General features: G+C 49.7%; 3 protein-coding genes and 2 non-coding genes across 12 annotated transcripts; all 5 read right to left on the bottom strand.

The window, feature by feature from the left end:
* Positions 1-29,774: 29,774 nt before the first annotated feature.
* FBXW11 (F-box and WD repeat domain containing 11) lies at positions 29,775-86,981 on the bottom strand. Of its 6 annotated transcripts, XM_088173979.1 has the most exons (16): positions 86,841-86,981; positions 78,966-79,045; positions 76,556-76,663; positions 71,465-71,566; positions 53,821-53,883; positions 52,614-52,839; positions 49,407-49,593; positions 47,981-48,071; positions 40,425-40,562; positions 39,842-39,960; positions 37,901-38,150; positions 36,868-36,986; positions 35,730-35,840; positions 35,115-35,193; positions 33,595-33,783; positions 29,775-31,902 (listed from the first exon to the last, which is right to left on the bottom strand). In XM_088173979.1, the coding sequence occupies exons 4-15, from the start codon at positions 71,513-71,515 to the stop codon at positions 33,622-33,624; spliced, it is 1,596 nt and encodes a 531-aa protein (XP_088030105.1). In that variant the 5' UTR covers positions 71,516-71,566; positions 76,556-76,663; positions 78,966-79,045; positions 86,841-86,981; the 3' UTR covers positions 29,775-31,902; positions 33,595-33,621. The 6 variants fall into 6 exon arrangements, with proteins under 6 accessions (XP_088030105.1, XP_088030109.1, XP_088030106.1 ...); XM_088173983.1 differs by lacking the exon at positions 71,465-71,566; XM_088173980.1 differs by lacking the exon at positions 76,556-76,663.
* A 7,015-nt stretch (positions 86,982-93,996) lies between these two features.
* On the bottom strand, positions 93,997-121,457 carry ETF1 (eukaryotic translation termination factor 1). Of its 3 annotated transcripts, XM_088173976.1 has the most exons (12): positions 121,298-121,457; positions 108,005-108,180; positions 107,173-107,312; positions 103,950-104,088; positions 101,573-101,763; positions 100,368-100,497; positions 99,654-99,809; positions 98,956-99,020; positions 97,854-98,001; positions 95,074-96,577; positions 94,931-95,042; positions 93,997-94,737 (listed from the first exon to the last, which is right to left on the bottom strand). In XM_088173976.1, exons 1-10 carry the CDS (start codon positions 121,381-121,383, stop codon positions 96,495-96,497), a joined length of 1,314 nt encoding a protein of 437 aa, XP_088030102.1. In that variant the 5' UTR covers positions 121,384-121,457; the 3' UTR covers positions 93,997-94,737; positions 94,931-95,042; positions 95,074-96,494. The 3 variants fall into 3 exon arrangements, with proteins under 3 accessions (XP_088030102.1, XP_088030101.1, XP_088030103.1); XM_088173975.1 differs by having other exon boundaries at positions 93,997-95,042; XM_088173977.1 differs by lacking the exon at positions 94,931-95,042 and having other exon boundaries at positions 93,997-94,694.
* A 1,068-nt stretch (positions 121,458-122,525) lies between these two features.
* HSPA9 (heat shock protein family A (Hsp70) member 9) lies at positions 122,526-140,491 on the bottom strand. The gene is made up of 17 exons (XM_014889919.2): positions 140,392-140,491; positions 139,075-139,133; positions 137,484-137,571; positions 137,218-137,399; positions 136,333-136,457; positions 135,798-135,871; positions 135,606-135,712; positions 134,697-134,859; positions 133,998-134,090; positions 132,235-132,444; positions 129,959-130,186; positions 129,083-129,187; positions 127,878-127,995; positions 127,189-127,283; positions 125,543-125,635; positions 124,154-124,294; positions 122,526-123,272 (listed from the first exon to the last, which is right to left on the bottom strand). The coding sequence occupies exons 1-17, from the start codon at positions 140,461-140,463 to the stop codon at positions 123,213-123,215; spliced, it is 2,013 nt and encodes a 670-aa protein (XP_014745405.1). The 5' UTR covers positions 140,464-140,491; the 3' UTR covers positions 122,526-123,212.
* LOC148222067 (small nucleolar RNA SNORD63) lies at positions 128,526-128,594 on the bottom strand. Its single transcript, XR_015807132.1, has one exon. It is a non-coding gene; the product is annotated as a small nucleolar RNA SNORD63 (small nucleolar RNA).
* LOC148222066 (small nucleolar RNA SNORD63) lies at positions 129,645-129,716 on the bottom strand. The gene has a single exon (XR_015807131.1). It is a non-coding gene; the product is annotated as a small nucleolar RNA SNORD63 (small nucleolar RNA).
* Positions 140,492-141,755: the final 1,264 nt, after the last annotated feature.

Raw genomic sequence — 141,755 nt, 5'->3', positions numbered from 1 at the left:
CTTGGTCTTTGAAGCTCTCCAGGGCTGTCGTGTCAGATCAGAATTGTGAATTTCCATGAATTTCCAGAATTTCCATGCACGGTTTCAGGGTTTTTCCTTGAAAAGAAGATTGATAGTTCTTCCACATTCACTTAAAAATATTCAAGCTGACAGAAAAGCAGTTTGCAGAGAGAAAACCAGTGAGATGAGACGAGTTAACAGCACCAGAGGTATTCACAACCTCCACAGGTACAAAATACCCTCACACAATCTGTCCATTGTCTTTCAAACGAAACTGGTATCTTGTAGATTGATCCCAGATGGAAAAAAGCCCACACTAATCTACATCTGGTACAAGTCTGCTCAACCAGATCTTGGTGAGGAAGAGCCTTTCCTCTGACTCGAGAGCACAGTGCAAGTGTGATTATAGGCAAGGAAATGTGGAACATCCCAGAGAACACGTGTTGGGCTGGTGATGGATTGTGTGTGACACTAATCCCCAATCCCAGCAATCAGAGCATGGACCAGGCACTGGAGGGGAGCAGGAAAGGAAACGAGGAGAACCTCTCTGCTCTCTGAAATCAGGGGCTTTTCACATCATCTTGCAATTTGCTACCTTCTCAAATATCCCCAACCCCTTGCCAAGACAAATCAGGGAACATCACAGAACCAGAGCCCTGCAGCAGAGACCCGGGGTGTTCTCCCAGAAAAATGGGAAATTCTCTGAACCTCTTGAGAACTAGGGAGTGGATTCTGTCCAGACTGGAATTTGTTGCTGCATGCCTGAGGTGTAACCCAGCTCCCCAGAAAGGTGCAGCCTGGGGGATTGTTCTCTATAAAGTCAAGGCAGAAATGCAGCACAATGTCCTGTGTGAGAAAAGCTTCATCAGACACAAAATACAAATTTCGGGGAATCATTTCCAAAGCTGGTTTTAATCCACCTTTTGCTGCTGGATTTTGCTGTGTTAAATTCTACCTGTCCCTGATTTACTGTGGCTCTCAAACACTTCAGCCCCTCTGCCATTCCTGTCCAGGCTGCTGTTTTACAAAGAGACATTTCACAAACAGACTTTTACAAAGAGAAAAAGCAGGTGAGAAGCCACCACTCACCACCAGGAGCTGCCGTGGCCAGGAAAGCTCCAGGATTCACCTTCCTGGCTGCTGTGGATGAGTTTGGTGGCCCAGCAGTGGGAGATGCTCTGGTCCCTACACCCATCCCACACCTCTTGGCTCTACCAACAGCTCAGAGTGCCAGAGCAAACTGGTTCTGCTTACAGGGAAAAGCCTCTCTCAGCTGAGGAAACCTGGATTTTTCCCCCTGCTGCAGAGGACAAAGGGAATATTTGCACAGGAAGATTTAGGAATGAAGCTCAGCCCAAAGCAAACCCCTCCGTGTGCCACTGCCTGGAATTCAGCTGCTCCCCTGCCCTGAATCCTCCTGGGCTGCAGAGCAAACCCAGCGAAGTTTGGGTGGCTGTGGTTCCCAGCTTGGCATGGAAAGCTCCAGAAGTGCCACCCTGAGCATTCTGAGGAAGAAGTGGATCCAAAGCCCCGGGAAATGCAGGGGAATTGTGCCAGCTCTGCCCCTGCCCTGCCCTGACTGCTCCTGTCTAAGGATGGAGCAGCAGCTGAGCCTGGGCTGGGAGCCCACCTGGAAGGGCACAGGGACATGAGCCCTGTCCTGCAGGGAAGCAAACTTTTTCCATTGCATTCTGATTTTATTCTGCAAACTACAGAGCATTCCAGAGCTCTGGTGAAGCACATCTGTTTATATGGGAGCTGAAGCACTCTGGCTCTCTCCTGTATTTTTGGGGGTGGAAAAGGAAACTCGGGGGGTCATGGCAGGGTAATCTCTCTTTAATGTAGTGCAAAATCCACACTGAGCCACACAAAGGCAGACAGATATTAATGGTGTTATCGTGCCCACATACAAAAGTCAAACATTTATGGTGTTGTTAATCTGCCTTGATGACTTTCTCAATGCTGAAACCTCGTGAGTTACCAGCTCTGCTAAAAGAGACACAAAAGGCATTGCTGGAAATAAAATGCAATTTCAAATCCTGGTGTGAGTGTGTTTAACCCAAGATTTACTCTGACTTTTCTTTGAATCCCACAGTCCCTAATCAAGCTGAATCTGAGCTGAAGATCTGCTGGAGTCCTGGTTTAACCAAATGAAAATCTTGCATTCAATTAATAAAGGACACACTGAGGCTGCCATGCATCACAAAGCCCAGATATCCCAAAAACCACATCACCAATCCCATAAATCCCAAACCCACATCACCAATCCCATAAATCCCACATCACCTGATCACTCAGGAATGGTTTTGCTGGCTTTGGGGTGGGTTTGGTGGAACACAAGGACTCTTCAGACCCTCCCAGATTTGCTGAACAGCTCAATCTGAGCCCAGCTCAATTTGAGCCCAGCTCAGTCTGATCCCAGCTCACAGAGATCACCTGGAGCTTTTCACCCATGGCTCAGCACGCCCCAGCAGTGTTCTCTGGAGCTTGAGCTGGCACTGCAGAGGAAGAATTTCACTTTCCTGAGCCACAGGCAGCGTTTTCCAAGCACGTGGTGTCCAAATGCCCGTTTGGACAGAGCGCTGCCTCTCCCGGGGCAGCACACACCTCCACCCCATCAAAGCGGATTTCCAGGTGGGAACAAGCCCGGCCCGGAATGCAAATCCTTCCCCGAGGTGCTCCCACAGCTGCTGGGTCACAAAATGAGCCCAGGCAGGGACAAGGAGCAGCTGATCCCCTGCAGTTCCCACCTCATCCCAAGGCTCTGCCTGCTGGGAATTCCTTATTGCCCAAATTCCAGCTCCCCGGGCAGCCCTGGGCTCTGCACGCCCAGCCCCACATGAGAACAGCTCCCACACCCCCCAAATTGTCACCGAGTACCAAAAAAAATGGGAATTTTCATTGGGAGCCGTTTGTAAAGTCCCCATTAACTGTTGGGACAGAACTGTCCCTCACTGGGGCACACTCAGGGCTGGTAAATTTATTTTTTGGGAAATAGGAGCTAAGCTTCAATCCCTCCCTCTGCATCATGTTTGGAAATAATTGTGCTTATTGTTCTCAAAATAATTGTGCTTATTGTTCACAAAACGAAGGGAAGCCTTTTCACAGAAGCTTTTCTCCAGCTGCCATGGTGCCATTTCTATTTTGGGGAGTTTTTTTTTTTTTTTTTTTTCACTCTGTGGCTCGCTCCTCAAGGCTTAACTTGAGCTAGAAAATGTTCTCGAGTCGTGCCTGCTCCAGTCACTGCCTTGACCTCTGACTAACACCCTGCTCCTTGCTCTGGAAAATAATGAATTGCAGCGAGGCTTGGAGCAAACAGAGATCCTCAGAGGGAGAGCAGCCACCCCTGGAACACAGCACTGACCAAACACAGCACAGCACATTACCTCAGTGGGAAAACGAGGAAGAGACAAGAGTTGTCAAAACAGAAAGTGAGTTGTAGTAGATTTACTAAGTTTTTCTGCTGTTTAACTAACTCTGCCCTTAGCATAGAGGGGGATATTTTTGGAAAGTCTTATAAAATCCATTCAGCTGCTTGAGGTAGATGAATGTGGAAAAAAAACCCTCAGAGCTGTCAGCTTTATTTTTCAGATCTTTTTCTTGGTTTTGGTGCTTGGATAATTCAAAAATGGCTTTGATTTAAAACTCCAGACTTGGCAAGGGCAAAATGGTAGCCTTGACTGAAAAACAAGAGCAGGGCTTGAAGTTCTGGAATAACCAATTTAGGGATGTTTAAAGCTGACCCCTGAGCCTGCCAGGACACCAAGGACAAAGCTCTGAACCCGGGCAGGTGCAAGGGCTGGATTAGAATTTGGAGGTGAGAATTTGGAGCGTTCAAAGCTATGAAACACAGCAAGGGACCACTTAAAAAAATAATGTGCTGAAATTGGGACTGTGGTAACCACAATGAAACATCGGGGGAAAACAGAATCTCCTTGAAACACCACACTTAATTTTGTTCATCTCTTTATGTCCACTGAAAAACAGCCTCAGGTGTGAATGGCAATGCAGTTAATCACCTGACCATGCTGGGAATGCATTTCCCTGGCAGGATGAGGCAGTTCCTGGACACCAGTGGCTGCACTGGCTGCTCCTTTGCAGCTCCCATCTGATTCTTGCCAGCTCAAGTGGCTCTGTGTGCTGATGGGTTTAGCTTTTCTATTTTTCAGAATCTCTGCTGCTCAGTGTGGAACTCTGAAACTTCACATGAGGTGTCGGTGAGTTCTCTTCACAGGGGACTCAGACAAAACAATTCCTTTCTAGCTGGACAATCAAGGACAACTGGCACCCAAAAAGCAGAAACAGCAGCGAGGGAAAGGGGGCAAGGCAGGGGCTGAGACTTCATAGCCTGGGGCTGTGGGTGGATCATTGACCCCAATGTGCAGATGAACCAAAACTGATAAAAGTGTAAAACTCGTGCCCAGGATCCAGCTGGGATTTGATTTGGGTGTAGCCCTGGCCGGGCTCTTGCACTGCCCGAGGGGAATCCTTTCAATAAATCCCGATTTTATTCCTTTCAATAAATCCCGATTTTATTCCTTTTGCTCTGTCTGGTCTCTGTTCCAGGGAACAGGGACAGGAGCAGAGGGAACGGCCTCAGGCTGGGCCAGGGGAGCTCAGGGTGGATTTTAGGGAAAATTTCCCCATGGAAAGGGTGGGCAGGGATTGGAAGTGCCCAGGGAGGGTTGGATCCCCATCCCTGGAGGTGTCCCAGCAATTCCTGGAGGTGACACCGAGTGCTCTGGGCTGGGACAAGGTGGGGATGGGGGGTGGGTGTGGGGAAAGGAGTAAACCAAAGCAAAAAAATAAATTAAATTAAAGCCAGGGCTTTCAGTAGCCTCCATTCAGTAGTCAAGAATTAGCAAGGAAAACACCATTTCCCATTTTTTAATGGATGCTTATGCCAAAAGGCCTCAGGTATGTACAATCCCAAACAAAAGTCTTGGGGGAATTTCAGCCTCAGGAAACAAACTCTCCTGGGCAAAATGTGATTTCCTGGAGTCAGTAGTTCTATTGCAGAATACTGGATGTTAACTTTGTTAATAAGAAAACATTTTTCAAATGAAAAATGACTTGTTAAACCACTTTTATGTCACTTTTTCAGTAACACATTAAAGTAAACAAACCTAAGATGTTAAATAAAATAAAAACCCACTACACCTGCAGAGTTTTACCAGCTCACATTACAAAGTGCTCTCTGAAGTGGTTGGGGAGCTATTTCCATTACAAACAGCAAGTGTGCCTGAAAGTAATTCAAAGAGTCAAATTAGGCAGATTACATCAGAGTGTATTTCCCTGCAGCAGAAGGACTTTTGAAACACCTGCCTGACATATTTCAACCTCTGCAGAAAATATGACATGGATGGGTTTCAGGAACAGCTACAGCCTGCACAGGGAGGCTGTTTGATTATTTGATGTTCCATTCCACAAAACAACCCTTAATTAACGAGCCCAGCTCTGTTTGCAATTTGTACTTTTGTTTTGAAACACAAACCAACAATAATAAGCAGTGACAAGGGGCCAAAAGCTGCAGCAGCTGAAATTCCACAGAGGTTTGTGCACTCCACGTTGAACACTGAACTGCTCCTATCAGCCCCAGCCTTTTGGTGCCTGGGACACGTTTGAATTAATTCAATATCTTCCCACACCCCCAAGTGACAGGACTGAGAAAGGGGAGAGACCCAGAGGTGCAGTTTAGCCCCGGGGAGAAGAGCTGAGGGCACAGAAATCCAGGAATGCAGTGCTGGAGCCCCAGATGCCTCCTGTCACAGGGTGCTTGGCACCTGGAAATCCCAGAGCCTGCTGCAATTGCCTTTTCACTCTGCTTCAGTTCTTGGAAAAATGCTGGCAGCAATCCTTAGCCAAACATGTGAGGCAGGGCTGACTGATGGCCAGAGCATTTTCTCCAGAGCTGATCCTGCCTCCCCACGGGGACTCTGGGGACAGCAGACGTGGATCCATCCCGAAATCCCCAAAAGCAGAGGGAACAGAGATTCAGAGAATCATGGAATAGCCTGAACTGGATTATCAGACCCAACTCCTGGCCCTGCACAGCCACCCCAGCCTGAGCATTATCCAAATGCCCCCTGAATTCCAACAATTCCCTCCTCCAGTGCCATTTTGAGGTTCCCTTTGGGGCATTTCTTCATGCTGGTTACACACAGAGGCTGATCTGTGCCCTGGGGTGCAGTGCAGGCATTTCCAGCAGCAGGGAAAACCAAAATCTCGAGCCCAGGGGAAATCCCATTGCTCTGGAAGCCACTGGGACCTCCTGCTTGGTTTGGGAAGGGGAATTTTGGGGTGGAAGATTCTGTTTCCAGAGCTGTGCTGGGGTTGGATGGACAAGGACCTTTCCCATCATTTCGTGCCAGGGATCTGCTGTCAGTGAAGGACTCGGACCTCGACTTGAGCTGAGAATGATTTCCTACATTTCCTTCTCCCACGAGATCATTTTCCTTCACTTGTTCTCCCCCAATCTCTGAGTGTTGTGAAGCTTTTCCTGCTGCTCTCCCACATCCAAACCAAAATTTCTGAGGTGCAGAGGGAAGGGAGGCTGAGGGAGTGGAGGGGCAGAATTGCTCTGGGGCTTTGTGGATGGAGAGCAGGAGCTGCAGGAGGGATCTGGCACAGACCTGCTGCCCATCAGGAACCCAAAAAATCCTCCCCAGGTTTCCTGGTCCCCAAACCCAGGAGCAGAGCAGAGCTCAGGGCAGCCACTGTCAGCCTCAGGGGGAAGATAATGTTGTTTATTGAGATGTTCTTCTGCTCAAACTACAGCAATTTTACTTAAATTTTGCTTTTCCTTGGGCCTGCAACACAGAGAGAGAAAATTATTTCACCCTTGTCACAGCTCTTGCCAGCAGAACAGAAAAATGGACCAAACTGGCATCATTTTTTTTTTTTTTCTCCAAAAGAATTTCCTGGGCAGTTCGACTGAAAATCCCTGGCAATAACAACGTGAATGCAACAAGTGATATAATTTCCACACCTGCCTGATTCCTCTTCAAAAACCACAATCCATCTTAATTACTCTGCGAGCACTTCAACATGAAAGTTTCTTTTTTTAACATTAAAAAAAAAAAAAAAATATTTGGTGAGCAAATCCAAAGATGCAAGAAAAACGAAGGTGACCTTGGGGGCAGCACTAAAATCAAAGTCCTTGGCCAAAGGTGGCTGGGAGGGGGGAGGTCACTGTGAGTTCCTGAGCCCAGGGGATGCTCTAAGCCAGCCCTGAGCCAAAGCTCAGCTTTTCCACCTTGGGCCCTTCCCTGAACTGCTGCTCTTCCCTAATCCTGGTTTTGTTTCTCTGAGGGAACAGCAAGGCAGGTTTTGGCTGCTGGGAATTATCCAAAATCCAGCTAAAATCAGGTTTATGTCCCTTCAAACCCAATGAGCCAGAGGCTGAGCCAGAACTGGGTGGCACCAGGGTGAACTCCAACAAATCCAACAAAAAATGCCTTGAAAACCTGGAATCAGCCAGGGAGGAAGAGAGGATCCACCACACTTTGGGTCTGAGAACTGAACTCAAAGTTAAATTAAGAGCCCAAGGCCAAACCTGACCCAGAGTCCAGTCCCTGAGGAGAGATGGGCCCATTGCAGTCAGGCCTCAAGCAATTTGGGATAAACAATAAATCAACGTAATTAGATTGTTTCCAAGCTAATTAAATTATTTACAGTTTTCATGTTGAGTTCAAAGTTGCCTGGATATCCAAACATACCCAGGTAGGCATTATTTTATAAACTTTCCCTCTCTGAAGGAAACATAAACATACATATATAAAAACATCAAGGTTACAGCCCCAGCACTCAAAGCTTAGGAAATGCCAGAATTAAGTTTGCATGGGCAAAAGAAAATATTTTTCTCTTAATTTCATTCCCAGAAATGGTGAAACCATTTTTTGTTGAAGCTTTCCAAACAATTCATCTGAGGCAGACATTCAGCATGGAAAGTTTCAGCCCAAACAGTTAAAATCTGGCACAGATTTCTGCCACTGAAAACTGGGGCTTATAATGGGAAATGTGAGGCAAGCTTAATTACAGGCAGCATTCATTATGTATTTAAGACTAAAAATTTCATGCTGGCTTTGCTCTGTCTGCTTTTCTAGGAATATTGTACAGAAGCATTTGAACCTTCTTATATACCTTTAAATTTATTTTTTTGTTGTTGTTTGTAAGTCTGGGGTCTGCAACAAAACTCCAGCTGAGTTCTTTGCATCACAAACAGGAGGCAATGCTTAGAAAAAGAGATCTCACTTGTCTGATAGGAATTAGGAGAAGCTTTGTCCTTCAAAATATCCCACACAAGGTTCAGATTTCTGGGGGTATTTTTTAGTTTGCATATTTCAATCAGCTGGGCCAAGGTGATGCTTTTCCTTTTTTTTTTTTTTTTTTTTCCCCCCCCAGGAGTTGGTTTCCAGATAAAAGCAAATGATTAATACAGAATTCTCAGCTGATCTGCTCAATAATTAATACTGGGAATTGCAAAAGGAAAGGAACAAATTTCAAAGCAGAGATCTGGACATCCTGATGTCTCAGCATTTGGCATCACATGGAGAGAGATTTTTATACAAGTGGTTCCAACCAAGACAGAGTTGGGTAAATGGGATTTTGGGCAGGAATTGTTCCCTGGCAGGGTGGGCAGGGCTGGCACAGGGTGCCCAAATTTACTGGGGCTGCCCCTGGATCCCTGGCAGTGCCAGCCTGGAGAGGGAAAAAGTCTGGTTCATCAACTTCCTAAAAGTTCCTAAAAAACAAAAATTAATCTTCTATAAATGACTGAAAACTGATAAAAGTGTAAAACTCGTGCCCAGGATCCAGCTGGGATTTGATTTGGGTGTAGCCCTGGCCGGGCTCTTGCACTGCCCGAGGTGAATCCTTTCAATAAATCCCGATTTTATTCCTTTCAATAAATCCCCATTTTATTCCTTTCAATAAATACCCATTTTATTCCTTTCAATAAATAAATACCCATTTTATTCCTTTCAATTAATGCTTCAGAGGAGAGCAAACCCTCCAGTTGTACAAAAATTACAGAAAAATCCACTTTTTTTTTTTTTTTTTTGGTTATTTGTACCACCATGGGCTGATATCACAGAAATAATTCCTCCCAGGAAAGCTGGGCTGGCAGAGCCACTCTGATACCCTGGCAAAAGTGTCTCTAACTCAGAATATTTCATTTATTTCATTTTATTTCATTTCATATCTAACACCAAGATATTAGGCACGTTCTCACTACCCTCCCAGCTTGTGTTTTTCTACATCAGATAGACACATATGGATTTTTCCTTGCTTGTATCCATTTCCCTCCCTCTTAAAAATCTGTGCTAATCCTATTTTTACTGCAGAACCCAAAAAGGTGTTTGTTTTTTTTTTTTTTTTTGCTGAAAACACTGCTGTGAAAATGTGAAAATGTGGTAATTTCTCCCTACCTGTATTCCAGGAAAGATTTCTGAAGGAATGAGACTTGACCCAGCTTTAGACAAACAAGAGCTGTGGCACCCAATTTTGTCAAAATGTTCAGAGGGAGCTCACAATATTCCACTGGAATGAAGCATTTTGACAGAATTATATCTGTAAAATTATATCTTGATATAATATACAGTAATATATCTGTATAATTATATCTTGATATTTGGTGTACAAATACAGATTTCCTCAGAGTTTTCTTGTGCATGGTGGGATAACAATGCCTTAAACCAGGCATTTCAATATAAAATTCAGGATTTTCTTACATTTCAATATAAGATTCAGGATTTTCTTACATTTCAATGTAAAATTCAGGATTTTCTTACAGTTCAATGTAAGATTCAGGATTTTCTTGCAGTTCAATGTAAGATTCAGGATTTGCTTACATTTCAATATAAAATTCAGCATTTTCATACCCTCAGCTCTGGGATGGAGCAGGGAGGTGCCACCAGGTGACCCAACCTGAGCCAGGCTGGGATTGTGGGGCTCTGGAAAGCTCAGAAGCCAAGAGGGGCTGCCAGGAAGGTTCTGGAGGCTCTGGAGGATGGGTTTGTGCTGTGGGAATGAAACTCGAGCTCCTCCCCAGGCACAGCAGCAGCTCTGGCCAAAAATCCCAGCCAGAGTGCCACAGCCACAGAGCTGGTGGTTAGGAAGGAGCTTTTAAATGGTTTTGAGAGACATGGAAAATGCCACAATTAGGGAATTGTATATTCCTTATGCAAATATTTTTCATATGTCCTCCCATACCAGGAGGCATTTGATTTTAGGTTTGTTTTCTTAGGGAAACAAGGTTTAAGCAACCACAAAGTCTGCTCACTCCACCCGACCTGTGTCACTCATTGCTGCATCTCTATCACAGTCATTTCAAAGTGGATGTGCTGCAAAAGCCAGGGAAGCACAAGGGCAGGCAGAAAGGAGATGATTATTAATAATAAAAATTAAAAAAAAATAATAATAGTAGTAGTAGTAAAATAATCTTATTTTTTTTGTGACAGAGGGATGGAGTCACAGGGCAGCTTTTATTGCATCCACTCACAGCTCATCCTGACGAAGCAGAGGTTCCAGCTCTGAACCAAATCCTGCAGGATTGGGAGCACTGCCACACGTGCAGCCACAGGCACCGGGGGCAGGGGAGCAGGGACACGTTCCTGGCTTTTCCTCTCCTTCCCCTCGGGGGGAAGCAGCTCCCAGAGCAGCCAGAGGGGTCCTGGCAGCAGAACAGGACCCCCAGACCCTGGCAGGGCTCAGTGCACCCACACAGGGCAGCAGCTGTGGCCCCATTCACACCCCCTGAAATGTGTCACCCTCCGGTGACATCCCGAGGGACCTGGACAAGCCCCAGGAGTGGCCCAAGGGAGCCAAGGGGCCAGGCTGGGACAATCTCTGGGGACAAGGTGAGAGCAGGAAATTCTGGGGTTCCACATCCTGGGACAGCCCAGAGCAACCTCCTGAGCCCTGGGAGAGGGAAAAAAGGCAAGGAAAAAGGGAAGGGAAAAGGGGAAGAAGGGAAAAGGGGAAGGGAAAAGGGGAAGGGAAAAGGGAAAGGGAAAAGGGGAAGGGAAAAGGGGAAGGGAAAAGGGGAAGGGAAAAGGGGAAGGGAAAAGGGGAAGGGAAAAGGGGAAGGGAAAAGGGGAAGGGAAAAGGGGAAGGGAAAAGGGGAAGGGAAAAGGGGAAGGGAAAAGGGGAAGGGAAAAGGGGAAGGGAAAAGGGGAAGGGAAAAGGGGAAGGGAAAAGGGGAAGGGAAAAGGGGAAGGGAAAAGGGGAAGGGAAAAGGGGAAGGGAAAAGGGAAATCGGGCATTTCCAGAACAGCTGCTGCCCTGCACTTTGACATTCAGACTCTGCTCTTTGCCTCCCCTCTCGTTTGGGGCAGCTCTCCCAGACTCACAGGGAGCCTCCCTGGAGCAGAGGAAGGGCTGTGGTTTGGCAGGAGGCACTGTCTGATGATACAAGACTGCTGCTGTCCCCAGAACTCACAGTTGTTTAATTATCTTCTATCGTTTGCCAATATTTTTGTCTTTGAGCTCCTGTTTTGCCACTGTCCCTGCAGGAGACCATTGCTTTTCCTGCTCAGCACTGCAGAGTGGCCTGGTGCCCATGGGGGGTTTTAAAGGTATTTTATCGGTGCAGGGCTGCCCCCTCTCCCCTGTCCTTCAGTTCCAGGGAAGCTCAGAGCCCTGCTGCTCCCCCAGACCCACCTGCAGGCTGGAAAAGGCTCCAGCCCAGGCAGGAGCAGGGGGTGATGACCGATGGGTTTAATCCATCACAAATCCATTAAACCGATGGGTTTAATCCATCACAATTCAAATCCAGCCCCAAGAGATTGCTGAGGCAACTCTGAGAGCCAGCAAGAGTGGAAGCAGTGAGTGTGACAGGAGACCCCATAGTCAGAGGAGCTCTGGACTGGTTACTCACAGAGATAAGGACCAGCAGCTTCACCAAGAAACAAACCCGTGCCAGCTGTGCAATGTGAAGAGCAGCAGTTTGCAGTGGGCACTACCCGAAAGTGCAACACGAGACAGAGCTTTGAGCTTTCGGGAACACGGAGAAGGAGCTGCACAAGTGAGAACTCCCAGGAATCCCCCTCGGCCCAGGGAGGGGTTTATAACCTCCAGGCTTGGGGCATCATTTCTGACACACTGAAATGTGGGGGGGCTGCAGCTCCCCAGCACAGCCAGCGCTCCAGGAAAGCAGAATTAACAGAGGACAAAACCTACAAGAGCTTCCCACACTCCCATCACCCCCAGGCACGGCAGCTGGCCCTGCAGGGCTTTGGTCACAGGGGTAACCTGGGGGGTCCAGCCTGGCAAATTAGGGGAGTGTCAGCACCCCCGGGCACCCTCTGCAGCTGCAGGAGGAGGAGGAGGAGGAGGAGGATGCTCAGTGCCTGGTGCCCTCCTGGCATCTGGGATCAGCTGCTGCCAGCCAGGCAGCCCCTCCTTGGTTCAGCGAAAAAAAAAGCATTTCTGAATGGAAAAGCATCATTTCTAAATGGGAAAACATAATATCTGATTGGAAAAGCACCATTTCTAAATGGAAAAAGCAGCATTTCCAAATGAAAAGGCACATTTTCTAAGTTGGAGGCTGGGCCTGGAAGAGCAGAAGATGGGTCTGGTTTCCTTGGGAGAGGAAAGGCCTGAGAGGGACAGATTGGATCCATCACTGCCTGCTCCTCCTCTTCCTCCTGTCCCTCCTCAGGACACCAGAACTTTAATGTTCTTCCAGAGAAGCCACAGACAGCATCGTGTGTCTGGTGCTTTTACATCTAAACCTATCACTGCCCTTCCCAGCTACCATCAAAATCTGGATTTCAGCCTCATTTGAGTCCTTTTGCCTGTTTAGCATCTTTGGGGCTGCTCTCAGCCCGAGTTAAAACCTTGTTAAGACCTTGTTGGTCTGTTCTGGCCTCTCCCTGCTGGTCACTGGGTCTTTTACCAAGCACTTGCTTCAAGCAATCGGATTGTAGGTGTTGGGGAAAAATCCAAAGAGCAGCTCCAGAGGGGACATTTGCTAGGTCAGAGCTCTCAGAAGTGTTACAGAGACCTCCTGACACCAAAACAGTTCCAGGCACTTGGGAACAGCCTTAATTTGGGTAATTGAGTCTGACAAGGCTGAGAGTGAGCAGTGCTGAAATCCACTTCAGAGCCCCCAGAACAAGAAGATAAGTCAAATCTACCACTTGAAAATGATTTCTTTCATATCTTTTGTTGGCAAATCCCATGAGCTCCTCGTTAATGGTGCAGCAGCTGTGAAATGTCCAGGCCACAGCTGCAATGTGGGGAAACAGGCAGGAGCTGGATTTGGTACCAAACAAGCTGAGGCTCTGAGCTGTCGTTCCCTTTGTCAGTGAATTCCTGCACCAGACATTCCCTGAGCATCCAGCAGGCTCCTGGAGCTGTGCTGCCTGGGAATTCTGCACGTGCAATGAGACAAACTGCCTTTAATTAACAAATCGTTTGTAATTAAGCCCCAGCAGGACACCAGGGGTGTTTTTCAAGGCACCCAGAAGGAGCTGGGTGTCACAGCCCCATGGAAAAAACCAAAGTATTCAGTGGTGATCCCCTCTGTGGCCCTGTGGAGGAGCAGAATCCACCCCAGCACCCCAAATCAGCCCCTCTGGGCATGGAGTTTCCCAACTCCTGACACAAATGGCTTTGGCAGGAGCATCCCCTGCTCCTGTTCCACCTCTGAGAGCCACTCTGGGGTAAAGACTTGCCCATCAGATCAGACACCCCAAGATTGGTAAAACTGGTGAAATGCTGATCTGTGTGGGTTTGGGATCTTTGAAACAAGATTTGTACCTTGTGCTCCTGTTACCTGACCTTGCCACGAGGGCTGTGCTCTGCTCAGCCTTCACCATGGAATTTAATCTGACATCCTTTTCATAATTTTATTTTTCATCTGGACCAATGGTGTCTCTGGCAATGGGGTGAACAATGAACAAGGGCATAATGAATGCTCTAGTGACAAAGTCAGCTAACAGGAGCACAAGGTACAAATCTTTTTTTCATGTGGTTTAAACCCAAAGATCCCAAACCCACACAGATCAGCATTTCACCAATTTTACCAATCTTGGTGTCATTACAGCCTCATTTGAAATTATGAAATCACTTTGATCTTAAAACTCAAAAAAATTCCAGTTTATCCAATCCCAAAAGACTCTGTGTGAGATGCCAAACCTTTTCCTTCTGTTTTTCTTTGGCAGGGAAATTAAGAATTTAATTATACTTCATCTATCCTTACACTCTGAGGTTGCATGGTTTCATTACCTCACAGGTCTCCTAAATTCCTGCAGCCCACAAACATCTCCATCATCTCTCTGCTTAATTGCAAATTACCTTCCCTTGCACCGAAGCCCTCTCATGCATGCAGACTGACAGAACTGTTTGATTATTTTCTGTGCCCTCTTTTCGAGGCTCTCCATCTCTTCCAGAGACCCGAGTGAAACAAGATGTAGAATTCCTCTCCCTGCCCTGCTTTTACTCACAGAGCAGCTCCTGGATTGGTGCAGGAGGAAGGGAAGCACCCAGAACCATCCCTGGTGCAGATCCCAAATGGATCCCAAATCAATCCCTGCTGCAGATCCCAGATGGATCCCAGCTCCATCCCAGGCAGCCCTGGCTGCTTTCTGAGGATGACAATGCACGGTGTGAAGTGGCAGGATTTATTAAAACAATGATTTATTAACAATGGGCAGCTCCTCTGAGCAAGCAGCCTCTCACCACACCTGAAAGGAGAAAAGCAATTTTCCAAAATCCCTGACACTCCACCCGAGCTGCTGGACACGAGAGACGCCGAGGAAATAAAAAGAGCTGCTCTGGTTTAGCACAGCGATGCTCAAAGGCGTTTTCCTTGTCTGGCACTCCATGAAAAATGAACTTTTCACCCCCTCCTCATTCCAGGCAAGGACTGGAGAGCTGTGCTGGCCCTTGGCAGAGGAGGGCAGGGATGGCACTGGGGACATTTGCTGCGGCTCGGGAACGCTCTGCCCTGGTGTCGGGATCCCAAATGTCCCCTCTGTCCTGGAGGGTGGCACAGAGCCAGGGGACAGCAGAGCCACAGCAGCCCAATCACCTCCTTAGCTGTGCCTGCATTAAAATTCACCTCTCCCAGCCCTTACATGTGCTCAGGTCAGCAACCAACAAGGTTAAACCAGGTAAAATCCCATTTTCCTTAAATACTGAACATACCTATTGTAAATATATATATTACATCATAAATATTACAAATATATATATTTGCATATATCTATATATACATCTGTGTGTGTATATATATATTTAATATAGAGATAATACAAATATATATATAAATACCAAACAGTTCTAATGTTCTGTGTGAGTTACACGTGCACAGAAAGGAGCCAGCAGGGACCCGTGTGGGTCCCTTCCAGCCCAGGAGATTCCGTGATGTATTTGGAGATTTTTCAAAAATTAAGGAGCTGCTGTGGAAAATTGACAGCGAGATGGGACCAGGAGCAAACCCAGAACAACCCAAAAGCCAAGGTGGATGTTAAATTGTTGAATTGTTAAATTGGACAAGATTCTGGGTTCTGGTTTTGTGAATTGTTTCCCTTCCCAGCTCACCACTTCTCCCTAAGGCTCATTTGCACCTGGAAGGGGCACCCTGAGGAAAACACAACCAGGAGCAGAAAGAACACGGGGAATCCACGGATGTCATCCTTTGGCTGAAATTCCAAACGGTGACCTGAGCTAGAAAGGAGAAAAATGGGATTTAGTGTGGGGTGGAGAACACTTAGGGCAAGGAGGGAGCTGGGGCAGGGGGGGATTTTTGGGAGCAGGGGATGTTTTGGGGAGCAGGATGGGCTGGGTGCCCACTCTGTTTGCCTTGGCACCTCTGGAAGCCTCGAGCACAGAATTCTCACCCCAAATTTGTGGGACAGAGCCCACCCCAGCCTGCACACCCCAACAAAACAAAGGGCAATCTGCTCCCAGGGCTGCTGCAGCCAAGGGCAAGAGGTGCCAAACACCTGAACGTCCCAGGGCTTGGTGTCTGGGGGAGAAAAAAAAACCACCCAGACAATAAAAACAATTTTACTGCCAAATAAAAGCGTCCCCGACGCTCTCCGATAGGGAAACAATGACATCCAGCGGTGAGTTCATTCAGCACAGGATTTACATCCCAAACCTGTTCCACTGCTGCATCCACTGCCCATCCAGTCCTTGATAAGCTTAAAAATCCCCTCTGGAGAAGAGAAGAAGGTGCTGGTTACCTGCTGGGTGATCAGCAGGCTCATTAGAGATAATTGGGCTTTTTGTTTTTATAGGCTCTTGAGATAAAAACACCCACCTGGCCAGCATTTCCAGGCATGGGTGATGGATTCCTGGCTGGATTCTGTCGTGGAAATCCCATCACACACACACAGAGTCGTGGTTAAATGTCTGAACAGCCCCAGAGGTTTCTGTCAAGGCCCTGTCAAGGCCCTGTCAAGGCCCTGGGCTGGGTCAGACCCGAGGAAAAGCTGATGTTTGCACTGAGTGAAAAGCTGTAAAATCTCTCCCTTAGGGCTGATTCTCCTCTCTGAACCCCACAATCCCAGCCTGGCTCAGGTTGGGTCACCTGGGGCCACCTCCCTGCTCCATCCCAGAGCTGAGGGCACAGGAATATCTGGAATGTCCCCAGGGAGGCAGGGACACTGCACAGCCTCTCTGCACACTCTGCCCAGGGCACAAGTTCTGCCTCCTGGGCAGGGGCAATTCCTGGGATCAGCCCCTGCCCCTTCCCCTGGTGCCACTGCTGGGACCTGGAGCAGAGCCTGGGACTGCTCTGACCCTCCCTGCACACGGGGACACACAGGGACAGACAGACAGACAGGGACAGACAGGGACAGACAGACAGGGACACACAGGGACACACAGGGACAGACAGACAGACAGACAGGGACACACAGGGACACCCAGGGACACCCAGGGCTGGGGCCCCTCTCAGCTGGGGCTCCTCTCCAGGCTGAGCCCCCCCAGCTCCCTCAGCCTTTCCTGGGCACTCCAGGGAGGCTCCAGGAGCTCCTGTCCCTGCTGTGCTGAGGAGCCCAATCCATGTGAAACCTTCTCAGGCAAATCACACGGAGGGGAAACTGCTGAGGGGACCCAGGATGTCACAGTCAGGGGCATTCCTGTAAAATCCAGCTGTTTGTACCAGCTCTTGTCTGTGCCTTTGGGGACCAGCACTTCCAAGCAGTCCAGTTAAATGGGCCATGATAAAATAATTTCCGTTTCGTTTTTTGCTAAACCAGCCCTTGCTCTCATGTCAGGGAGAGAAGTTAACTTGAGGAGTGGATTAGTTTTCACTGTACCTTTCCCAAACACCTCACTCACATATCCCCAGCCCTTCCTTCTTCCAAGCTAAACAATTCTCACTTTTGCACTCTATCCTCAGATGTAAACCCCACCCAGTCTCCCAACCATCTCATGACATGCTTTTGGTGGCCTTCCAAACCAGAGAGGTTTCCAGACTGAACCTCCAAAATGTTTGAGGTTTCCCCATCTCTGCGCAGCCCTTTCCAAGAGCACACTCCCACTGCTGCTGGGCTCCAAACAAACCCAAAAGCCGTCAGGAGAGAGCCTGGCTGCTTTCTCATCAGCAAAAACGCTCTGGGGAAGTGTCCTGGGGATGGGCAAACCTCAAACACATCGCAGGTTCTGCTTACAAACCCTTTGATGTGGGCAAACCCTGGTTCTGTGTGCCCGGAGCTGGCACCAGGCTGGGCAGGGTCCCCTGCACTCCCACCTGCCCCAGGTGCCAGGGTTTAGCCTGGAAAGAACATTCCAGCAGCGAGCATCACAGAGCAAAGAGCCCAGAAGTCGAGGTTGGAGCTGAAAACATCCCTCCCACCCCAGAGAGTCCCAGGGAGCCGTGTCAGAGCTGCAGCTGCACAGAGCCCCGGCCAAGGCAGCCCAGATGAGGATGAGGATGGTGAGGATGAGGATGATGATGATGATGATTTAGCTGCTCCCTGCTCCACAGTGACAGTGAAGTCAGGCCCAGCTGGGATGCAAAGACCTGCTGGATGTGTATGAATGGAAGGATGGAGGGGTAAGAGGGCTCACACCCTTCACACTCTGCCTCCTGTGCTTCCCTGCCTGCTCCCCTTCCCCTTGGGGCTTTCCCATCCATTCCTTGGCCATCCCTTCAGCACACTCTCGATATCTGCTTTCCTAGGAATTATTTCCCCCATTTCTACTCCAATTCTTTCGTGTCCCTCACTTATTTCATGGCTCCCTTGTGCCTCCCACCCATTTGGGATGCAGAGCTGAACACAACATCCCAAATCCCATCCTGACAGTGCCACTTCAGCAAAAAAAAAAAAAAAATCCTAATTATCTGTTAAATATCTCATCTGCTGTCTCCCTGTAACTCCCAGTCATGTCTAACAGAGCTGCTTCCCAAATCCCTGGTGGATTAAGCACTTGCACTTTCCTTCAGACATATCAGCTGCATTTTTCTAAACTGAATCATGTTTGTTTTCTTCTTATTATAGCACCGATCTCTTGAGGCTTCTTTTGTACAAGTGGATGGAAAGATTTCTTTTTTTTTTTTTTTTTTTTCCCCCTTATTATTGCACAAGAGGGTTTCATGTCTTTGCATGTGTCATAATGAAACGGTTTTGGTAGCAGCAATCCTAATTGCTGTTGTTATTAAACAGCCCAGGAGAAGTTAGTCATTGTGGGAGAGCAGAGAGCAGCACACCTAGCTGCAGGAAGTGCTGAACTCAGAGGAAGTGGCCTGGAGGAGATGAGGAGGGAGGCTTTCCAGGCTGACTAAGATGTTAAATTCAGCTCCTCTTAATGAATTACTTGAGAAAATAAACAAACCACGAATCACTAACAGCTACGGTTTTTTCTGTTACTCAAAATATTTTGCAGTGATTCCCTTTCCTACCATTGAAGGGCAACAAAAGGCATGGGAGGATAAACTTGACTTAGATATATATGTACTATATATATATCATATATCTATATCAATACAGGTAGTATATATAAGTTTATATGAGCTTTATATATAAAAGTTTTTGCTGAAAAATACAATCTAAGTAAGCCTTGGCTTGGATTGGCCCTGCAGAGCTGCTGGGGCACTTGGCCTGTGAACATTTGCTCTTTTCTTATTTGTGGTCAATCTATTTTTGTGTCAATATGGGTTCTGAAGGATTCTCAGCCAGTTAAGGACCATTCTGTGTTTCCTCCACATCCAAAGCTCACCTTCCCTCCCAGGCCTGCTGATTTCAATTAACTGATGTGTAATTAGAGCTGTTGTGGTGTGTCCCACGTCCCACACTTGTCTGGAATTCAAATTCTCTACCCCAGACCAAACCAACCCCTCTGTCCCCCCAGAGCAGCTGGCAGAGCACAGGGAGAGCAGGCACAGCCTGATCATGGAATGGGAATGGGATCACAGAATGGGAATGGGATCACAGAATGGGAATGGGATCATTGGGAATGGGATCACAGAATGGGAATGGGATCACAGAATGGGAATGGGATCACAGAATGGGAATGGCATCATTGGGAATGGGATCATTGGTTGGGAATGGGATCATTGGTTGGGAATGGGATCATTGGTTGGGAATGGGATCACAGAATGGGAATGGGATTATTGGTTAGGAATGGGATCATTGATTGGGAATGGGATCATTGATTGGGAATGGGATCACTGATTGGGAATGGGATCATTGATTGGGAATGGGATCACTGATTGGGAATGGGATCATTGATTGGGAATGGGATCACTGATTGGGAATGGGATCATTGATTGGGAATGGGATCACTGATTGGGAATGGGATCACTGATTGGGAATGGGATCATTGATTGGGAATGGGATCACTGATTGGGAATGGGATCATTGATTGGGAATGGGATCATTGATTGGGAATGGGTTCCCTGGACACCCTCAGGTTCCCTGGGCACCCTGTGCCAGTGCCCCACACCCCACAGTGAAGGATTCCTCCCCAAGCCATGGTCCCACACCCTGAGCAGGGGAGTGCCAGGAAGGGAGGAGCAGGGAGAGAAGGAAATGGGAGGAATTGACTGGGCCAGGGAAGTGAGGTGGATCAGGAGCAGAGAAAGTCAATAAACTGAGGAAGGACTCAAAGGAGAGAGAGACAAAAATCCTCCCTGGGCAGTTTTAGAGCAGCAAGGGCTGGGAGAGCTCTGGGAGCCTGCAGCCCTTGGAAACCACCAAGAGTGCAGAGCTGGAAAAGCATCCCCTGTGCTGGGCTTGACCAGAATGGATCCAGGAAATATTGAATCCATCTGCTGTGGAGAGAATGTTTTATCAACAAGCAGAAACCCGTTTGATTTATTCCCTAGACATGGGCCCAGCCCCAGGGCTGTGCTATCTAATGTGGTCAGACAACTTCGAGGGAACCAACCTCGTGCTGCCATTACTCACTGTGTTTGCTTTTCCCCTCTTGCCTTACTCATCTGATTCCTGCCTTCTTATTATGGCTCTGCTTGGGTTGATAGCTCATAATTTATCCTGCAGGCTGAGGCTTTCATGCCTTTGTCAGTAACCTGAGCCAGGGAAGTGAGTTATTCTTGCCTTTCTGTCTCAGCCCTGCTCCAGCTGGGAGTTTACCTGGATGTGGAACATTCCAAATCTCCAGCTCTGCCCATCAGGAGAGATTCCCCTCCAGCTCCACTTCCCCTGGCTCTGGGCATGGCTCTGGAGGAGGTTTTTGCTGCGTGCCAGGTGATTAATAAGAGATTAATAATTAATAATGGTGATACAGCCCCGTTAGTCCCCAAGTGCTTCCCAAAACAGCAACTCACCCCCTCCAGTTGTCCCAGTTAACACAGAGGCAGCAGTGGGGCAGGGCAGGAACACTGGGGACACTTCCCCTGCACAGTGTCCCAGGCTTTGGGGCCAGCCCAGCTCCAGCCACCCCAGAAAGCTCCTTTGGGGTGCTCCAGGCCAGCCAGAGCTGTGTGGGCAAAGCCCAGAGCTGGGGTTACACTCATCCCACACCCACAGAGGGCACAGACCAAACCCACCCCTGCCAGGACCCCCAGCTCTTTGCCCTCACACAGGTGCCCACAGCATTTCTCCATCCCTGGGGGCAGAATCCCAGAGCAGCCACAGCTCCTGATCCAGGCACAGGGATGGGGGATCCTGATCCAGGCACAGGGATGGGGGATCCTGATCCAGACACAGGGATGGGGGATCCTGATCCAGGCACAGGGATGGGGGATCCTGATCCAGGCACAGGGATGGGGGATCCTGATCCAGGCACAGGGATGGGGGATCCTGATCCAGACACAGGGATGGGGGATCCTGATCCAGGCACAGGGATGGGGGATCCTGATCCAGGCACAGGGATGGGGGATCCTGATCCAGGCACAGGGATGGGGGATCCTGATCCAGGCACAGGGATGGGGGATCCTGATCCAGGCACGGGGATGGGGGATCCTGATCCAGGCACGGGGATGGGGGCTCTGATCCAGGCACAGGGATGGGGGCTCTGCTCAGGTTTCTCCTCACAGAGGGAAAATGGTCTCAGAAAATTTCCAGTAACTTCAGCTCCTTCCACTGGGATGAAAAAATCAGGAGGGAGTGGGGACAGGGTCAGAAATGGCTGCCTTCCTCATTTGTGCTCTCACACCAAAATTCCTCTTCCCAAAGGGCATGGACGTGTCCAGGGCACTCACTGGTAGAGAGGAGGTGAAGAAATTCCATGGGGCAAAAACACCCATCCCATCCCATCCCATCCCATCCCATCCCATCCCATCCCATCCCATCCCATCCCATCCCATCCCATCCCATCCCATCCCATCCCATCCCATCCCATCCCATCCCATCTTTGCATTCTGCATCTTCACAAAAAGGTTTTCCCATGCCAGATGAGGGGGAGAATTTTCCTGTTAGAATTTAGGATTTTCTCTGCATCTCCCACTCCCAGGAGTTCAGGACGTTCACCACCTGCAGTTCTTGCCCAGGTGACATCAGGAGAAAAACCCAAAGATTCCTTTGGGGAAGGAATCCTCAGTGGCCACTTGAGACACATTAAATTTCTTCCCAGGAGCAGTTCAATTCGGGCTCACCTGCCAGGTTTTCGATCTCCAAAGCCTTAGAACACAAATCCCAAACCCAAAGCGCCCTCCCCTTGCAGAAGAGAGAAACAGAGGAAGGAATTTGAGCGAACCCCAGCCCTGTGAGCTGGCCCATTAAAAGGCCATTTAAAAGCCATTTAAAAGCCATTAAAATGCCATTAAAATGCGCTTTTTCTGCTGCCCAGGGCCCTGGTGAAGGCTTGGGGAGCCCTTCCCAAGGGGGGCTTTGGTCTGCCCAGGTCCTGCTGCTGTGGGTGAAGGGAGGGTCCTGCCCAGCACAGGGAAGCCTGGGACATGAAAGGCTCATCAATACAATTAATACAATTAATTAACATCATTTTCTTGCTGCCATTGCTGATTTTTCACTGCCCTTTGCCTCCCTCCCTGCCGAGCCCAGAGCAGGAGCAGCCCTGACCATTTCCATCCCATATATAAAATTTTTTCCCATCATCTCAGTTCACAGAGCCACAGACCACGTTTCTTTACTTGGTATTAACTTCAAAGTATTCCTCCTTTTAAAATACAAATCAATGTTATTTGTGAAATGAGGGTTTTGAACTTGGATCCAATATTTTTAGTGAAATTTGAAAAAAAAAAAAAAAAGAAAAGAAAAAGAAGTTTTGTTTTGTTTTTTAACTGGAAGGAATCCAAACTATCCACAGCTTCTATAAACCAACTTCCTTATGAGTCAGGACATTTATTGCCAGAAAAATATTATTTTAACTTCATTAGTGCAATATAGCAGTGACATCTAGTGGCTTTAATCAGCGCCGTGATGAGGGGGGGGTGGATCCAGGTCAGGGGTTGTTATTGCATCGCTGACAGTCAGGGCAAGCAGCACAAGCTCCTCCACAGAGCTCACCAGAATCCGAAAATTCTCATCACACAATGGAAATGAACTCTAGGACTGGGGAATCCAATCGGGTGACACCCATGGGTGCTTTATTCAGCTGACATTACAAGGGAAAATTCCTGACTTTCCTTGTCCTGAGGGAGCTCCTTCATTAGGAAGCACAGAAACAATTATTCCCAAATTTCCACATCAAAATTCAGCCTAAGGCCATTTACAGCCCACCAAACTGCCCCTGGATCCCTGGCAGTGCCCAAGGCCGGGCTGGACAGAGCCTGGCACAGTGGGAAATGTCCCTGCCATGGCAGGGGTGGCACTGGCTGGGATGTCAACCCAACCCTTCCAACCCAAACCTTTCCATGATTCTACTCTAAACTTTCCATGTAGAAGGCCTGCTTGGAAAAAAAAAAAAAATGGCTCTAACAGAGAAAAATGTATTAATAATTGTTTTATTTAGATTTGGACACTCCAGCTACACACAGAAAAGGGGATGAAATTTGAGGAAAGTCATTTGATGGAAGCACATCAGCCCGGGCTGGGCTGGCTGCAGCTCAGACAAAGCCCAGAGTGCTCCAGAGGGGGCAGAAACCTCACAGGAGCTCCGTGGGCAGAGCTGGGCTGGGCTCTGTGAGCCTGGCTGGGCTGGGCATGAGCTTTATTGGGAAAGGATTCACTTGTGCATGGGTTTTATTGGGACAGGATTCACTTGTGCATGGGTTTTATTGGGACAGGATTCACTTGTGCATGTGATTTATTGGGAAAGGATTCACCTGTGCATGTGATTTATTGGGAAAGGATTCAGTTCTGCATATGATTTATTGGGAAAGGATTCACCTGTGCATGTGATTTATTGGGAAAGGATTCAGTTCTGCATATGATTTATTGGGAAAGGATTCACCTGTGCATGTGATTTATTGGGAAAAGATTCAGTTCTGCATGTGATTTATTGGCTGCACCTCCATTGCAGCATTCCCTGCTCCCCCAGTGCAGAATTCCCTGGGAAGGGCTGACTCAGAGCAGGGAGACTTCAAACCCTGCAGAGGCTCTGGCAGGGATATTTGTGCACCTGCGTGTCCCAATGAGCTCCGTTTCTCACTTTATAAAAACCAGGGAGCCCCTCCAGGCGTGGCCCGGGGCTCCTCTGGCCCCTTCACACCCACGGGTTGCTGTGGGTCGGTTCTGCAGTTTATGGGGGAAAGGAGCAGGTGCCAGATCGCTGTTCCGTGCCCTTCTGTCCCGTGCAGGAGAGCAGAACGTGCCGGGTGCTGTTTGCTGGGCAGGAGGGCAGCAGCACGGGGGGAGCTGCTGATGGATTTGACCCAAGCAGTGCAGAACCCACCCAGGGGAGATGCTGCAGTGGCTCTGTTTGCAGACGCAGGGCAAACAGGGGACAGGGTTTGCAGGGTTTGCAGGGTTTGCAGACCCAGGTCTCAACCTGGGACCAGGGATGAGCCTGGACTGCAAATCCCCCCCTCCATTCCTTTGGGGCTGCCCTGCACACCCCCATGTCCCTGGCTCTGCCACTCCAGCCTCAGCCCCGGAGCTGTGACTGCCCTTTGTGGCACCAAAATGCCATTTCTGTGTCTGCCTGGAGTTGGGACAGGAACAGATCCCACATCTCCACCAGCCCTGGGATCACAGAGAGCATCACAGAGCTCACTGCCAGGTCTGGCAAAGGAGAACATTTCCACATCCATCCTCTCTGCAACCTGCTGGCACTGGGCTCCATCTGCTGCCCTGGCCACAGCCTCGGGCTCTGCCCTCGGGACTTTGTCCTCCAGGGCAGCTCAAACTGTCCCCAGGGCTGCCCAGCACCAGGAGAATTCCCAGTGCCAGCCCTGGGGGTGGGTTATTGCCACTGGGGCTGGATTTGTGCTCGGCTCCTCTCAGGGCTGCAGAAACAAAGCCCCTGGTGTGGCACAGGTGACCCTGAGCTGTCTCAGAATAAACCAAATTCGATCTTGCCTTGGCTTGGTGCTGCCATTGCCCTCGACCCCTGTGGCTCCCAGGAATTCTGTGCCCTCCTCACTCCACACCACAGCCCTGGCTGAGGAAAAGGACACACGTCCAGCCCATGAGGCTCCTGAAAATGCTGCTTTTCCTCGAAAAGGGAGATGATCCGCACGCCTGCTGTGCTGCAGAGGCTGGGGAGGAGCCGAGCCCGGCGTGTCTGGGCTGTTGGGGTCCCAGGGGACAGGTGAAACACAGGCAGCAGCTCAGAGAGGAGCAGCAGGCAGGGACAGCCTGGCCAGCTCTCTGTGTGCTGGCTCTGCTCAAAGTCCAAGTGGCAACTTGGATTTCCTCCTTGCACTGCTCTTGTTCCAGTTCTCTGCTCGTGGAGAGGAAAAGCAAAACAAGAGAAGAGCACCCGGGGTACATCATGAATCACCTGCAGAAAACAGCCAGGAAAGTCACGGCCAAAAATTCAGCAGCACTCCAAGAAGGAAGATCCGGGCTGGGCTCTTCAGCCAGTTCTGACCAGCAGAATCCTAGAAATGAGTGTTTGCAGGAAATCATCCACAGAAAAACTCAGGATTTGTTACTGGTGTCTGTTCCAGTTCTGTTATTTGCCTAACACGGCAAAATGTGCTCAGGGTGAAGCAGGAGGTGCAAACAAACCGTGCTGTGCTCCCCAAAAATCCAGCTGGGTGTGAGGACTGGGGAAGGGGAGGTTGTGTGGAGACCTCAGAGCCCCTGCAGGGAACCTGGAGAGGGACAATTCATCAGGAACTGCAGTGGCAGGACAGGGGGAACGGGTTCAGACTGAAAAAGAGGAGGTTGAGATTATTGAGGAAGAAATTTCCCCCATGAGGGTGGGCAGGGCTGGATGGGATTTGGGGCAGGAATTGTTCCCTGTGAGGGTGGGCAGGGCTGGCACAGGGTGCCCAGAGCAGCTGTGGCTGCCCCTGGATCCCTGGCAGTGCCCAAGGCCAGGCTGGACATTGGGGTGGGACAGTGGGAGGTGACCCTGGCACTTCCTCCCACAGCACAAAGGTGCTGCTGGTGAAAAAAATCAAAGTTTTTTCAGGATGAAGAAGCACAGGGAAGCCCCACCCTGTGCCAGAGGGTCAGAGCAGGGAGCCCCAGGGGAGCCCCCAGCTCTGCTCAGGCTCTCCCTCCTGCTCTCCCCAACAATCACAGACATCCCTCGGCCCCAGGCTCCAGCCACGTGTTTGCCTGGAAAAAAAATCCCCCTGTGGGAACACGGCCACTTCCACAACAACTTCTCCAAGTCCTGCTGTAATTCATGTCCTGGATGTGACATCACCCGGCTCTGGGTCCCTTCCAGCCTGGCAGGCAGGAGCTGCCCCCAGGAACTGGGCAGCTGTGCCAGCTGTGCCAGCTGTGCCAGCCCTGGGGGAGCTGCTCCCTCATCCCTGAGCCCTCCCAAGGCCTGGGAAATGCACCGAGGGCTGGGCAGAGCCCTGAGGATTTCACTGCTCCATCCTCTCCATTTTCCTCCCCCCACTTTGCCTTTCCTCAGCAAATTTAAAATATTCTGTTGTGTAAAGACCAGGGACCAGGAGCTTTTCCCTCCACCTGCCCAGGCTTCCCCTCCACTTTCCATTTGGGCTTTTCTTGGTGAATTCTCGAAATTCTGCCAGGTTTTGACAGCAGCAGCACAAAGGGACCGAGGCAGTGTGGGGTGCTTGTAGAAAGCATCAGATTTGCTTGAAATCTGCAATTTAAATCCGAGAATTCCAGGCTGGGCTGGTCCCTCTGAAGGAAAACCTTGAGCAGTAACTCAGGGCATGGATCCAGCTCAGCTGGATGAGCTTTAATATCCCTTCCAACCCAAACCATTCTGGTATTATGGGATGGTGCCTCCTCTCTTTTTTGGCCTTACCTGTTCAGAAAAATCCTGTCATTCAGGAACAAACACTTCTTTCTTTTAAACTCAGTTTCTCCAGCAGATGCAGACTCAGCATTTGTCACGTTTTCAAGACACCACCTATCAGGTTTTTCTGAAACAGAAGATTTGGAATCTGCACCTTTACCAAGATGGACCAGAAAAGCCAAGCTGACCCCAGGCTGGAATGAGCTCACCACCTGAGCTGTGGAAACCTGCATGGCAACACACCAGCAAGCCTTGGGAGGGGGGTAAAATTAAATTTTTCCCAAGCAAAACATTTGTATTAATTTGATAACCACCAGCATTTTATTTTGACATCAAGATCTCGGTGTAGATAATGGGAAATGGCAGATTTCTGTTAAAAGCTTTTTTTTTATTTTTTTTTTTTACAGCACCATTCAAAGGGCTTAGAAGCATTTGCTCCATTTCTGTTGGAGAATTTCACCTACAAGCAGCCCTATATGTTATGTGTTTTAAAAAATATTTCCATATGCTAAAGGAATGCAGCTGGTTGCCAAGGAAAGTGGCTGTTACAGCAGCAGGCTGGGGCTGTTTTTCAAGGAAAAACTGCTGCAGAAACGAGGTATCCACAGAGGTGCACTAAAGCAACACCAACTGCAGTGACCTTGAGATGACCTAGACCTCCTCATATTACAAAAATGAAAAGGGAGTTAGAAAATCTGAGGCCAATTAGGAGCTTTTTTGCTTCTTTTTTTTTTTTTTTTTTTTTTTTTCCTGGAGACATGATGAAATTTCCTGAAACAAAAACTTTAGCAAATTCTATAAAATACTTCTAGCTTTGGTGGAAAAATAAATTATTGCCTTTTTATCTCCTCATTCCTGAGGCACAGAGCTGGCCCACTTGTGTTTGTGCAGATGGATTGGAGGGAAAACACCCAGAGAAGGGCCAAGTGCTGAGATTCTTGGCACCAGCACTTCAGGGTGAAGTTATTCTCAGGGCTGCCTATTTGTTATTGCAGCAGGAATCATTAAGATTATATGGAAAGATATTGTCTGGGAAAAAGTGTGAAGTCAGGATTATGTGTCCCGAGCTGTGATTTAGGAGCAGCCCCCGGCGGTGGCTCAGGAGGGACAAGGCTCGGCTTAGGGGCTGGGCTTGGCTTGGGAGGGACAGGGGGACAGGAGGGGATGGAGGGGACAGAGGGACAGGGGGACAAGAGGGACAGGAGGGACAGGGGTCAGGGGGGACAGGAGAGGATGGAGGGGACAGGGGGACAGGAGGGGACAGGAGGGACAGGGAGACAGAGGGACAGGAGGGACAGAGGGGGATGGAGGGGACAGGAGGACGGGGGGGCAGAGGGACAGGGGGACATGAGAGGATGGAGGGGACAGAGGGACAGGGGGACAGGAGGGACAGGAGGGACAGGGAGACAGAGGGGGATGGAGGGGACAGGGGGACAGGAGAGGATGGAGGGGACAGGGGGACAGAGAGGGATGGAGGGATGGAGGGACAGAGGGGACGGGGGGGGATGGAGGGACAGGAGGGACAGAGAGGGATGGAGGGGACAGAGGGACAGAAGGGACAAGAGGGGATGGAGGGGACAGGAATGAGAGGGGGACAGGAGGGACAGGGGGACAGGGAGACAGAGGGACAGGAGGAACAGAGAAGGATGGAGGGGACAGGAGGGACAGGAGGGGATGGAGGGGACAGGAATGAGAGGGGGACAGGGGGATGTCCCTGTGGGAGCCTCCCTGTGCTGACACAAATCCCGAGCATCCCTGAATTCCTGGATTTTCTGCCCAGGAGCTGCTCCGGGCGCACCAGACAGGACAGAGGGCGGTCCCTGCAAAGCTTCAGAGGCAGCCGAAACTCATTATGGTCCAGTTAATTACCGCTCCTAATTACCGCTCCCAATTAGCGCTCCCAATTAGCGCTGGCGGTGCCCAGGGAAGGCCGAAGGTGCCCAACCCTGGTGCCCACACCTGGCTACACGCAGCTCCTGTGCAGGGATGGACAAGGAAAATTCTGCAGGGTCTCTCTTCGGTGCAGTTGCGATTTTGAGTTGATAAATTGCTATTTACAATATTAAAAAAAATTAATCTCAATACTAAAACAACTCAAACATTTACTAAGGATAAAAATGAACCATTTCAGTCAGCGCTCCCAGATTTTAGTGGTGATGGAAACACGCAGGGACACTGAGCTCAGACAGCTGAAAGCAGCTCAGGGTGTGCCCCCCACCCTCTGCAGGGAGGGCACAGTCCCAAGGGACCCCAAATCCCTTTGGGGCCCCCATGATTTCCTCTGGAAGTTCTCAGGTGGGAATTCCCAGGCGGCTGCCACAGAAGCAGCCAAGGCCACCCAGGTGAGCTGCAATGTGAAGGGCTGACCTCAAGGTTTACACGGCACATCCAGCCCAGAGCTTTTGTGGCTTCTTTGGGTAAAATGACACCAAACCCAGGCCATGGGATCACTCAGCTCCAGCCTGGGAGCACCAAGGCTGCTGCCAGCACTCCCCTCCACAGGCACGAGTGGGGCAAGGAGAAACCACCTGCACTGGGGGCATTCCTGAGGCCTGGCTTTGCCAGTGCTGAGCCACAATTGCTCGTTTTTTAGAGTTTATGGCACCTCCAAAAGCATTTCAGTGAAATGTCACCAAAGCCAACACTGAAGGAGTCACTGCAGACAAGGCAAGGCCAAGGCAAAGCTGCCCCCGAGCCAGAGCAAGCTCAGCACAGCTCAAGGCATGCAGGTCGTTTCTACAAGCCAGGAGATGGGCTGTGATTTAAAAATCTACCTGCATTCTTGGTAAAGCAAGAAAGAATCCTGGTGATGTTCCTGCAGATCTCTGTGATGGGTGAGTGAGCTCAGCCCCAGCTCCCAGTGCTCCCAGTTTGTGCCCTGGAAAGGGAAGGGTGGGCCAGCAGCTGCCACCCCCCTGCCAGAGCAGGAGCTGGGTTTGGGCTCCACATTCTCGGTGCCTTCCACTGGGGCTGGGCTGGGCAGAGACCTCCCCCAGCCAGGCTTAAATCCCACCCAAACTCTGCTGAGGTGACACCACTCATCCATTCATGTGACAAACTAAGTTCAAACTTTTTTTTATTAAGCACATTCCACAGTACAAAGCTTTAGATCATGAACGATATCTGTACAATTTAACAGTTTCAAGAAGCTGTTCATACACCAACTTTCCAAACAGATAATTGGCAAACATAATTACAAGTTAGAATTAGACTATCCCAGTGCTTTGAAACATTAATATCGCAGTCATGTACAGTTGCTCAATGATGGTTAGCAAAACAAAGTCCAGAGTGCAGCCAGGATCACTACCATGAATCCCAGGAGTCGAGTTCCTCGGGTGCCAATCACAAAAGTCCACTGCTATGTTACACAAAGCACAAAGAAGTTGAGACTGCATGTTCAAATACCATTATCTCCCAAGGAAAAACAGGAATTGAAATCTTACACATGCATTTTTTTTTTAAAAAAGGGACTCCGCTCTTCAGAATCAAAAGAACCTTTTTCTTCAGGGCTGCCACAGATCTCTCTTTTTTTAAACAGTTTAATATTAAAGCTATTCGATGAGAAGGGGAAAGTAAGACACTTGCACGAACTACTGTCAAGCTTACCAAAAAGTGACCCCATGGACGCTCAGGAGCGAGTTTGCTCTTCTGGACTTCATCACATTCGCACATCTGGATGAATGAACAGCTGGAGGAAGTCGGGAGGGTGGGCAGGGAGGGCAGCCCCTGCACTGGGCACTCCTCCAGCTGCCCAGGGCCAGGCAGGACAGAGGGACAGAGCTGGGCATGGCAGTGCCAGCTGTGCCCTCCCAGCACGGGCAGGGCTCGGGGATGGGAATTCCCTGGGCTTTGCTCCAGCTGAGTGTCCTGAGCCTGCAGCAGGCAGGGCTGAGCACACAGGGACAGGGACACGGGGACAACCGAGGGAGCAGCCACGGAGGAGCCACGACAGCCAAACCTCCTGGGACAGGCTCCTCTGGCCAGGGAGAGCAAAGCAAACAGAAATCATGGAGCTTTGGCCCATGGTATCTTCTCCAGTGGCAGTGGGGACAGCAGTGGGGACCCCACTGGTGTCACAGACACACGGCTGCAAACCCCGCGGCACAAAAACGTAACGTACAGAACATAAATTAAACAGCTTTTAATTTTTAAAAAGTTTAGAAATTACATTTTAAAATATGTAGTTCCCATTAAAAAAAAAAAAAAAAAAGAGACAACAAAACTGAAACAAACAAAAAAAAAAAACGACAAAAAAAAAAGAAAAACCAAAACAAAAACCCAACTAATGAATACTGAAAAGCTCCTTTTGCAGAGACAATGTCTAGGTAATCGTGTCACCACCAGTGCCAGGCTCAGGACATCCTGCTGCCAAGTGCCACCACGCTGAGGGTTAGTGTGTAGTGTCAGGACACCCCGAGGCTGGCACCAGAGGCTCTGCTGTCTGTACAAGGTATCTACATGCTTACACAGTATCTGAGATGAGGGAAGCACACAGGGACTACAGCAAACATGGGGAGTGCAGGGGACAGAGCACAGGGCAAAGGAAAAGACAGTGCTATACAACTAGTTCAGATAACCTAGCCTGAATTACAGGGAATCTTTAATTTAAAAGAAATTATTGGTGCAGAAACAAGTAAACTGTAATCCAAAAATATTACTGAGCAACTCAGAAATATTTCTAAGAGTCCAACGTACACCTATGGAACAGAAGGGGCTCTGAACCTGCCATGGGAAGGCCTAAGGGACAGTGGTGACTGGAAAGCAAAGCTCTGTACATTCTGGGCATGTGTTTGGCACCCAAATTTCACTGGAGAATGTTTGTTTGTTTTTCCTTTAAAGTCAGACAAAAGTGCAAAGCAATATAAATTAGGCCAAGTCCTTTCTTGACTTCTGATTTATATCTGAAAAACAAGCCATCAGAGTTCAGTTTCTACCGACAATTTACATGTGAAGCTTTGGATTTCTCACAGCAGGGAAGGAGAGGCTTCTGAAATTCATCTACTCCAAGTCAGTGAATTTGTAGCAAATTCAAAGACGACCACTGAGAGCAGGAAAGATTAAGAAATTTAGATATAGAATTGTGCTGCTTTGCATCTACACAGCATCTAGAACCAATTCTGACTTTAGCTGTCAATCATCTTCAGGCATGTAGTAGCCAAAAATCCAGTAGTTCAAGACTGTGGAACCCTGAAAGACACAAAGAGAAGTGAAGTGAGAGGGGGCACAGAGCAAGCAGCACCCCCAGGGGCTCCAGGGGAGGGCAGAGGTGACACTGGGGTGCAGGACAGCCAGGACAGCTGCCAGGACACTGCAGCAGGAGCCAGCCTCTGCTCCTGGCATTCCTTACACAGCCCCAGCCCCAGTGCCAGGGGATTGTCCTTCCTTCCTCACCCTGCAGAGCTCTGCACAGGACACGACTTCAGAGCTGCTTTCAGACAGGAAGAACTTTTAAGAAAACACAGAAAAACCTCAAATCCTTTGCTATTCCCATTTCCAGCCTGATGGCTCTGTTATCACCATGGAGGCAGTGTAAGGGCTGAGTGTAATTAAAGCTGAGCTTTGATTTTACCTGCCACTTCCCAAAACCATCTCTAATGGACCAAGGAGAACTTCCCTCCTCTGATTTGACATTGCCACGAAAGGTTAAAACATCCTTGGGCACTTCCCCTCAACTTCCCTCAGCCCAAGGCCTAATGCTTAATACCAGAATATTAGACTATCATATGGGAACAATTTTTATCATGTTACAATAAACAAGAGGAATTCAATAAAACTCTCACAGCCAACTGCCAGGACTGTCAAAATTGATCCACTTTGAAGAGGCTCACATTGCAAAGCCTGTAAAAACGTGTGCAGGGCTGCTTCAAAACTCACAAGACTGTGATGTCTGAAAGCTTATAAAACTGTTTCATTAAATGTCATTATGAAATATTAGCTGTTTGGCCATAATTTCGTGTAGATTTAGGGGTTCTGGATTCTGAAGTCACACAAACCTGTCAAAAAGTGACATCACAGCATCTCTGCAGTGGAGGAAATAGCTGTAAAGGGACTGTCATTACCAAGAGCAGCACCTGGGGGTTGTGTGATCCCAGCTGTGCCCCTGGGCTGTGCACAGCTGCCAGGAGTGCAGGATGTGAGCAGCACAACCCCTGGCAAAGGCATCTCCCACTGTGTGTGTGCCACGTGGCCAAGGGACCCAGCACGGTGCTGCCCCAGGAGCTGACAGCAATTCTGATCCACTCCTCATTCCTTGGCCTGAGGGAGCAGCTGCAGCTGGGCCACGCTGGATTTTGGGGAGTTCCTTCCCACCCCCAGAGGGTGCTGGGCACTGCCAGAGCTCCAGGAGTGTTTGGACAGAGCTCCAGGGATGCCCAGGGAGGGATTTTAGGGTCTCTGGGCAGGGCCAGGAGCTGAATCCATGATCCTGCTGGGTCCCTTCCAACTCAGGCTAGTCTGTGATTCTGTGTTTCTTTTGTGCTTAAGACACACTGTGTGTGGCTTTGAAAGAACCCTGCCCAATCTGCAATTTAAAACCAGAATTTATCCATCTCAAACCATCATTTAGTTCACAGAAGCAAGCAGTGCTGCAGGACTGCAAGGTGGATGGAGCCTGTTTATGATTTGCAGCCTTTCCAGGTGTCCCTGACAGCCCATGAGTTTCACCAAGTTCCCCCTGAGGCAAGGGGGGGGTTCCTAAACCTGCTGTAAAAAAAGGCTGAGATTCTGCACAGGGGTCACATCCACAGCACTGGAGCTGTTCCTTACCCCACACGACCACACAAAGACTAGACAGGGGAAGAAAAGGCACAGAAAAGTTTTATTTTCTTAAGGAAAGGCCTGTGTGAGGCAGAGGGAAGGTTGCAGACACTCCAGCCTTACCTTGGCAGGGCAGTAAAGTGCACACTGTTATCTGGAGATGTAGGTGTATGTTCTAGATGGAGAGCGGGTCTCGTTCTGGGCACTCGGTGGCACATTTAAGAAATCCCAAATCAGAATTGTATCGTCATGGGAACTGCTAATGATCTGAAATTCATCAAACTGCAGCCTAAAGACACGTCCTGAATGTTCCTGTGGGCAAGAGGCAGCAGTCAGCAAGGCAAGGGCAAACACTGCACTGCTATCACACAAGGGGTGCTCAAACTCTGCTGTGCTGACTGCAAAACCTTCACAATCACACCCAGACTGAAGAAAAGCTGCTTCTGCATGAACATTCTGTAAGAGAACACACAGCTCCCAAACCCTGAGCCTCCCTCAGTGGGGCCAGCCCAGGGAGGCTGACATTATTCCAGGTGGAAGCTGTCTGTCCACCAAGGAGCACCAGCTTTGGCCCCTGGCTGCCACTGGTGCTCTGCCAGGGCTCCTTCTCCTGCAGAATTCTCTGCTGATTCTGGTTTTGTGCAGCCTCAAAGAGCACATCACAGCTCCACCCTGCTGAGAGGCCCCTCAGGAATTCAGACACTGCCAAAGGAAGGGGAGCACGTGCTCCAGCAGCTCTTCCAACAAATCTCCAAGTGGCACAAGAAGCCCAGAAAAGGCTCTCCCCTTAGTCCTGCTTCTCACTGAATTAAAATTTAGGACTCTGCCTTTATTGGAGAACTAACCTGAGCTGGCAGAGTGATCCCAAACTCCCACCTGAGCTACAGGATACTCACAGAACACAGAAACAAGCAACTTTTTCACTAAAATTAAATAAAAGAATAGTTAAATCTCATTTCTATACCAAGATTGTTGAAGAGAAATAAAAAGGAGCATTTGCAGCCACATGAGCATTCTCCAGGTGTTGGAAAGGCCCAGCACAAGCATCACCTACAGTCAAGGACTCTGGGCTGACTCCTGAAGTCAAGTTCCACACACATTTGGGTGAAAAGAACAAGGAATTCATTCTCCCATCTATTTTTAATTAAGTCTGCTGTCATAAACCAAACCCCTCATTACAAAGAAAAATGTAACTTAAGCAATTTCAGCCTTAAATGTGACAGTCCTCTGAAGGGCTGAGAGCTGCTGTGGCAATCTGCTGGACTCAGCCTCCCTTCCTCCTTCCAAAGGGAAGGGTTAGGAGAAAAGTTTGGAAAAGGCTCCCAAGATTCTTGCCCTTTTTTTAAAAAGAGGAAATTTAAAACCAGCCCCACAGTGATATTAGGGAAACACATCAATAACCAGAGTGATTTGATACAGTATCATGATGATTTCTTTTTCTTTTGAAAGTATCTGAGAATCTCAAACCAGAAAAACTTGATCTTTCAGTTAAGTTCAGATGCAAATCATTCAGGATATGACAGTACATTTTTCTACATTCTTAGGCACTCTAGACTTCAAAAACCATCCTGACATTCCCACTTATCCCACAATAATGCACTGAAGCACCCCAGACCACCCCAAATTAATTAATTTTTCCTTACCACTAACGTACGCAAGCACAATGTGCTTGCTGGGGCACGAGGGTCAAGAGCAGCTTGCAAGTCCCAAACTTTAATTTTCCTAAAAGTAAGAGAAGCAAATCATTATGAAAACATGGAAGATAACATCCCAAAGCCCTGGAAAGCTTGCCAGCTTTTCCCTAGAGCTACAGCTCAGGATCAAGCACATTGTGAGAAACACCAATGCTCAGGTAATTTTGTGGTTTTATTTTGTATTTTTTTGCAGCAGCCACTGCAGTGATGGCTCCGTGGTGGCTGTGACAAAGTGACAATGGACACACAGAGCCCTCTGCCACGTGGGAATGAAGCTGGGCCCACCAAGCCCAGGCACACACTGAGCCCAAATAAAAGGCTACAGCCAAACCCAGATCCAGAACTGATTTCAGCAGCTCTGCAGGAAGAAAGAAATGGAGAATTTGGAGATGGATGTAACTGCCATGAATCCACAATGCACTGCACACACTAAGCAAGCCACAGGTGCTCTGGGGAGGAGGAGGATGAGGAGGAGGAGGAGTCCTGCCCCACAGAAATGATCTGCAGACTCCTGAGAGCCCCACAAGAGAAAGGCTGAATTTTGGGGAGTGCTTTCAGACCTACCCATCGTAGGCTCCACTAACAATCCTCTTGTTGTCGAACCTGATGCAGCGAACCAGCTCTTCATGGCCTTCCAACACTCTTAAACAGGCACCACATTCAATGTCCCAGAGCCTGGGGAGAGCACAGGAGAAAGGCTGATTCCCACTCTAGGGTTACTGCCTGCTTGGTGTGCCAGGTATTCATTTGTATTATTTTATAAAGGTGTCACTCAGAGCAGCTGCATACACATATCAAAATTAATGTCATCATTCTAAATCACACACAAGTAAATATGTGTTTACCATCTATGTGGTATTCTGGGAAATACTAACAAAGTTTCTTCTGTTCTCTGTAAACCAGTGATTAGAAGTTCAGAAAATAAGAAAATCAGGGAGCAATGTCTCCCCACCTCTCCCAGCAGACAATGAGGTGACAGAGCAGGAGATAAGAGGTTTTGTTCACTCTGAGACCTCAGTGCTCCACTCCTTCACGGGTGTCCTGGGTTACAATAGAAAGATGTGCCCAAAAGTGTGAATTCTGTCCCCAGCTGTTAACCCAGCTGTGGCAGTGATCCTGATCTCTGTGGGGATCTCTGCTGTTCCTGTTCCAGCTGTTCACCCAGCTGTTGCAGTGTTCTTTATCTTGCCCACAGCCCATCCTCCCTCCAGGAGATCTCTCCTGTTCATGGCCATGCAGTCCCAGGGCAGGGCTGATCAAATTCCATCATCCCATTGGGAGATGCTCCAGCCAGGGCAGGAGCCGAGCATTTCCTACCCAGATCAAAGGGGAGATTGGGAACAGCAGAGCAGCCTTTTCCCACTGGATCCCAGAGGCCAAGAGCTCCCAGAGCTTTCTCCAGGATCCCTCCTTCAACAAGAACACTTCATCTGGACTGCCACCACCACCCTACCTAGTGGGATGTCAGGTTGGATTCTGACTCTGGCAGTACTGCATGTATTTTATTTTGTCTCTTTCCTCCCATTAAATTGCATTTCTGCCTCGAAGCCTCTCACGGGTTTTGCTTTCAAACCAGCACAGCGGGGCTGTGAAACCTTTACTAAGGCCCAAGCACAAACCATCTGCCCCAGTGCCATGCTGAGGGGGCTTTGCAGAGAGGGCAGAGCTGTTCCCAGGACTGGAGGGCTGCTGTGGCACCCACCTGATGGTGTTGTCCGAGGAGCCGCTGACCACCAGGCGGTCGCGGTACTGCAGGCACGCGATGCCGCGCTTGTGCCCGTTCAGCGTCCGCACGAACTCGCACGTGCTGGTGCTCCACACCTGGGGAATGGACACAGCCCCTGAGAGCTCTGCACTGCACCACAAACCACTGGGAAAACACACACACTGACAGGCCTGAGGCTGGCAGAGGAGTGGCAACCCACAGAGCATCTCCAGAGGTGAAGAGCAGGGCCCGGGCACTGGCACTGCCAGGAGCTGGGGGCTGTATCTAAAACATGTTCAGATGGCAGTGACTGCCTCAAATTATTTCAAAAATTTGATTACACTTCATAAGTTTAAAATATTTTTTTAAAACTGGAATTATCAAACACAAAAACATTTTTTATGAAATAAGTTATTACGAAGCTCTCAGTAAGAGAAGGTCCAAACAGCCTTTAAGGCTTGGTTTTAACATTAAAGGATTCAATCAACTTTGCCCGTTTTTAATGAACTGTAATTGAAGTTGTAATGCAGAGTATCAAGTGGCTCATTTTCCAACACAGAGTACAGCAGGATCTCTGGCAGAGATTTGGACATGGAACTGCCAAGAACTTCTTGGCCCAGGGTAAGGCAGCTCTGGTTCAGAGAGGGCAGGGTGGAAATGCCTTTGTTATATTAATGTACTCTGGGGAACTCAAATCTGCTGGTACGTAACAGCCTTTGAATGCTTCAAACATGGCACAGCCTGGCTGAGCTGCTGGGAAGGCGTGGTGAGGAAAGGCACTGCTGAGGAATTTCATGTCTGGACAGAAACTGCCAAGTGAAATTCAAAATACAACTGGACAAAGGCACAGGATGTGCCCCATGCAACAAAGGAACTGACCTCGAGACAAGGAGCTCAAACAGCAAACGGGCTTTGCTTTTCTGCAGTGGTACAGCAGAAACCACGAGAACATTCCAGTGCAGCTGTGTGCCCAAAGTCACCACTGAGAGCCACCAGAGAAGCCGTGGGGCAGCAGGGCTGTGCCACCCACCTTGATGGTCCTGTCCCCCGAGGCTGACACGATGTACTTGTCATCGAAGTCGACGACGTTGACGGCGGCGCGGTGCCCCACGAGCACGCGGCGCAGGGTGATGTCCGTGGGGGACGCCATGTCCCACACAGCAATGGACCTGTCCTTGGAGCACGTCACCATCAGCCCATTGCTGAAGCGCAGGTGCAGCACGGCCTCGTTGTGGTGGATCAGCGTGTTCAGGACCTCGCCCGTGTTCACGTCCCACACCCTGCGGGACACGGCGCCGTTATCCCATGGAGCATCCCACGGAGCATCCCATGGAGCATCCCATGGAGCATCCCATGGAACATCCCATGGAGCATCCCATGGAGCATCCCATGGAACATCCCATGGAGCATCCCATGGAGCATCCCATGGAACATCCCATGGAACATCCCATGGAACATCCCACGGAACATCCCATGGAACATCCCACAGGAGCATCCCACAGGAACATCCCATGGAGCATCCCATGGAACATCCCACGGAACATCCCATGGAACATCCCATGGAACATCCCATGGAGCATCCCATGGAACATCCCATGGAACATCCCATGGAACATCCCATGGAACATCCCATGGAACATCCCATGGAACATCCCATGGAGCATCCCATGGAACATCCCACGGAACATCCCATGGAACATCCCATGGAGCATCCCATGGAACATCCCATGGAGCATCCCACAGGAACATCCCATGGAGCATCGCATGGAACATCCCACGGAACATCCCACAGGAACATCCCATGGAACATCCCACGGAGCATCCCACAGGAACATCCCATGGAACATCCCATGGAACATCCCATGGAACATCCCATGGAGCATCGCATGGAACATCCCACGGAACATCCCACAGGAACATCCCATGGAACATCCCATGGAACATCCCATGGAACATCCCATGGAACATCCCATGGAACATCCCACAGGAACATCCCATGGAACATCCCACAGGAACATCCCATGGAGCATCGCATGGAGCATCCCATGAAGCATCCCATGGAACATCCCATAGAACATCCCATGGAACATCCCATGGAACATCCCATGGAACATCCCATGGAACATCCCATGGAACATCCCATGGAGCATCCCATGGAGCATCCCATGGAGCATCCCATGGAACATCCCATGGAGCATCCCATGGAGCATCGCATGGAGCATCCCATGGAGCATCCCATGGAACATCCCATGGAGCATCCCATGGAACATCCCACGGAACATCCCAGGGAACATCCCACGGAACATCCCATGGAACATCCCACAGGAATATCCCATGGAACATCCCAAGGGAAGGGGTGGCTCTGGGAGGGGAACACAAACAAGCCTGACCCAGCCTCCAGGGACAGCTCTGCTGCCTAACCCTGGGGGCAGCTTGGATTGTCACTGCCACTGCTTTGGGTGTGTTCTCTGTAATACTGGATTTCTATTTTAATTTTCCTAGTAAAGAACTGTTATTCCTATCCCCATATCTGCATGAGTGCCCCTTAATTTCAAAATTATAATAATTTGAAGGGGGTTTACATTGTCCATTTCAAAGAGAGGCTCCTGCCCTTCTTAGCAGACCTCTCTTTCAAACTAGGACAAACAGTCACAACTACAGCGTGTCAGAGGGCACTAAAAACAACCTTAACTGAAGAAATTATTGAACAGTTGGCCATCAGCCACTCCAAAACTTCAGGATATGCCTTGAATCTCTAGGTCATATTCCTTCAAAATTCCTAATGCTAAAAGAACAAAATAGGTTTGGAAAAAAATTTATTTAATATGATGCTTTGCCAAGTATGAGTATCTTGCTTCTGGAATACAAATATCACATTAATCTTAGGGATGTTTTCTGCTATTTAGAGATTACTGGAAATATTCCCAGGCCTAACACTCAAATTATTTTTGTGCAGGAACTTAACACTCACCTTACTGTAGAATCTGAAGATCCAGTTACAATAACCCTTTCATCATATTGCAGACAAAGAACTGAGCCAGTATGTCCCGTTAATACTTTCAAACATTCCAAGCTTGTTTTGTCCCAAATCTGTTAGAAACAAGAAGAGTAAATGGCTCATCAACATCAAGAACATGGATCCAAGACTTGAACATTGTCACAGCTGTAAAGAAAGGAGGAAAAGCAGACTCCATGAGGGCTGGGTCTGTCCCATCAGTGGGCCTTGTCCTTCCCTTTAGCTTAATCTTGATGTTTTTGAGAGAACAGTGAAATAACCAAGCACCATGAGGAGATCAAATCCTGTCTGGCCAAAGGAAGTGCCAGGGAGGGTGAGCATGGCAGCAAAGGCCAGGCCAGGAAAGAGCCACACCAATGCCAGTGGCACACAGAGCCCTCCCCTTCCTGGGGGACACTGATCTCAGGGCACACATCCCTGGCAGTGCCCCCAGCTCCCAGAGCAGAGTGCAGCTGAGGACTGTGCCAGGCTCAGCACACACACACACAGAGGCCAGGGCAGAGCCCTGAGGGCAGGGCAGGCACAAGGGGAGTCTCACCTTAATGGAGTTATCTCGCAGGCCACTGATGATCTTCTCATCATCATACTGCAAGCAATAAACGCCCTTGCTGTTCTCAGAGCGGCACTGGATCCTCTGCAGGTTGTGCCTCCCACACCTCCAGTTGGATTCTATAGTCTGACCACAGGCAAAAACAGCAGTCAGGCTGCAGCAGGACTGTCCCACACCCCCAGCTCCCCAATTTCACACACACCACCCTCGAATCTGAAGGACACAAAATCAATCTCTTCTCCTGCTCCCAATAAATACACACAAACCACAGGGAATTACCATCAGCACTTCTGTGATCTGTCATGACAAAGGTTTATGGAGGAAATCATGGTCAGCCAGCCTGAATGGGAATTTCCCAAGGAGCCATTACAGACACACACACCCCAGAACCCTTTCCCCCCATCTTTATGTGACCAGCCAACAAAAGCTGCAAAGATGAGACCAGGAGCTCACCTGGAGCCCTGTCCAGCCTCACCTGGGTGAGCAACACTGCAGAACTGCTGAGCCCAGCACGAGGGTGAAGGGATTTCCCTTCCCATTAATTGTATTTACACACCTTGGAAAGAGGTTTTGAGATATGAAACCCTCCTGAAAGTACCTAAAACCCTGATAGAAATAAAGCTCAGCAGGAACTGTAAGGTTTCAAATAACCCAAACTTGCTTTCCTCCCTCCACTTGAAATCTGTGGAAGAGTAATTCTCAACATTTTCATTCTGAGAGGTATTTTTAAGGAAGGAGACCTGACATGCCTTAAAAAGCTGCAAACTATTTCACAGCAGAACCAGCATGATTTTCAGGTCTTAATCAGCTTTATTCCTTATTGGAAAAACCAATGCTGGATTCAAAGAAATGTGGGGTTTTGGACACCTGCAGCACCTGGGCAGGCTGGGATCCTTCACCAGAACAGAACCTCTGTTCAGCTGTTTCCCTGGGATTCTCCCAAATACTGCATGGAAAGCTGGGGAGAAGTTGACAGACTGGCAGTTTGTTTGGAAAAGCATATTTATTATGTAATCCTAACTTCCAAAGCAGTAGCAGGCACTTCTGCAGCTCCTCCAAGATTAAAACTGACTGAAGCCTCAGTAAAGACAGAAGTGGAGTGTAACTGTGACATCCCAGTTCTAGGAAAACACGCCTGCTTCAAGGGAAACCTGACTTTCCACTCTGCTTTCCATGTGTTTGCTCCTTCAATCCTCTCCCTTTATGGCATTTGGAGAGAATTATACTAATTATACTCATCCTAATACAAACCTGATGTGCCCCAGGAATTTGTCTCTATCACAAATATCAGGAGATGCTTCTGACAGATCACTCACCCCCCTCATTCCCTTCCAGTTTGGTGGGGAATTAAATGAAATCAGGGATGAGTTTGGGATTAGCTCTCCTGGGCAGGCAGGGCCCTGCTGATTGTCCCACTGGGAACCCCCAAACCTGGCACTGCTCTGGAGGGATCAGCCCAGCTCATCTCCTCGATGAGGGATGCAGGGCTGCAGGGGCAAGGACAGGTCATTCCTTTGTCTCATCTGGGCTAGGAGGGCACGAGTGCAGCTCATCAGACCCTCAGAACCAGGAGAGGACTGCAGCCTTTAACAGCAGCAACCAACACAATGACAGATCAGAAGGCAGCAGAGCTCAATATGCAAGAGTAACACTGCAGACACAGGAGATAAGGCAGCACAGATCCCAGCCAGCCAATTTAAACAGTTTAGAAACTATTTATGTTCAGATACTTGATTCTGAACAACCTTAAGGGAGAGCTTCCCCAGAGCCCTGGTCTTGGAAAGGTCTGCACTGAGCTGGCAGCACGTGCCAGAGGAGCTGCCAGTGCTCTGAGAGCCCTTCCACATTTCAGCTTCCTGTGACAGCCACTCCCAGCAGCTCCAGAACACACTGGGAACCCCCAAACCAGAAATCACAGCTTCCCATGAGAACCCCCAAACCAGAAATCACAGCTTCCATGGGAACCCCCAAACCAGAAATCACAGCTTCCCATGGGAACCCCCAAACCAGAAATCACAGCTCCCATGGGAACCCCCAAACCAGAAATCACAGCTCCCATGGGAACCCCAAAACAGAAATCACAGCTTCCATGGGGCCCCCAAACCAGAAATCACAGCTTCCATGGGAGACCCCAAACCAGAAATCACAGCTTCCCATGGGAACCCCAAAACAGAAATCACAGCTTCCATGGGAACCCCCAAACCAGAAATCACAGCTTCCCATGGGAACCCCCAAACCAGAAATCACAGCTCCCATGGGAACCCCCAAACCAGAAATCACAGCTTCCCATGGGAACCCCCAAACCAGAAATCACAGCTTCCATGGGAGCCCCCAAACCAGAAATCACAGCTTCCATGGGGCCCCCAAACCAGAAATGCTGCTGGTCACAGCTCCCAGATCAAGCAGCACACACTGTGGGAGTTTGCTCAGCAGGCACTGGGGACCTGAGCTGGCTCCATTCTCACAGGTTCACTGCAGAAATCTACTGCAGCTGCTCCCCACAAGAAAATGCTGGATTCAGAAAAAGGGAATTAAAGCCTTGTGCATGTCTGTGAGGGCAGCAAGGCACATACAGGTGCACATTTCAGTTCTGTGAGGAGATGTCATTCCATGGAGCCATTATGTGCTGTGGCTACTGTGGGAAAACTGTGCCTGCTTTTGGAGAACTTGTAAAATCCCCTCATGCTGCCTTAATTCTTGGGATGCTGGGAAAGCAGCCACGACACACAGAATGTACAGCAGCACTTCCCTGGGCAGCAGAGTGGAACCAGATGTGCACATCCAAAGAAACAACATCTGGGATGCCTGAGCAGACTGAGTGGGTGGGCAACTGCAGGACCCTCTGAGAGGAACGTGGCTCATGAAGAACTGGCAACCACAGGAAAGCTTCTGCTGCAGGGAATTTCTGCTCATGGGTGCAGGAGTGAAAGACTTGCTCTGCACCCTCCTCCAGGAGAGATCCAAACTGGACACAGCAAGGGAGGACAGCAGGTGTGAGGAGGTCACTGTGTCTATGGCCTTTTACAAAAATCAGGGCTGCAGAATCCCCTCCTTTATTTGTGTATTTGTGGTTCCAAACCAACACCAAGATATCCAACACCCACTGCTGTATTTTCTACAGATGCCTCCTGTGCCTCTGACCTGGGGGTTCCCAGTAAAAGGCAGAGCAGTCTCCTGAGCTCACACCCAGTTTCTCACACTCTCCTAAAAGCTCACCAGAGCAACAGCAGCGAGGGGCTCACAAATGCTGCACAACCAACAAAATCTGGATGTACAAGGGATAAAGACCAAGCATTTGCCACAGCAGGAGAGCCATTTGGCAGCTGAAGTGCTGCACAAATGGACTGGAAGGAAAAAAAAAAAAGGCATTTAGTGAGAAAAGTACAAACAGAAAATGGTCCAAGATGTGGAGGTATAGCCAAGCCTGGACCATGCCAGAATACATTCACTGGTGCAAAGATGCACAGTGAAAAAACTGCAATTCATCTGCATTAACAGCTGGAACATTAACTATACATTGGAAGTGCTAAGGATAATCTACCAGGAACAGATTTTTTTTTTTACCATTGGATAATGTACACTGTGTTCAGCTCCTTGGCTAACAATTGCATTTTTATCCTTGTGAATGTTATTGCAGAGTAAGTGGGTTTATCTTAATCCCATAAACCAAGGAGTTCCTGTTCCCTGTGAATACACAATTCTCCTGCAGGACAAGTGGGGCAGGAACAGGCAGAAGGAACATCACATTTGTGACGTGTGTGGGGATTTCTCCTGATGCATTAACCATGAAAAAATCCAACCCTTTGTTCCTCTCAGGCTTTCTTCAAAGGGACAAAGGAAAATCCCTCCTGACCATGGCACAGGGAAGGCACAACTAAATGAACTTGTGTCACCAGGGTAGAGAGAGATTAATAATTCATTCATGATGAAGTTAAGGGGTGTGATAAGCAAAAACCTCCAGGACTCTTTTTCCAGCCCTTTTGTGTTAAAAAGCAGCAGTGGCTTGGGGAAAAGGAGCCAAGGCAGGGCCCCAGCCCTGGGGACAGGGGAGCTGTGCCCTGCTCACAGGGACAGCTGCCATCTGTGCCACCACAGCTCAGTCCCTCCTGCTCCCAAACCTGCCCTTTCCTTGGCCAGCTCCATTTTTAAGAAATGCTTTTTAGGAAGTGCCTGTGGAATAGAGATTTCAAAGGTTGGCTGAAAAAGTTTTCTATGTATATAATGCTGACCAGATTCTCCCCACACATGCACATAAAATTTCTCCAGTATCATAATTAGAGCAGTACTAAACACATCCATTTCCCTCAGAAATTACACCCTGCACAAACAGCCATCTCCCAAAGCTGGCTGAACTTAGGGCAAGAACTGACTTTGCTCCTTTTTCAATGTGTCCCAAGGCTTTAAAATTTCAGTTCCTAAAACCTGAGCTTTTTCAGAAATCAGAAGAACACAAGAGTGTTTATCTGATGGCCTGGCACCATATTTTCCTAAAGTCTTCAGAAAAAATCAGATTTTTATTCTCATCTTAATTAAGGGGACCCATGGAAATGAACTGAGGGCACTCCCCATGTACCCCAAGATGAGGAGAACGTTTAGGAAACAAAGTCTTCTCAACTCATCACCAGAAATAGATCCTGGTGCTAATCCTGAGGGGACAACACAACACCTGGCCAAGCTTCACAAACACTGTGGGGACATTCCAGGGACTTGGGGCTCTGGAAGCAGCAGGATGAAACTCCCCAGCCTGGCACAGTGCCCAAGGACAGGGCCCCATTGTGGGTGACCCCACACAGGACACAAAAACATCTCCCACCAAGTCCAGCTTTCTAGGATAAACCCCCAAATCCAAACCCCAAAAGCTTTTCCCTTTAAAAAAAAAAAGAACCCTGGCAGTTCAACATGTGACTTGGAGATGTTTGAGGGACTGGACCACCTCCTGTGGAATGAAACCTAATTCAATATTTGGCTTCACAGTGCAAGTGAGGAGTAACCATCTCTTTCCAAGAATTTGGTTTCTGATCTCTAAATGTCCTCTTATTTTGAAATCAAATGATTCAGAAGTGACATTATGTTCCTAAAATGTGTTTGGCATGAAGGAGCCAGGCCCTGGCACCAGCACATTTCTGGAGAGGCAAGGGAAGCTCCTGTGCCAAGCCCTGCCTGTGCTCCTTCAGCTCCCACCACTCTGTGGCTCCATGAACTTCTGACCCACCATGCAAGCAGAGCACAAGGGAAAGAATTCCAATTTTATCTGTTTAGCATTCCTCCATTTTTCCTTCCAATTGTCAATTCAGGTTTGGGATTATTTCTCAAATTCTGACAGTCAGAGAGCACATTCTGCTTTGAGTTTATCTCTGCCCACAACCCAGTTTAGCACCAGCTGCAGGAAAGTCCAAACCCTCACCCTTGGAAACAACCCAGCAGGATTTGGTCAAATTCTGTGGTAAAATACCAAGTGACAAGATTTTTGTCAAATATATCTGACTGCATTTAAAAAAATCACATCCTTTGGAATTGTTTCTAACAACAGTTATATAATTCTGTAAATGCTAACAGGGCTCTGATCCTCTGACAGAAACAGGAAGATCTTATTAAAGATCCAGGCAAATATTTGAAGAAAAAATATTTTGGTATTCAGAGACAAAAAAATTCTTCATCACACCTAAGGTGAAGGTCTTATTTAAGAGCTTCTGCACATTGCTGTGAAACGTGGAAGAAAACAAAACTGTGGAAGAGCAACAAAAACAGGAAGAAAAGACAAAGTTTATCTTCAAGCTAAGTTTGGTTGTTATTGGTGCTCACTCCCTACATTTTAAACAGTGTTAAAAGCTTCTTTTGACAGCCCTTTCAGGAAGCAATTTGTGAAAAGTACTTTAAAGGGTGATTTATTAGAAAAATTCTAATTTGACTTTTGGCAGTGGAAGAATGACTGGGCCCTTGACTATGAGCACAAACAGCAGCCCCAGTGCAGGTGAGACCTGGCACACAGGAATATTTCAGAGGGAACAGGTAAGCAGGGGGAAATCTGCTATGGCAGAAACACTCATTGCTGCATTTTTATATCTTACTCTCAGCTATTCAAAGATTGAGAATTTTTTAATATTTATCATTGGTATTGAGATGGGGGAAGCACAAGGGGTCTGGGTTTTTCCCACTTGTTTCTTCCCAGCAAGAAGCATTCAATGCAGGAGCTTTGTTTCTGTGCACTGCAAAGCAAATCTACAGCAATTAAAGAACCAAAGCATTAAAGAGCAGATTGGGATAATTCAAAAGCCCTCATAACACCTTCAAGCAGTCCTTCCAATCTCTAATAACAACAGTGCCTACACAAATGTTCCACTTATACAAATGAGTTTCAGAAGAGTAACATTCAAAGTGTGAGTTACAGTAATGCCAAACTGTTTTAGTGTTCTATGAAAATGCTTTTTGCTCATTTTCTTTACACAACTAGGCCAGAATTGTGCAGAAAGCAAGAAAATATCACAATAAAAGCTCTTAATCCCACAGGCTTCTTATCATTGCAGTTATCACTCATTCCCTCCAGTAACAAAGTGCATCATGCAGCTCACAGGTAAACATCAAGTTTGGTCATGTTTTGCTTAGGGTGTATTTCATGCTCAGTTCTTTATCTTTAAATGTCCATAAATGATGTAGCAAGGTTTATAAAAAGATATTTGGAAAATACATTATGGCTTCCAGCAGAATCATTTTACAGCAGGGTTCAGAGTTGAGGAGAATTTTGTTTCCTGAGTGCCAGGCAGCACAAATTGCCATTCCACAGAGTGATTCCATCAGTTCACATCTGTCTTCAGCATCAAAACACATTTCCCCACTAATGAATTTCAGACCAATAATTTCCCATCCTGAAATAAATCCATGACAGTCTGTGGTGTAACTTCAGAGCTTTGTGGTGGGTACAACAAACAGAGCAAGACACATTTCCTCCTGCTGGCAGAACATCGGGATCATCCTGATTTATCAGAAATATTTCAAAACCACCAAGCAAGCCCAGCTCTTGAAATTTCAGAATAAAATAAGCAAAATTTTGTATCTGAAGCTTCTTTACACTGATGTCCCTGTGGGTTCACCATCACAGCACTGATGATTGTTGCCATCAAAGCACTGGACAGAGGAATAATCCCCCATGGGACCAAAGCTGTATTTGCAACAGCAGTCACTGCTTTAGAAGTGCTGAGCTACATTTGAAATAATTGGTGTTTAAGGCACTCACATCACCTTCTGAGTGTGACCAACATACTGAACATTCAGCAATACAGGAATTATCTTGAGTAGTGTGTCCTAAAGCTGCAGTTTTATTAAAATCCATAGTCTCAGAGGAGTTCCAGAACTCTATAAATGCAATAAGGATGGTGTTAACACCTGAACCAATGTACCTGCTGTGGCAGGGAGTGGCTGAGGGTTTTTTTTACATCATCCCAAGAGCAGCAGTGACACAGATGCACTGCTCCAACATTCACCACCTTAGAAACCCCAAAATCAGCCCCATTATCTGTCCTGCAGACAGGGTGGCTCACAACACCTACCTCTATATCCTGGATTATCTTTGGGTATAAGGACCTGTAAAACGAATTGGGGGGCCCATCTGTTGGTCTGTTTTTAAACAGGTACTGATCCCTAGAAAGAAGGAGAAATGCAGTTTTCAGTGTTCCACAGAGAATCCACACTTCACAGGAATGCAAAGCCTGCCCAGAACAAACCCTCAGCACATATTCTCACAAATACTTGGAAGAATTTTTAGCATCCCTATTACAACCCTTGTGACTCTGCCATTTGACAAATATTGAAGATGTCCAAAGTTAAGAAGGTAACAAGTGTTTTCCAGTTGTGATTCCCTGCTCCACCAGGGTGCCATCCCCTTGCTCTGTGCATGCCTTTGCTCAGGCACACCACTAGAGAGCACAGGGAAACAGATTTCTGAGGAGAACAGCTCTCCAGAAACTTGGGAAGGACAGGAAAACTCCACTGCCACAACCAGCAAGGGTTTCTCTTTGAGAGGCTTCTGCAGCCCAAGCTACTATTTTACACTTTAAGGAAAAAACAAAAACAAAACAAACAAAAAAGTCGAATTGCAAATACGTCACTTGAGAAAAAGCCCTACAAATGTGCTGCCACTGTTTTTTGTGAGCTGATGGAATTGACAGTTCTCCTTACAATATACAAATTCCAAATTCACAAAGACTCAAGCAAGAAGAAACGGTGACAGACATGAGAGCATGAAAGGACAGGGACAAAGCCAGAGCAGAAATGGCTTTTCAGTCCCAGCAGAGATCAGGAGCTCAGCAACAGCCACTTTAAAGTGGCTTTGGGGCAGAGCTGTGGCTGTGAGGGATGTGTGCAGGACTCTGCAGCAGGATCCCAGCTGGCTGTGAGGGATGTGTGCAGGATGTTTAGGGTGTTCATCAGGGATCAGAGCAGGCTGTGAAAGATGTGTGGAGGATGTTCAGGGTGTGCAGGGTGTTCAGGGTGTGCAGCAGGGATCAGAGCAGGCTGTAAGGGATGTTTGGAGGATGTTCAGGATGTTCAGGATGTTCAGGGTGTTCAGGGTGTGCAGCAGGGATCAGAGCAGGCTGTGAGGGATGTTCAGGATGTTCAGGGTGTGCAGGGTGTTCAGGGTGTGCAGCAGGGATCAGAGCAGGCTGTGAGGGATGTGCAGGATGTATTCAGGATGTTCAGGGTGTTCAGGAGGGATCAGAGCAGGCTGTGAGGGATGTGTACAGGATGTTCAGGGTGTGCAGGGTGTGCAGCAGGGATCAGAGCAGGCTGTGAGGGATGTGTGCAGGGTGTTCAGGGTGCAGCAGGGATCAGAGCAGGCTGTAAGGGATGTTCAGGGTGTGCAGGGTGTGTTCAGGATGTTCAGGGTGTTCAGGAGGGATCAGAGCAGGCTGTGAGGGATGTTCAGGATGTATTCAGGGTGTTCAGGATGCAGCAGGGGCCCAGCTCAGCACTTACCAGCCCCTCCTCTCTGAGAGCCCCTTCCAGAGCGGGTCAGTGCGTACCATCCTCTCGATGAGCTTCTTCCACAGCATCCCCTCTGAGATCACCCTCTGCCACTCCTTACACACCAGCTCTGCTGCACACAGCGATCTGGCATCGAGATAGGAAAGGATGTTTTCTGCTATGTGATCTAAGCCTTGCTCTACAAAGAAATGGAGAGCAGTGAGTGAGTGCACAGGAACAACCAAAGCAGCTTTGCAAGACACTGAGAACCCAGCACGTGAGAACCCAGCCATTGGCAGAGGCACCAGCACACACACACACCAAAATTTCTCCAAGTTTTTGTGTCCTTCCTGCCTGTTGGCCTTTCCTTCTGCCCTGGAGGGACAATCAGCACAACAGGGCAGGGCCAGGGAGGGGATTGTGCCCTGCACTCTGCTCCCCTGAATCCCCACCTGGAGCAGGGATCACAGCTCTGCTGTCCCCAACCTGCTGGGACAGGTCCAGAGGTGGCCATGGAGCAGCTCCCCAGGCTGGGAATGTTCACCTGGATAAAGGGAGGTTGTGGGGAGACCTCAGAGCCCCTGCCAGGGTCTGACAGAAATTTCCTCTGCACCAGGAACTGCAGTGCCAGGACAAGGGGCTCTCACTGCCACAGGGCAGGGTCAGGGGGATATAGCAGAGAAATTCTTCCCTGGGGAAAAGTCACTGCTCAGTCTGTTCCTTATTTCAAAGGACCTGCAATTTTGCTTTCCACAAAACTGCCTCGAACCTGAGATGCTGAATAACTTCATTTTCATGAGTAACATACACCCCTTGGCCAAGCATGAAAAAAGTCTTTCAAACCAGGAGATGAAGACCTTTTTAATTTTCCATTTTATCTCATGACAGCCCACTTTAGGCTTCAAATAGTCCTGACAAATCAAAGGAACTACTGTTATTTTTTTAAAGCATGAAGGAAGTGTGTTCATACTGTCCTCCACTGCAAACTGAATTTCACATGGCCTTCATAAAAATGAACAGCAGAAAGCAGAAGCTAATACATGTAAGTCTTACTCATTTATTGATTTATTCTACATAATTTAGAGAGCTATAACATAAGTCTAGTGGGGCTGTCCTTTGTGCCTGTGCTTTGGAGCTGTTCCTATTATGTTAATTAGGGTAAATATTTCAGTTGACATCTCTTTTGAATGTAGCAATTTAAATCTGTGCAACTTCTGCTAGCAGTAAAAAAATCTCAAGAATAGATTTGATGTCAGACAACATGGCAGGACTAAGTTTAAGACACATTAAGGCCTGAAATAGTTGCATATCCCAAAGGAAGGGATTTGTTTTAGAGAATTTCTGAAATAGGTACTAAAACCTTTTCATTTGCTGAAGTAAAATGAATTTGACATCTATTGGTAGACTTTTCAAAGGAAAACATGACACCCATGCCTTATGCCTCTACAGTCCCTGCAGTTTTACAGAAAATGGTGGAAAAGAAAAAGAGCTGTTGTTGATTAGAAGGAGCAGCTGAAGGTTTGGTTGAATTTCAATAATAAATTCAAACAATTAAAATTCACAGGGATTTCAAGGTCTGTGTAGAAATATCACCTTGTATGAAAATGAAAGCCAACTGTGGGATGTCAGCTCTCTAAATGGGACCAACATTAGACAGAGAACAGTCACTCAGATCAGGAAACACCCCACAGTTACCACTGCCAACAAGGCAAGTCAGATTCCATCCACTCTTCTGCCATTTTTCCTACATTCTCACAGGTGCAAAATTGGTCAGCAGTGGGCAAAAACTACTCCTGTTTAAAACAAAAGAATTTGACTTCTTCAAGACAAATGAAGCCATCTTTTAAAAAGGCATCGTGGAATACCCAGAGTTGGAAGGGACCCACAAGGATCATCAATTCCAACTGCACAGGATGACCCCAAAAATCCCCCCAAGCACCAGACTGGGGCTCCAGTTATCCTTGAATGTGACTGCAGCCCAACACAGGATTGGTTTCACTCAGCTGGGATTAAATCCTGGGTACATTTAGGCAGATGTTCTCTGCACACCACAGCACCTCCAAGGAAGGCTGAATATGGGAGCAATTCCCAGTATTTACATTGGGAAAAGGCAACAGAAGTTGTAAAGATGTGTTTTGATATATAAAAATGTGGTGTAAACAAGTGTCATCTTATAAAGCTCCCAAAATGTTCTGAGGCAGAAATACATTAAAAAAAAGATCTGTATAACTCTGTATCAGCCCTGATGTACAAAAGCAAACAAAATAAAACTTTAATTGAAGGTCAGACTTGCACGTGAAAGGTCTGGAGAGTCAGTCCTAGCAGGAGCAGCTGATTTGGATTTTTAGGATTCAGCTTTTAGGCTTTGCATGTCCAGCCTTGTCCTGGCACTCCTGGGATAGCCCCAGAGGCTGCTCACACCCTGCAGGGGGGGTGAGGCAGTGCCAGGGCACACAGAACTCACCCAGCACTCACCCAGTGCCTTCCCACCCTGCAAACAATGCCCACACATTTCCAAGAATCAAACAAATCACTGCCCTCAGCAGCAAGAATCCAGAGATATAATTGCTTCCAGAAATTAATGGAAAAATAAATAAATGGAAAAATAAAATAAAAAACTTTATGCAGATTACAACCTAGAGATCCTATATAGCCACTTCTTGCTGCTCTGCATTTTTGTGAAACAATTCATAGAACAAGTGTAAAAACAGATTTTATATCTGAACATATCAACACAGGCTGACACCTGTGGGTGTCAGAAGAGGCTGTGAGTAACTGAAAGGAAGAATCAGGGCTGGACAACACAATAAAAACCCACAAGTGATTTTGCTCTCAGGTCAGCAACAAGAGCAGACAAACTAGATGCACTCATCTAAGCAGAAACTCAGAACAACATTAAAATGTAAGAGCTCCTAAAGTAAAACACCTCTGCAGCAGAATTTTCTGTGTGATAAAGGAGTTCAGAACAAAGCCTGCAGATTGGCAACTCAGCTCCAGTTCCAGCACAAATTCTTTGGGATTCACCAGCCCAACCCCTTTAACAACACTGGCATCCAGTGGCCAATACAATTAAAACCAGAAGGGACTGAGCCTCCCTGATGTCCCCGTGTGCCCATGGGGACACTGCTGTCCCTGTGTGCCCCATATAGGATCTGAGGGGACCCTGGAGGGTGCTGATGTCCCCAGGAGCTGCTGGCCCTGCTCCTGGCCTGGCTTTACCTGGCAGTGCAGTGATGAAGTCCCGTTGTAACATGGGCTTCAGGTAAGAGTTAATATGTCCATGCTGGTAGTGACACATTCGGGAAATGAGGTGTTCCACAAATTCCACCTGATCTGATTCAGACCACTGGTCAAAGTATTTTATACACAAGTCTTTTTCCTTTTCGTAGTTTCCTTCTGATGGTCTTTTTCTTGAGACAATCACAGATGAAGTTCCATTACTTATCTGGGGTTGGAGAAGGAACATTATTTACATGTTAGTATATATTTAAATATTGGTTATTTATATATCAACTATAGGAACAATTTAATAAAAGCTCTCTCAAGGAAAAACATGCACGAAGATGCAAAGAAATAATCAAAATTAAGTTTTAAAACACATTCTTCAAGAAATGAGTTACATCAGATGAATTTTAAAGACTTTTCAAAGTCTTTCATAGACTTGGCTCTTAAATTATTTCTGAATTCTCTCCTTACACCTCTTACCAGTTGAAGTGCAAGGGATGTAATTGTTTTCAGAACCACCTTTCCCAGCTCAAAGCAGTGCTTTGTGGGCACACTGCAGTTTGTCTCCACAAATGTTCTGCTCAGATTCTGGTAGTTAAAATAAGAATTCCAGACCCTCACGTCAGTGTTGCACCGTCCATAAATAAAAACTGAGAATCAAGGGCTTTGGTTTGTTTTTGCAAAGCAGCTCCTGTCAGTGTTTGGGACATCCCCGTGAAAACCTCATTAAAATCCTGGGAGCTTCAGCTCCACATCAGGAGTCCCTGCTGATTAATGAGCACAGCTCAGAGTGATGGCAGCTCCTCTGAGCCCCTCAGGAGCCAAGGGGCTGCTGGGGAGCAACTGGCAGCTCCAAAATATTCCCAAACTTCCTCAAAGTAAATGAGTTCCATCCAAGTCCTTAACTCGTTGAACTTTTCTTTTTAAACGACAGTCACATGCTCAGAAATAGAAATGAACTTTATTCCCAAGGATTCTCTGATGCAGCACTGTCCTTCCAAGGGCAGCACAAACCACAAAATCTGAGCACAAATGGTAATTTCTCGAGGATTATCCACTGGCATCATCCTTCACTCGAAGGCTGGGCTCATTTTAGGAGGATACATCCAAGGATGATTATGCAGACCCGAGATTTGGACATTTCTCAAAAGCAGGAATGTACAAAACCCTGGCACCTCTCCTACATCCATGTTAGTCCTACCTGCCACAGGGTATTTTTCTTTGGAGACTCATCTTCATTCTGATCCTCCATTACTGACGTGTTCTGGAAAAAAAGAACAAATATTACTTCAGCTTTTTACTCTGTGACAATTTCTTGCTCTACAAGCATTACGATAAAGCCAATCAGTTGAACAGATAAAATTCATTTTCCCAGTGAACGGAATTCTCAAAGACTTCTGGCCACAAAACCTGAGTATTATAAATAAATTCCCCTTTTAACTGACATGTTTATCAATTCCATTTACTGTAAAGATAACTCCCCAACCCCGCTTCAATTTCCTTTGACAGGTTTTCATGCAGCCTTTCAACGCTTTTCTCACTGGGAAATAAATTCACTTTCATCCTACTCAAGCCAAAGCAATTAAACCTGTCAATGTATTCAACCAGCACTTTCTGCCAAAGTTAAATTGCATACAGCTAGGCAAAAAAAAAAATAAAAAAATAAAATAAAATCACTATACACTACTTACATGCAACAGAATATGCTTTTTGCCCAGCTCTAGGAACAGGGCTCATTGTGTGCAGAATATCTCAGGCTGTGCCTACAACCCTTGGCAGTCACCCCTGCCTTTAGTGCAGTGCTCTCCCACCTCAGAGCTGCTCCTTCCTTTCCTTCACCAATAAAACATGGCAGGATTTCTATGAAGCTTCAGCTGTCAATGTTTCTCTGAGCTCTCCTGTGTCCCCCCAAATCCCTCCCTCCTTTCTGCCCCTGCTCTTGATGAGCTGCTCCCTTTTGTGTCCATGGCACAGCCACCATCCCTGCCTGCTCCCAAATCCCTCATTCCCAGGGAGCTCCAGCTTCCCCCAGCCCTGTGCCAGGGGGCTCAGCAGGACAACCTGAGTGTCCCTCTCTCTATTTATTTCAGCCTTCTTCCCTTCTGTCTCAACACAAACAGGAATGAGAGGCTCAGGTAAAACACACAGTGGAGAAAGTCACACAATTCCCTTACTCCTGCCACCCTGGATTATGGAAAATTCCTTAGGAACAACACCCACCCCACTCAAAACACAATTCCATCTCAAAAGCTTTCGTCTCCTCCTCTTTCTTCCACAATGAGGTGCTGCACAAGCCCAGAGAAGCTGGAAAATGAACAATATCCTGTCTACAGCAACCCTTCCTCCCCTGCCCCACTGCCTGGGCTCAAAGTCACCCTGAGCCCTCCCTGAAGGCGTGGAAAAACATGTGGCACACGGACTTTGGATGGCAGGATAAGAACCGTGGCCACAGGTGATGGGTGCTTATGACACACAGTGACAGGTACAGTGACATGGACAAGCCCAGGAGGTGGCTGCAGGGGAATCCACAAAGGGATAAAGGCAGGAGATGTTTGGGGTGACTCCACAAAAATGGATTTTAGCGTTTCTGGGCATACACAGAACAGCCAGCCACACCTTCCATGGTTTCTGAATTCTCTGCAGGGCCATCCCAGTTAGCACAGCCTCTCACTGGGGTACAAACCAGTCCTGTTCCAGCAGGGAACACAGCACAGCCCCTCCTGACTGGGACCAGCCCACAGCAGGCACACCATTCTGGAAAGCACACAACCCACCAGGGAACTGTGCAGGGTTTCCTGGAGTTTATTTTATTTCACTATGAATATGTAAAAATACTCATTAGAGCGATTATATGTGGTTAACGGTGCATCCAATTAGTGTGTCCTTAAATGAGTAAGGAACATCTCATCTCCTTTGGCAGCTGAAGGCTAAATAAATCCATGGATCCTGGGAGCTACGAGCAAGGAACACTGAGAACATCAAACAGGTGGCTAGGGTCAGCAAATTCAGCAGAAATCCCACATTTTATCCATTTATCCCCCCTGATTTCCCTTCAGCAGCCTATGGTGGGACTCTGCCATTGCGTTTCTCCCTTGATCAGAAAATATCTCCGAGATCTCTGCCAGCTTTCCCAGGGATGGAGACTAAGAACAGCCTCCTAAACACAATAAAACTACAGCACAGCAGGGCTGTGACACAGTGCAGGGACACAAATGGCACCAAACCCAGCACACTTCCACAGCAGCAGATGGAAGAGGGAGTTTCCCTCTGTGCTGTGCCCCTACTCAACCCCACTGTGCCCAGGGAAAGAAATGGGAACAGCCTTTGGGGAGAGGCTACAGCCTTGGGATGGCACAGGATCACACAATCATTGAAGCTGGAAAAGACCTTAAGGACCATGGAGCCCCAGCTGTGCCCCATGGCCACCTTGTCCCCAGCCCTGAGCTCTGAGTGCCACCTCCAGGGGCTCCTGGGCCACCCCAAACTGCACTGCTGCCATGTCCTGTCACATCTGAGCCATGCCTGTGGGAACAGGTAACACACACTGATTTTTAGGCTGGAAATGAACACTGTATCCAGATATTTCACCAGGAAGTTGGCAGCTGCATTAATTTAATGGTATCTACTACTAGAGCTTCTCTTTTCCCATCCTGACTCATTCCACATTTCCTTACTGTATTTGAGGGCTTTTAAATGCTTCATCCTTTCCCTTTCTGCTCCTAAATATGAATTTTGTTTTCCCTATCATATCTTCTCTTCCTAATAAACTTGCTCTGCTTCTCTCTTAAAACATTTTGTGGTCATTCCCCCCCCATCACACACATCCCAATTCAGACTCCAATTTCTCTCCAGCACTTAAGCCTACTAATTGGAGCCCAGGAGGGGATGGGTGGATCCTGCCCTGCTGTCTGGAAGAAGCAATTAGACAGCTCTGCTGTGTGCTGTCCATTCCCAGCACGTGGCAGAAGGATTTCAGAATTCCTGGCAGCTGGAGTCACCAGTCCTTGGGCAAGAACAGTGACAGCATCTCCAAGTGCAGCTCTTGCTCACCCCACCCACCTCACATCCAGCCGGTTTCCCCTGTGCCTTTGAAGTGGCATCACCACAGAATTCAGCCCAATTCCCTGCAGAACAGCTCCAAGGCCTGATGGAAGCACGGACACCTCATCCCAGAGATCCCAGAGATCCTTCAGACACTCCCCAGCCGTGATTCCCACCCCCACAGAGCCTTGCAGCTTCTCCCAGCTTCTAAATATTGTCCATTCATCTTGTGTATAAGTTCATTTTTTTTTTTTCCAGAGATTCTTGTGAAGTTGCTCACGGCTCTTGCAAAAGTAGAATGATTATTTCCAAGCAGCTGTCATTCCTTAATTAGTCAGCCTGCAGTTAAATGCTCCCCATCCCTACTGGGAACAGCAGCAAGAGCCAAGAGATAACAATGGGTCCAAGCTGGGATATTCTGTTGCTGCCTCACAATTGTTAAAACCCGACTGAATCGAGCCCCCAGCCTCTATTTCCACAGAGTGTAACTAGAAATGGCAGTAAAATTCACACATTGCTCCACACGCTGGGCAAGTTTAAAAGCTCATTTCCTGGAGATTTGCATCCCACATTCCTTGCTTAGTCCTGCAGAAATTTCAAGCTTTCTTTGGTCTTTCTGCCCCACAACACTTCAAGTTTCTGGGATTTCTATGGGGTGCAGAAAACCACGGCAAAAACAGATTCACAAGTTACTTGGAGAGAAAGAGGTTCTGACAAACCTAATTACATCGAGCTCATTCCCTTTGGAGATAATGAAAAGCTTCCGAAATAGAAACAACTATGAAGGATCCCCAAAGGCAAAGATACTGCAGGTACTCTAAAACTCCATAAATCACAGTTTCAATTCACATCCTTGGATACCAGGTAGCAACTGATGCCTCAAGCACAGCAGTGCCATGGATGTGAGGTTTTGAGGGACAAAAGCACCCTGTGCTTTCCTGCAGGTGAGTGGCACTGCAAGGCTCCTCCTGTTGGATCCCAAAAATCTGGAATTCTTGAGCTTTCTGTGCTTTCTGGCTCTGACCTCCAGGAGAACACTGAGGCCTTGGAGAAGGTTTCCAAATTTGAGTGATGGAGTTAAAACCATGGGTGTGTAGTTCAATAAAAGTGTGTGATTTCACACGGTGAAGGGTTTGAAATTTGAGGCTTTTATAATATAGCAATAGCTATGGGACAAAATGAAAGGTTTTGGGTGGTGTCACATTTTGGTGTTCTTCTGGTTGGATAGTCAGTGCTGCACTGAGGGTCATGGAAATTTGGTTATTGGGTCAAAAGTATCAATAATAAAGGTGTTAATTCTCTATTGGACTGTTTAGTTTTAAAAGACCTTGTACCCAGCTCGATTCACCTCCATTTTGCTCACTTTTAACTGGTAGCTAGCTGAACTTTCTGTACTTTAGAGAAGATTTAATAAATAACCAAACCTGAAATGAGAAATTTCTACTCTTTTGTGTTTTTTAATCCTAGCTCTGAGTGAACACAGAAGAAACTTCAGACGAGCCACTAATCAGTGGTGCAAACACCACCCTTGACATCCCCTTTTCCTGCAGGAAAGCATCAAACCTCCCAGGCTGCTCCAGATTTCCAGCAGGCTCCAGGAGCTGGGAGTGCCTTGATTCATTTAATTGCCTGGGCAGGGGAAGAGCTTTGTTCTTAACCCACTTGGAGCTCCAGTATCGGGAGAGCAATTATGGCAGTGATAGCAGCAAAGCCTGGGAACTGGGGCAGCACACACGACTTTCAGCACTGGGCAGGGCTCACAACACTCCTAGGTTTCTCTGATAATAAAGATTTCCCTCACAAAGAAAGGATTCACAAGATACAGAGGGTGGATGGACAAAACAAGACAACAGCTGGGGTGCCTTGAAAAAAAAAAAAGAAGAAATATAAGAGAGTCTTATATTTGAGCTTTAATGAAGGGAAAAGGGAAAGGAAGTGAGAACCTCTATGTCCCACTGCCCTGGAAACTACACCAGTAATTCCCAGCTCAGTTAAAGACCCAGCTAAGTCTAACTTTTCACAAGATTCCCACTCTCTGGAAAAAGCACCAGGAAATTTCAGTTCAAGTTACAAAATAAGCAAAACCAATTAAAACAATTCAGCTAAAGAGGCTCAGATATCCCTCAACAAACCCCATCTGACTCTGAAGCACTGAAGAACCAACACAAAACAATGAATCCATACTCGGATACCTCGAGCTCAAACCGTGCAGGTGGAGCTCCAATCCCTCCTGAGCACACATTGCCAGGAAAGTGAGCAAAGTGCCATCCCTGGGACAGCTGCAGCAGCAGCAGGGCACGAGCCTGGGCACCATCTGCACCTAAAAGTGAGCAGCATGTGCCCCCATGGCTCCCAGCTTTTAATAGAGCCACAATCTGCCAAACACTTCAGAGCATTCCCAAAGGAATGTGAGCCTCTCCTTGGGGAGAAATGGGCAGCATTTATAACCCAGGACCTGTTAAACAATGCTTGTTAACAATATCTTGATACTCCAGCAGGGATAAAAGGGGATTTTTGCCTCTTTTAACTACAGACAGGCTCTTGGTCAAAATATCCTGGAGTATACAAATATGAAATTAATCTGGAGAACCCCTAACCTGGATTGGACAAGATGCCAACCCCTCTCACAGCAAGGATCAAATCCCTTCCTTCTCTCCCTCCTCAAAAATCTGTGAAGAAATGGAAAAATCCTGATGTGCCCATGGTCCTCCCTGGCCCCCAGGGACAGCTGGCTGTCCAGCAAACATAAAGGTTCACTCTGTTGACCATGGCTATATTTGATTTTTGTATTAGTAACTGCTGGTTTCAGCTCAAACTGAACTATTTATGTAAGCACTGGGGATCTGCACGAATTAGGCTGAACATGCTTCAATTCTTACCTAGCTTGCTGCTCTCCCAGTTGCCAGGTTTTATTTTAGTGCAGCTATTGCTGGAAGTTCAAACAAAAATATACTTAAAATACTTAAAGAGTCTACCAAGAGCCAACAGCTGAAGGCAAAATTAGAAAAAAAAACCCTCATAACTGAAAATAGGGCATCAATTTTTATTTGGCTTCTGACTAACCACCAAAAAGTTGAAAGGAAGACATGCTGAATTCAGCACCACAGCTCCCCAGCTTGTGTTTCAAGCTGCTACAAATTCTCAACTTTGACCACAAGTTACAGATGGTAAGTTTTTAAAAGGCACCTAATGCTCTTCCATACCCCAGTTTGACACCTCCCAAGGGTTTGTTTTGCAGGAAGTTTTGGCCATAAATTCCCCAAAACTAGAATTGCTTGCCTTTGCCTCTGCTCAGAGAAGGAAAATCTTAAGCCATTCCTCACCAAAATGTTCCAGAGGATTTATTTCTGCAGGTTCCAGAGACTGCAAGCAGATCACTCAGCTTAATCACCAATGCTCTGATGATTGGCAATTATTACATAAACACTGCTTTAACTTTGTTTTGAGAGCATCAGTCCTCACCTTAAACTCATTACAAATTAACTGGCTGATCTTATGTGTACATATATATATATATGAATAAAACTGAGTATGTCTGAGTATTCTCTATGTCTGACTTCACATGGAACTAATGAAATCATGTCAATAATCTCTCCATTTCTTGCCAGTTCTCCCTTCAGCTCCTGAAAGGCCAAAATTAGATCTCCCTGGAGCTCTCCTGAACAATCCCAATTTCCTCCTGGGACAAGTGCTCCATGCCTCTCATCACCCTGGTGGCTCTCAGAAGTCAGATCAGTGTGGGCAGTGCCCAGCCACAGCACATAAGTTGTTTTCAAGCTGAAATCACCCATGAGAATGCTCAGCAGCTCAGGATTCCTGTTCACATCCAGTGCCATGGAACTCTCAGGCAGGATTGCAGCTGCCCAGTGAGCCTTTGGTGAGGGCACATTCCTTACCAGGGAGCTGTGCCCAAAGTGCAGCCAGGGCAGGCATTTCATCCTTACCCCAGCTGATGGAGAACCCTCACAGCAACATCACTCTGGGGCTTTTAAACTTCTGAAAGAATGTATTACACCTTCTCAGAAAGACTGACATCAAAAATATTCACTGACTGACTGTTAGTTCAATTTGGGTTCTCATAAGAAACAAAACAATTGCATTTCTGTCCAAGTTCAGAGCTGCTTCCAGCAGGCCTCCATTTCCACACAGCAAGCTGATGTCACCAGAAAAACAATGTAATTACTGCAATCCCGAGAGACATCAGAGGGGGATTGGTTTGGTTTTGTTGGGTTTTAAATATGCAGTAACTGGTTAGTTCTTTAGGGCAGCATTATCTCAACAGGTACTGCACGATCACTTTAAGAACAGAACTTCCAGAGACACCCTAAACTCTCACTTAAACCCTAAACTCTCATTTAATGTTCAGAGTGTCTGGAGTAAACAGTCAGTAACCCAAACTTCCTAGTATCCATCCTAAAAAAACATTGTATTTACAAGGACAATGAGCAGGGAATTGTGTAATTGTAGCAATTTGATGACTCATCCCTGCACCACTCCAGCACCAAAGCAAAAGTGGCACATGGTGCAAACCCTGGTGCTGGATGGGAACCCAAAAACACAGAGCAGCCACATGGGACAAACCCTGAGCTGGATGGAAATCCAGAACCCAAAACCACAGAGCAGCCCCTGCCTGCCCAGCTCAGCCAGAGCAGCAGAGATGCAGGACCAGCAGAAATGGCAAAGCAGCTGGCACTTCAGCCAGGCCAGAGGCTCAGCTTGTGCTGCCAGGGGGAAATTTTCAATCAAAATAATAATAATAATAATAATGTTAATGATAGTAGTCTCCCAGCTTGTGCAAGAGCAGCCAGCAATAAGAGGAGCCAGCAAGGCTCCCTGCAAAGCCTCACCCAGATGAAAACTGGATTCATTTTCCCACCCCTGCCCAGCCCAAGAGGAGCTTTAATTCCACCTTGAGCTCTCCAGGTGTCCCAGTTGGTGCCTTTCACTGCCCATCACTCAGCCTTCCCTGGCACTGATGTGTGCAGGAATCCCAACCCACACTCCTGCCACAGCAGCAGGATCTCAATATTCAAATTGTGTATCAAAGCTTAGCACTGATATCACTGCTAACACTTGCAGTCACTTGCCTAAAACATCTCTCAGTAACTTTCACTACTCTAGAGGCCAAATACCTCAAAAGAAAAATCCTTTCTGCCTTTGAAGAATTTTTTTTAACGGTAAAATATTTAAACCAGAAACATGGCCCTGACAAACTGCTCTGACATCTGTGTCCCTTCCTACAGCCAAAGTATTGGTTTGCTTTTTCAACTGATTTTTTAAAATTGAGAGAAGTTACCACAAGTTCTCAGCTACAATTATCAGCAGTAGCTTTGCACTAATGATTCATCTGTTTTCCACATAAATTCATTTAGGCAGAATCTGCACTTTTAATCTTAATCCATCCCAAAGCAGAACAGTTTTTCCTCTGTACTTTTAAGACTCAGGGCAAACTTCAAACCATGCTTTTTACACAGTGAACTCACTGCAAGTTCTGAAGGCAAAGCAGAGCTTAAGTTTTTAAAGCTTTGACTACACCATGCTACACACTTGTTCAGAGCATCTGCACCTCTAACTGTACCAAAAGCCACTCTCAATAAATGGATTTTGTTAGGCAGTTAGGAGGATTAGATATGTCAAGATTTTGGGATTGGTTTTTTTTGTTAGAATGAAAACATTAAGTTGTATTTACTACCTTAGAAACTGTCTCAATGTCTAGTAAAGAGCCCCTTTAGTTTTTATTTCCTGTATTTAAAAAGCATCCAAAAAAGAAAACTTGAAGGGAGAACAGTGGCTCGAGATTCTCATCACTTTTCTGCCTTTTAGAGCAGATGCAAAGAGACCTCTTCAGATCCACTCATCTCAAGGTTTATAGGACTTGTAAAAGGAAAACAAACTATTTAAAGTTGCATTTCAGTGCTGACTGCTCAGATTAGCAGAGAACAGCAGCTGAATTCCAGGGCTCCAGGAGCAGCTGATGCATCCCATGGAGCATCCTGCCCAAAACCCCAGCAGCTGTGGGGGCACCCCCAGGCCCAGCAAGGCAAATTCAAACTCCAAAAGCTCCAAAAGTTGGAGGTTTTTTTCCCTGTGCCACATTCATGGGTAAACAAGAAGACAGCGCTCTGCCCCACACAAATAATAAATATTAACAGGATTTCAGATTAAAGGTAGGATAAGTAACATCTGGGAAACAAGTTTCAGGCTAAGCTAGTAATTAGATCAGTTCAAATTCATCAAAAATAAATTAGCCTCTGTTAAGATTAACTACACGTTTGCAACTTGGCTGCCTGGTGCAAAGTTAAAATACTTCAAAGGCTATTCCTGGTTTCCCAGAGGGAATTTAGGTCCAGCTCTCTCCTGCTGTTCCCATATCAAACCAAAGGGAGTTGGCTCCAGCTGCCAGCCCAAAGCACAACCTCAGCACAGGGCTCTGAAGGGCAGGGAGAGGGAGGGGACACTCAAGGGCTCACACTCGGCAGGACTTCAAGCAGGTTTGGAACAGATTTGTACAGTAAAAGCTACACAAAGGTTACTCAAAGCCACTGAACAGTGTGAAATACTAAACCTGCAGCAACCCTCAATTATTCATCTTTTGCAAAAGAAAAGGTATTTGCACACAAAAGAAATAGAGAAAGAGCAGCCACCACACTGAAAATTCAGGAGAACTGCAGCCTAAAGCAGTGAGGATTCCAGGGGAGAATCCTGTCCTGTTGGAAGTTCAGCTGTTCCCTCCAGAGATGCAGGGCAGGGTATTCCACACTTGGCAGCTCATGAAAGTGTATCAATCTTCACAACTCCTCAGGAAACTCTAATCACTCACTAATTGCCTGAAACACAAGCTTTTGTTTATGCACAAGTTCCGTGTGGGTTTGGAACTGCTGATATCCAAACAACCCAGAACCTGGAGAAAATCCTATCTCCACAAAGGCTGCAGCTAAAGGAAAAAGCCTTCAGTGATACAAGATGTAAAAAAACACATGATTTTTTTTTTTTTTTTTTTAATATCCACCCAGCCTTGCCTGGGGTTAGGCAGACACTCAGTACTCGAGTGCTGATTTTATCTGGCTATTCAAAGGCATGTGCAATTGCATAATTTAGATTTCATATGATTTATATAATGGATGGTAAATGTTGCTGACCTGGAAGGTCGGCACAACTTCTCTCTCTACAACTTCAAGATGCAGCTGATGAATTCAAAAGCCCCTCACTGTAAGACTCTGCAGAACGGGATTTGAAAACAGCAGGAACAGCTGCCCCATCTCAGCTTCCTGGGTTTGGAAGATTATTTTCAATCCACACCACATCAGTGCCTGATGTCACAGCACAGCTTCCTGTGTGACAGCAAAGTGGCAGAGCTGTGGCACAGGGCACACCAAAGGCAGGACCCAGCTGCCACCCTGTGCACCCCAACCCCAGTGCTGTGCCCATGGCAGTGCCAGCAGCATCCCCACAGCCCCAGTATGGGATGGCACTGGGGAGGGCACTGCTGTCCCCTGAACACAGGGACAGCCCCACAGTCCCAGTATGGGATGGCACTGGGGAGGGCACTGCTGTCCCCTGAACACAGGGACAGCCCCACAGTCCCAGTATGGGATGGCACTGGGGAGGGCACTGCTGTCCCCTGAACACAGGGACAGTCCCAGTATGGGATGGCACTGGGGAGGGCACTGCTGTCCCCTGAACACAGGGACAGTCCCAGTATGGGATGGCACTGGGGAGGGCACTGCTGTCCCCTGAACACAGGGACAGTCCCAGTATGGGATGGCACTGGGGAGGGCACTGCTGTCCCCTGAACACAGGGACAGCCCCACAGTCCCAGCTCTGCCTCCAGGGGCCTGAGCACAGCCTGAAGGGGCTTTGGGAAGGGGGAACTCTGGAGTCAAGCATGGCTGAAATCGAATTTCACTGATGCTGCAGCACAACACAGAAATCAATCAGCTCAAACTTCTCAGGAATCCCAAATCCAGCCGGGAGCAGTGGGAGACCATCCTGCACACACACAAAGCCAAGCCTTTCCCCAGTGAGGCTCTGCAAACAGGACTATTTTGCCACAGAAATATCACCCAGAGGAGTAAAAAGCTCCGTTTATAGTTCCTTCTTTCTGTGCTGTAGCACTTCCTCCAGCCCTGCCAGATGGGGATTGGCACAATTTGCTCAAGCCCTGCTGTCTGCACAGCTGTGCCACCCCTGACTCTGATGCCTCCCTTGATGCCTTGGATTCTCCCAGCATTTCAAAGGATCAACCACCTATGTGGAGATTTAAATGTCAGTCTTGAAGGCCCACAAAACAACTCGTGAGGTGCAAATCACGGAGGTTTAGGGAAAGCTGGCAATGGGCAGCCTGCTAAGCACCAAGAGTCTGTCACATGGGAAGGGTAAGTGTCCTTCTGATGGCGACTCAGAGTGGCACCAGCAGTGGCAGTGAAATCACCCACACTGGCACCCAGAGCTGCTGAATCCCCCTGAGCAGGGCACCCACCCTCTGCCAGGGGGGCTGCTGAGCAGCCTGCACTGCAAAGACACTGCACAAACGTAGCTTCAACCTTGGTGGGAAATGTTTGATGATATATTTCTGTTTCCTAGAAAACTCCTCAGTGGGAAAGGGACAACACCTGAAAGGAAGAGGAGTGTCACACAGAGGCAGAACAGACTGCCTTGCATGTCCTCCTCTCCTCGGGCACATCTCCCTCCTCCACCCCTCCCAGCACGAGCATGGCACTGCCAGAAGGCAGCCAGGGAGCACGGCACGTTTCCTAACACATTTCTTTCCACCTTAACAGGATCAGAGACACAAAAAAAATCCTCTTTTCCATAGGAGGCTGAGAAAGCATCACCACGAGGCTGTGGCTAACAGCATCCCTTCTGCAGAGCCAGCAGCAGCAACAGCTCCTGCCCACCACTTGTGAAATCTCTCAGGCTCAGTGGGACTGTGCTGCTCTTTCTGAGGGACACAGCTCGTGCCTGACACTGCACTCACTCCTGCAGCTCCGAGCAACAGGCACTGCATTTGCCAGGCAAGGTCCAGCACCTTGTGGTGATCCATGAATAGAACCTGCTCCACGAATAGAGCCTGCTCCACAGGGACACATCCATGAATTCTCCATGGAGAACTGCTCCACAGGGACACAACCATGGAGAACTGCTCCACAGGGACACATCCTGCCAGAGTGGAGTGGACAGGTTGGGATCTCTGAATGGAGCATGACAGAAACAAGGACAGGGAGGCCAGCAAGTCACCCAAAGAAGGAAGGACTGGATCTCTAAGCTCCCAGGACTTTTGCTGTGTTCAGAAACAGCAGCAGCAGCCTAGTGACACATCTCAGAGGGACTCAAGTCACCACTTCCACCTCATCTGGCTCATAAAGATCAGTGATTAAGTTAATTACTGATTTCTGAATATTGGCAACTTGTGAAGAGAAGACCACGATGAGAACTGTGCACCAAGAGGAGCAGGCTCCTGAAAGGGGTCACTCTTCTGTTCAGGCACACTTGGCAGCCTGGGGATGAGGTGTGTGACCTTTAGTGCTCTCCAAAAACCACTGAAAACAAAGTCCCAAAAAAGCACTTGTGTGTATCAGGTTGTTTGTAGCAGCAAAACCCTTTCCCCACAAGCAGAAAGGTCAGTGCTGGGCACAGCCAAATGGTGCCAGCCAGGGGAGGCCACCACAGTGACCCCAACCTGCCACGTGGTTTCACAGGCTGCTCCCCCCTTCTGCTGACCATGGGGAGCACAGCTGGAATCCTCACAGGGAACACAGCTGGAACCCTCACCCCCTTCTGCTGACCACAGGGAACACAGCTGGAACCCTCAGCAGGAGCCACAGCCAGCTCCAAGTGACAGATGTATGTCATGTCCCAGACAAATCAGGAACCAAAACTCACAGATATTTATTCCATTTTGCTGGTTCTCACACATTTCTGCTCCTCAGCTGAGGAAAGCAGAGAGCAGAGCTCTGGCTCAGAGTTCAGTCCCGGGATTTACTCCAGTGAGTAACCACTCACTTCCACTTCCAAACAAACACCAGGAACTGACCCAAGGCAGAGCAGGTCCCTTCCTGGCCCTGAGAATCAACAGGCTCAGTTAAAACTAAAGCCATAAAGCTCCAAGCACTCAGAAACACAAAGGACACCAGAAATGCTTCTCAGAACCCTTCCCTTTGGATAATAAATCATGCCTGGAAAAAGTCATCCCTGCATTTCCCATGTCCCCAGACTCCTGGGGAGGTGCCTGGAGCCAGCTCCAAGCCATGGCTGGCCACACCACCAGAAGCACCACGAGAAGCTGCTGGGACAGGAAGGGACACCCAGAGTGCCCACCCCAGTTTAGGCACTGCAAAGGAAACATGGGATGTGCTGGAGGTGACAGCATGGCCAAGCACTGAACACCAGGGGAATAAAATGCAATGTAACCCTTTGTAAAATGCCTGCAGTCTGTGCAACTGCCACCAAACTGAGCTGTCAGATCAGCCCTCAAAATCTCTAACACCCACACTGAGAACTAAAAAAAAAAAAAAAAAAAAGAAGGTTATTACAAGAAACTGCTGAAAACAAACCCCAAAGTGGTGTTACTTTTCACTGAGAGGAGACTCCAGCCAGAAGGAACAACACTGGAAAGCACCACTGCTGATTACCAGAGGGAAAAGTGGCAATTTTTACCTTGGAATTAGGGACTGGGGAATCCAGGCCACACCCTGCCCACACACCCACCATGGGCAGCTTTAATTGCCTCTACACTGCTGGCCTGGGCTTGAAAGCTCTGTGCCACTGAAAAGTCAGTTTGAACACAGGGACAAACACAAATATTTCAGATTTTGCAGAGAACATTTTGTTCTTTTAAAGAAAAGGAATCAAATATGTATTTCTTTTTAATGGATCTGTTGGATTGTTTCCAAAAAGAAATGGTAACAGTTCCACTGTTTTGAGGCAAAATACCAGAAAATATGTCAAAGAGGCATTTGTAAATGATTTCAGAGCTAACTGAAGCAGCAGAGCAGTTGTCTGGTTATGACAACTCATTTCAACAGCTGCAGAGAATAACATTTCCAAAGGGATGCAGGCTCCAGAGTGACAGGCCACTCATCATCTCCCATTTGGGATTTCATGCTCTGGAGGACAAGGTCTGAGCTGAGCCCATCTCTGGCACTCGCTGTCGTTTCAAGAAAACTGCATCATGTCTGTGCCTGAATTCACACTGGGAAAAGAGGATGAAAACGTTTCTATGTTCCATTTTTTGCTTTCAACATCAAGTTTTTCCAACTACACTTTCTGTTGTTATACTTTGCTCTGGTATCAGAATAGAAATATCAAGAGAAGCTCAAAATTAGTGAAGAAAAAACAAACAGAAGCTTAAGCAAGTCAATGTTAAATTGTATCAATAAATAGATAAACTTCCTTCTGGAAACTTCTGTGTTTAAATTGAAAGAAGGGAAATCCATGTTAAATACCCAGCCCAGAGCTGAGTGCCACCTCCATGAAAAGGAAAATAGAGAAAAAAACAAAAAGATCCAGGAGTGCCTGTGGAGCTGGACATCCCTGGGCTGAGGCCAAGGAGCCAGGCCAGGAAAGGCAGAGGTGCTAGCCCAAACCTCAGGGGCACTGGGACAAGGGGCTTGGAGGAGTCAGGGGACACCCAAATCTGCAAAAACCTGCAGGAATGTCAACACCTGCCTGGGGAGGAAGGAGCTGACACCTCCCATGGCAAGTGAGACATTTCTTGTTCCTGCAGGGAATGAATCTGTTAAAGCTTCCAGGCCACACAGTCCCATGTGTGAGCACAGGGGGAAAGAGCAGCAGGGCACTACCTGCAATTAAATGAAAACTTCAAGAATAAATGGAAAGGTGGAGGAAAGAAACTTTTCTAAGAACCCCAAAGAGCTTGGGAGGGTGTAAATAAGCATGACAAAACATAGGCAGAGTTTTAGGAGAGAGATAAGATCATTTTTTTAAAAATAGAAGTGGAAGAAAAGTGTAACTGCAGACAGTGAAGAAACTTGGTGGGGCAGTATTTGGTTACTGGGTTAATTTCATTATATCTCTCTAATAATTCATTTCCCAAGACTTATTTCATCACCTCCTACATTACACAATAATTCCAAGTGATGCCTGGGCTCTTATCTTGTGCTGCCCTCACACTGGAGGTGTTTACTCAGAGCCCAGAGCCATTTCCCAAAGCAGCAGCACAAACACAGAGAGCCCTGCAGAGCTCCCAGCACCGAGCCATGCAAGGGGCAGGGCTGCTACACAACCAGCCCCTCTAAAGACACAAACAGGAGCTGTGCTTTTAATCTTGCACAGGAATCCAGATCAAAGCAAATGAAAACAGGAGACAGCAGTGTGCTCATGCACACAAACATCATTAAAGGCAACTAAGCAGTTAAAACTAAGGCCTTGTAGCAGTTTGGAGGATTATCAACTGGCATTTAATATGTACTTCTCCATGCCACAGAAACAAGTGTTAAGTGTCAGGGACTTTATTTCCCAGTAATATCCATTAAACCAAAAGCAGGAGTAGATGAGAGCAAACCTCAAGTACCACAAAGAGGAATAAATACTTTTTAATAAATTACCTGTTTCTCTTCTGCATTCACTAACAGCTCACAGAATGCAGAAAGCAAATATTTCTCCAGTAAACTGCAGGCACTCTGGAGGTGTTTTAGTGCATGAGGAAAAGCCCAGACTGAGAACTGAACAGCTCCCCCAGCCCATGGGCAGAGGGGATTTGCTGAAATGCTACAGCTTGATTTCACACAGCCCTGTCAGGTGTGATGATGCTGAACAGCAGCACAGAAAGGCAGAGCAAACCCAAGCCCTGCTTTCCTCCTTTAGGTGACTGCTGCAGCCTAAAGGTTTGAGAAAGCCCCAGGACTGAGTGAATTCTTCCTGAGCAGATCCTCCAAGGCTCCCGAGTGAAGATGCTCTCCCCCCTCTCTGCCCTGCTCACTGCTTACACACAGCACACACGATCCCAGGTAACTTCTGCATTTCCCTTCCAGCACCTCCTATTCATCATTTCTAACTGAATGTGAACCAGCAGCTCCTGCTACCTGTGCCCCACCTGATTTCTGTGTGGGCTTAGAGCTCAGGAAACAACCAAGGGCAAGTCACAGTGCCAAAAATAATAAACGGGGAAAGCAGCTGGCGCCACTTTTGCTTCCAAGTTCCCCTTCAGGCATCACTGAGTCACACACCCAAAAGGAGAACTTTTTTTTTTTTTTTTTTTTTTTTAAATAATCCTTCACAGACACTTCCAAAGGTCTCAAAGCCTCCTCTGGTTGCAGCTCTACAAAAACAATCAAAGCTTAATAAAAAGCAAAAAGCCTTTATTTTGGCACAGTATTTCATTGAACCATGGAATATCCTGAGCTGGAAGGAAGCACGAGGATCATCAAAGTCCAACCCCTGGCCACACAGACACCCCAACAATCCCACCCTGTCAGAATTAGAAATAGTTTGTAAATATTGCCCAGACAGACACCAAAGCTCTGGGACTGTGCCCTGGCATAACTGGAGGCACTTTTCTATAAGCATTATTTGGCCATGAGACTGTTTCTATAAAATTGAATTATCCATCCATGAGTTTGTCTTGGACGTGAATTTTTGTCCTTTTTTTGAATACTATTTCAAAATTGGAAACATAAACCATTTAAATGGGAAAACAGATTTGTATCTTAGCAAAAATTTTGAAGGAGTTTCTGGTTCTGAAATTCAGATTTGCTGAATTTCAAGTGGCCACATTTTGCAGGTGAGAGGTTTTGAAAGAACTGGTTACTCTCTAAGGTAAGACACTGATGTTCTCCAGTGGCTGACCTCAAATAGAGTGACACACAAAACTAAACTGTTCATTCTCATTCACAAAAAAGCAATTTTTTCAAGTGCTCATTTTATACACATGAAAGACTGAACCACTGAACAATGCTCTCATGTCACCAAGCAGACTAATATTAAACAATCCTCGTGTTCTGCTAAAAAAATGTTACATTCACAAACACTTTGGGAAGTGCCACACAGTTACTACTCATGTTCAGCAATTTCCTTCCAAGGTAAATACCCTGGGAGTTCAAAATTGTTAACTGGTCCCCAAAGCTCCCTTTTTATCATTTTCAATCCCTCCAAAACCCATGAAGCAGCAATTCCCCATCTATAAATTATGCAGGCTCAGCTCCAACAGCTTACTAGAAAAAAAAACAACAGAGAACTTTGGATTTAGTGGTTTTCTATGCAGACCAACCCCCACCTCCCCCCATCCCTTATTCTTCACTTCTTAAATGTTAAGAAAACTGAGTGAAGAGGGCAACCCAAAGCCCCCAGGACTCCATGCTCACTATTCTGCATTCAAACACGTGCACAGACTAAGGTAAGGCTACACCCAGGACCACGCTTAGGAGCAAATAAAACAACTTATCCTTTCTAAATGAAATCACACAAATATCACAGGCTGGTCAGTTCATTGCAATTTAAGAGAAATGGCAAAGCTCATTAGGTTACTTTTAAGTTAAATGAGAAAGCAAAACGTAGCAGGCAACATGCAGAACTATGCTACTGATATCACAACTTGAGTAAACAGGCAATAAAACACAAGAGCTCATCTCCCCAGCCCTGCTGCACACACAGCCCTTCAAAACTCACTCCTACAGTGCACTTAAGTAGAAGATTTCAGAAAAGGATGCACAAAAAAAAAAAAAAAAAAAAAAAAAAAAAGAAAAAAAACATTTAGCAGACTTAACAATTTGATTAAACAGAGTCCTGAGAGAGTTTTAACACAAGTTCAACAGCATAACATTTACAACAAGAAAGAAGAAAGGCACCTGGAGACATCTGACACTGGGCATGCTCTGCAGGCATCTCAGTGCGCACATGCTCTCTACCAGGTTGGAGCAGCCTAGCCACAAAGACCTTGGCACAGAACACTGCAGGGTGACAAAAAGGAAGGAAGAGAAGAAGCAGTTAGATGCCACAACAAATCACTCAAGGCAGGCAACTCATTAGTATGTTAATGTGGGGATTGAGCTGTTTATTTCTACATTGATCACTGTTAGGGCCAAGGGTAAAATAACCACTGGAGGTCTGGGCAGCAATCAAGGACAAGCATCCCCGTGGCCTGAGCTCCTTTTCCCCCTCTTTTCCCCCTCTGTGAGCTCCTTTTCCCCCCTTTTCCCATTCTGTGAGCTCCTTTTCCCCCCTTTTCCCCCTCTGTGAGCTCCTTTTCCCCCTTTTCCCCCTCTGTGAGCTCCTTTCCCCACTTTTCCCCCTCTGTGAGCTCCTTTTCCCCTTTTCCCCCTCTGTGAGCTCCTTTTCCCCCCTTTTCCTCCTCTGTGAGCTCCTTTTCCCCCCTTTTCCCCCTCTGTGAGCTCCTTTTCCCCCCTTTTCCCCCTCTGTGAGCTCCTTTTCCCCCTTTCCCCCCTCTGTGAGCTCCTTTTCCCCCTCTGTACCCTGGAGGCTTTAGTGCCCAGCTGAAGGTTTTAGCTGATCCCCAGCAGCAGCAGTTTTAGCTCACCCACACTTGCTGCCCACAGCAGTTTCTGCTCTCACCCAACAACCCAAACTCCCTGGCCAGCTGTGCCCTGCACAGTCCCCCTGGGGACAGGACGTGCCATTGAGGTGGCAAAGGCTTTAGAAGCCACCTGGAGGAGCTCTGGGGATTAAGGTTTGGCACTCCCCAGTGTCTCAGTTTTCCCAAATAAACTGTGGCTCTTGATTCTGCACTGGGACACAAAACCTGACAGTGGGAGCGAGTTCTAGAGAGGAACCACACTTAGCAAAGTTCAAATTGCATGACCAAGTTCTGCTTAATCAAGGAATGTTAATGAACTGGGGGAAAATGTTGGAATTAGAGTTGAAGATATCCCAAAGCCAAATTATCCCCTGGTTATTACATTTCCTACTCATCCTGGCACCCCAGCTTAATGACCAAATTCCCCATTGCAGACACGAGAAATTGAGAAAAGTTTGGAGATCCTTTTTGTTTCTTTTCTGAAGTGGAAGAAATTTAATGCAAACTCCCCAAAACTTTTGTAGCCCCCCCCCCCCCAATATTAGTTCCCAGTTCATTTTAAGGACAGAGAAGTACATACACCAGATAAAGTGAGGGAAAAGGATTTGATTCCTCAGCATCAAGCAGTGCACAAACCCAGCTCCAATATTTGGCACAGACTGAGCTTTCACTATTTTCCACACAGGCTTCCAATTTAGTTATAAAAAAACCACCCAAACTTTCAAAGAACAGCCTGACACAGGTCAAGGCTGGAAGTGGAACAGCTGGAGGTGAAGCCCCATGGAAAGCAGTTTGTGCCAGGATGGAAGAGAGCCCAGAGCACCTGAAGGGTTAAAAACCTCTTTTTTTTTTTTTTTTTTTTTTTTTTTGTTTCGTATCTTATGAATATGAATAAGATGTGCTGATCTCACAGGGATGTCCTGTCAATTACTACAAGTTTTTAAAAGTTGATTTAATGTTTAGAGAAATGGGATTTAGCTATGAAGTCATTGCTCCAGTGTATCTGTAATTACTTTGCAGTACTTAACTTTGATTTGTCCTCACACTAACATTGGAAATTTAATTCCAGGACACTTCTAAGACAGTGAAACAGTGACAATAGGGAAACTACCTTAACTTCAATGAGACACCAAAAAATACAAAGAGGTTTTCATATTTTCAAAAAAGATGGGATGTACTGTTAAAACCCACTGATTGAAAAGACACACTTTTTATAGGTTTGTTTTTCCAAATAAAGGTTTGTAATTCAAGAAACTCCCTTTCCAATCTTTCATTCTGTTTCCAATCTTTCCAATCTGTTTCATTCTTTGTTCCTATTTAGGACAATATCTTCATGGTGGTCCTGCAACACTGAACCAGCAAAATTGCTGCAGGTGTTGATTAAAGCCCAAAAACATTTTTAAATATACATGCCTGGTAAAAAAAAAGTCACTTTTCTCACATGACTTGATAAAAAAATGGATAAAAATCACAGCAAACTCCTCTGCTGAGATGTTCAGATCAGGTCTAAAAGCTGACTATAATGTTCATAATGAATCTACACCTGTATGTGTCCACAAATTATAAAAATCACTGGTTTAGAGGTTGTTATGTGGGGGGTTAGGAACTACTCTAGCTAAAAAAAAACTGAATTTGAAGTGCTTAAGAGAAAAATGGGTAACTTGAGAACATTTTTAAAAATTTAATTCAAAATGCATTAGACACGAGGCCATTTCCATGCCAAGGTTAAGGCACACAAAAAAACCTTTTCATTTCACAGAATTACGAAACCCTGCTTGAAAAGCTTGAACAAAAACCTCAGCTGCAGCACTGCTATTGCACAATGCTACAAATTCAATATTGTGTCCCACTTCACACCCAAACAGCAACGTGCAAATATTTGTGTGCTTCCCTGACATGTTAATGCCTGACCCTGTCATGAATAAAAGCTGAAAATGTTCCAAAGGCTCCACTTTGCACTGGGGCCTTTTTTTTTTTGCCAGGAGCTCAGGGAGGTGCAGCACAATTTAATAAAGTCTGGCCAGGGGAAAGTGCCAGTGGCCAATTAAATTTTATTAAACAGAATTCAACAGAACACAGAGACCAGAAGTGCACAGGTGAAGGTAAGGCCAACTGGAACTCTGATTTTAAGGAATAAAATAATTAGCAAAGCAGAGCTTTAAAGTTTCCTCCCAAATTTGCCCTAAAGCAGGACCAGGACAGGCCCTGAGCTCCAGGGCACAGACACACAAACCCTCAGTGTGATCTCCTCAGGCCTTTGTGCTTGCAAAGATTCCCACTCTTGATTTTATTAGGAGGTGATTGATGTGAATTCCATACACAAAGAACTGCTTTGGTGGTCTTAGCCCCAGCAATGACATTTCCAGCTTTATGTTTCAATCTGAAATCTCACATTTAAGCAGCCTATACAAAATGCTGCATTCCCAGTGAAACCTGGAAATCCTCAGTAAAAAGGGAAGATGCTTCAATGTCTTGAAGATTCAAATGTTAAGAATTTCTTAACAGCAAAGCATACAGCAGTGTGCATCCAATAAACCAATTTTGTAGCTGGGAATTTTTAGGATGGAGGTATAAAAAAAAAAACATCCTCTCAACCCTGAACTATCCAAAGTTTTCCTTCACTCTGGACTTCTCCCAGGTTACAGCACAGCCTGGTCAAAGTAGTGCCAAAATGGCCAGAAATTGTTTCTTTCAGTGGATCTGATACTGTCACACAGAAATCCTCACACTTTTGCATCCCTTAAAAAAAAAAAACCCTCACTCATTTATCCTCTAAAGCCCAGTCAATTGCTCAATTCCTGATGGAATTAGAACACCTTTGCAACCCAGGCATGGCAATATTGCAGTGCCATAATTAAGAATGACAGCATTTACATAACCCAGACTTAAGCTGTAAGTTTGATAAAATATTAAAATTACAATCCCGGAATTTTTCACTGCATTCATTTTATTTATACAAGATAATTTAGGGAATCCAAATTTATTGGTGTGTTTACAGCTTGGGAAATTCTGGTCTTAAGGTAAAAATATGCAAAAAAGGTACAACCAAATAACCTCAACCTTCCCTGTTGTTATTATATATATAAAAAAATATATTATTATATGTTATTATATTAAAAATAATACAATGTTTTTAAATTTTTAGCTATAAGAAACTCACATGCTACCCAATATTGGGGATTTCCTGGTTAGTTTCCTTTGATTTAAGCCTGGACCAACACAGTTAGTGTTTCTTTATTTCCATCACCACTTAATATTGATAATTTTCTGGGTAAGTGGTGTTATTTAAAGCCCTGTCCATGGCTGGGGGCTCAGTTTAATGCAGCCCAAGGGATGCTCTGAAAATCCAGCCTGGATTGGAGGGCAGACTGAAAAAGCCTTATGCTCCCACCTCCAACTTCATGGCAAGCTCAGATCTCAAAAATCAGCATTAACTCCACACAGACATAAAAAAACTGAGCAGTGCCACTGTTTCAAGGCCTTCAGAATTATTTGACTCTGGCAGGAACAGCAGCCAAGTCCAAATCCCTGCAGGGCTGCAGGCTGGGATTTCCTCCAGATCTTACCTGCTGCTCTTCCCAGACTGTGCCAGGCAGAGCAGTGCTGCAGCCCTGGGCTGGGAATGAGTGCCCAGGTGTGCCCAGGTGTGCCAAGGGATGTGTGAGCTCTGTGTGGGACATGCAGGGACAGTGAGAGGGCTGCAGGGACAGCCAGGCTGGCAGGGGACAGACCCTGCACCTTGTGCAGCACCGTTCATCCCTGGGGGCACAGGAGCCTCCTGCTGACCCTGCCCAGCCAGGCTGTGCCCAGGGGGGTGCCCTGTGCCCCCAGGGGGGTGCCCTGTGCCCCCAGGGGGGTGACACCACACCACTGCCATCCCCACGGCCAGCTGGGACCTCGCTGTGCCCGGGCACTCAAAGGCTGCTGGAGGTACCAACCCCACAAGACATTTCCACACTCCAGGGAGCTTCACTTGTGCATTCCAGCCCACCTGCTTCAACTTCAGCAGAACTGGACTCCCAGGTCCACAAAGTTGGTCTAGATTTAATTTACTCTTGCATTTATTTCTGTCTTTCCATGAGCTACAAATGCATAAGTGAATTTCTCAATGAGAGTGGAAAACTCATTTTAACTTGTGCAATTTTTTGGATCGTTCTTTTACTGCGATCAGATCATTCTAAAAAAATAGGTAACCAATAGCTGAGTCACAGTGCCATTAGGAAAAATCAATTTAGCCAAATTATTGCCATTCACAATAAAAACTTCTCAATGGAACAACCCTCCAACAGCCATTCGAGATCTGCACACAAGCTCTTGCATTTGGGGAAAAAACACTAAGTGAGGGATCAGGAAATTTAAAGCAAGACAAGGGAAAAGAATTGGTGAGAGAAATTCTCCTCATTACCACAGCGATGCTCTAGATAGGACACTGAACTCCCAGGAGGCTGATGGATAACGCTGTCCCACTCTGCTCCTGAAGATCAAAGGGTGTGTTTGCTACACACAGTCAATGCTACAAAAGGAATATGGGTTCAGTGGAGAGAAGATTAAATGTTTTCTTTGAATAGAATAACCATCTTACTCCATTATCATTTATTCATCAGGATAAGACTCATGAGATGCAGCAGCTCGTTTTCAAGAAGATACAAAGGACTGGGAAGAAAATCCTAAGATGTTTGCATAAGTCACTCTGAACATTACCAGAAATCATCTCAATTTTCCAAAACACACAGCATTTAGATTAGCCCTTGCTTCCTTCATGTACATACAGCCCAGCTCCCACAGCTGTGAGATGCTCCTTTCTGCACTAACATCCCCTGTGTCACACTAAAAGGCCTTTTCTAAAGCAAAACACTTTTTCCTGCTCTCCTGCAGCAGAACAGGGACTCACACACATCCCCAGCCAGCAGCTCAGGGCAAATCCTGAGTGGGGAACACAGACCCAGCACTGCCAATCACACAGGACAAACTTGCAGGGAGTCAAACACAGAGAAAAACGTGGCTGAAACTTGTGGAACACGTTAAAAGCTGTCTCAGACCCCTCTGTATGAGGTTTTCAGCTAACAATAAATCCTCCAAGAGCCAAGGCAGGGCAGAGCACTCCCAGGTTCTGATGCCTGTGGAGCCTGGGCTGCCAGGATTGCCAGGCAGGGCTACACAGGAATTGTGACACAGCCCTGAGAGCTGCCTCACTCTGCACTTTCTGAAATGGAACATTCAAAACACGGGCAAGAACAAAACCTCCAACCTGCTCAGCTCTACTGCTGCCTTCCTAGGGCTGGCTGATGTTTCCAAAAGTTAAGCAATATTAAATGACATTGAGGATCTTGATCAGCAGGAAGACTCGTTTATGCTTCCTCTTTTTTTTCCCTGCTCTGTGTATTTTAAATTATTTCCTCTTTTCAGTTTTCATCACTAAAGATGCCAAGTTCACTTCTGCCTCCCTGTTCTCTCATTTTAGAAAAAGGCACACCCTGAACAGCAAATATTCCACAGAAAGATGTTATTTTACAGTTTTAACTCCAAAGTGAGTCTGATGGGTGTGTGGAACAAATTCAACCTGATACTAAATGAGAATGCAAGAAAGGTGTCAGTCTAAGGTTAGTAAGTATTTCCCTTAGATTCTCTCTCTGGTTGATTTTAAAGAGTCACACTAAAACAGACTTCTCCACCCTAACCAAATAAAATTCAACTACTCAAAAAATCAAACCAGGAAACAACAGTGCCCTTTGCACAAGCAATTCATTATAAAAGTACTTATCAATTAAATTCAAATATAACTTTGGCACAAAATACCACACCAGCAAAACAAACGCAGAACGAAAACCATGCATGAGATCAAGAGCACCTACAGGAATTTCTGCTACAGGAGCTTAAAAACAGAGGCCTGGCCATCCACTGCAGGAACTGCCCACAAAGCAGAACACACAAGGCTGAGCATCAGTGCTGATACAGCACTCCAGGTACGTTGGTTCACAGTGACTTCAGAAATAAGCTGCAAGTCCATCAAAGCACCGACTTCCAGTAAAGCTGGCACTGGCACCTGCAGCTCTCCCACTCACACCAGGTATGATACTGAACTTATAGAACTTTATTTTCCTGCCAGCCAGGGACCCAGCTTGCCTTCCTGAGGCACACAAACACCTTCCAAACCCAGCTCCAAGATAACCTGTTGTATCCTTTTGCAAGCATCCCAAACCTCAGAGGAATGGGACTCCAAGTACAATCGCTCTCCCTTACTGTGAAATAAACCCACTGTCACTGTGAGGCTCCTCCTGCCACCCCTGCCCTACACCTGTCCCAAAACAGCTGGGGCCAGAGTTTCACACTGACAGCTCAGGAAGGGTTTGGGACACCCATCCAAGTGCTGCCACAACACAGTCTCAAATGGCATTTCAGCAGGAAAAGCTACAGGAAACTGTCCTAGGAATAACCAGAGAAGTTCTCTCCAGTTCTGATGGACCCATCAGAGGACAGGGACAGAACCCAGAGCTGGCACCTCCCTGAACTCCACGGGGAGCCCAGGGCAGTCACTGGCAAGGCTGCTCTCCCGTTGCAGCAGCAGGATGGGGCAGCCAATGGCTCCATGCCCGTTCTGCACACACACGAGCTCTCCTCGTGTTCCCAGGCCTGTGCTCCACAGCAGCCTGGCAATTCCCTCCAGGACTGCTGCTGCATTTCCTGCCGTGCCCTGGCTGCCTGATCCCTGTGCCCTAACACTTGGGGGACACGAAGCAGTTCAAGCCAGAGACTCAATGTGCAGACAAACTCATCTAAGCAGAAGCAGCAAGATAGAGTACAGGGTGACTTCTTACCTGAAACTTTGTTTCTGGGCTTCAGATCCACCAATCCAGAATGAAAGGGGATTCGAATGGGTTTTCCTTCTCAGACTTGTCTGTTAAAAGAGAGCAGCCAATCATCTTCAGCTTGGTGTATCTACTTCTTTCTTGAACGAAATCCCAATTACTGCTAATGCTGTTAGAGACAAGGCAGCCCAGGCACCTGCCCAGCCCGGGCCCGACTACGTTAGTGGGGTCGTCGGATTGGTGGATCTAAGACAGAGAAACGCATTTACAGACAAGAGACTGCTCCTTCCCTTACCCTGCCTCACCCAAACAAGTGTTTTGGGGCACAGCTCGCTTTGCTAAGATTAAGGAAGATGAGAAGAAACTACAAAGCAAATAACAAAGCAAGTCCTAAAGATTCAACCAGCAGCTCACAGCTCGCAGGCCTCCTCCATGAACGCAGGTTTCCACAACAGCTCGACACAGTTCTCCTGGTCTGCCACAAACAGCCTCTAAAGCACTTCACTGCAATGATTATTTCCCTGTTTCCAGGCTCAAAATGACCTCATTTGCCTTACACGTCTGCAGCACAAAGATGGAGTTGTCAAGACACTCCTGATCTGAACAACAGCACTGAATTCAGTACACTGGCAGCGCTGCTGAGTCTCTGGAAAACAATCTCGAAGCAGAGGAGAGTAAGGCACTGTTGGGACAAGGAGCAGTCACCTCTTGCTAAGCAGGGAGATGAAAGGCCTCAGGCAGTCCTGCCAGCAGCACGGTCAGAGTGTGACTACTTTAAAGCAGCTGCAACAGTGACACCCCAGAGAACATGGGGTCTGCACAAAACTCACACTCCACTGCAACAGAAAGCTCAGCCCAGACACCAAACCGTGCAACTTCCACCAAGAGCTCCAAAAACTTTGGGCCGTGGCCTCCAGAGCTTCCCCCAGCAGCAGTGAGAACAAAAACATCCCCAGAGGACACATCACCACCCCCTGTGCTCTGCAGCCCCTCCAGAGAGCTGAACCTCCACGGCTGTGCCCCACGCCTCAAGCTCCAGCAGCTCACAGAAGGAGGGAGAAACTGTGCCAAGAAACCATCTCCACGAGAGCAGGACTGTCCCACAGCTCCCCAAAAAAAGGAGCATCTCCATTCGTGGTGGGGGCATTTCCTGCTTTCCACCACTGGCACTGGTCAGTCCCAGGGCAGCATGTCAAGGACAAAGCTGTGCTCTAGGCTCAGTACCATGTCCAATGCATGATTTTGAAGGCTGCCAAGGAAAGTGCTAGGATGTCAAGGCATATGACTCAGAATTTTCAGAGTACAATATAGCTCAGCAAGAAGCCAGCTATCAAATTATATAAATGCACCGATTTGCTAAGTCACTGCAGAGCCAGCAGGGTGCTGGAAGGAGAGGCACTTCTCCATGAAGCCAAACCTTAGCATTATTTGCAAGTGTAACAGCACAGGTCTGATTTTTGTCTCCAGAAGGACCGGTGTGCTGGAGACAGCCTGAATAACAAGTTTCCCTGGCTAGTCCTCCCCTGCCCTAAGAGAATTACCAACGAGATTCTCTATCAAGTCCAAGCTGGAACTTACTAAGTTTTGCAAATTTGAGTATAGATTTTCAAAGAGCTTTAGGCATTTTTGTCTGAAAACCAAAAATTGGCTTCACTGCAAAGACTTGAAAACAGCCACATCATGCAAACCATGCTGAAATACAACCTCACACCTCTCAAAAAGGCAAACAGTGCACACTGGCACAACTTTTTTTTTGTACCAAAACTCCACATTCAAGAACTCCTCAGCAGAATGAAACTCGGAGCAAACTTGCAACACTGAATATAGATATATATATTTTTATATATACATAGTGATTCTCCTCTTCTCCTCTAAGTCAATGAGCAAACCAAAATTCTGTAGTGTTGCCAACATCTTGAAGTTGACCCAAAAAGCTTTTTTTGCCATTTTACCCAGAAAACACATCACTCCTTATTCCTAGCAAGTAGGTCCCTACCTACATCTTACAAATTTCCATCTGTATTCATCCTCCCAATGGGCCCAGGAAGCTGAACTACTCTTTGATCCCAAACAAAACTGTTCATTTCCTGGGCTGGAAGTACAAGGATGCAAGTCCTGCGGGGATGGGGATTAACAAAGCACCAAAGAAACAACATGCTTTCAAACGTTCCCCTTGTTAATTTAGGCTGCATGAGAAGCAAATGAAGTTTTCAGCAAGAGTCAGTGCTTTTCGTTGTTAAAACACCAATGGCATTGTGTTATTTCTGCATTATCTGCCCTGGGTCGTGCATTGCTCACATTGGGAAATGTGTGGAAGTGGTACAGGAAAACGGAGTAGGCTGTCAGATGTCACACCACTGAGCTCATAAATACATCAATAAACTGGGGAAGGAAGGGATTTTCCAGAAAAAGTGGATTTTCTGTGAATAATGATGCCATAAAAATCAAACCACGAAATCAGATTATGTAACAACATAAACAGTGGCATTCGATAAAGAAGACGTCGCCCAAGGAAAAAGCTGCAAGGAAAAGCTTGTTAGCCATCAGCATTAATTTAAACAACTCAGTCAATATTCCCATTTCCCTTCAATTCATTTTCTGCCCTGCAACAAAACAAATTCCTTGTCACGGAGCAGCCCTCTCACAAGCACGGTCTCTTGTTCTCTCCCACACATCATTCCTCTCGCATTGGCACATTTGCTGCAACATCCATTTCATCGGAGAGCCATCAGCAATCTCCCAGAGCACAGCACACGGCACAGGCACCCTGAGCTGCCCAGGGACAGGCAAAGGGAAATGCCACAGCACCTCCAAACTGCTCGGCAATGAAGCAGCACACCCAGACACACGGCAGGCTCACCAACGGCAGCAGAGGTGCTGCACAAAACTTGGCACGAAATGAAAAGGTCCATCCACCCTTCAAAGAGCACTCCCAGGTCTCTCTGAGGGTACAGCTTGGAACGAGGCAGTTGTTTTGCTGTGATGCTGCTCACAACACTCCTCAGTGACCCAAATCTTCGCAGTGCTCACAGCTCTGGATCCTGAGGGACACAGCAAAGGCAGCCAGGCTCTTCAAAGCAGCAAGCCCAGAGCACGGAGACAGGGCAGCTGCACCCAGAGCAGCTGCTGCAGAGACAGGGGTTCATTCCACAGGACACCTGCACTGGGATTTACTCCACGGAGCCCAAAGCTGCCCGCTCACACTCACCCAGAGGAGCCCTGCACGTGTTCCAGGCTGCAGGGAACTTCCTCTGCTGCACCTCACCAGCTCAGCACGGGGCAGAGCTTGGAGAACTTTGTCATGTTGGAAAATGTAACTGCACCGTGAGGTGAGAAATCTCTGAGTCTCCAATGAGATTTAAAAAGTCTCTGGTGAAACATCAGGACTGTCTTCCCCAAGATTTGGTAACTTCAATTTATTAAGAACCAAAACAATTTAGTTTCACAAGTTCCCCACAACTGGCACATCTGCAGCTTTCCTTCACGTGAATAAACTGATGGCTGCTGCCACCATCACCACAAACCTCAGATAACTTTCCTTTACACACTTCTGCATCTTTGCAGCCTCCTTCCCTCTGCCATCTCATTTCTCCCATCAGGCCATTGCTCCAGCTAACCCTTCCCAAAAGGCAAAGCTCTGCACACTCTTTGTCCACTTCTCTCCTTCCACCACTCCTCTGGCTCTGAGTGCAGTTGCCTTGCTCTAATTCGTGTTCTTCAGCTCTTCCTTCCCATTTTCTGCACCACTGCCAAAGTCTCAGCAATCTCTTCTCTTCAGATGTGCATCCTTCCCCTGTGAGGCACCCTCTGAACCACGACTGTCACTCGGAGAGCCTGGCAGCAGCACACACCTCACATCCCCTGCCCCAAGGCTCACCCCAGGGCTGTGCCTTGCTCACATCCCTCCCACCACCACCCCTTCAGCTCTTTGCTCCAGCCACTGCCTTTTCCCCGTGCACGAAACCCTGCATGCTTCACTGTCCAACAGCAGCCCCCAGCTCTGCTCATTTAGCTGCTGAGGATTAACAAGAGACACCAGCAAAGCAAACAGATCGTTATCCTGCTGAAGAAAGCACATCTAGGTTACACACAGGTTTACAAATGCCTTACTAACACTCCATCTACTCCCAGGCTTCAATGAAGAAGCAGTCCCAGTTCAGCTAGAACAGTACCTCCTTTGTTTCAGCTGCAAAGATCATCATTGCCTGCTTCTGTGTCGCTACAAAAGTCAACTCTTTGAAGGATTCCTCTAAGAATATGTGGGGGGAAAAAAATCCCACAAATCCAACTGCCTGCTTGGCTTGCAATGACTAAGGGAAGAAAAAAGCCAGAGCACTATAGCCCTACTGAGATATATATATATATAGATAGATATATAAAGCAGCTGTATTTTAGCTCCCAAGCAGAATGCTGGGATTTATTTTGCACTTTAAGTTTTAAATAGTTTGGGGGCACAACCATCTGCAGTTGCAGTAACCCAAGGAACTTCAGGTAGCCCTGGAGTGACTCACAGCAGGAGCTGTGTGAAACATTTCCTTCTCAGACTGGCACCTCTGAATTGAACACCTCCACCTCACATCAAAGTCCTGCCAGGAGAAACAGAAAGACTTTTGGCAAGATATTAAATTATAATTCTTCATTTATTATTTACTGAGGTACTTAAACACTGGATGCTTTAATGAGAGCCAGAGAAAGGCATTCTAGACACTGCAGGCCGTGTGCTAGGAATATTATTTCTATATATATATATAACTTCAAGATACAAATGATAGCAGTGTGGACAAGTGCTTGCCCATTTTATTCCCAGACATGGCCTTTCCCAAACCTTTTCATGCTCCTACCACAGAGCAGTGAGTGCAGAATTGAACCTGCCAGCACAGGGCCCCGTGTTTGGAGAGCAGCTCGGGCAGCAAGGCTGCAGTTAAACACGAGGGTCATAAGCTCAGTGAGGGGGACAATTTCCCCACAGCTGGATTCTGGCTCAGGAGCCATCTCCCATGGGTGGCTGCAGGGGCCTGGGAGCAGCAGATTTATTTTGTTTTGCCGTCCACATCTCCTGCTGCACGCAGTTCACCCCATCAATGTATAAAAAGCCCCCCAAACTACTCACCACCCTGATGTATTCTGTAACAACCACCTCAGTACAACCTGAGCAGCCAACCCACCCACTGGGAAAGCTGCTGGTAACAATAAAGAACAATTATGGGAAGCTTCCTGGGAAAATGAAGAACACGAGGCTTTTAGCAGGTATTGAAAGAAAAAGCAAATCACAGGGCTGAGGCAACTGAGCACAGATTTTATACACAACTCAGATCTGCAGGTAACAAAACTTTTATCACAAAGCATTGCTGTTGGTTCTTTAAAAGAGCAAAAAGGTCACAATTATCTAATTTCACTGAGAAAAACAAAACCAGGGGCAGAAAGAGCCCTTTCAGTGACTGAGGCTGGCCTCCATCTGTTCTGGATTACTTGCTCAGTGCCCATGCTCACACCCAGCACTCCCCTGAGCCAGGAGCCTCAGCCTGGGCATCCCAGGGAGTCCCAGTTCACCCCGGGGGTGTCTGACCCCTGCAGTGGGCACCACCTGCACATGGAATGGCATCACCCAAGGCTCATCCCCCTGGGAATGAGAGCAGCACAGGAACCCTGCAGCTGGTCCTGAGGGACACAGGGCTTGGGAACACTCACTGACACTTCACACAGCAAACCAAAGTTGTCACTCTGAAACCTTCAAATGTTTCTCTGAGATTCCAGCCTTAAAAATAGAGCAGTATTATTTGCATGAGTGATTTTCCTTTAAATAAATGCAAATGATCTATCAATGGAAAGCACAGTTCTGAAACTTACATGTAATTAACATGTTGACACATTTCCTCTTGTTTATCAACCTCCCAGAATTACACTGTATTTGCTCCTCAGAACTTTCACATCACACATTCCCTCCTGTATTTACTACAGATTCATCCCTGGCACTGGAGAGACTGAGCAGAAGTTCACCAAACTCCATCTCCCTGATGAAAGATTAAATATCTGCTCACAGGAATGTGGAACACTCTTACAGAGAGCAGGATCCCCCCAAGTCTGCCAGGTTTGGGATGGTTCCCACAGCACTGGCTCCCACATTGCCAGGTCACACAGAAATCCCCAACAGCTCCTGCCCTGTGGATTCAAACAAATCTCCTGGAGAATCTTCCCTTCTGCACCACACCAGAAGGCAAAACCTCCACGTCTGCACTCAGCAATGATCTTCAATGATTTTAGGGAAACATCTCCAAACACAAGTGATCCTGTGCAAGCCTCCACTGAGGTTAACATTCAATTCAACTACATTGTACAGAACACCATTTTCTCTTGGAAACTACAGAATTAATTGTTCATCTTATTCGATTTTTATATTTACCCGTTTCTTGTGAAAGAGAGAAGAGTGTATTTCTAAAACCTCCTACTACATACTAAAACTCCTACTAACCCCACTGATATTTGCATGGATTAGCACATTTCCCAGCTCCAGCAAGTGCAGGATACAGCACTCACCAGCAGAATCCCATTTGCTTCCTCCTGATACAACCTAGCCACAAAGAGGAGATGCTAAAATGGGAGAGCACTGGAAAAAAACACAAAAAAGTGGGGGTTTCTCAAAGTTCAGGGAGCCAAACCTTCCAGCTCCAAGTGCTATTTGAGCACCTCCCAGAACCCAAAGCTGAGGAGTGTGTTGGGGACTGTTCCAGGAGGGAAGGAGCCACCAGAGCACATTTCCCACCTCGGGAATTTCGGAGGGATCTCTGGGCAGCTGGTCCTGAGCAGGATCCACAGGGCTGGCCCAGCTTTGTCCCCCTGCTCAGGGCACTGATGGCTCTGATGTCCCCCAGGACAAGTGCGAGGTCACAGGAAGGGTTTTAAGCCCCTGCCCCCAGTGATCAGTACAATTCATGAAAGGTACACAAAGGCTTTGTAAGTTTCCCCTTTCTCTTTTTCATTCTATTTCTGCTTTTCGAGACCAGATGGCACATTAAAAGGAAGTTTCATATTTTCTGGATCAGGTAGCTCAGCAACAACTCCACTGGCTAAAAAACCCATTTATGTCTCCACTGAACCCAGCTCACTTTCACAGTACCTTAAAGGGAAAATTATTTGCATTTTGGCCATCAGTTCTGGAGAACTGAGTGAAATTTCGTACGTGAGAGCAAATTAGGCTTAGAAGAAAGCGCAATTATGCTTATAACAAATAAATTAGAAGATATTTACCGATTACTAATCTCTCTCAGCTCCTAATTTAATTTATTCGTGCCCAAAGGCAGTAAAACGAGGGGCCTCTGATATTTGCTTATAGAGACCTAATTTGCTTATATAAAAAAAAAAAAACAAAAAACCAACAGCTCTTTCTACTGCTCCCACCTGGCTGCCTCTCCACTACCGCGAATTTAGCGGCGTAAGCGCTAATTAGGGGTCTAACCAATACAGCAATTAGGTCTCGTTAGGTAATTCCGCGTGTGCGGAGCTGCAGCACCGGCGCTGCCCCGGAGCCCCGAGCGGCGGGGCCCGATCCGGCCCCGGGGGAACGGGGAGGGGCTGGATCCGGACCCCCCCGCCCGGGCCGTTTCGCTTTCGGTTCAGCTGCCGCGAGGTTTCATTGTTGTTATTTATTTATTTTCAATGAAACGGAGGCGCTCGTGGCGCCCCGGGCGGGCCGCGGGGCGGCGGCGGAGGCGGGAGGGAGCGGATGGCCCCGCGGGGGCAGCGCTGCCGGGCCGGGGCAGCGCGGGCTCGGCTCGGAGCCTGCGGCGGGAGCGGCGCCGGAGCCCGCGGGCCGGGCACGCCGGCGGGGCCTGAGCCGGGGCGCCGGGAGGGGCGGGACGGTGTGCGCGGGGGCCGGGGGTCACTCACCATGAGCTCGATGGTCTTGTCCTCGATGACCGAGTCGGGCTCCATCGCGGCGGCCGCCCTGCTCCGCTCCGCCCGCCCGGCCCGGCCCCGGCCCGGCCCCGCCGCCGCCGCCGCCGCCGCCGCCCCGCGCCCGCCAGGCCCCGCCGCGGCCCGCCCGCCCCCGCCGCGCGCACGCGCAAACGCACGCGCGCTGCGCCCGCCGCGACGTCACGGAGCGCGCGCGGAAGGGGCGTGGCCCCGGAGCCCCTGGCCCCGCCCCCAAGGGAGCCCCACGCTGCCCATTGGGCGCGGGCGGCGCGCGGGGGATGCCGGGAGCGGCGCGAGACCCGTGATGGGGCGTGGGGAGGGGCCCCACACGGGAACGGGAATGGGAATAGAGAATGGGAATAGAGAATGGGAATAGAGAATGGGACCGGGACCGGGACGGGGATCGGGACCGGGACCGGGATCGGGATCGGGATCCGGATCCGGTGCGACAGCGAGCGCCTCGGTGGGGTGGTGGAAGCTCCCGGGGCAGAACCGTGCGGGAAGGGCCGAGGCCGAGGCCGGGTTTGGTGCTGGACACCCGCGGATCGAAAGCTTGGAAAGCGCCTTTGAGGCTCCCCCGTGGCCTGGCTCGGGTGCCCAGAGCAGCTGGGGCTGCCCCCGGAGCCCTGGCAGTGCCCATTGGGGCTGGGAGCAGCTGGGACAGTGGGAGGTGTCCCTGCCTGAAGGGGTGGCACTGGATGGGCTTTAATGTCCCTTCCAGCCCAAACCAGTCTGGGATTTCGTTATACATGAGATGGCCCTGCATGTTTACTTATAAACAATTCTATTTAATAAATGGTAATCTGTGCCATAGGCCTGGTCTTGCTGGCACCACTGGACATTTCCATGCACCTGATCTCTACCCTTGGACAAGAGCAGCTTTTTCAGCCTTTAGGGTCTGGATCCTGCTGGCAAACTGTGCCAGTGCCACAGCAGCCACGGAGAATCCAGGAGCCATCCAGAGCTGGGCTGCTTTGGGGACCAAGGACACTCAGGCTGCCCTCTGAGCACACAGCAGGGACCAACTGCAGCTGTAGGCACTGGGAGTTGGGATCAAAACTGCCCTGGGCAGCCTGGTGTGACAGCACAGCACTGGGCTTGCCATGAAAATGGACCCAGAGCTTCCTGCTAAGCATTTTTTTTCTGTTACTTTTTCAAATCTCTGCCAAATGGTGAAGAGATGAAGGATGAAAAAATGGAAATGGTGCAAAGTCCTTTTTTAGTGACAGCTCACCTGCCCCACAGGACACTGGTGTCAGCAGAAATGTCCTTCATCCACTCCACATCACTTAGAACAATACTTACCATGAGGTCTGGACAGAGCATTTAGAAGGTAAAGCAAGAGCTGAAAGTGTCCCTCCCCACCAAACCCCTGCTGCTGCTCACAGCCTGGGGGTGACAATTTGATGTGCCCCAAAAGCTGCCCCATTTCCATTCCTGGAGACAAAGACAAACCCAAAGATGCCACTGCCCCAAAGTCCCTCTGAGTGGGGCCACAAACCCAGACCCACACAGGGGTGCCCACACTGGCACTGCCCCTCACCCTGGCACCCCACTGCCATGGGAAATCCATCCTTTTCCTGCCAAACCTGAGCTGGAGCCTCCCCAGCTCCCATCACAGCCCCCAAGCCCCCTTCACAGAGCTGTCACTGAGGAGGGTGGGACAAAATCCAGCTCTGTTCTGCTGTCCCTGGATCAGCCCTTGGCTCTGGACATCAACCAAGGCAGCAGAGATTTGTTTGGGACACCAAAGCTAAAAATCAGCATGTCTCAGTCTAAATATACCCAGGGCAGGGATTTGCTGACAGCACAATGCTCCTGGAGCTTTCCACAGCACAGCCTGGAGTTCTGAGCATGGGAAGGATTCCCAGGGCAGAGGAAACGAGGAGAAAATGAAAAAGAGAAAAAAGGGGGGAATATCTTCCATTAATTTGGACAAAGGGTAAATCAGTGTTGCCATCCAAGGGTTCCTGCACCACAGCAATGGATGTTGCACATCGGGATGGGTCTCACTCTGGCACGAGTGAGATGGAATTGGAGTTCCTGTAATCAGCTCTTAATGGTGTGGTAAAAGTAATTCCTATTATGTGAGAGACAGAAAAACATAGATATTAATTAAGGAAAGCATTATAAAAACATCAAATGTTTTACCTTTAGTGTGGAACACCAAGGAAAGCAAGAGTGGGGATGTCAATCCCTGTACCTGTAAATTAAAATTGCTTCTGACCAACTCACGACTTAAGACCTCATGAAGACTCAGCAACGTGTCCAAGGCATAATAAGATGAAAAAACAGGTTTTGATAAATTTATTCCGAGATAGAAACTCCCTGGGAAAGAGTCAATGCTAGGAGGAGGGGCTGGAGAATCCCTGAGGGATCTGGGAAGGGGCTGGAGAATCCCTGAGGGAGCTGGGAAGGGGCTGGAGAATTCCTGAGGGAGCTGGGAAGGGGCTGGAGAATCCCTGAGGGAGCTGGGAAGGGGCTGGAGAATCCCTGAGGGATCTGGGAAGGGGCTCAGCCTGGAGAAAAGGAGGCTCAGGGGGGCCCTTGTGGCTCTGCACAACTCCCTGACAGGAGGGGACAGCCGGGGGGATTTGGGATCTGGGAACAGGGAACAGGGACAGGAGGAGAGGGAACGGCCTCAGGCTGGGCCAGGGGAGCTCAGGGTGGATTTTAGGGAAAATTTCCCCATGGAAAGGGTGGGCAGGGATTGGAAGTGCCCAGGGAGGGTTGGATCCCCATCCCTGGAGGTGTCACCTGGAGGTGGCACTGAGTGCTCTGGGGACAAGGTGGGGATGGGGCACAGCTGGGACTCGATCTTGGAGGGTTTTTCCCCCCTCAATGATTCCCTGATTCAAGGACAATATTCCCGAGCATACCTGGCTGCAGGGATTTGAGGAGCAGTCTCTGGGTGTGCCCTGCTCAGCCAGGGCTGTGCCAGTGGCTCCGGCTGTGTGACAGATGTGTCACACATCTGCACAGCAGCCACGTGGGGACACAGCTGCTAATTAGTGCTAATGAGGCCCCGGTGGGACAGCTCCAGTCCAAGAGAACTTGCTCTGCCAGTTTTCCTGTGAGGATGAGGATGGGGGGGAAGTGGAAGGGAAAGTCTCACCGACCCGGACCTGGAGATGTCTCCGTGCTGAGCACCAGGGCAGGGATTCCCTGAGGGTCACCTCAGCCTTGCTGTATCCAAGCAAAATAAATTCTGTGCTCAGAAAATCCTGGAAACCCCCATCCCCCTGTGCTGACCACTGAACTCATCACTTCAGCCCAAGGTTTCTGTCCCTGCAGTGTCCCAGGGAAGGATTTGCTCCCTGCTCCTCCCCACCTCTGTTCCCACACAGGCTCTGGCTGTGTCTGTGCCCTGGCACCACCTGGGCAGGATTTTGGGGGTGACACCGTTTGGTTTTGTCTCACTAAATCCCTTCAGGATAATGCTGAACTGTTTCTCCTCACACCCTCCCACACTGGGCTGTGCTGGAGCTGCCAAGGTTCCCCACAGCACCAGGGTCCTGCCAGAGCCACTGCCCCTCGTACCCCCACAGGCTGTGGGGACACAGCAGCTCGGGGGCCCCTGGACATCCTGGCAGCCTCGGCCAAGGATCTCAGGGTTCCCCACCCCAAGCAAGTCCTGGAGTCCGAGGGCAGGGCAGCAAAGCATCAAAACAGCAAAGCAGCCAGGCAGGGAAGCTCAGCTGTGAGGATCCCTTAGCCAGGGAGGAAGGGTTTGTGCCAGGGTGGCAACCTGGTGGCCAAACAGGTGAAGCAGCTTCTCAGGAAACTCCTGCCCTGGCACTGGAAAGGAGAAACTAGGGGTGAGCAACAGCTTTTGTCTCTGGAGGTTCCTGGGGTGGAAGGGGACAGCCCCACACAAGGGACAGTCACTCACCTGGAGTCACAGAGATCCTTCAGCAGCTCCTGCCTCCATCCCAGCTCTCCAAGAGCTGCCACCAGGGCAGAGCTGCACACAGGGCACAGCCAATGGGGACACCTGGGGACAGAAACGGGGGACAACTGACCCCAAAAAGGGGCTCAGTGAGATGAGCGAGGAGCCCAGAGCCAGCCCACATAGCAGTGACCATGGGACACCTGCACAGAGGGGACAGACGGGGGGCTGTGACACAGCAGTGACAGGGCAGGGGCACAGCAGTGACAGGGCAGTGACAGGACAGTGGCACAGCAGTGACACAGCAGTGGCAGGACAGCCATATGTGACCCCCCAGCCCGGGCAGGGCTCTCCCACCTCACCCATTGCCAGCTCAGCCCTGCAGCAGCTCCAGGTCACCTCCTCATCTCACTCCTTGCAGCAGCCAGGACCTGCCCTTTGATTTATTTCAGCACCGACAGCGATTCAAAAGTGTTGGAAGTGCAATTTTTCACCAGGGACTAAAAATAGCTCAGTGAAATTCCAGAGCTGCCTCCAGCGCCCCGGCCGGGCGGGACAATGGCATTTGTAACCCACGAGTGACAACGGCACAGGCCGAGCTCCAGCTCCCGAAATAACAACTCAGAAAGGGCAAATTCTGGCTTTAATTACAGCCAGACAAAAAGGAGGTTTAGCAGAGCATTATCAGAATATCTGAGCTGCTGGAAACAGAGTGGGGAATGCTGAGGGAGAGGGGTGGCCTCACCCCAAATTTCAGCTATTCCCGAGGGGGGGGCACACACAGCCGGTGCTTTCAGAGGAGCTGAAGCTTTTGGCACAAGGGAAAATCCCTTCAGGCTCCACAAGGAGCTGATGATGCAGGACAAGGAGCCTCCAGCCCCCATCCAAACCCTGTGCACACAGGGATGGGGACTCTGAGCCTCCCCAGCACACACAGGAACAGCTCCATGTGACATCCTGGAAGTGACTCTTTTCTCTCACTTCCAGATAATCAAGATTGGATCTCTTCTGGGGAAATAATTATTCCCCAGCAGAAAGCCACCCATCCTGCCCAGCTTCCAAACCTGCTGGAAGTGCCCAAACACTGAAATCCCTTCCCAATCCCAGCAGCAATGCCATGTGCTGGAGGCTCCTGGATGGGAACCTGCCAGGTGATGCCCACCTTTAGAGGGCAGGGAGAACCCACCTGATGCTCTGCAATATTCGGTGTGAAAAAAGACACTTGTGGATACAGAGCAACCCCAGTGCACCTGGAACAAAAGCAGAGCTGCTTTCTGAAGGGTGAAAGGGACCCAGTGACCTGATCCTGGCAGCTGAAAGGAAGGAAAATCACACCACGTCCCTCTCCAGGGGCCTCATCCTTCCATGGATGCTGCTGGGAGAGTTCCAGATGCCAGGGGCACCCAGCACACCCAGGGCAGCTGTGCTCTCATTGACAGTGCAGGGGAAGGGCCAGGAACCAGCCAGGATCCATGAGGAAGGAAAGGGCAGAGGAAGGAAAAAGCAGAGGAAGGAAAGAGAAGAGGAAGGAAAGGGCAGAGGAAGGAAAGGGCAGAGGAAAGAAAGAGCAGCTCCCAAGCACGGCTGTGACAGCAGAGGAGAGCTCTGGGCATCCCCCACAGCAGCCAGGCCTCGCTGCTCCTGCTTCCTCTTGGAATGCACAGCTGGAAAGCAGAAACCAGGCTTGGTGCTGCCAGTAAAGGGTCAGCTGAGAAATATTTGGGATTTTATTAAACAATGCACACCCACGTGCCTGGCTGCACCAAGTGGGGAGACTGCAGGAGCAGCTTCCCCTGATTGCACCAACTTAAGGGATCATTTTTGTATTTTTAATTTAGTGCTGAGCTCAGCTCGATGCCTTTACCTACACCACGAGCTGAACAACATCACTTTTGTGTACCTGGGTCACAGACAGTGTGAGATTTGTGCATCATTTTCATGTCTCCTCCAGCAGAAACCTCCCATGTCCAAAATTTGGGAATCCAGAGAAGGGAGAACAAGCCAGGCTGTCCCTCCTGCCACAGCTGAGAGCAGATTGTGTGAGGCAGAGCACAAACGTGGAAATCTCAGCCAGCAATAACTGCACAAGCCCGAGTGTGACAGCCAGGGGCCAAGAGCCTCACACCCAGATCCTGCTGCTCCCCTGGAAGGTGGAGGCTCAGGGAATCTCAGCCCAGCAACACCTGCTGAGGGCATTGAAAACATCCTTTAAAAGGCCTGAGAGCAATGATGTCCCTCCCAAACTGCCTGCCCAGCTGGGGGCCGGCCAGGGACACTCCTGGGTTGGCCACAGGAGAAGCCACAGCTCAGGGCAGCCCAGGGAGCCAGGACATTTCTGAATGGGTTGAACTGGCCCCAAGAGGCAGAGCAGGAAGACATTTCTTAAAAAGCTTTCTAAAAAAACTCCCTGGGGCTCTGGGATGGGGATGTCAAGGGCAGGGTGCTGCAGGCTGTCCTTGCTCTGCCTCAGGTGTTCAGGTACCCCAGGTAACACTCTGAGCACCTGCCCTTGGCCTTTGGAATCTTTCCTGGATTTCTCCCTCCTTCTCAGTTTTAAGTCCAGCTTTAAGCTCCAGCTTCAAGGAGCAACTGAGTGTGCTGGAGAGACACAGAATCATGGAATCACTGAGATTGGAAAATCCCTCCCAGCCCATGGAGTCCCAGCTGTGCCCATCCCCACCTTGTCCCCAGAGCACTCGGTGCCACCTCCAGGTGACACCTCCAGGGATGGGGATCCAACCCTCCCTGGGCACTTCCAATCCCTGACCACCCTTTCCATGGGGAAATTTTCCCTAAAATCCACCCTGAGCTTCCCTGGCCCAGCCTGAGGCCGTTCCCTCTCCTCCTGTCCCTGTTCCCAGATCCCAAATCCCCCCGGCTGTCCCCTCCTGTCAGGGAGTTGTGCAGAGCCACAAGGGCCCCCCTGAGCCTCCTTTTCTCCAGGCTGAGCCCCTTCCCAGCTCCCTCAGGAATTCTCCAGCCCCTTCCCAGCTCCCTCAGCCTCTCCTGGGGCTCCAGCCCCATTCCCTGCCCTGGACACATCCCAGCCCCTCGCTGTCCTTGCTGAGGGGCCAGAACCGGGCACAGCCCTCAGGGGCCTCAGCACAGGGGGAAAGATCCAGAAACACAAACTGAGCTGTGAAAGAGCTGCCTCCGACCTCCAGCTCTGAAGCTGGCACGGAGCTGAGAGCAAAAAGCAGGAATTTCCTGGACTAGAGAAAATAAACCAGGAGTCTGTACTATATTCTTAAATATGGTTTAATACTCTTCTCCATTTCTGTACATCACAACACCAAGATATCACTGCTTGGGATCTCTCTGCAGAGGCTATATAGTATGCAAAGGCTAGGATCTCCCACCCCACTGAGTGTGTTTGCATGTGTAAGTGTAATACATATCAGTATATATTGATATACACATCAATATATAATGCAATATATATCACTGAAGAGAACACATTGATTAAAGAAATACAAAAATTTGGCATCATTTCCAAACTTAAATAGTAAAAATAAAAACTACAAAAAGGAGCTGCATACCCTAATGTATCATGTGAAACAACAAGCAGTATATTCAAAAATGTAAATTTACATCCAATTTTTGTGGTCTTGTCATGTCACATTAGACCCATTTACAATGGCAAAATCCAGAACATACTGCTGTGAGGGCCAGGGCTGTGACCCAGCCCCAGCTCCAGGGGGAGATTCCAGCTCGGATGTGAGGATGGCAGCAGAGCTGCTGGCCAGGTCAGGGACCAGGGGACAAAAGGTATTGCTCACAAGGACAGGAATTTTGGACCTCAAACAACAGCATGGCAGAAATTTGAAGAGAAGCTCTCTCTGTTCAAGTGAACCAGGAAAAGAGGCAAAGGTTTGCAGCTGGAACAGGAGCTGCTCCTGAGGGAAGCACCGGGAGAGCCCCCAGGGAGGGAGCAGGAGCTGAGCTGAGCCCTGCAGTGTCACTATTCCCCTGGGACAGGAACTGAGCTGAGCCCTGCAGTGTCACTGTTCCCTTGGGACAGGAGCTGAGCTGTCACTGTTCCCCTGGGACAGGAGCTGAGCCCTGCAGTGTCCCTGTTCCCCTGGGACAGGAACTGAGCTGAGCCCTGCAGTGTCACTGTTCCTTTGGGACAGGATCTGAGCCCTGCAGTGTCACTGTTCCCTTGGGACAGGACCTGAGCTGTCACTGTTCCCTTGGGACAGGAACTGAGCCCTGCAGTGTCACTGTTCCCCTGGGACAGGAGCTGAGCTGAGCCCTGCAGTGTCACTGTTCCCTTGGGACAGGAGCTGAGCTGTCACTGTTCCCCTGGGACAGGACCTGAGCTGAGCCCTGCAGTGTCACTGTTCCCTTGGGACAGGAGCTGAGCCCTGCAGTGTCACTGTTCCCTTGGGACAGAAGCTGCCCTTGTGTCCCTGCTCCCCTGGGACAGGACCTGAGCTGTCCCTGCTGCCCTGGGACAGGAGCTGTCCTTTGTGTCCCTGCTCCCCTGGGACAGGAGCTGTCCTTTGTGTCCCTGTTCCTTTGGGACAGGAGCTGTCCCTGTGTCCCTGCTGCCCTGGCCTGCACAGCCCCTGACCCCCAGAGTGTCACAGCAGGCTGGTGACAGCCCAAGGCCACAGGCCAAGGATGAGCTCCCTGGTGTGTGGGTGCTCTGTGGAGCAGGCAGGACACAAGGCCTGGGATCCCTGGGCAGTTTGGGATCAGGCACAGGGGATCCTTTACCCCCCAAAGGACACATCCCCACAGCACAGACACTGCTGGGAGCTGGCTGCTCCCAGGGCTGTGCCAGAGCTCCACGGATCAGAATCAAACTCTCCACACTCCCAGCACTAATCCAGCCTCCACTGACTCGGTATTCCTGTCAAACACCCACTTCCATTAAAGACCTGTGGGCTCAAATTCACATCATCAAGGAAACCTTACGCAGTCCTAAAGCAAAAAGAAAAACTTACTGAGGAACAAAAAGCCAAGTGTACCTTACTTCACTGAAATCTCATGTTTATTTTTGTCAAGACTGAAAAAAAAATAAATTCCTGAAGGCTGCACTGCTCCAATCCAAATTAAGCCCAAGACTCCAGCAGCATTTTCATTGCAATCCATGAAGTGCATTTCCTAGTTTGTAAGAGCAGTGTTTCTGCAAATAGATTAAAGCACGTTTGGCTGGTGAGCCTCCCCAAACCATCAGAATTTGCAAGCCACATGTAATGAACCAGCACTCAGGTCAGTGCCTCCTCAAGCTTTTGAAGAGAATTATGGCTCCAACCTCGTTCCATTTCTTCTGCAGGCTAAGCTGAGAATGCCATGTAAATGGGTCACGCTGCCAAATGCAGCAATTGATTTCTCCAATCAAAGTATAAAGAAACAAACCAGTAGGATCTTACTTCTATTAATTTTGGAAGGAAGAGGTTTACAGCAGTTAATGTATCATGAAGGTTAAAAAAATCATTTCCATAAAATACAAGAGCAACCAATTTCACCATTGAGTAAAAGTAAAAACTGGGATTCTTTTTAAATTAGTCCAAAGTGGCATATAGGAACTTAGTAGTTTGCTGCTGTACTGACACTATGACAAATCAAAGTGTAGGGTTTTGCTTTCTTAAATCCAAATGCTCGTGGATCAAGTTCTGGAAATGTTCCAATTCTAAGGCAGGGATCTGTTGTGTTTTCCACCATGAGTTTGCTCCTTGGGTTGGATGCTGGAGGGGCGAGGCACGTGTTGCCAGACCCAGCTCGACTACCTAGTAGTCATCAAGGTCAAAAAATTCATCGTCTCCTCCTTGGTATTCCATGCCCTGGAAATCCACCCGGTACCGCAAGATACCTGCCAAAGAAAGAGCCTTGAACTTCCCCAGCACCCCAGACATGGCCAAAGAAAGAGCCTTGAACTTCCCCAGCACCCCAGACAGGCCAAAGAAAGAGCCTTGAACTTCCCCAGCACCCCAGACATGGCCAAAGAAAGAGTTTTTAGCCTCCCCAGGACCCCAGCCCTGCTCCAGAGCTCCCAGGCACAGCCAGCTGGGGCTGGCAGGCAGCTGCACTGGGAAATGTCACAGGGAATGAGTTCAGTGCCACAGGAAGCAGCTCCCACCTGCCCAGCCTGCTCTGGCAGCACTGGTGCCAGTGGCAGTGCTCAGACCCAGGCCTGGCAGTGAATCCAGAGGGCAGCTGGCACTGCAGCCACTTTTACAAAGCAGGGTTTCATGGCTGTTTTCCCCTTCCCACCCCAAACACCAAGGCAGGGCTCTGGAAATTCTGTATCCCTGGGATTGTTTTCTGAGGTGAAGGAGATTTCCAAGGACATTTCCTTTCAAGCCTACAGGGCATGGGAGCAAAGAGGATCCCAGCATGCAAAGAGCCTGGATCTGGCAGGAAATGAAACTCCTGGAACTACAAACCCTGAAAACTTAGAAACCTACTGCTCCTTCTGGAGCCAAACAATCCAAGGTTCTTTCCTCCTGACTGGTGTTCTCTGGGCACAAGAAATTCCTCTTTACAATGCACCCATCAAAGCTGAGCACAGCTTTGTCCTGGAATCCCTGCCCAGGACATGGAGCCTGGCACTGGGGTGGCTCCACCTGCCCAGGATTTGCCAGACTGGCACAGGAACCACCTGCACCTCTGCCAGCTGTGGCTGATGCTCAGGGAGCTCCAGAGCAGGACTGGCTTCCCCAGGCCTCACTGTTCCACAGGAGGGACTAAAAATACTAAAATGTGTTTAGGAAAGAAGCAGAAGATCAGGGAGCAAAGTCCAGGGAGGCTCTGAGAGATGAGCAACAGCTCCAAGTGCTTTGGGAGCAGGGCTGGGGGTGTCAGAGCCCCCTGGGCAGGGCAGGGGCTGCCTCCAAGGGCCTGTGCTGACAGGGCCAGGCAGCTCAGGACCCTGCTGAGCCCCAGCAGCTGCACAGGGGACAGCCCTGAGCCCTCCAGAGGACACAGGGACTGAGGAGGAAGCTGGAAGTGACAGGGAATGAATCCACCCAGGGGATGCTCCTTGGACTGGTTTCATGACTGACAGGAATAAGATTAATCTGGTGTTGGCACCAGATTATCAAACCAACCACTAAACAAGACAAACCCAGCTCCCTCTTGCAGTTTACCTCCAATTCCTCCAAATCCTTTCACAAATTGGGATCCTTCTTGTGATTTGTCTGTAACAATTTCCAATGTTGCTCCAAATTTCTTGTAGTTGTTTGCAAACCACTCCAGGAGGGGCATACTTTCTATGAGTTCATGTTCCTGCCCAGTCTGTGGAAACATTGGAGGGGAGAAATAAATAATAAAAACTTGTTACAGTCACTGGGTGTTCAGAACTGAGAAAATTCCCTCCCAGAGTTGGCTCCATGGCTTTGTCAGTCCTAGCAGGGCCAGCAGCCCTCATGCTCCAGAGGGACATTCCTGGGGGAAGGCACAACCACCAGCTCCTGGTGCTACCAAATTCATCCCTGACTGTGCTTTGGGCCTCTAATATAAAATTTAGTGCAGAAGCAGGAGAAAAACTGCTTTGATTCTTCTGTTACAGCTCAGTTTCACTGCTCATTGAGACCTGCTGTGCCCCCTGCACAGATTCCAGCCCCTTTCATCTAAGTGCAGTGATTATTGTGAAATAGCAACACCTCACTGCAGGTAACACTGCAAACCCTGAGCACAGCAGGGCCTGGCAGTCCTCCCTCCAGGGGGAGAACAGCTGGAAAAAGCCCCTGGCACAACCCAGGTGGGACAAATTCCCTCTCCTTTGGCAAGGAACACTTTATTCCCAGTTTATTCTGCAGAGTGACACAGAGCCCTGGTCCATGAGGGCAGTTTGACCTGCACAGGCAGGAAATGACAGTTCCACGTGTCAGAGAGACCCCAAAGCAGAAACTCCCTTGGCACCTGAGCCAGGTCATGGTTCCTGACCTCACAGTGGCTCTGCACAACCAAATCAGGGCCCCACAAGCAGGAGGCAAAGCTCTGGGGCCTTGCCTGCAGGGTGGCCACCAAACCCTTGTAGGTGGTGGCCAAAGATCCCACACTGCCCATTTCCACAGCCTTGGCACTGGCAGCAGGGAAGAGTGGAGAAAAGCAGGTGAGGATCCACAGCCAGAGCCACAGGTCCCTGCCCTGAGGTGTCACTGAGAGCACAGGGACAAACTTAGCCCAGGTTCCAGAGCTCTGCACCCACACACTGAGAACAAACCCAGAGGCCCAAAGCTGAAATACCTCCTTGTCTGTGAAGTGGGATTTGTCCTTCTCTTGCTCTGGTGTCAAATACAGGATCTTCTCCTCTGAGAAGGGAGAAAAAAATGATAATATTAATTTGGGTAAGGCTGCAAGATGCAGTTTAAAGACAGCAGGAGACTGAGCACAGCCAGCAACCACAGCCAGAGGGTCTGGGCAGTGCCACTGCCTGCCTTCCTCTCTGAAGCTCTGTGAGCAACCCCACACAGAGCAGAGAGCAGCTGCAGAGCCAGCACACAGGGGCAGGTCCTGCTGCAGGCACAGGAATTGTGTTTGTGGCCACAAGGTCACCTCAGTCTCCCCTCTGGTCCCACACTCACAAAGCTGAAAGGAGGCTCCAGGCTGGGCCTGTGAGCAAGAGCCCCCCTGGCACTGCAATTCCCTGCTTCTTCCAGCCTTTCCCCCCCAGGGGCTGGGCAGCTGCACAGACCTGCACAACAAATCCTCTTCTCCAAGGAAATCTTGGATAAACCAGCAGGAGGAAGGGTTTTCTCCAAGGAAATCTTTTCCCAAACCAGTAGGGGGAGGGACTTGAATTTGCTTTCTAGAGGGACCCCTTTGAAAGTTTCCTCCCAAAATTTGCCCTAAACCAGGACACCTTGTGATGAAATGTGCTCAAGGAGCTCCTCCAGCAAACCCACCCCAGATATTAAACCCTGAGAGCCCCAGACCCCACGTACCCTCTGTGCCTTGGCAGTGCAGGACGTATCTCATGATATCCAGGTTCTCATACACTATCAGGATCTCTACTGCTCCCATTTCCAGAGCTTTTAGTGTATCTTCCACACCAAAGCAGTACTTCCCTGTGTCCTGGCTGATCTCATCAAAGTATCGTCCTGCAGGGCACACAGAGCCTGCCATGAGCACTCAGCACAGCACACACTTCAAAAAACTGCAGGGAACACAAGGAACTGCCACAGGAGGCTGCCAGCAAAGGAGGAACTAAAGGGAGCTCTGAGGAAGGATAAACAAGGTCCAGGAAATCTGGTGGGGAAAAAAAACCCAATCCCTGCCATAGCAGCAACTCAGGTGTGCAGGTGGAAAAAAAGAGCACTGCAAGTGCCACTCTGTGTGCAGGAGTGTGCCTGAGGGTGTTTGGGTGTGCCCAGGTGTGTCTGGGTGTACCTGAGTGTGTCCAGGTGTGCCTGGGTGTCCCTGAGTGTGCTGGGATATGTGTGGGTGTGTCTCAGTGTTCCTGGGATGTGTCTGGGTGTGTCTCAGTGTTCCTGGGATGTGTCTGAGTGTGTCTCAGTTTGGCAGTGTCAGTGTCTGGCTTTGCTGAGCCACTGTGGCAGGGCTGGGGCAGCACAAGGGCACTGCCAGCAGGGCAGAGCAGGAGCTGCTCACTCAGTGCCACACACCTGGCTCAGGAGAGGCTGCTGTGCACCACTCACCTATTAGCTTCTTCTCTTGGATGAATTTCACATTGGAGAGGACCTCAGTTGACAACTCAATTGCTTGATTGAAGCCATTTTCTCCTCCATATGAAATATCAACTAGTTTGAGCACTTTGGATTGCAACCGCTGAAGGAGAGAAGGAAGAGACACAAAACCATCAAAATCCACAGCAGAGCAGGGCTGGGACAGTCCCCACCCTGCCAGGGGAGTCACTGCACTTCCCCTGAGGACAGCAACCTCTGAATGCTCACAACTGAACCACAACTTTCAGGCAACAGGGACACAGATTCATTTTACTGGAGTTTAATTCCAGCAAGGCTTCTGCTTTAAATTTGGGGATACAAAGAATGTGAATACCAGCTCCAAACAAGGGAGGACAGATTTCTTATTAGCCCTGTTGTAAGAACAGTTCTCAGCTCCTTGCAGGAGGTTTTAGGAATGGGAGACTGTTGGGAAGGAGAAGGATTGGACAGGAAGGTCTCACAGATATGTTTGTGTAACAGAAACATCTTGGAATGTAGAATCTGAGATGGAATAGAAATGAGAGCAAGTTTTTATGTAGAAAAGAATTGCTGAGCCAGTCGTATTGGATAACTAAACTGGAAGGCAAAGAGCAAGTGAGGTGGAAGGGGCTTTCTGTGACTTGAGCACAGAATAAATCCACCTCAAACAAAAGATGTTTTTACCAAGCAAAAAGATTTTCACAGGCAAACAAGAAAGCCAATGTTACAAGTAGAGAAAAGATCTCAGAACTTTTCACTGCAGGAAAACTGAAAAACAATTTCTAGCTTCAAGTGTAACATACTAATTATTTGTGATTGGAAAATAGTAACATGAATATGGTAATGTTAGAAGTTAGGATGGGCTATAGGTTATAGTAAAGTATTGATTGGTTGTCATGTTTTAAGATGCTCTGCAATGCAAAGCACATAATGCATTGTAACCAGAATTAGAGAAGCTTCAGAGGAACCTCCAGCTGTGGCTGACAGGCTGTGGGCTGGGCTCTTGTCCCCCACCTCTAACATCTGGATACAATGAACAGCATTTTACAGAGCCACCTGGAGCCCACACCCCTCATTTCAGGCCCTTACAGAACACTTCTTCGCAGACATTACAACTTCAATTTTGATCAAACCTCTTCACAGTTCCACCTTATCCCAGCTCTCCTCGGGCAGGCGCTGAGCTCATCAACTCCACTCACCTGATCAAACATGTCAGACTGGCTGAGCTCGGTTTTGAAGTCGGCCGAGCCGGCCAGGACGAGCCCGGCCACGTTGACCTTGTCCCCGGAGATGAAGAGCTGCACGGCGGTCTCGGCCACCTTGCGCACGTAGTTGTGCCTTTTCTCCATGCGCAGGCGGGCGAAGCGCAGCGCAGACTGACCCCCCCTGCCTGCGGGGAGGGAGGAAACCACGCTCAGTGCTGGGGGTTAATCCTTCCCTTTGCTTTCTCTGTTGTTGTTCCCATTGTTATGCTGAGTATTTGGGGCTACGCCTTGGTAGTAGGATTGGTTTTATCTCGCAGTGGGGTGGGGGATAGGGGGACACGGGAAAAGGAAAGGTGGGAAAAGGGGTCTCGCTTCGCTCGTGGAGTGAGAGGACAGCCCGTGCTCTGATCCGGCATCTCCCCTGCCATCCCAGCCCCGAGATCCACGTTCCCTGCCCTCAAACTCCGCTCTGCTCCTCTCCCACCTCATCCTCCTACCTCCGGACACTCTGCCGAGCACCACGACCGACACCGTGAGGGGGGAGTCCCTCCTCCATCCCTCTCCCCCCTGGGTCGCTGCCACCATCACCCAGCCCCTTCAGCTACACGGGACCTGCCCTGCCCACAGCACCGGTAACTGAGCGAGGGAGAGGGGGCTTTGGCCAAAAACAGCTAAAACTGAGCTACACTGTTCTGTTCTGTTGTCAAATTTTATAGCTGTTGTTGTTTCTGCTATTTTGCCTTGTTAGATATCAGTAAAGAACTGTTATTCCTATCCCCATATCTTCTCCCTGAAAGCCTCTGATTCGAAACTATAATAATTAGAAGATGCACTCTGCATCTCAGGAAAGGGGTTCTCACCTTTCCTTAGAAAATACCAGTTTTTTCAAACCGAGCCAGAGGGCAGCCTTGGGGACACACTGCATCCCAGCCAGCACTCAGGTGACCCCCCAGAACCACAGCCAAGGCTGCCTGTAAAACTTCTTATGAGGGTTCTTCCAGTCCAGCTTTCTCAGGCTCTGCTAGGGTTCTTTCCCAAGCTAGCTGCTTTTCTCTCATGTAAACATAAAAGAATTAAAAACAAAGATAAACACCTGCTGGATATGTGACAAAGCCTGGGAAAGAGGTGTTACTTTCTCTGGACCAAGAAGCTAGTGCTTTGTCTCTGTCCTACTGTGACCATAGGCCCAGAAAAACCTCTTGAGAGAGTTTTTCCAGTCCAGCTTTCTCAAGCTTAGCCAGGGTTCTTTCCTAAAGCTAGCTGCCTTCCTCTAATGTAAACAGAAGAGAAGAATTAATAACACAAATAAGACACCTGTTAGATACGTGTCTAGGCCTGGGAAAAGGTGTTACTTTCTCTGGACCAATCGATGTATTCTGTCCTTGGAGTTGTGAAAAGCTCTACTTAAGCAGTGTGGTTTAGAATAAACTTGTCTCTATCCTATCTTGAGAGGGACCATGTAGCTGTGTGTCTTATTTCCATTGCATCCACAGGGTTAAATCCCTAACCTACAGCTACATCCCACAAAGTCTATTATAAAAGGTAGGACCAGATTTGAAATAAAGGGATTTCTTCCTTGTCTTCTCCTGCAGTATGTTACTGTGTTCTTTTCACCACCCCTAAGCACCACACAGGAACAGCCACGGGCAGCTGCAGCCTCCTGGATTCAGTTTGTCACAAAGGCAGGCAGGGGCTGCCATGGGACACTCAGACAATAAACAGGGCTCGTTCCCACCAGGAGATTTTTCTCTTTCTATAAAAAGTCTCACAGCTCTGTAGAAATGGAACGTTTGAGCACTTCTCTCTTTTTGTGCCTTCAGGAGAAGCCATGTCCTTTGTACCCAGCCCAGCAGTCTCTGCTGCACAGCCTCACTGGGGACACTGCTTTGATTTCATTTTGTCCCATCCCACTCTACAAAGGACAGCAGGCCAGGAGTAGCCAGCAGACAATTTGCCGAACTCATCAGTGGCTGGTTACAACACAGCACCACAGAGTGGAACTCGAATTTCCCTTGCTCCACGAGGTCCTGTGTTCCTGCAGAGAGCAGCTCACTGCTCCTCTGGGGAGCACAAAACACCTGCACATCAAACTTACATCCCTCTGAGTGGGATTACTGCTTGTGCCACTAACTTCTAACTGTCCCAAAACCAAGTAAAGGGTCAAATGCAGCAAGAAATAAAAAGTGCCACTTCTAAGCTGAACTGCACATTAGTGTGATTCATTAATTGTGACAGAAGGCTCAGACTGGAGGCTTTGCTGTCAGATTCCAAGGGAGCACAGACTTGAGCAGAGCTAAACCCCCAGAGGCCAAGCTCCCCACTTCCACCCTGCCATGCCAGGCCAGGCTGCTGCACTCAGGGAAGTTGTTACCGTGCTTCTTTGGAAGATCCACAGTGAATTTGTGCAGCACTTCCCGTGTGTTTCCTTGCAGAGTTCCAAAGAGGGCCCCACTCCCGTCTATTACAATGAAGCCAAACTTGCTGTCGTCAGAGAGCAGCGCTGTGAGAGCCTAAAACAGAGAGAGGGGCTGTGAGCAGGGGCTGCCCCACCTGGGCACACAGCACAGCCCCCACTGCTGCCCACGGCCACTCCTGTGCTCATAAAGGGCAGGACAGGCAGCACATTCAGGAGCTGGAACCATTCCAGGGCACTACAGAATCCTACCATGGTTTGGGTTGGGAGGGACCTCAAAGCTCATCCCATCCCACCCTGCCATGGCAGGGACACCTCCCACTGTCCCAGGAATGTCCAGCCTGGCCTTGGGCACTGCCAGGGATCCAGGGGCAGCCACAGCTGCTCTGGGCACCCTGTGCCAGCCCTGCCCACCCTGCCAGGGAACAATTCCTGCCCAAAATCCCATCCCATAGAACACTGCCAAGAGCACAAAGGAAACTCCAGTTTAATTTTGACACAATGTCCCAGCTTTGCCAGTTCCCCACCTGAGGTCACAGGCAGGTGTGACAGCAAAGCCCTGGAGAGGATGCAGTGAAATGGATCCCAGCTCTCTGAGGCTGCCTCACCTCTCTGGCTGGCACAAGTGGAGCAGTAATTCTCCTGGCATTCCAGCCAGGAAAGCAGAACTTGCTCAGTTCATTGTCAGTTCAGTTTTGTTCTCCCAAGCACTGACACAGCCTCCCTACACCAGCACTGGTCTGCTGCACCTGCTGGCTTCAAGTGCCACAGGCAGAAGGATGAAATAAATCTACAGTGGCTGTGTCAAATTCGGCCTCACAGAGCACAAGGAAGAGCAGCAATAATTGTCCTGTGCATAACTGGCTGTGAAGAAGGCAGCCAGAACACTTGCTGCAAAATGAAGTTATCCTTCAATTTTCCTCCCTCTAAAAAAGGCAGCTGAATATTTCCCAAAAGGTCATTTAAGTTGCCCAACCAAAGCACAGTGGAGTATCAAGGTTTCTGAGTTGATTTTGCCCAAGCACCCAAACCCTGCACTCCTTTCTCAAGGCAATCTCTCAGCTGCTGTTCCCTCAGGGGCTGTCTGAGTGGGCAGAGACATCCAGCACACACACACACTCCTGCTCACTTACACATGCCCAAAAAAGCAATAGCCAGAATCCTCTTTCTGGCTGGCAAAACCACATCAGTAGGATGGGGAACTTGTCAAAACTCCAGATTGCTTGAAGTCAGCAGTTTAACACTGAAAGTGATGGTGCTGGGTTAATGCACAGGACCTGGAGCTGCCTGCAGGGCTGTCAGCCTCATTACTGGGCTGAACTGAAAGGATAAAACCCATCAGTCATCCTCTTCCAAAATCCACACGGCCCAGCCTGAAGCTCTCAAGCTTAGAAGAAACAGAGGCTAAGGTTTAATGGAATCTCCTGGCCAAAGTAAATATTCTGTATTAATTCCTCAGCAGTGGGATGAATGAGAGGAGGAAGTGGCATATTACACTGCAATCTATTTAACTGGGACAGAGCCAAGCAAAACATGGGACTGGAATGAATGCTCCAGCCAAGGTATCAAAGTAAGGCATGGTAAATCCTACCCCTCACACACACTGGGGCTCACAGCTCCTGGGGGAGTCACTTCAGCTTCACACAGACAAGAAAATACCTAGAGGAAATCTTATCAGATGCTCTTGCCAGGCAGCACATGACTGCAGCTCTGATGTTCTTGATTTCCTCTTATTTTCACACAGTCCCAATGATCAGTGATCCCCTGATCAGCTCTGGCAGCAATTGTTTGACCTGTCAAGCACCAAGAAGGGAATATTGCCTTTGTTCTGGTCCTTCTCTCTGCAGCTGCAGCCCAGAGGTGAAGATGAGCTCCCCTCCTGCTCCTTCACACCCCGAGTTTCCCAGGAAATCTGGGGGTGCCCCTGGAGCTGCCCTGGCTGTGGAATGGGGAATTATGGGGTTCAAAGCTGTGCAGCCCCAGCAATGCCCAGGGCAGTAACCCCACAGCCCACACCCCAGAGCATGGAGGGAGGGGCTGGCAGGGATCCCATCCTCAGGAGCAGCAATTCCCACAGATCCCCCTCAGGTCCTGCCACTGGTGGTGAGCACAGCCACACACCAGTGCATGTGCAGCTGCTCCTGGAACAGCCTGCTGGGCACTTCTGCATTCAATCAGTGCCCTGAGGCAGCAGCTGCAGGGGACACCAAATGAATCCATGTGGTGACAGGGCAGGAGGAAAGCCAGCACCCTGCCAGTGCCACAGCAGCAGGGACAAACACCTCCCTGGGCTTGGCATGCTGGCTGGCTGCTGAATTCTCTTTTTTGCCTCTTGCTTTCACTCATCTGTGGGCACAGGCACCCAGCAGAACTCCAGACCTGTGTGTGTGCACAGGTTTTTATTCCTGGGAGGTCAAAGGCATGGTGGGATTTCATCCTTTGTGGGGAGACAGAATAGTAGGGATGGGCCTCACCTCTGCACCTTTCCCTGCTGAATTCCTGCCCTCTGGAAGCCACTTATGGATCACATCTCCACAGACAAACAGAACCACATCACTGGGGGCCTGCCAAGCCCATGTCACACTCATTTGACAACAGGCAATTAAGTCTCAGGCCACACATTTATCACGGGGAACATCAAGGACGTGAGGGGCACTGCAAACATTGAGACCTCTGCACCTGCCAGAGCCAACACAGCCTCAGAGGCAATACCTGACTGCTGTAATCCACATTTCCTTCAGTATGCTTCAAACCATTCATTTAACTTAATTAGATGTTGGATAAAAATAAGCCCACTTCCCCCCAGACAGATTAGGCACATGCCAGCTCTCCATCAAGGCTCTCAGTTAACACATCTGATAGCAAGACTGGCAACACTGATATTATCTTGGCAGTATTTTAAAGTCTGACTGGGAATAATATCTATGGGGCTCTGTGGTTAAGAAAAACCAGGTTAAAAAACTGGTTAAGCTCCAGTTACAGAGAGGAGCTGCTGCCTGTGGGTTACACAAACTCAGGGCTGGGAGGAGCTGGGCAGTCCCTGGGCATTCCCCATCCCTGGCCAGTCCCAAGCCATCCAGTGGCCACCCCAGGGCCTGTTCCTGCTGCTCTCCAGGCTCAGGCACAGCCAGGCTGTGCCCAGAGCTCAGCTCCTGCAATGGCAGAGTCCTTGAGTCCTTACCTCCGTGTGGAATTTGTTGTCACACAAATACAACGATGTATTGATTGGTTTGAAAGGTTCAAAGTCAATGTTGACTTTCTTCTCTTTTCCTTCTTCTGTCACAATTGTTCCACAGTAAACAACCAGACCATTTGGAGGTACTACAAACGACACAATGCAGGTTTAGATCACCAAGGAATGTGGCAAGCTGTACCCATCAAAAACTGACTGCCAGCCCTTGAGACTCAGAGCAGAGTTGAAATTCAAGTTCTCTAACTCTTCACTTTCCCTTTTCCCCACCTCATTCCCTCCCAGGTCTCTACAATGGGAAGCCTGCCAGTTAAACCCAGGGTTTGCAAGGTCCCAGCACCCAGAGCAGCCCCTGAAGCTTTGCTGGGATTTGCAGTGACCATCCCAGGGAAGGCCACAGGCCAGTGCAGTCACAGTGAACTCTTCCAGGGCTCATCTGACATGGCCTGGCTCTGCTCCCCCCAAAATGATGGCATGGCTCAGTGCCATGCATGAGGCACACAGGAGTTTCTGCCTGGCAGAAAACGATTAACACAAATGAATTATTGCAGAATATCCAGCTCTTCAGTCTGGCCAAGTTTGGCAGAGTCAGCACTAGGAATGGAATCATGACCCCACTCTGCAAAGACAAGGACCACTTTACTACTCCAGTCCCAAAGTCCACCCCTGAAGTAGCCATCCAAGGGCAACATACCTGGAATATCAGTGCCAAACAGCAGCACAGGCCAACAGATTTGATTAGCAGAAAACTGCATAGTGCAGGAACTTAAGGCTGCTTCCAAGAAAGGGAAGTGTGCCAGCATCCATACAAGCTAGAAGTTACCTTTGTTATAGAGTTTCAGTCTTTGCTGTACAGATGTAATGGCTCCCAGAACTGAAAGGCGATTCACTCTTGACTTTATGTTGGAGGCAGTGCCAAACTCGTCTGCTAACATTTTTGCCACTCGTGAGATCTGGTCTTTGGGGGGAATGATCAACGAGATCATGCTGGTACCATTGCTGGGGAGGGAAAAGAGGGATGTGAGCAGGCAGCAGAGCACCAAGCACCCTCACACCACACCCCACAGTGCTCTCCTCCCTCCCCCAAGGCTGCTGCTTCACTGCTACTGGTGACATTCCCTTCTGCACAACAGGGAGAGAAAAGGAAATAAAATAAAATAAAGCAGGCTCTTCTTCAGTGCTCAGCCCCTACCAAGTCCTGCAGAAGCTGCTTGTGCACTCTGGGAAGAAAGAACACATGTACAGACCAAGGGCTGTGAGCAGAAGGAATGGAAGCAGCTCCCAGCAGAGATTATTTCAAACAATGCAGCCACATACTTCCAGGACATCTTAGAGCCCATTCCATTTGTTCTCAGACAGCTGGAGCACTCAGCAGCCCAAGTGCTGCCTTAACACGTTGTTTCCCTCAGATTAATACAGAAAAGTGAACTGGAAGGATCCCTTTGTCACGGTGAGTTTTTCCTGCTTTCCCATTATCACTTTTCTCCTCAGAGCAGCTCATCAGCTCTGGCAGCTGCTTTAACTAAACTGTGCTAAGCACACACTGCTGCTTCACCAGCACCAACCAGGCACACAGTCAGCAGATAAGACCCCACAAATCACAGAACAGGCTTAAATTAAAGGAAAATAAGTTTGATATTCGTTTTTCCTAGGGCTTTGGGGTGGGTCCTGCAGAAATCTTAATCCCCCCAAAGCTGCCTCGTGGTTCAAATCCACCCAAAGCCAAAAGGAAAATTGGGGAAGTTCCCATCTGCCTTCCAGCAGGTACCTCCCATTTGCCATTGAAGTATCCCAGATGTCTGAAGTGCTGCCTCTGCATTGTCTCAGATTTAACCCAGACCTCATGCTTCCCATTAGAGTAATGACATAAAAATCAAATCCCTCATCCTATCCTCCAGCCCTCTCAAGGGCAAAGCAGCTAAGCTCTGTGAAAAAGCCTCTTCTCAGGATTCTGAGTCAGAGAGCCAACACAGTGCTTTGCAGACATCAAACCCCAGGGTTTTTGCTCTTTTACATTTCTTATGGGAGGAGGAGCCCAGCCCAGCCCCTGCTCGCTGCTGTTTCAGGCTGTCACACACCACAGTCCTGTGAAGTGTTTGGGCTACAGAGGCAGCAGGGAAGTGCTTTCAAAAGCATCATTTCATTAGCCTCTTCACACAAGTTGTGCAGCCCTCTCCCAAAGATCTTCAATCCAGGCCAAGTTGAAACAGAGGCTGGTAGGTCAAATAAGTCCCTGACCTTAAAGACAACTAATTGGTTTTAATATCCCAGCTCCCCATACACAGCAATCAAAGTCACAAAGCCACTCTGGCCCGTGTCATTCCCAGGAGGAGCTCTGAGCCATGCTGGCAGCTCTCAGGCTTCCAGGTCACCCCAGCCAAGAATGCTCCATATCCCACTCAATTAAAGTGTCACCCACCCCAGAGAATGGCACCAGCCTTAGGGACAGATAATGGCCAGCACTGCCAGCAGGCTCCTTTGAGCAGGAGGCTGATCAGAATGAAAGCAACTCTTCCCCACTTTTCTCTAAGTAGCACTCCTGAGTTATCTCCTCCTCTGAAAGAACTTGCCAGGGATTAGAAAGCTCTGCCCATCACACCGAACCTCCTGCACCCCCTAAGGGCATCCCAGAGAGTGGGAGTGTGACTGTTCTGCCCCTTGGGCACTCCACGGCTCTCCTGCTAGGAGGAGATTGCAGACAACTGCTCCTGAATTGAGGACAGGAAGGAACTGGCACAAACTGCCTGGAAGAGCCCAATCCCCCCACCTACAATCTCCTTACAGGAATTTACAGAGAGCAGGAAGGTCCCTCCTGAGCCTCCTTTTCTCCAAGTTGAGCCCTCCCAGCTGCTCCTCACAGCACTGACCCTCCAGACCCTTCCCCAGCTTTGTGCCCAGCAAGGAGGAAGGCTGGGTGAGCACTCCCAGGAGCAATTCCTCACTAAACAGTCATTTGAAAAAGCTCCCTTCAGTTTTCAAATGCAAGTCACCCTTCAGGTGCCAGCCCCTGGCCTTGTGCTGTGTTCCAGTGCCCCACAACACTGGTGCCAGCACTGAGCACCCACTGGATCCTACTGGGGCTGTTTATCCCACACACAGCACCTCATCCACCAGGCAGGGGCACAGCACTGCTCCTCAGCAACACCCACCCGGCTACCACAGTGGCCTTCACACATCCTGGTGGTTTATTACTGCAAACAGACACATGAAAAGGGGCTCAGAGGATGCACTCCCCCTCATTTAAATCTCCATCTAGCTCAACACAGCACACTACTGTGCCTGGGCCAATCCTTCAGTGAATTCCAGTCTGGATTTGTATCCAAAAGCACCTTCCACTACCAACATCAAGTGCACTCCTCGGGTTTGGCATGCTTCACCACTATTTACACAGCCACAGCTATTTCAGGCTCTAACCAATTCCTGCAGAATCCAGCAAAACAGCTGGCATGCAGCTTGCCACAGCAGCAACCTTCCAGGCTGCCTGGAGCACAAGGAGCCAGCCAGCCTGTCACCATGTCCCCAGGCACCCAGCACCCCAAAGGGTCACTAAACAACCAAAGACTGAGACCAGCAAGGCACCAGCTGAAGCTCCAGCACCCAGGGTGGCTGCAGAGCTCCCTCACACACTGCCAACACCTCGTTATCCAACCATGCAAGAGCAGCTTTCCTCTCTCAAAGCAAGCTTGTACCTGCCTGTGACCCTAATGCAGCACGGCAGGGTCTAAAAACCCTGTGGTGCCTCTGCTGAACTCACCCCAAGGAGACAAAATGCAGCAAAGAGTTTCTAAGAAAGCTGCTGTTCAAAAACACTCTGAAAAAATAGGTTATTCTGCAGAGTAAGTAATTTCCAAGTCTCCTCTGGGTCTTTGCAGCCTCAACAAGATAAAAGGGATTTCTGCAAATCCCACCCTGTCCCCTCTGGAGCTGAGGGTTCTGGAGTGCATTTAACTGGGATTGAGGTAAGGAATTTCCCCATGACCATGCTAAGGGCTCCCCAAAGGGGACACAGCTGCACCACACACCTGCCCTGGGGCACAACCCAGTGATGTGCTGAGATCCTGCACTGCTCACAGGGCTCACACTGGGCCAGGAGCTGGGTCAGCCCACACTGTGCCCTGCAGCACGCCCAGCACTCCTGGAGGAAGCAGGGACCCCATGGATCCCACACCATATCCTGATTTCACAGCACTGCTGAGGTTTCCCCTGGTTCAGCACACTCAGCTCCCACCAGAGCAGAGCTCCAGCTGCTCCAGCTGCTGGCCCTGCTCTGCCCAAAGAGCTGCCAGGGCCATCCCAGGAGCACGAGGGGCACAGCTCACACTCCACAAAGAACCAAGGGGCAGCTCAGTGGCAGCTCTGGGGAGGCACTGCCTGCACTGTGGGTACTGCTCACGGTGCCAGCCCTGCCAGGAATGGGAAATTAGCTCAGATTTATCAGCACCTGCCATGGGCAGCTTTGGGGATCTCTAGGAGAGAGGAGGAGGAGGAAGAAGAGGATCAAAGCTCCAACTTCCCCACACCACAGTAGGTGAGCTCCAGCTGTCTCCCACAGTGTGCTAGAGGACTGTTTGAGGGAAGAGGGGAAGCAAAAATAAGCACATTTTGCTCTCTGGAGACAGCAAGTTCTTCAGAAAATCAAGGTTTGTGGCTAGGACAGCCTTTCTATTATTAAAACTCCAATGTTACTACAGTTGGAATTTCAGACAACTGTGCCACCAAACAGCTTTTCCAGACACAGAGAGACCTCAGAGCAGGTGCTGGCAGCGAGGGCAGTGCAGTCACCACTAACCCATCCCGGGGAGCTGCAGGGCAGAGCTGTGCCACTCCTCCTGCCAGCAGCTCCTTCCCTGGCAGCAAAGGAGGGATCACCCTCCCTGTGCTGTGTGTGCAGGCCACAGAACTGCTGGGATGGCCCTGAGGATGCTGGCACCAGCTGGTCCCTGTCCCCAGCCCACACCCAGCTCAGTGCCCTGTGGGGATGTGCTCTGTGCTCAGCACCAGAACCAAGAGCTCAGAGCAGGCACTGCAGCCATGGGGGACAGCCTGCTCCCCATGAGCCCCCTGCTCCGGGTGGCCACCTCCACCTGCAGGGCTCTGTCACCACGTTCCTGCCCTCCTGCCATGAGAAGGAGCAGCTGAGCAGACGCTCAGACCTCCAGCTGGTACCAGACAGTGATGTGGTGGTTTTCCAAAAGGCTCCCAGCACCTTACACTGTCCTGTGCCACTGCCACCCTCACCTGGCACACAACCCCCAGCACTCTGAGGAGCAGCAGCCAACCTGTCTCCTGCAATTTGGGCTATGAGCTGGCACGGGAGAGCATTAATTTCACAGCCTGCTATATAAATAGCAGTGACTGGCTGCCCTGTGCTATCAGAGGAGACCTGACAAACAGCAGCTGAGCTGTAGCTGCTGCACAGTGAAACGTTTCACACTGCCAGCACACTGTGGAATGTGGGATACAGAGGCAAGGGAGGGCAGTCATTCCCCAGGACTCCAAACAAGTTTATTTTTACAGGGCACAGCTTCGTGAGCATCCTGCTCTCCTCAGGAGCCAAGGGCAGCACCAGGCCTGTGTGTGACTGCCAGACACTGGCAGGAGCACAGAGAAAACAGCTCCCAGATAAGCTGATCCCAAGCACATTCCACAAACAACTGCTCCAAGCCATGGCACCTTCCCCAGGTAACTCCTGCTGCTCCCCACCAGGACTGGGCATCACTGGGCAGGCACAACACACCCCAAGGAGCCCAAGCTGCCTGGACAGCCAGGGCTACCCAAATTATGTGCTGGCTAAAGCAGCTCCCTGCACAGCCAGCTGCCAGGCAGATGCCAGCAACACCTCTTCAATCCAAGGCAGAACTCCATCAGGCACACCCAGAGGTGCCAGAGCTGCTTCTGAACCAACATCCACAGTGCTGCAGGCACCTGGAACTTCAGTGAAGGACCAAACTCGGGCACAGCCCACAAAATCAGTGATGTGAGGAAAGATATTTGAGGGTTTTGGTGCTGTACCTGAGCAGATGTCGAATGGAGAGCTATAAAAAGGAAGTGTCCTTTGGTACAGGCAAGTACAGAATTGCAGGTTTGGGCTCCCTCACAACACCCAGGCCATCAGACACTCCCCTCTCATCCTGCCCTGGGTGCCAGAGCACTGACCTTGCCAGAGGGAAGTTCTGCACATGCTCCTGCAACTTAGGAATTATGGCTGTGAAACAAAGAGGTCACAGCTGTGCCCTTTAAAGACTTCGTGTCTTTTAATAAGACAAAGCTTTCATCAGAAAGTGGCTCAAGTTCACTTAAGATGCAAATCTGGAGAGCCAACAGCAGATGCAAGAGCTGCACAACTTTTCCTGGAAAACCTGCTAGGAAGGAGCAGGGAATGCCAAGAATCCAGGATCCCTCAGTGTTTCAGAGGCCACATCACCTGGAAACCAAGGACTGCACAGCCTGTGAGAACATCAGCTGAATGCTCTGCAATAAACCCAGCCAACATATCCCAACCTCACAGCTGCTGGAGGCACCAGGGGTTGGTGATGGGTCTGGTGATGGCTCCAGCAGAAGCAGGTGAAGTCCCCCAGCCTGCTCAGCCCATGGCTCTGAGCAGAGCTGGAGCAGGACAGCAGCACGGCACTGACACCCAGGCAGAGCACACAGCACTGGGGGCTCCATGGCACACACAGCTCCTCTGAGCTTCAGTGTGGAGCTGAGCCAAAGGACAGGCACAACTTTGTACAGCAGGAACCTCACAATCCCCCAGAGGCATCCTGCAGGCAGCAGAACTCTGGGTCACCTCCCAAACAGTGACATCAAGTCATTCCTCAAAGGCTTCCACGTCACCCAAAGAAGGGTGTGAAGGTATGGAAGGGACCAGCAAAAGTAAAGCAGAGTTCACCTTTCTGGAGCCACTGACACCTCTGAAGCAGAGAAAAAGGACAAGATGGGGGCAGGGTGGGTGTGAGGAGAGGATTTGCAGAGTCAGGAGACCAAGTAATTCATTCTTCAGGAATCCTTTTCAGCATAAGCATTAACTGGAGAAATCGAGGCCCTCCTTCTTCTGAATTGAAGAAACATCCCAGACACGAAATTCCTCCATCAGTCTCTGAATGCCACCTCTCCCCTGGACAAAGGAAAACCACTTAACTGCACAGCATGAGACCGTGCAGCTATTCCACCACGGCTCTCACAATGCCAGGCTCTCCTGCTGGAGTCCTGCTCCAAAGCCCACACCAGGAATCTTGTCCATCTTGAAGCAGACACTCAGCCCATCCTGGAAGAGTATCCTGCCCTCCTACCCTCACCCACTGACTTCTCCATGAGGAAAAGCATCCAGGTGCCAACCAAGCTCTGAGTGGCAGCCAGGGAGAGAAGCACCCAGCCAGGACCCACCCTGCAAAACACGAGTGAGCCTCATTTCCTCAGTGCACCCCTGGCTCCAGCAGCCAGGAAAGCTTCCCACAGGGAGGCAGCAAATGGCTGCTGAGCAAAGGAGCAGAGGCAGGGCTGGCTGCAGGCTGAGAAGGCTCAGGAGAGGCACGGCTCCCCCTGAGCAGCCCCGGCCACCTGCCAGGAGCTGCTCCTGGGCTCAGCCTCCCTCACTCCGGGACACACAGAGGTGACACAAGAATCAGGTCACGGCCTTCTGCTCCTCCACCAGCACGGTTTGGCAGCTCTCCTGTGTGTGAGGGTGCACAGGTAGCAGGTGACAGTGAGCCCTTGGCCCCTGGGCCACCACACACCACCTGCCCAGAGGGACACTCAGCAGCTCCAGCCCCAAACTGGGCTCAGCTCCGATAGTGCTGCTCAGGCCACCACCAGCACCCCCATCCCAAATCAGAGTGCAGCTCCAGGAGCAGATCCCAAGCACAAGTGCATCCTGCACACCCCAGGGAGGTGAATCAATGCTTCTCCAAAATCCTTGGATCAAAGGCAACACCACAAAACATAATTGCACAGGCATGTTTTGAATAGGCCTTATTGGCTGCATCTGACCTCATGCAGAAAGCCCGGATGCCCAATTACTGGGAAGTGGAACAGACATTTCTGCACTTCAGACATTTGTGACTCACTGGGAGGCTCAGTTTTGCCACAGCTCCCCTGATCTCCCTCCTCCTTCTCCAATTATTAATGCTCCAAGTTTGAAAGACTTGTTGCATTATGCTAATGGGCCATTTGGGTACAAGATGTACACTGGGGGACTGAAACAAATCCAGATTTGCTTATTAAGATGCTAATGCCCCAGAGCTACATGGGAATAGGTGGCTAACAGGGAGGGAAAGAAATCCAGTTGCCACAGAGCCAAAAAAGTCTGTCCTCTTTTGAGGTGCTCGTTCCCATCTCCCACCACGTCATTCCTCAGGGGCTCATTCATTAGCTCGATGTGAATGATGATCTGTGCATGAATCACACTGCTCACTAATGATTCACACAGTTGTGAAAGAGGTACCAGGCTGCTCAACAGCCACAGGCTGTCAGACACTCGCTGGAGTTCTGATCTGGAGCCACTTTTCCAGCTCAGGTCCTCCTCAGCCACTTGCTAGTGAGCACTCTCCAAACAGCACTTCCTAATTGTTGCTGTAATTCAAAAGGAACAGGTACAGCAGGCAGGTGAGAGCCCAGGCAATGTTTTACAACCATTAGGCTGAGGCAAGCAGTAGGATGTCAACAACCCTTTGGACATTGTCCCTGGCTCCAGCTGTCTTCCCACCTGGCACAGCTTCCTCAGACCACCACTGAGACACGACACACACTGCTTAGTGCTGAGAGGTCTGACCAGCCCTGCCTACGAGAAATCCACATTCAGCCTCTAGCCCAGCGCTGTGGACACTGGCAGCCTGCAGAGGTCCAACAGAGCAGGGAAATGGTGTGGAAGCAGCTGCTGTACATCCCACGTGGTTTCCTGCCAGTGCCCTCAGCTCTCCCTTCTGCCCTGGACTGTTTCTATTCCAGCCTCTCTGCAAACACCTCCTTCCTCTCCTCACACCACCAGAAGCAAAGGCAATATTAACATTATGGCCTTTGCCCCTCAAAGTGACCTCCTTTAGGAACTCCCCCTGCCACAGGCAGGATGAGAAAGCACCTGGAGGAAGCAATCTGCCTTGGGTAAGAACTTAAACCACAACCTCTTCCCTGAGCACTCCACACTGATGGCACATCACCAAGACAAAGCAGGAAACTCAGTCAGTAAAGCTCAATTCCTGCAGACCCTCCTCCTCCAGCCCTTGTCCCACCCATGTGCCAGTGTGACAGCCCAGCTCAATTCCAGCTGGAGCAGGACTGTTGTGCAGGAGAGGCTCTGCAGACACCAGCTCACAGGAGATCCTCAGGGATCACTGTCCCATCACTGGCACAGCACAACAGCACTGCAACCTAAATACCACAGCTGGAAAGCCAAGGACCACCCTGGCATGGCTCTGCCCTTCCCAGATGGAGCAGCTCACCCAGGCCTGGGGCAAGGCCTCCATCCTACCCCCCGTGCCAAGGTGAAAGCTGCAGCAACAGCTCCTGTATCAACAGCTCAACTGACCCAGAGCTCAGATCCGAGGCACAGCCACAACAGATCCTGATCCAGATCCTGATGAAGGAGGCAGGGCAGGAGAGCTGCAGGAGAGGGAGGGGAGGGAAGGGAGCCTCAGGACTGCCACATCCCTGGCAGTGCAGGCAGACACATGTCACCAAATGCTCCTCCTGGGGTGTGACCCCCTTGAGCCAAGAGAGCTGCTCTGGTACCTGCCTGGCCATGGTGGTGGTGTCACACTGGAGCACGAGCACACCCAAATCTGCTGGGCCGTGTCCTGGATGGAGCAGCAGAATCCACACTGGACTTAACTGAGCTGTGATAGTGTCCCACAGCTATCCCAGCACACGTCCAGCCCCAGCACCACCAGCAGAACAATCCACCCACAGCAGAGTGCTGCAGGAGCTCTGCCTAATTCAGGAGGAAACACAGCAGGAGAGAGCCCAGGCACCACAGTTCCCCAGGACTTTGTTCAAAAGAAACTGGGAACAAGGCAAAGCTGTACAGGACATCCCTGCCACTGACCCAGCCATCCCCTGAGTGTCCCACAGTGCTGTTAGCTCACAGCCACGTGGGCTCTCAGGCCACTTCTGCAAAGGCCCACCATCCTCACACTGGAACAGTCAAGACTCCCTCAGTCCCAGAAGCACCAGGCTGTCCCAGAGCAGCACCATCCCAGCACACCCCAGAACAAGGTGTGGAGAGGCACAGCCTCCTGCTCCTGTTCCACAAGGCTGGGAAACAGCTTGTGGCTAATTCCAAGGCTGGGCTTATCCATCAGGACCAGCAAGACTCCAGACAGACTGCAAGAGAACCCATCTGCAAATGATGCTGGGCAAATCTTTTCTGTCTAAGCAACAGGTGAGCCTGTCCACCTTCAAGCAGAACTATGTTTCATTTTCCAGGAATTCAAGCAGAACTATGTCTCTCTTTGCAGGAATCCTCATGGATTTTCAGGCCTCTGTCCTTCGTGGTGACTTGATTTCACTTTTTGTTTCTCCCAGATAGAAGTCTCAGCACGGCAGAATCCAAACCCAGGCAGGAACTGCAACACTTTGCTTTCCTCCCAAGGCTCTGGAGACACCAAGACATCTCCTTCTCTTGCCATTTCTCCCTCTTCCAGCTTTGAAACATTTCTTCCAGTTACAACCAGAATAAATTACTTGTTCAGACTTCATTTCTGCATGTGCCCTGTTTGACCCACCTTCCAGAGCTCATAATCTGCAAAAATGTTCTTCCACACACCAGCCTCAGTTGTGTTTGCAGTCAGTGCCTGCAGAGACACCTCCATCCTCACCTCCTCTGTTCCTGTTTCAGTAAAATAACCAACAAGAGCTCCTGTTCCCAACGGAGCAAGCTCAGGACCGGGGAGATGTCTCCAGAGAGAAGGTTCCTGAAGGTTCTCCCCACTTTAAGGGAGCTCCACACCCTGCAGCAGCTGCACTCTCACCCTGGGTCTGGAAGCCCATCAGGCCAGGGAGGTGTCAGAACCATTTCCAAGCAGAGACAGCATTTCTAAGATGTGGAGAAGTTTCCAAACATGATTCCAACGTGACATCTCAGGTCCTCTCCCAGCAAAGAGACTGCTTGTTGTTGCTGATACTTGATTTTGCCAAGCATTTTACAGCTTAGATTAGCAGAAAACCCTGCCCATAGCCCAGCTAACTATTCAGAACTGCACAGAGCAAAGGAACAAAGAGGGATTGTCAGTTTAGCACTGACACTGGAAAAGTGCATGAAGCAACAGCAGAAAAGCCCCGAGAGAGAGGATAAAGGAAAACAGAGTGGCTAATGCTGCTTCTACTTGGGCTGCTGCAGCTCCACAGAGAGAGACACAGCTGCAGCTTCTGGGGGGTCCAGTGCTCCCCCAAATCTGTTCTACAAAACTGAACTGTGGACTGAAAGCAGAATGAATCCCTCAGTGGGGAGAAGCAGAGATGTCTGATGAAAGTCTGAGCGCTCCAAGCTCTCAGAGATGAAGGTTAAACTTCTGACAAGGCCACGACTGGCTCATCAGCAGCCTTTTACTCCCATCTTCTTCTGGCCACAAAGGTTAATTGCCAGCAGGGCTGAGCTGGCCCCTGTGCTCCTCCTCACAGCCTGTGCAGAGCCCAGCTACCCCCCTCTGAAACACCAACTCAGCCACCCTGTACAGGATCACACGGTCTGCCACTCAACTTTGGAGAGCTGCAAGGAGATAACTTCTGGTTTAGGAAGCCAGGCACAGATAACAGCTCCTTCTGTCAGCAGAGACAGGGCTTTGAGGTGAGCTTGGGGAGTTAAAAATTACTTTTCATTGTTCTGAATTGACAGATTCTTTCTATAGAGATCAGTCAGAAAGTCAGCTTTCCTTAGCAGGGCTGGGAAAATAACACAGGGCATTCCTGCTAGGAGTTACCTCCAGGTTTGAGAGGCAGACCTAGCCCTGCTGGCCTCCAGCTGATCAGCTTCTGGGAAAGCTGAGGTTTTAATCTTTCCCCTGGATGCTCTGCCCAAGCACTGCCCCTTTCATCATCAGTCCCATAAAAGCACTTCCTCGCTCTCCTGCTCACTTGACTTTTGCTAACACGCTGCAGACTCCACTGAGATTTTAGCACAAGAGCTGGATCAGAGCAGAGGTGCCCCAGCCACCACATGCCAAGGGAATGTCTGACTCCAGCTTCCTCCATTTCCCGTCCCTTTGATCCCCTGCAGGAACAGCACACGAAACTGGGACACTGCTGCTGGGTCACTAATGGAGCACATGAGTAAGGGAAGGTGGGGACACCAGCGAGGCCCTGGCCCTCCACACCGCCCTGCTGGGAGGCTTTATCCCCCAACCCATCCCAGAACAGGTCTTCCTACTCCCCAGGAAGAGGAAGTGACTCTTCCCAAGGCAGGAAAAGCCAGTTCCACTGCCTCACACCTCCTGTGCTGGGGAGCCTGAGCCTGCTGGGGGCTGAGGCTGCTGCACCTCTTCTCCCTACTGGACCCAAACCGGGATTATTTTGGCTGAGAATCCCTGGAAGACCCTGAACCAGCATCCCCTTGCTGATATCCACAAGAGACACCTGCCCTGCAGCCTGCCAGGAGAGCTCCAACACCTGCTGGAACCTTCTCTGCAACACTCCTCTATCCCAAACCGTGCCAGAGCTGACACTGAACTAGGCACAGCTGGAACCAGGGAGAGACAAAACTCCAACTCTACACTTCCAAAACCCACCCAGGCTCCCTCAGTGCTCTTGCACAGAGCTATGTCACAAGTTCCAGTGGATGCCTGCAGCTTCCCAAGCCCTTTCAGCTTCCTGGGACCCTTTGTGAGCACAACCTGTGCTGCCCACACCACGCACAGGCACAGCCCCGTGATCAGCTGGGGCAGCCAAAGTCCACTGTGCCACAGGAAGGGTAACCCAGGGTCCCCACTCCCATCTCCCACCCGCCATCCCTGCACAGATGCATCAAAAATCAAAGTAAAATACATTTAGGGAGACCTGTGGCTCGGGTTCCCCTCCTGCCTGGGTTACTTTTCAGCTGAACGACTCCCCAGGCTGACCCTACACACAGAACAAGCACCAGCACTAAAGGACATGGCAGGAGAGCTGCTCGGCCTCTGCCAGCTGCTCCCAGGCTTCTGGGGGGGCACAGAACGATGCCAGTGCTGCCCCAGCTCCAGCAACACCTGCTCAGGTGAGCCCGTGGAAACTGGAGCCGCAAGGGTGGCTAAGGAGTGACCCTTCATTTTTATTTTATCAGGCTGTCGGCCGAGACACACTTTCTCTGCTATTTCACAACCCCAGAACCTTGAGGTCTCACAGTCCCTCGAGCCCAACTGATGGAACCGGCCAGTGCCAAGCTGCCCTCTCAAACAGGCATCCCTGGCATGGGGCAGGCTGCAGGAACACACATTCTGGGGGGGCAAAAAAAAAAAAATTAAGTGCAAGGATTAAAGCGGCATCAGAGACTTTAAACTCCCCACTGTCCAAACTTTGGAAGAGCTTGCTTTCAGGGAAATGGAGCTGAGCACCTTCGCTGGGAGGGGAAGCGGTGAGAAAGATCAAATAACTGTCAGTAAGGAAAGCACGGAATAAATGCTGCCTCAGCCCCTGCCTCCCTGCCCTTGCCCCGCCGCCCTCCCCGGCCCAGCCGGTCCCGTGGGAGAAGCCCAAGGCAGCACGGGGGACAGAGGAGCGTCTCCTCCGGCTGGAATCCGCCTTCCGCCGGTGCCAGCTGGCACGGGCCGGCCGGACGGGCCGGCAGCGGAGCGGGCACCGGGGACACGCACCTGTGCCACCCCCGCCGGGCCCGGGGGGAGCCGCCCCGCTCGGGGCCGGCTGCGGGAGCGGCTGCGGGGCCGCGCCGGGGCCGGCGGAGCCCGGGGCAGCCGCGGCCCTTTTCCCTTTCCCGTGCGGGAAGCGCGGTCACGCTTCCTCCCCGCGCCCCGCACGGCCCTGCCCGCCCTGCCCCGGCCCCACGCGGCCGCACAAAAGGGCCCCGGGGCCGGGCCGGGGCTGCGCCCGCCGTCCCCCCGCGCCGGGCGGGCCCGGTCGGCGCCCCGGCCGCGGCCCCGCTCCAGCCGGGACACCCGGCGCTCCGGGGCGGCGGCCCCGCGGGCCCGGCGCTCACCCGCGGGCCGCCTCCAGGCTCTTGATGAGCTTCTTGATCTTCCAGATCTCCACGTTGCGGTCGGCAGCGCTGGGATCGTCCGCCATCTTCTCCCTCCTCCTCCTCCTCCTCCTCCTCCTCCCGCGGCGGCAGGCGCTGCGGCGGGCGCGGCGCGGGGCGGGCGGGCGGCGCGGGGCGGGGCGCTGGGGCCGGGTGTGTCCCGGGCGGTGCCGGTGCCGGTCGGGCCCCGCCGCTCGGTGCCCGCTCCCCCCGGCGCGCGGCGCTGACGTCGCACGCGGTGCTCGCGCTCCCCCGCGCCGCGCACCATGTGTTGCAATAGCCTCACATGGGGGGCCCTTGACGTCACTTCCGGGGGGAGCCGGCAGCGGGGCGCCGCGCCATTGGCCGCCGCCCCTCCCCGCGCGCGCGCGAGGAGCATTGTGGGGCGAGTAGTCCAGAGGGCGGCGGGGCGGGGCGGGGCGGGGCGGGAGCGCGCGCGGATCTCGCGAGAGCTGCGCGGAACGGCCCGCGCGCGCTTCAAGGGCCCGTGGGGGGCGGCGGGGCCGGGGCGGGACCGAGGGGATGGAGCGGGACCGAGGGCACCGGGCGGGACCGAGGGGATGGAGCAGGACCGAGGGCACCAAGCTGTGCCTGGGCACGGACACCGCACAGCCCGCTCAGGGCTGGGCACGCCGCCCTCCGGGCAATCGGCCGCTCCTGGCGGTTTTATGGCACCGGAGAAGTCGCACATGGGTCAGACACGGCTTTCGTTTAATAAACCAACACTGACTGTTCCTGATTACGGTCTCCGCCACCTCTGTTCCCCCCCCCACCCCGGTAGAAACTGTCTTGAGTGCCAGAACAAAATCCATCCTTTCCCCCAGTACTTGAGCTGGCAGAACAAAGCAGCTGCAAAGCCAGTTTTCATCCCAGTTAAAAGACACAGAGTAAGAGACGGGGAAAAGGAGGCACAGCTACATTTCTGGGCTGCTCAAGCCTGCAGCCTGTTTAAAGGCTAAGCCCAAGCACAAAGCGCCTGAGGGTGAAGCCCCACCGCTACTGCAGTCACAGGACTTGGGGCACCTGGTGAGAGCAGCACTGACACTCTCAGAAGAGCCCAGAAACCTCCTTTTTGCCTGTGAATAAAGCACAAGTCACACAACGTTACAGCTACCTGGCTGTTCCCTCTGCAGCTGTCACAGGCAGTGAAGTGCTCGTGTTCTCCATCAAAGGCCAGGAGACCAGGAACTGCATGTTGGACACTTTTCTGCTTTTATTTTAAAAAAATCCAGAATGGATGCAGTAACAGTTTTATTATCAAGGAAATTGTTTTACCATAAGCAGAGAACGGACACAGGATGGAGCAGAAGGCTCAGACAAGCAAAGTACTGAACTTCCAGACTGCCTTTTTTGTAAGAAATAACGTTACAGCTGAGTTTGAAGTAGCCTCTTTCCTTCAGAACAAGAGTACCAGCCTAGCTCAGGGTTAGATGGTCTCTAGAAACGCCCCCAGCCTTGCCCCTGCTGCTCCCAGCTCCTCAGGGAGGGGCCATGCAGGCCTTACTCTCCTCCCCATTCCCACACAGCTTCCATCTCCACCCTCCAATTTCGTGACATGGTTTCCAAGCTTGGATCTCGGATTTACTACACCATTGTGTCAAGTATTAAATGATCAGCCAGTCCCCAGGTGCTCAGGGGAACACGCCAGGGCCAAACTCGTAACTTTGCCTGGCATGAATTAACTTTCATCAAGTGCCAATTTATCTAGCAGACACATCACTAAGTTTATACATTGAAGAATTTTATATATAGAATACTGCAAAAACACAGTAAGTCTGAATTCTGCCCCTTGCTGCTCAGGAAGGTCCCTTTTCTCCCAAGCATCAAGAAAATCGACCTCTTCATCATTCTCTTGTCAAGGCAAGACAGAGACTCCTTATTGCTTCTCTTCCTTCTGATCTCCTGGACTTCCAGAACCCTCTCGCTCCGAGGCCATCTGTGAACAAACGGATTTATTACTTGTGGGAACAACAAACTGCTTCTCCTGGCCATTTTTCCCTGGCTCAGGTCAGCTTTGGCCTAGAGAATCCTCCTCCAGTGCAAGGAAGAATGTTCACTGAGAAGGGAAATCATCTCTGCCTGAGCTCTGAGAGGGAGCAAACAATCCTCCCATGACTCCTTTTCCCAGGGGATGTAACAGGCTGACACTGCAGCACCGAGGCTTTGGTTTGACATCAGGAAAGCAGCTGGCCCCAGGAAGGACAGCTCAGCACCAAGGTCACCTGGGCACTGTGCCACTGCTGTGCTGGGACAGCTCCCTGCACAGGCAAGCACAGCCTGGCCAGCTGCCAGGGCCTTCCACTGGGAAGGAGGTGGAGAAGAGAAGCACAGTGGCCTTTACTGTGGCTTTAGGCACACTGAACAGGAATTGTGTTTTACAAGCACCCTGAAGTAAGGGTATTCACCTTTACTAATTAAGTATTATTAAGTATTCACCCCTTCAGGCACTCCAAGCACTGAGGGAAAAGCCCTCTCCTTGCTCTTCTGGATGCTCCTTACTAAGAGCTCCCCCTTTTCCATGGAATGCTGTACAATAACAGAACACCCAGCCTGGAAGCACGGCCAGGATTTCAGGCCTTCAACTCCCCCTGACCTTCCACATTTGCCCCTTCAGCCAGTGTCACTCAGAGGGAGCTGCACAGAGGCTCAGCAGCACCTCCCACCCAAGAGTTCAGTGTCCTGACTGTGTCCCAGCCCAGCTCTCACCTGCAGTTCAGTGTCCTGACTGTGTCCCAGCCCAGCTCTCACCTGCAGTTCAGGGTCCTGACTCCCCCCTCCCCACCTGAGGATCTCAAAGTGACCTGGCCATGCACCTACCTTCTTGTATGCCATCTCAAAGAGTTTCAGGGAAGCCTGCTGCAGGCTGGTTGCTGCCTGCCTGATGTTCTCTCCTGTTTCACTGTCTTTACGAGCCAGAAGTTCTCTCATTTTAGCAATTTCTTCCTTTAATTTGTTGCACTGTAAAAAAAGACACAAAAGGTGAAATGCTGCACTTGGTTCATGGTTAATCTCCATCCTGTCATTTCACCACCTGCTGGCCACAGCAAAACTCCCTTTATGTGCCAGAAGCCATGAAGTGAAGCCTCAAAGTGAGTCTGCAGGGCCTAGGACTGTGCCCAGCTCCCAGTGGGCACCTGTCCACTTCACTGACAGTGTCCCAGTTGGCATTAATGGGGCTCTGTTTGCTGTGTGGGCAGAGGTGCCAGGGACAGAGCCCTGCAGGGCCATGCTCTGTGCTGGCACAGCTATGCCAGGGCAGGGCACAGCAAGCTGGCTCCCATGGATCTGGAGGTGAGCAGGGCTGCTGTGCCCTGGCCAGTCCCTGTGCTGCCCATGCAGCAGGAGCTCAGAGCAGACCAGCAGAGCTGGCTCAGCCCAGCCTGGAGCCATCTGCCAGCCCCTGCAGTGCCCCTGGCACTGCCTCCTTCCCTGCTGGGCTGCTGGAGAGGGCTCACAGACATGGGCACAGGGACAGGGAGTGACAGCCACCATCAGCACCCAGCCAGCACAGGCTGCCCCTCCTTCCCCAGGGACTCACAGGGAGCAGCCCCTGCAGGGAACTGTCCCTCAGACACCTTGGAGCCCTTTCATTCTGCTTCTTCCCAGAGTTGTTCAATTGGTAATTGAGCACACTCTTCTAAACTTGGCTTTTGAAATTCACAGTGCACTGCCTTAGAGTGGTGTGAAAAGCACTCTAGGATATTTAATATCTATTTCACTTCTAAGAGAGAAAAATTGGAGTTAAGTGGGCGCTGATTTTTATTGCCCCCAGGTTCTTGGGTGCTGTGCATGCACTGCCAGCAGAGCACAGAGCTCTGCCTCTGTCTCTGCTAACAAGGGCAGGCACTGCCCACAATCTCCAGCCTTGGAGCAAAGCCCCCCTGTGAGGAGCCAGCCCCAGCAGAGCCCTGTCCTTATCACAGCCCTGCAAGGCCACACCAAGGACACAGCTCTGTCAGGAACCTCTGAGCAGCTTCCCAGGCACTCACAGACTCAGAGACACCAACCCTGCACTTTGCAGTAAGTTATTTACCAGCCCAGCCCAAGCCCTGAACCCCTGAGGATGCCTGTCCATCCTCCCCTCCCACAGTGCAGGGCTGTGCCACCTCCACCCAGCATGGAAGCACAGCCAGAGCCAGCTGGCAGTTAGGTGGGAATGGGAGCAATGGTTTAGTGAGGAATTTTCCAGGATCAGGAACCACCTACCTCATCTGCTGGCAGCTGATCCTTGAACTCTTCCATCTTGGACTCAGTGTCGTGGATGATGCCCTCAGCCATGTTCACAGCCTCCACACGTTCCTGGGGGACAGAGCTCGTCAGGGCAGCCACACACACTGCTGACACACGTGCTGACATTGCATGCCCCAAACTGCTGAGCTCCATTCGAGTTCCCACCCAGGGTGTCCTTTCTAATGGCACCAGGGCAAGAAGAAACACACACAAACCATTCCTAGGTGCACTGTGGCCCCACAGGGCCCTAGAGGAGTCTGTGCCAGCCAGCCCTCAGGGTTCCACCCACAGTCACTCCCCTGAACCACAGGTGACCTGCACCAGCACTGCTGGCACATGGGAAAGGACAGACACCTCAGGGACAGCACAGCACACTCTGCTCCTTGGGAAAGCAGAGAATATCCTGAAGCTTCTTCAGCAACAGGAGCACTAGAGAGAACTCAAATGCTGGGTGGTTTTACTCATGGTGCCTTATTACAAAAACTCCCATTTATGGATTCCTGATGCTTTCAGGATCAGAAAAGTGTAATGAGGCAATTTTGAAAACTACAGTTAATACAAGTCAAGAGAAGTGTTAGTTCAAATAACCTGATCACCTTGCTCTGTGAGCTCACTGGACAGGGATGAGTCCCACTCAGGATTACAACAGAGAGGAACTTATCCAGCAATTTAAGATACAAAGTAATGCAGCAGGACAGTTTTCAGTGCAGTCTCTTGAGATGCCAGACCTCCCCCTAAGCTCCACAGCAAAGATGAGGTTATTCAAACAGGCCTTTGAAGTTTCTCCAGGTGACCTACAAATGCCCACCAGCCACTGCTTTGTGGCTTTAGGGGTTCTGAGGCCAGGCAGTGCTGCTTCCTGGCCTTTTGTTCCCTGCCTTGTCCCCTTCAGTCCTCTTCTGATCCCTTCCCTACTGGGGCAAGGTTTACAGCACTGCCTGGACACCTGAGAGGCTCCTGCAGACTGAAGGACACAAAGTGCATTAATTCCCTGTGCCAGCTCCAGCAATCACTAAAAACATGCTGGTGCCACATCCCAGAGTCAGCCTGTCCTGTGTCTGCTTCAAAATCAATGCTCTATATTTAGCTGCATAATTCATTAGTACTACCCTCATTAAACCAATTAGTTCCAACCATTAATCCTGCATGTATCACAGGTTCAGTCACTCCTCCATGGCAAGTGCAGTCTTTCCTTGACAAGGCCAGTGAGGATTTCCATCCCTTCCTCCTGGCCTCACCTGCACTGCTCACATGGACACAGAATGGACACCTGGAGCATTCCAGGTGCCAACTGCACAGCCAAGGGAGACAGGGGAGAGCAGTGCTGACAAAAACCCTCAGCAGAGCTGCAAGGCTGTTTGCCAGGAGCAGCAGGCAGGTGGGTTTGCTCCCTGCTGCCTCCATACCCCAGGAACTCGTCAGGGAGCAGCAAAGTGCAGTCACACAGGGAGAGGTGCCCAACCCCAAGACCCAAATGCCTCTGCAAACACCTCCCTGCAGCCCTGAGTGTCAGGAAAGGAGCAGATGGGTGGCTAAGAGGTCAGAGCCCCCAGGGATGGGCACAGCTCAGAGGGGTGACAGCAGCAGGGCCTCTGTCCCTGAATGTCCCCAGAGCCCGTTACCTTTCTCCTCCTGTCCTCCTCTGCGTACTTCTCTGCGTTCTTCACCATGTTCTCAATCTCATCTTTGCTGAGGCCACCAGAGGACTGGATAACAACTGCAGCACAGAACAGCATGAATAAAGGATCTGCTCTCACCTTTGAGGATTATTCCCCAGCCTAACAGCAGCAGTGTCGCTCACAGGCTGCACCCAGCGAGGTCCCGTGGGCAGGACAAAGACTGTGACTCTTTAAAGAGCCACTGATGCTGCTGGCAAGGTGAAAGCCTCATCTGGCAAGGTAAAAGCTTCATCTCCTGGATCTGCAACTCCCCACACTCTGCCACACACGCCCTGCCTGCTGCTCTGCAAGTCTTCAGTTAATCCTCCCGGAAAGCAGCTGCTTCATCTCTGCCTAACATGCAAGGAGAGCATGCACTGGCAGCAGGTTACTGGAGAGGGCAGAGCTGTGTGCTTACAAAGCTTTACTGCCCAGAAAAAACTCACAGCTCTTCCTTTGCCCACCCTCCTTTCCAGGGGGGACACAGCCTCGGGTGACTTCAGCTGCACCAGCAACAGGCTGAAGGGCAGGGGTGACCCAAGCATGGAGCCACCCCAGGCTGTGGGACACCATCCAGGCAGCACTGGAGCACACTCCATCCACCCCCAGAGTCACCCAGGGTTCCCTCCCTGTCCCCATGTCCCAGCACTCACTCTGCTGCTCCCGCCCGGTGCCCTTGTCCTTGGCTGACACGTGCACGATGCCGTTGGCGTCGATGTCGAAGGTGACCTCGATCTGGGGCACTCCCCGTGGTGCTGGAGGGATCCCCACCTGAGCAAGGACAGGGGTTGGCATCAGCTCCCACAGGGACACAGCTCAGGGCACATCACCCTGGGCACCTGGCACTGCAGGAGCCACTAACCAACCCACAGAGCTGAGTCCTCTGGTGTCCTGGCAGATTTAACAGGACACAGGATTCTGCCCCACACAGAAACCACAAGAGAACACCCATGTTTGGTTCCAAGGTGGTCCAGGCTCTGCTTTATTGCTACACAAGCCCCTCTTCCATAGCTGTGGCAGGATGCTCTCTTTCCTCAGTTCTGGACACAGGTTTCACTGGCCACCTCTGAGGAACCATTTTTAAACAGTGAGAGGTAGTACAGCTTTCTTCAAAACTACAAAGAAAGGCAAAGCCCTTCCTTTCTGCAGGGCTCTTCCTAGGAAGTCCCACAAACTTGAGCAGTTCAACAGTGCCCAACTTTGCCAGCAGTGACCAAACCCATTTTGCTCAGGGATCTGCCTGGGCAGCCCCCTCTGCCCCAGCAATCCTGGAGCACATCTGTTCCCCAGGGAGCAGGGTGTGGGCTCAGTTCACAAAGTCTCCACACAACTCTTCAGAATGATGTGTTGACAGTTTAACATCATGGCACACACACTGCAATCCCAACCAGGCCACAAACAAACACTCTGGGCTACCTTGGCTCACACTGACTCTGCTCCCAGGGTCTCACTAGGCTGGGATGGGCTCCCCTGGGGACTGCAGAAATCCTGGAGCTGCTCCAGGTCCCATCTTTGCTACAGCAGAGGGGAGGCCAGCATTCAGATTATCTGCTGGTACTGGTATACTGGTACTGCACAGGCTGTTTATAGCCACAGCCCTTCCTGGTGACCAGGCCCTAAAGCTGCAGTGGCCCCAGTGCCACACAGAAACTCTGAGCTCCACCTTCAATGCCAGCTGGCCCTCAGCCACACACAGGCTGTGCCTCTGGAGGCTGCTTTTGTACTACAAAGGGATCAAATGTCTTCTTGAAGACGACTTCTCCTCAACACTGCCTTCAGGGGGCAGCTGGAATGGAGAAGGCTCTGAATGGCTCCAAGAAGGTCAAGTTTAAGGTCAGGAACAGAGAAGCCAACGTACCAATGTGAACTGGCCAAGCAGTTTGTTGTCACTGGCCATCTCTCTCTCTCCCTGGCACACTTTGATCTCCACTTGTGTTTGCCCATCAGCAGCTGTAGAGAACACCTATGGAAAAGGAACAGGAAATTACTGCATAGCTAAATACAACACTAACAGTTACAAGCTGACTGAATAAAGAAGAAAAGGAAGCTGCTTGGAAAGAAAAATCATGAAATGCTTGTAGCTCTCATGCTCCTCTGACAGAACTCCAGGGCATCCAGGCTAGCAAGAGCCAAGCTCACTGTTATCTTGTCCTGTATGCACCTGGGGACACAAAAGCTGGCATCCATGGCAGCAGCAGGTTCCAGGGCAGCCAGCACATCCCAGAACATCTCCTCTGAAGCAGCAGCTCCAGCCCACACCCCAGGCAGCTCAGGTGTTATCAGAGAGAGCACACAGCAGCAGGCCCAGACAGGGCCAGGGGAAGGAAAGGATCACACCCCAGTGTCCAGGACATGACCAGGCAGAGGAAAGATAACCCCTCCCAGGCACTCAGCCAAGCAAGGCACTCTCCCATGGGCGTGGTGCTCAGTCCCTGAAGGGCTCCACACAATCCTTCTTCAGAATGATGTGTTGACAATTGACATCATGGCACACACACTGCAACAGCCCTCACCAGGCCACGAACACCCTGGCACATCCTGGCATCATTAACACAACTGCCCTCCCCTCTTGGGCACACCAATAACCAGAGATACTCAGTGGTTGACATTAAGCCTGATGTTTCCACTTCTCTTGTCACATAAGGAGACAAAACCATCTGCTGGGATGCTCTGGGTGCCCTTTCCTGAGCTGAGAGCACCAGCAAAGTCCCACCCATCCAGAGTCACCTCTTACCTGGCTCTTCTTGGTGGGGATGGTGGTATTCCTGTTGATGAGCTTTGTGAAGACCCCTCCCAGGGTCTCAATGCCCAGGGACAGGGGAGTCACATCCAGCAGCAGCACATCTGTCACATCCCCAGCCAGCACCCCACCTTGGATAGCTGCTCCAATGGCCACAGCCTCGTCAGGATTGACTGCTTTGCTGGGAGCACGGCCAAACAACTCCTGCACAGTCTGCTGCACCTGAGAGGAGACACAGCACAGCTCACCATGGGGGAAGCACCACACACACAGCCACAGCAGCCTTGCCTCAGCCCCTGGCCTTCTGCTGCTGCTGCTGCCATGGAAGCTGAGACACAAACACTGAGCCTCACTCAGCTCCGTGCTGCTCCCTCACAGCACAATGTCCCCAAGGCAGCCCCCACCAGAGCCACATTCCCAGGGGATCATCCCAGCCTTATCTGGGAGTCAAGGACTGCTCCCTGGGAACAGGACACAGCTGCCGAGGACAGCACAGCTGTGGAGGAGCACAGGGAAGGTAAAAAACCCAGCAGCACAGTCCATGTTGTTTGTGTGCAGTAAAGGCAAAAGAAAAAAAAAAAAAGGGGAATTGTATGAAGAACAGCATTTTCCTGTTTATTTTGTGGGCTGTTTCAGCAGAAATGTCCTTTGTCAGCACTCCCAGCTCTGCCCATTCCCAAGGACTGTGCTCATGATCCCAACAGATTTCCTGCTGAAGCCTGCACACAGGAATGCACTGAGGCTCTGCCCCAGAGCACAGCTCAGAACTGCCCCCTACAAGGCTGTGGGTTTCCTCTCCAGTACAGGTGTGGGGCACACCTGTGAGGGCACAGGTGGGTGGGATGTGCCTGGAGAACTGCTGGAAGCAAACACCCAACTGTGCACTGCAGCCAGGAGACACCTGCCCAGAGTGCTCATTACAGAGGAGGAATGTGTGTGAGCATGTCACTAAATGCAAGCCTTTCCCTCTGGAGGTGTATTTTACAGTGGAACACAATACTTGTAACCACTCACAGTCCATCTCCCAGAGCACTGGCCACGGGAGAGCTCCAGGGAAGCCACATTCCCTCCCAGCAGGGGAAGAAGCAGAACAAGGTACCCAAGAGAAGCCTGGCCGTGTACAACACACTGGCACCAATTCCAGGGGCAGAGCTCTAACCACAGGCACTAGGAAAGCATTCTGTTAGCTCAAAGCCTGCTGGGGGTTATGAGGGGAAGAAGGAAAAATAAAAATCAATATTTAAGTTCTGTCTTCCACTCCTAAAGGATACATAATGTTTCAGGAAAAGGTTTTGTCTGTCATCACTTTATACATAGGTAATCACACCATTTTTCCTTTATCCAGCTGGAACAACAAAGACTTTGGGAACATACAGCAGAGTTACTCCACCTCAGTTTTGGCCAGAGCAGGAGCTTCTGTTTATCTTGCTGCTCTGGCTCCCCTGTCTGGGTGACCTCCTGCTCACACCAGTATCACCTCCAGCCACCAGGCTCATTAATACAGGGAGGAAAAACCCTCCCACCAAACCCCAAATCAACCCCAAGCAGGACCATGTACACACCTACTGTCCTAGAGGGGACCTACAAATCACAAAGCAACAAATAATCCAAGCCTGAGTGCTGCCTCTGGAGTGAGATTTTGGTGCTCCCTGCAGGACAGGCCAGGCTGTACCCCTGGAGGGAGCAGTGACCATCCCAGTTCAGCTCTGGGATGGGGGAGCAGCAGGCATGGCTGGAACAGGAGCAGTCAATCACCTGCAGACAGCGTTTATCTGCACAACTGTGCATGTCAGCACAGCAGGCTTTAAAGCCACCTGCTGAGCTTATCTCCACAGAATAAGGGCCAGGCTTTAGATAAGGAGTGTCTGGAAGAGCCAGGGAAATGGGGCTGCCCCCAGCAGCCAGCTCTGATTACACACAAGCAGCAGGTACCAGAGGGGTTCTGCTCCTGCAGGCTCCTCACAGCTGGAGGTGCTGGAGATGCCTTGGAAGGCACTGCTGACAATGGCTGTCACTGAAATGTGCCTTTAGCACACGAGGAAATGCCTTGTACACCTCAGCAATGCTGCTCGTGTCCAGGGCACACCACAGTGTCAGGATGCAGCTGCACTTTCACCTCCCAGCACATCCCCCTTGCCTCTGAAGTCAGCCCCAGCCCCAGCTGCCATGGGATCCTCACTCAGAGTGCTCTGAGCACTCCCAGCCCCTCTGCTCTGACCAAACCCAGCCAGCACAAGGCAGCAGTGCCACAGCAGCCCCTGAGCTCATACCTTTGGCATTCTGGTCATGCCACCGACCAGGATGACTTCCCCAATGTCACTCTTGCTGACTTCAGCATCCTGCATGGCTTTCTGGCAGGGGGCCACTGTCCTCTTGATCAGGTCAGCCACGATGCCCTCGAACTGCGCCCGGCTCAGCTTCATGTTCAGGTGCTTTGGTCCAGAGGCGTCCATGGTCAGGTAGGGCAGGTTGATGTCAGTCTGTGGCATGGAAACAGGCTCAGGAAAACCAGCAATGGGCTTTACATCAGCTTACAGCTCCTGCTTGGCCTGCACTGAGGCATCTGTGTGGCTGCTCACCCTCCAGCCCAGTGGCAGCAGGCACACTTTTATGTTGTGCATTGCAGAAAGAAGACAATTATTTTGTTCCACACCTCATGGTTACAACTGTTAAACCCCAATTTTAGTACTTCAAGGTCTTTCATCGTTAAGCAAATCAATTTGTCACAGCCAGGAGGTGAGAGCAGAAACACTGGAGGTGACAACCTTAGTGCTGCTCCTTCAGCACAACCAAGAAGAAACCAAGCACAACCCATCTGCAGACTTCCAGATTCTGCCAACTGACTCACATCCCACACCAGGTAAACTCCTTGAAGGTATTTCCTTCCCTCCTGCCTGTTCCCTAAATGCCAACAGCTCACGTTCAACAGCTCTGCTGCCATTTAACACAAAGTTAATCAGAGCAAGGCACCATAATCCCCACTTCTTATGGCTGTTTGCCACATGCTGGATTTTTAAAGTAAATCTTACACTGAAATCATCTGATTCAAGTGCTGAGTCATGCTGACATCAAAAGACACTACAGTCCAAAGCAATTAAAACATTAGTGCTTTGAGCTCTAAATATTAAGTTTCCACAAGAATTAAAGTCCTGCTGCTGACTACAGGTGTGCACTCACTTTATACACAGCATGGTCAAAAGTATTAAGGGAAAACAGGACCAAAAGCAAGTTGTTTTCACTTCACTGCTAAAGAGTTAAGGAATTCAGTCTTTCCTGGTATGAACAAACTGCATTTGCCAGCTCTGGAGCTCATAAAACAGAGCTTGCAATGTTTGTGGCAGAACTATGCAGCCATTGTGACTGCCCTCAGCTCCTTGCTATGAGCTCCCCACTGGCCAGCAGAAAGACCACCATCAGATAAAATTAAAGATGCTTATTCAGAAGCCAGAACTTGGCAGAGTCCCCATTTCAATTACTATATAATTGACCTTAATTTCACTTAGCCAGGACTATTACACTCCAAACTTGCTACTTCTCCAGTTCCTTATTCAGTAATGAGTAAGACATGCTTGACTGCATTAATATACAAAGCTGATGAAAAAAAAGGAGGGAGGGTGGCTGCTTCCCATTGTCCAGCAAACTCATCTATAGGCAAAGAAGTCAAGAGTCTGTACAGGAATTATTACACAAATTGGCTGTTTCAGTGGAATGAGTAGCACCAAGGTTTGGAACTCTTGCACAGAGCTATAAGTGGTTCCAGTCACCCAGCAGCACTGGCTGAATTCCCTGATGTACAGAACAGGTTGGGAAGGTCACATTCCCTGCAAGATCAGAAGCTGTGGTGCCAGAAAAAGGGCAAAACCCAACTCAGCTTCCAGCAGTTCCCCATGGTCTGAAAACCCACCCTGCAGAGTGAGCTGCTGTGCCAGTGATGCCACTGGGTTACAACAGTGTCAGAGCTTGGTAAACAAAGGCAGTGCAGAATTCAGGGTCTCCCAGTGCTGTAGTGGATGCTCTGCACCCAGGCACGTACCTGCACAGATGATGAGAGCTCACACTTGGCTTTCTCTGATGCTTCTCTCACCCTCTGAAGGGCCATGTTGTCTTTAGTCAGGTCAACTCCAGTCTGAGGGACAAAAACAGGGTTAGCAGACTCTCAGCACCTGCTCAGGAGTCCCTCCCTGCAGTTCACCTTCTCAGAGCTCTCAATTGAACAGCTACTTCTAGAGCAGACTGCCACAAGCACTGTGCTGCTCTCTCCCTGCCCTGAGGGGCACTCAGCATTTCCAATCTGCCTCCCTGCTCTGCAGGTATCATACAGGGAATTACAGACTGAGCCTGGAAAGGCTGCAGCAGCACAGACACTGACAGCATTGAACTAGGAAAGGAGTTGGAATTACACTGCTTTCCTCTCAGCAATCCTTGTTTGCATCTGTCCTGTCACATTCAACTGCACCACAGATGTTTACTTTTAAAAGCAGACTGTGTATAGGACAGTCGTGCCACAGAGAGAAAAAAAAAAAATGTGCCTTCCTGGAAAGGAATATTCCACTTCAAGAAAACAAGTGTAAGAAGTGAAAGCAAGGTTAAAGAGTGTCTAATCCTCTTAAATTCCAGCTGTGACAGAAGTGACAAATCAAGACCTAAGAATTTAAAAGAATTCTCATTCTTCTACAGAAGTGAGGTTGAAAAGCAGTGTAACACAGGGCTGAGCTCTCAACAGACACCTTACCTCTCTCTTGAACTCCTTCACAATATACTGTAGCAAAGCCTGGTCGAAATCTTCTCCACCCAAGAAAGTGTCACCATTGGTGGACTTCACCTCAAAGACTCCCTTCTGGATTTCCAACACAGAGATATCAAAAGTGCCACCACCCAGGTCATAGACAGCAATGCTGCAGGGACAGAGGCAGGACAACGTTACCTTCTCACAGAGCTCACAACTCCTGCTGCTCCAGAGATGTGAGCACAGCTCACACTGCTGCCCACACAGGCTCAAAGCCTCTCCAAGGACAGCAGTGAACAATCCCAGAGTCCATCCCCCTGAGCACTCAGTCCATGTGGGGGTCTCTGGAAGATGTGCTGCACAAAGCCTGACCTCGCCCCTTTTTTCAGAGAGAACAGCTCCTGCCTCTCCAAAACCAGATATTCTCACACCCAATGACAACAGCAGGGACACCAGAACTATTATGATTTTTTTTTTTTTAAATGTGAAGTTTTCCCAGCATTATCACTACCCCAGAAATATATAGAATGTCTAACAAGAAGCCTGCACTTCTGTAACCAGCCCTGACAGGGACACAGGGCTGAATGCAGGCAAGGGAGCTGGCACAGCTCAGCACAGCTCTGTGCTGCCCATCAGCACCTCTGGGGACAGCCTGTCACCCAGCTGTCCCCAGTCACACCCACCTTTCCAGGTAAGGACATTAAATTGACACTCAGGTTGGATAATTAAGTTGTAGCTGCGAGTTATGAACTCTCTTTAACAGGGATGGCTGGCACAGAACAGAGGTGACATTACTGAGCTCTCACTCACAGCTCTGAGTCCAGCTTGGCACAGCTCCAAGCATTGCTCTAAAGCCCAGCAAGCAGAGCAGGCACATCCCAGCAGGTTTATCTCACAGGTTGGTGTTACACTTACACTTTGTCTTCAGACTTGTCCAGCCCATAGGCCAGTGCAGCTGCTGTGGGTTCATTGATCACCCTCAGCACGTTCAAGCCAGCAATCTGCCCAGCATCTTTGGTAGCCTGAGGAGGAAAGGGGACAGTGCTGACTGCTGAGAGAAACTGAAGGCAGTTTATGAGCCCCAAAAGCTCCCAGCTTGATGAGTACCTGTCTCTGAGAATCGTTGAAGTAAGCAGGGACTGTGATCACGGCGTTCTTTGCTGCGTGTCCCAGGTAATTTTCTGGAAAAGGAGACAGAACAGAAGTTCTCCTTGTAAGAACACCAAGTTATCACTCACAGAATGGCTGGGAAGGGTGCAGCTGAGTAGGAACAAAGCCACTCCAAGCCTGGCTGCCCCAGCCTGTGCTCAGCAGCAGCCAGGGAGACACAAGGACTGCAGCGTCCAAGGAAATGGAGCTCCCCCTTCTGAGTGAGAGTGAATTCAATTACAATCAGAATCAACTCAACCAGCAACCAATTCTGCTATGAGTATCTTTTTAAGTAGAGCACTGATACTCTGCCAAAGATTCAAGATTGAGGCAGGCACTGATTTTCCTTGAGGCTTCCTAGGAGCCCACCCTGGTCCCTTCCTCCCAGCCCCAGCCCTGCCCTGTGAGGGTCTGGTCCCGGGAAAGTGCAGTTCTAGCAGCAGCACTGCCACCTACAAAGCACAGAGACAGCAAAGAGCAAGGCTGTACCCACCTGCAGTCTCCTTCATCTTCATGAGGACAAAGGCACCGATCTGGCTGGGGGAATAGAGCTTCCCATGAGCCTCCACCCAGGCGTCCCCATTGGAGGCACGGACAATCTTAAACGGGACGTTCTTACTGAAACCACAGAACTCACACTCAGCTCCTGCAGCACCACAAATCCCTGACAGCAGCATCAGCACATCAACACGTGTAAGTTCTAACCAAAGAACACTGAACTGGCCAGCAGCAGCCCCAAATCCAGAGTCCCAGAAGTACCAATGACAGATTGCTGCTGCCAACACTCATACAATACAAATAATTTATGTATACAAACTTAGAAGTATTTGAGACAAGTCAAGAAAGTATGACTTTCACACTCTATTTAAAGTCTCAAAAAAATGAGAATTAAGTGATCAAATGCACAGACAGGACTCATGCCTATGCACCAGCCCTGCAGAGAGCTTACACACAGCACTGCTCTCTGCTGCTTTAATCAGACATCTCATTTCACCACAGGCCTGAGGTACAACCACACAGCTTTGATTGCAAACACCCTCCAGAACTAGAAAAGTCTGCACTGCAAGCACCAGCAAGCCTTTTTTCTTCTTCTCTGGAATCCTCAGTGTGATGAGCAATGAATGCAGCTGAACACAGCCCGGCCCTCAGGAATATGTTCACACACATTCCTCCTCTGTAACGAGCACTCTGGGCAGGTGACACCTGCAGCCTCCAGAGCTGGGGGCACAGAGGGCAGAGAAGCCTCCAGAGCCAGGGGCACGGAGGGCACAGCGGGCACAGCAGCCTCCCCCCAAGCATAGCCGCGTTTGAGGCACACCAGGCCGTGCCAGCCCTGCCATGTGTGCTGTGCTGGCAGTGTCACTGTCCCCTGACTCACATGTCCTTCTTCACTTCGGAGTCGTCGAAGCGGCGGCCGATGAGGCGCTTGGTGGCATAGAAGGTGTTGTGGGGGTTGGTGACCGCCTGGCGCTTGGCTGGCATCCCCACCAGGCGCTCGCCCTCGGCCGTGAACGCCACCACGGACGGCGTGGTACGAGCCCCCTCCGAGTTCTCCAGCACCTGGGGAACAGGCAGCTGTGACATCCCCACACTCACCTGGGGACACGGGGGACAGCCCGTGGGGAACAGCCCTGCTCTACTCACCTTGGCTTGCTTGCCCTCCATGACAGCCACGCACGAGTTGGTGGTACCCAGGTCAATGCCAATAACGGCACCTTTGATGGCTTCTGAGCTGCAGAGCACATCAGGGCAAGGCAAGTTACCATCAAAGGAAAACATCCACACAGCAAAAAAATATTAATGTTCACTCTCAAACACGGGACAAAGTGATTTTCCACTCAATGTTGATGCAAACCCAGGCTGGATCCTGACCTCAGGTGTTCTCTGATACTTACACTGCAGTTTAAGCTTGTGCCTCTGGTCTGAATCAGATCACTTATAGGTAAACCCTTGCTTGCTAAATTAAGCATATGAAACATTACTCTTCCCCAGAATATCTTTACCACATATATGTACTTATAACTTCTCAACAACCCTTAGGAATTTGGTATAAGACAAAGCTGTAACTAACTTTGTCCCTACAGACAGGAGCTGTTTTGGGTTACTTTTGATCACAGAATCCCAGACTGGTTGGGGTTGGAAGGGACCTCAAAGCTCATCCATTCCACCCCTGCCATGTCAGGGACACCTCCCACCATCCCAGGCTGCTCCAAGCCCAATGTCCAGCCTGGCCTTGGGCACTGCCAGGGATCCAGGGGCAGCCACAGCTGCTCTGGGCAACCCTGGTGTTCAAACTTGTTTGAAAACATTCACCTGGAGTTAAAACACTAATAAATAAATTGTATTTGTTTATTTCTCATTACTTAACATGGGGGGGAATACACAGTGATACATTACTTGGCCCATGCAGAGTGCTCTGGGCCAGAGCCAAAGCAAACCCCCTTCCTGGTCCTCAGGAGCAACAAATGAATTTAATTATGAAAAATCGGAGTGGTTCTCACACAAGACAAATTTGAACTCCCTCCGGCCCTCTGGGAAGAGTGCATTACCCCTTCTGAGGCTCAAAGAATCCCTGAACCACACAGCTTTGCTTAGAAAGCCACATTCTGGGATGGAGAAGGCATTCTGCAGCACAGCAGGACTGTGCTGATCTCCAGAAATGTCATCTTCTCTGTGCCCAAGCTGCTAGGGGCTCTAATTCCAACAACAGAGCAGTGAGCTTGGAACATTCAGGTGTACCAGACAGACCCAGCTTTCCCAACACAAACCCATTTCCCAGCCCATGGCCTGAATCAGCATCAGCCACAAACTGTTCCCTTCTTCCACTATCCTGCAACAAGGAAAATGAGTGATTCAAATGCATGTTCAAAATGAACTTTATCTGCAGGGGAATGGATCCAGGCATCACCCATTTCATATCAGTGTAAAACAACCTGTCCCATCAGTGTTTGGGTTACTTTTTGTTTGGTTAGTTTTAATCAAACAAATCTCAACAATCCACGTTTTGTGGGGACTGCTGGTGGTGGGAACAGCAATTCTCAAAGCTCCCCTGGAGAGAAAGATAAAGAAGAGATAAAGAAACAGCCCTAGAAAAGTTATGGGCAGAGGCTGCAATTTTATTCTGCTGGCTTGGCTCTGTTACCCAATCCCTGGCCTCGATAATCAGTTCTGGTATCAGGAAGAGAGAAAATAAAAACACCAAGAGCCAAACACGACCACCCCAAGGAACACTTACGCATATTTCCTGCTGGATGCTGCTCTGAGAACGTTTTGGCTGAGGCCATTCCAAAATGTCTGTAAAACAGAGATATTCTAATGAGAATTTAGCTTAAAACATCAAGAGGTCTTCAAAGCTTTCAGAAGCAGACAATGTCTGGAGCAACACTGCCCTACTACAGTGCACTGTCTTCAAAAACTTAACTGTAAAGGAATGAAGAACTTGAGCAAGACTCAGACTGACATTAATTAGTGTAGTTATTGGGGTGGGGACTGTTTATCTGCCATAACCCTGACTTCTATGACCAGAACCGAGCTATTCCCCCCCATACAGAATAACCCTTGAGCACATTACCAAGGAAAGACATCTCAGTAAGTCAACACTGACCCTCCAGCATTCCACGAGCAGCAGCAGATAAACATTAACCTCATTTCTCAGAGCTTTGTGCCTGGTCAGCAACAAATGCCCCACTGCATCCCTGGAGGAACCTGCAGCTGAGATTTTGCTGCACAACTCCAGCTACACCCGTGCAAAGCAGCATCCCGGAGAGCTCGGGAAGCGTTATCCCCCTTTTCTGATTAAGAACAAACTTCTAATCACATATCTTAGTGCAAATGGGACCGAACCATGACTGTTTGGCTGGTATTTAAATATGTGAGGCCCAGGCACAGCGCGTGGCTCAGGCTGCGACAGAGCAGAGCCAGCAGGGCCAGCACAGCGCGGGGGATTTGCTGTCCCCGCCTGTCCCTAAATCGCCTCCACGTGCCCTGCCCGCTCCCCGCGGTCACCGTCACACGGGCGGTGAGGAACCGAGCAACCTTAGCGCAAACCTCCTGAACGCAAAACACACTCAAGCACGGAAAACACCCCTCTACATCCCTCAGGACCGCATCGCCCGCACCCGCACGAGCCTTTTCTTAATAAAATCTGAGCACTCAGGGGCCGCGGCCCGGGCCAGGACTCGCTCACAGGCAGCCCCCTTCGCTGTTCTGTGTGCCCCGGGATGCTCCGGGCCTCATAGCGAGCAGTGCCCTCCCTGTCTGTGTGCCCCGGAGCGCTCCAGGCCTCAGGACCCGCGGTGCCCTCCCCGTCTGTGTGCCCCGGAGCGCTCCAGGCTTCAGGACCCGCGGTGCCCTCCCCGTCTGTGTGCCCCGGAGCGCTCCAGGCCTCAGGACCCGCGGTGCCCTCCCTGTCTGCGTGCCCCGGAGCGCTCCAGGCCTCAGGACCCGCGGTGCCCTCCCTGTCTGCGTGCCCCGGAGCGCTCCAGGCCTCAGGACCCGCGGTGTCCCGGCCAGGCCGCGGTCCCGGCCGGTCCCGGCCCCTCCCGGCGCTGACCTGCGCGGGGCGCGCGGGCGGCGCGGGCGCGGCGCGCGGCAGCAGCAGCGGCAGGCGGCTCGCGCTCAGCATGGCGGCGGTGGCAGCGGTGAACGGGGCGCGCGGGGCCGCGGCTCTTCTGGAAACCTCCACCCACGTGGGCCACGGGGGGGCCGAGCCGCGCCACAGGACCCCCGCCGCGGGCTGGCACCAATAATGCCTGACTCGGCCGCTCGCTTTCGGCGCGCCGCTCGGACTCCGCAAACAGCGGCGCAGCTGCACGCTGGCTCCCCGACACCGACACAGAGCTCGCTGTACCGGCTGGCGCGCCTCGGGGCGGAACACGGGAAGCGGAGCGGCGCGGCGCACACCGGCGCGGTGTCGGCCAGCCCGGGTCCTGCGGCGGCCGCGCACTCAAGGTCGGACAGGATAAAGCGCAGGCAATTGCAGCGGCCTTGCGTCAGGCCGTGGGCCGCGCATGCGCAGCTGGCTGGGGGTGCCGCCTGCACCGAGGCCGCCCCGCGCATGCGCCGTTGAGCGCCGGGCCCTCAGTGCGGCTCGGTCGGGACCGCGCTCGGTCCTGGGACATTCGGCACAAAAACATCAGCGCAGCCCCTCAAACCCTGCCGCTCCCTGCAGGGGCAGAATGGGCTGTAGGAGCAGGTGCGATTGGGAAAATACCTGTGAGGGTTGAAAATGATACTTGCTGAGCCGCAGAGGAGAAGCAGGACTTTAAATCAAATCAAGTAGTTCAGAATTCCCACAGCATTCCCAGCCTGAAGGCAAACCCAGCACTGAGCCAGCTCCTGGGAACACAGGAGCCCTCTCGCAGTGAAATGCAGAGCAGCAGGAGCGCTCAGACAGCTCTTGGGGGCAATCCTCATTCATTTAACACTTAGGCTAATTGATTTCACTCCTCTCCCAGAAGGGCTCTCCAATGACCTTTGTGACAATTGATAAAAGATTCGTGTTAATAACAAAAGTATTGGGGTTTGTATAAACCAGAATACTAAGCTCTGAAGTGAAGCGTGGACACTAGGTAAAGGAAAATATATGATTAAATAATTGTGTTTTAAATCACCTTGTTATGAATATTATGTTTTCCAAATAAGTTGTATCGACTACCAGCTTGCAAGATCAGACTTCCCAATAGCCCTTCCTGCCTTTGTCTGATCAATACTGCTTATTTCAAGGACCAGACTTCCACATTTCGTTGTTGGTTATCTACAAGGAGCAGATCGTTATCTGTGACTGATCATCCCCAGAGACTTTGTGAAGTTGGATACAGATGTTTATTCGACCACCACTGCTTACCTGGCAAAATTATGACAGCAAAAAACCAAAAATTATTGATTACAACGAGAACCCACAGTATAAGAAGAGGC

Source organism: Sturnus vulgaris, chromosome 15 (assembly GCF_052056855.1).
Source record: "Sturnus vulgaris isolate bStuVul1 chromosome 15, bStuVul1.hap1, whole genome shotgun sequence".
Classification (NCBI taxonomy): domain Eukaryota; kingdom Metazoa; phylum Chordata; class Aves; order Passeriformes; family Sturnidae; genus Sturnus; species Sturnus vulgaris.
This window is presented reverse-complemented; position numbering and strand designations above follow the sequence as displayed.

Bases quoted from the DNA above. Each gene is read 5' to 3' on its own strand.
- ETF1 (XM_088173975.1), bottom strand. From the start codon at position 121,383: ATGGCGGACGATCCCAGCGCTGCCGACCGCAACGTGGAGATCTGGAAG. The intron at 107,313-108,004 runs GTAACTTCTAGC...TGTCGTTTGTAG, and splicing joins ACTGAAACTCTATAACAAAG to TACCTCCAAATGGTCTGGTT. The intron at 99,021-99,653 runs GTACGTGGGGTC...CTCCCTTCTCAG, and splicing joins GCACTGCCAAGGCACAGAGG to AGGAGAAGATCCTGTATTTG.
- HSPA9 (XM_014889919.2), bottom strand. From the start codon at position 140,463: ATGCTGAGCGCGAGCCGCCTGCCGCTGCTGCTGCCGCGCGCCGCGCCC. The intron at 137,572-139,074 runs GTAAGTGTTCCT...TGTGCTCTGCAG, and splicing joins GCATCCAGCAGGAAATATGC to CTCAGAAGCCATCAAAGGTG. The intron at 125,636-127,188 runs GTAACGGGCTCT...TCTGTCCCCCAG, and splicing joins AGGAGGACAGGAGGAGAAAG to GAACGTGTGGAGGCTGTGAA.
- FBXW11 (XM_088173978.1), bottom strand. From the start codon at position 86,885: ATGGAGCCCGACTCGGTCATCGAGGACAAGACCATCGAGCTCATG. The intron at 71,567-86,840 runs GTGAGTGACCCC...GTCACCCTGCAG, and splicing joins ACAAGACCATCGAGCTCATG to TGTTCTGTGCCAAGGTCTTT. The intron at 49,594-52,613 runs GTAAAGCCAGGC...ATTTCTTTGTAG, and splicing joins CTTCATCACTGCACTGCCAG to AGCAAGGCTTAGATCACATA.